The sequence below is a fragment of the Cryptomeria japonica genome, chromosome 9, assembly GCF_030272615.1.
Source record: "Cryptomeria japonica chromosome 9, Sugi_1.0, whole genome shotgun sequence".
Classification (NCBI taxonomy): domain Eukaryota; kingdom Viridiplantae; phylum Streptophyta; class Pinopsida; order Cupressales; family Cupressaceae; genus Cryptomeria; species Cryptomeria japonica.
The window spans coordinates 749,888,375-750,032,553 of record NC_081413.1 but is presented as its reverse complement, the minus strand read 5'-3'; the positions used below and the strand labels follow the sequence as shown (position 1 = coordinate 750,032,553).

The following is a 144,179-nucleotide window of genomic DNA, read 5'->3' as shown; positions in this document are numbered from 1 at the left end:
TTCCCAGATTTTCTTATGTTTAAGCAGATTAAAGAAAAACTTGGAGCCTTTATCGCCAAAATGGAGCCAATGGCTACGGGCTCTAATCATGGCCCCCTTGATCTTAACTTGCTGATGTAATCTAAGGGCATCCCTAGTTTTGGCCACTTAGTTGGCAAGGTCAGGGCAGGAAGGAGTCAACTGAATTTTATTTTCAAGGTGAAGAAGATTAAGATTAAGAGTCTTTTCCACAAATCTGAAGTCTTTGGCCCTTTTTTGACCAATAGTATGCAAGAGTTTTTACCAGGAAACAACGTTATAATTCCACCTATCAATATGCGAAGCTAAGTTCTTATTATCCTTATTTAGGAGTCTGATGAGGTTAATGGCAGCAAGAACATCAAGATCTTTCAGTAAATTAGTGTTAAGAATGAACTTCTTAGGCCCCACCACATTAGCAGGTAAGGAGTCAGCAAGTTTGATATGAGCAGTAATAGGGTGGTGATCCGAGAGAGTAAAAGGCCAGACAACAACAGAATTGCCATGGTTACTAGCGATAAATGAAAAAACATCTTTATTGGCATTCAAACGGTCAAGTCTGCAATAAATTCTATTACAACCTTTTTGGAAATTGCACCAAGTGTTCCAGAGACCCCTTGTATCGACCTTATTACCAAGAAGAGGATTAAACAGGTTTTTCTTAAATTTCATTCTATCCCAATGGGATTTTTTAGAGCCTTTCCATTCAAAAGCATTACCCCCCATTTTATCATCACAATTCTCAATCATATTAAAGTCTCCTCCAAGGATCCAGGGAGTATCAGGTAAGGATGCAATCCAATCCCAAACGACACTTATTTCCTTATAGTCATTGGATGCATAGATAGAGCACACCCCAATGAGGGTGTTGTCAACATTAATAGAGGCCCAAACAGCCCTGTTACAGGGGGAGCAACCCTTGTCAGTAATATGGTTTGACCATCTGGGGTTAATGAGCAGTCCAACACCACCTTTACCCCTGAGGTGATTGGAGCAAATTTTGATGGAGTCTTTCCATATGAAATTAAGGTTAATATCCAAGGTAAAATTAATAGTTTTAAGCTCTTGAAGCATTAGAAAGTCCAAGTCTTTATGAGAGTCCAAGAAGCGTTTAACAATCTGCTTTCTGTCTGGGGCTTCCAACCCTCTAACATTCCATAAGATGTACTTTATGGTAAACAGGGGGGAAATTATGAGCGCTTAGCAGCATGAAGGCTGCTATCTCAGGCAGGGAAACCCTTGCCCTTCTTCTTCTTGTCAGAGGGGGCCTTGTTCTTTGAGTCCACAGGGCGTCCTCTTCTATTGGGTTTGGAACAGCCCTCAGTTTGATCATCATGGTCTTCACCAGAATCATCATCTCCTTGAGAGACATTTTCAGAAGAAGGTACCGCATAGGTAGTAGGTTGGACCGGGGTATCATTCACTGCCATTCAAGGCATTTGTGTGGAGGATAGGTTAGAGGGAAAAAAGACAGAATTTCTAGCAGCCCTAGTATCAGCAGTGATGACCTGAATCACGTCATCAAAATAAAGCTCTTTGAAGACTTTCGAAGGCAAACTCACAATAGACTCACTAGTAATACCAATACATGGGGAGGGATCGACGAAGCCGAGGTTATCAGAGATGCGATTATTCCTCGGGGAAGTCACAAAGCCAACACCCATATGGAAATCACTAGTGCACCTATCGGGGGTTTCAAAATTATTAATGGTACTCTAAACTTTTGAAAAACTAGCATCAACTGCAAGTGGAGTGAGATTGACATTATTCTGAGCAGGGTTAACACCAACATTATCAGACCTAATCTTATCAATGGCTAATTGTTGCACATTCTTCCTTCTACGCTTCTTCGACTTGTTTGTAACCATTTGAAAACTAGCTTGTTGTTCTATGTTATCTGTGATAGGGGAGAAGGGGGGGGAGCCGTATTGGTTTGAGAGCCTTTAGGGCACGTATCTGGTATGGGTAGGTCAGGAATAGATGCAGGGGTGCTGCTCATGATAGGCTGGACAACAGGGGAGGATGGAGCTATAGGGTTAGGGGGGGACCAATGTTATCCGTATGGGTTCTCCAGGAGTTCAAACTTGAGGATTTCTTATTAAGAATAGGGTAATTTTTATAGATATGGCCATCTTTTTTACAGAGGAAACACGCGTTTAAACCCCCTAAAATTTCCAGAGGGCAGGAGAAGATTTCTCCCTCAATATTGAGATTGAGAATATTAGGAAGATCGATCCCAAGTTTAATGGAGATGAGCACTCTGGCATCGAGATGGGGCACGAGCCGTGGAGAGTCATCCATACGGATGAATTTACCAATGGGTTCCACAATTTGAGGGATAAATTTCCACAAAAATGGAGGAATGTTCTTGATAATTACCCACCTAGGGCACGACAGAGCCAAGATTTCTTCAGAAATCGCCTCAGGAGACCAACCTAGGGCACGAAACGAAGTTTTACCAACATTCCAATACAATTTCTTAAGAACCTCTGACTGCATTTCATGCGTATTAAAAAAAATAATGAACAATCCTTTCTGAATTTGCCTACAAAATGAGATTCGAAATCCTAATTTTAAATTCCAATAGTTATGAAACCAATCATCCATAAATTTCCAAGGAGGGCATTTATCAGCATCCACACAGGCAAAAAAAATTGCAGTGTCTTTCAACTTATTTTTTCAGTAGCAATTTCATTGGCCATAGAATCATTAGGTGAAATGGAGATAGTGTTGGAGTCGAGGCCAAGGTCCATACCATCTGGACTCGCTCCACCATCTCCACCGATGGCAACGAATATGGTATCTTGGTCAATTGCCGACGAAACCCTACCCACGGCTTCACTGAAGGTTTTTTTTGGTTGCAGAGGAGGTTGGGAGGAGGTAGGCGAAGGATGAGACTGAGGGTCTCCATCCGTTTCCACCTCCATTAAGGTAGACAAAGATTCACACGCAGAAGAAGCAATTAAAACAAAAGACGCAAAGTAAAGAAGAGCATTAAATGAAGAGTATAAGGGAGAATTGTCTGCAAACCACGTGGAGGAGGGAGTCCTCCTCCAAAACCACCGAGTGTTCACGCGCCTTAATCCAGGTTTGAAGATCTGCTTGCAGTAGTCCTCTTGTTGGATTTCAGCTTCACAGAATTCGTCGTTCATGCCCGGTTTTTTCCCTTCACATGGAGTAGAGAGATTAATCCATCACGCAGAGCACTGTCGCCCTTCACGCAGAGTTGTGGAGCGGTAAAAAAACGGACAACTTTCGCCCTTCACGCAGAGCAGGCATCGTAGGGTCAACGATATTTTCACACAGAGCATATCGTTGCACTTTTCGTTCACATATCCAACGAATCGGTTGTTATTCGCAGAGCAGACCATTGTTATTCACATAGCAGACCCATCTTTTTATTCGCAGGGCAGACCGTTGTTATTTGCAGAGCAGAGCATTTTTCGTTCCAAAATTAAGATTTAAAATTAATTTTGGTTATAACTATTCAATAATTATACGTGCATGCTACTAATATACATTAATTCATACATTTGGATGTAGAGAGCTATTGCTTCAAAGGCAATGGATTTATTTTGGCGTGATCATCTACTGAACATGAACCGTCTTAATATAGCAGTATTCTAAATATGATTAGTCAATAATTATTCTGACTTTCGATATGATAATAATTATTCTTACATAAATAAAATTATTAATTAAATAATTACTTATATTTTTTTTGAATTAATTTATTATTTTATTTGATTATATCAAGGATATTATTAGTAATAAATATTAATATATATTAATTAAATAATCATTTTAATAATTAAATAAATTTTAAATATTTGTTGTTAATTATTATATCAATTAATAATAATTGATTCATTTTAGGATATATATATAACGATCAGGGAGGGGACATGACATAGGAGTAGTGTAGTCTCTCTAAACCCTCATCCTTTTTATCTTTTTTCAATTCAATTAGATCTCAAGTTCTAGCTCCATTCAAGCAAGAGTTCAAGTATCAATGTAAGTCCCCCTTGTGATTCTAGCAATATCACATCAACCATTGAGCTTATTCGCACGTCAAGACTTGACATTTGGATACTTGGAGTCACCTCAAGTGATCACCTAGTTCAACATTTGAGGGGATTTTGTTCAAGAGAGGATACGATACCTTGGTATTTTATTTTGTGTATGAAGTGCATAAAAACACATCAACACCATCCAATAAGGTATGACTCTTAAAAGTAAAGATATGTAGAGAGATTAGAAATGGAGTTTGAGAAGTGTGTGTTGATTGTGCAAGAAATGAAGATATATCTAATCATATGCACCAACAAATGAAGAACAACCATTGAGAGAATTATTGGCATATTTATAAAGAGGTTTTTTAGTAGATGTCTCATATGTGACTAATGTCTTCAAAGATAGAACTAGCAACAAGACTTGCGAGAAGGATGAGAAGTGTATAGCAAGATTGTGAAAAGTTTTATAGGTAGATTTAAAGGTAATATAAGAGCAATATCATAGCATATTTTTGAAGAGAGTTTTGTGGCAAGCTTGTGATCAATTTGAGAAGGTGGTTTTATAACAATTTAAAGAGAACTATATCATAATTTGTGAAGAATAAGATAATCCATCATCTGTGTAGAAGCAACATTGACAAAGTGGAAATTGAATGAGGGGTTGATGTCTCTACGTAAATGAGGGGTTGGTGTCTCTAGTGAGTTGGTGCTCACGAAATGACTGAGGGGTTGATGCCTTTAGTGAGTTGGTGTATCTAGTAGGTTCATGTCTATGAACTTTGTAAAAGAAATGTTTATATAAAAGCATTAATTTGACGTGGTTTTCTCACATTAGGGTTTCCACATAAACATTGTGTTATTGTGTTCTTCTCATGTGCATGATTGTTGAAATTTAGTAATTGATGCTATTGTGATTAATAAAGTTTAAATTGGTAAAAAATATTGCTATACTAATTCACCCACCCTGATGTAGAGGAAGGCTTACTTGGTTCTCAACTCAAAATGACTAAGGGGCTTCTTCAACTCCAACATAGTTTGACTCACAAATGACCTTTGTCTTGGAACTCACTCTAGGACATTTTGACATTATTGTACTTGACCCTTCCTAAGTCATGAAGAGATCATGAAATGTGGCTTAAGGGACAATGAACAACTCCCATGTGAAGACTTTCAGCAACACACCAATACTTGGGGTTTACACCTATTGTTTTGTTGCAACTAGTGATGATAACTTTTATAGAACTAGGCCAAACCAAGAGATGAAATGTTTCAAAACACAACCAATGACTTGAGGACCCTTACACATCACATTCAAGTGATTTCATGGAGTATTTGATGGTGACACACAACAAGGTATCCAAAAACAACTTGATTGGTCACTGGTTGGTTGTCAATGTCCATGTAGTCCTTCTAGGATAGTCATTATATTTTGTCATAAGGTAGCCACTAATGATCACCAACACCTTGAACAGGTCTATATGACCTTCACACACACTTCCAATACCTTCTCCAATCACAAAAAGGACCAAACCATGCCTTGATACATTCAAACTTTCTCTTCAATGAGTTGACAGACTGATACATCAAAAATATTAGACCTGCAATCCTTCAAAAGCACGTGCAAACTTCAACTTCAGCCCCTGTAAGTTTTGAATATTGTAAAACACATATATTCAGACCTCTCCACCCATTTTAGAATTATTCCATCAATGGGAGGCCAAATTACATCATTATTTTGTTCAATGGTTACACTAGGTAGGATTTTTACCAATTTTCAAGAAAAATAAAATAACTTTCAAAATACTAAATAAAAATTGATGAGACCAAAACCAAAAGGAAGTAGATTCATGTTCCAACATGACCCAATTTGTTTCAAATCATTATGTGGACCATACAGTCCATACAAGAAGAAAGAGCAGACTAAAACGTGGGAAAATGCAGAGAAAATGAGGCTTTCATTCACCAAATTTACCAATAAAAGTTCTCCAACCCCTCCATTTGAGTTTGCATGACAAATTTATACATTTCCGACCATATGCAATTGTCTAACCAACCAACTAACCAAATGTTGAACACAATGTACCACTGAGAGGGGGGTAAATCAGTGGTTCCTAAAAAATATTTCCTCTTTAAACCAAGCTTTGAGTACCGGTTCACAACCTAAACACTAAGCAATCAAACCGGTAATATATCAGAGGATATCAAAAGAGGCAAACAGACAAATGCATAACCCACAACACCAAATGTACAAGGAAAACTCAATATGGGAAAAACCTCAGTGAGAAATGTTGTTGGAATCTACTGCTCCAATCCAGCCTCACAATAAAACAACAGGTTACAACTGATTTAGGGCACCAACCCCTGCACCAAGCACCAACTCGGTGTAATATAATGAAATACAATTTTAATGCAATGATAACACCTAGTTGCAAACAAGTTCTGCAACACCTGATCAACTAATGTATGTCACTTATCAACTTCCTCTATTTCACCAGTCCTTCTGTTGGTTATCAGATTGCTCTCTTTGATCTCTTACCGGTTACTCTTTGCCTCCCTTCTCTTTCTCAGAATCTCACCCTACACACTATCACACTTGGATGCCTTCTTAACCATACAATATCTACCGACACGCTTGACTGTTAAGATTCTAATAGTTTACTGGTTACATTGTCTTTGCGGGTTAGAACCTCTCACTGGTTCAGCTTGCTAATTCCACACCTTAACTCTCTGTGAAATAACTCTTAGGCAAATAGTCTCTCTTCTTTCTCAAGCTCTCTTCTTCTCTCACAACTTGCATCCAGCATCTTCATCTTCAGTCTCGAGTTCACATATTTATATGTGAGGGTTCCTGCCAAAAGCAACATTCAAATGGTGGTGTGCTAGGGTTTTCCTCTACCAACTCAATCTGTATTTGATCTGATCGGATTTTCTTTCCTGGAAAGATGATCTGCATCATATCAAACATCACTACCATATCCTTGCCTTCCAATGCACGTTTTCTATTTTTAGATGTCTGCAACATGCTTTTCGACGTTACTCTATCAATCACCTTTAATGGCTCAATTGTTTCCTTCAGCCAACGAGTACAAGGATCAGATCGTCCTAGAAGGTTAGTTCAATCACCTTGCCACTCTGTCTCCCTCAATCTGCAACATCCTTCCATCGTCCCATGATTTGCAAGTTCTTCATTAATGTCGACCTACTCGTCAAACTACTACGTCGATGAATACTTCACCAACCTCTGCGTGCTCGCCACCTGGTGTCCACCTGTCATCCTTGTCAACATCCACCTTTTCTCAGACTGCAAAGTCGGTTTGACATCCTTCACCGACCAAGACTCACTACCGGTTCAACACACCTTACTGGTACAACCTAACTTCATCGATGGACCTTCATACCTGCTGACCTCTTCTCTGCAGGTCGATTAACTTGGTCTTCCATCAAACATGTTGGTCCATCCACTGAATCTATTTACCAATTGCATTATACTTCTCTTGTCTATTGGTGATCACATCCCTTTGTTCTTCTTTGCTTCTTTGCTTGCTTGTCGGTGGTCCTGCTTTACCGGTAGATGTTGCACTTCATGTGTATCGGTAACATACATTTTCTGTCTACTTACACACTCTATCCAACATACTGGTTGATATCATTACTTACTTCACCCATACCGGTCACCACTACCTACTCACCGGTGACCATTCCATGCCAGTTGACATCAATGACAACATAATGCCAACAATCTCCCCCTTTGGCATTGATGTCAACACATTATGTTCCTTCATCCAAGCCATTTGACCATTCTCCCCCTTTGAAAACAATGACAAAGGGTTGGGGCATCCTTCCATCTAATTCATTCTTCGTCGGTTATACAGTGTATCTTCCCCCTTTGGCCACAATCCGCTCAACCAGCAGCATATAAGAATCGAATGTGGTTGTACTATGAGTGTTGCCAAGTGGGAAAGTAGATACCCGTAATCATGAAATTCTCTTGGGTATTCCTACAACAATTTCCTTCTTCTACAGCTTGTGCTTCCAGTACACCCATAAGTTCAAGCATGTCGGTTCTTCATCATAAATACTTGATCTCCCCCTGTGTCCAGCATATGGTCCAAGAGATAGGGGATTTTACAATGAACTCCCCATCAACCATAGATCTCCTTCCAAACTTAAGTGCATGAGGCAGGTGACACAACTCACAACTTGTGTCTTAAGTACTCAAAAGTGCTTACCGGTAATGGTTTGGTGAAGATTTCTGCCACTTGTTCTCATGTAGGGACATACTCCATCATGACTTCTAGTCCTTCAACTTCCTCTCTGAGAAAATGATATTTGATGGCTATATGCTTTGTCCTTGAATGCATCACCAGGTTCTTTGATATGTTGATGGCACTTGAATTGTCACACTAGATGGAAATAGGATCAGAGATATCTACCTGTATGTCTTTGAGGATCTGTTTCATCCAAATCACCTGAGAGCAATATGTGGCAACAACAACGTATTATGCTTCAGCAGTGGATAGGAAGATTGAATCCTGCTTCTTTCTATGCCATGAGACCAACCGGTCACCTAGGAAGAATGCACCACCACTTGTGCTCTTCCGGTCATCAATGCAACCTGCCCAATCAGCATCAGTATATGCTTCCAAGATGAATTCCCCTTGTTTAGGGTACCATAATCCATAATAGAGTGTCCCTTGCAAGTACCTAAAAATTTTGTTGACTGCATTCATATGTGACTGCTTATGTGTCGCTTGAAATCTAGCCACCATACACACTGCCTGCACTATATCCAATCTAGAAGCAATAAGATACAATAAACTACCTATCATGGATCTATACAATGTCTGATCCACTATCGGTGACTCATCATTCTTGCTCAGTTTGCTTTTGGTCACCATGGGGATACTCACCGGTTTGTAGTCCTCCATCTGAAACTTCTTTAGCATGTCCTTGCATACTTGGTTTGTGAGATGAAGATTCCCTTATCTAGTTGTGATATTTGCAAACCAAGAAAGTATGTCAACTCTCCAAGCATTGACATCTCAAACTCTGACTGCATCTAATCAACAAAGTCTTTGCAAAGAGTGTCCTTGTTGCGTCCAAAAATGATGTCATCTACTTACAAAACCACAATGATCATGCGGTTTCCATCTGCCTTGATGTATGGATTACTGGCAGCACTCCCCTTTTTGAATCCTTGCTCCTTTAGGTACTTATCTATCCTTGAATACCATGCTCTAGGAGCCTACTTCAAACCATATAGGGCTTTCTTCAACGGGCACACAAAGGTTTCATCATCATGTAACAGAAACCCTTCTGGTTGCTCCATGTACACTTATTCTTCCAATTTTCCATTGAGGAAGGTAGATTTTACATCCATTTGATATACCTTATAACCCTTGTAGGCTGAGAAAGATAGAAACATCCTAATTTCTTCTAGTCTAGCTACTGGTGCAAATGTTTCTTCAAAATCAATGCCCTCTACATGAGAGTAACCCTTGCACACAAGTCTAGCTTTATGCCTAACAATTTTACCTTCTTCATTCATCTTGTTCCAATAGACCCATTTGGTGCCAATGATGTTCTTGTCTTCCGATCTAGGGACTAATTCCCAAGTCTTGTTCTTCTCAATCTGCTGCAACTCTTCTTCCCTGGCATCCATCCATTTCTGAATTTTGCTCACCTCATTGAATTTCTTAGGTTCCACTTCAGTCATGAGGCAGAAATTTACTTGTTCATCATTATGGGCAAGTATTCTTCTAGTATGCACAGCATCACTCTTATTACCTAAAATCGTCTCTTCTAGATGGTTTTTCTGCACATATTTGTTAGGGACCTTATTGGATGCTTCTTCAGGTTCATTCTCTAACTGAGCTTCTTCACCTTCATCACCGGAATCATCATAATGGTTCACTTGTGCTTTTCTTCCTTTATGCATATCCTCATCAACCCTTACATGTACAATCTCAATGACTCTTCTTAGTCTTTTGTTGTATCATTTGTAGGCTCTAGTGTGAGTTGAGTAACCAAGGAAGATCCCTTCATCACTCCTAGAGTCAAAGCTGCCCAAGTCATCCTAATCTCTTTTAATGAAGCATTTACTCCCAAACACCTTGAAGTACTTGACTGAGGGTTTTCGGTCATACCACAATTGATAAAGTGTCACATTGTTGTTTGTTCTCAACTGAACCCGGTTCAAAGTATATGTTTCAATATGAGTCGCTTCCTTCTAATACATATCTGGTAAACTTGTCTCATTCAACATGGTTCTGGCCATTTCCTTGACTGCCTTGTTCTTCCTTTCTACCACACCATTTTGTTGTGGTGTCCTGGGGGCTGAGTATTATCTTCCGATTCCATGTCTTTCCTACTAATCTACAAAATCATTTGATGTGAACTCTCCACCTCGGTCTGATCTTAGGCATTTCAGCTTGCACCCAATTTCCTTCTCTACCATCTTCCGGAAGATCTTGAATTTGTCAAATGCTTGTGATTTATCTTGTAGGAAAGTGACCCATGTCATTCTTGAATAGTCATCAATGAAGAGCATAAAATATCTCTCACCGGCAAGAGCTCTTGTCCTAGTCGGACCACATAGATATGTATGCACAAGTTCAAGTGGTCTTGAGGTGTTGTGTTCTTTTGTCTTGAATCTCACTTTAGTTTGTTTTCCTTTCACACATTCATCACAAAATGTGCTTACCGATTTGATGATGGGTGGAATATTTCTCACACAACCCGTTTTGCTTACTGCAACTAGATTATCAAAATTTATGTGGCCTAATCTTCTATGCCATAGCCAGCTTTCATCCACTTGTCCCAGCATGCATTGGGATTCAAAACATTCTTTCAAATTGTATACATTTCCATATGTCCTCTTTCCTTCTGCTACAACCTAATCGGTACTTTCCTTCTTTATTTGGCAACTAGTAAAATCGAAGGTGAATTTATAACCTCTGTCACACATCTGACTCACTCTCAACAAATTGTGCTTCTGGCCTTCCACATAATATACATCATGTGCCTTCAATTTGTCATAATATTTAGAGTACCTTTTCCCTTTATTTTGATGGATGAGTTGTCTCCAAACCTCAATGAGCCTCCATTCCAATCATCAAGATTGATAAATTTCTTTTTATCACCGGTCATGTGATTTGAACAGCCACTATCTACAACCCACAAGTTTAATCTTTCAACATGTATAGCAGTCTGCACTATCAGACTTGATTTTGCTTTGTCCTTTTCTTTCTCAACCCAAACCGGTTGAGTTTCCTTCTTCTTGTCTGCTGCAATTTTGTGCTCCGGTTTGGCTACCGATTCTTGATCAAGAGTTGTCCTCTTCTGCTTGATTTTCCTGTTCTTACAAATCTTTTCAATATGTCCAAACGCTTGACAGTTATAGCATTTCACATTAATATTGAAAGATGAATCTTTGAAAATATTGTAGGACACCGGTTTACTCTTCCTACATTCAAAACTCCTGTGACAAAATCCATTGCACTTGTTGGGTCTCAAATCAACAGATTGGATAGGTTCTAAGGAAATTCCAACTCCTATGATCAAACCCTCCAATTGACTTGGCCAACTTATAGAGTGAACCTATTTGGTTACTAACTCTCTCACTTTAGGCTTTGCAAGACCTAGGCAGGTATACCTACTCACTAGTTGTTCCTTCAACTAATGCTTTTTATAGCAGATTAAGTATCTTGATCTGGCTTCCTCCTATCTCAGAATGGCATAAGTTCCTAGGATGGAGATATAGCAGATGAGTTCAAGATTGTTGTTGTAGAAGTTATTTGATCTTTGTGCTTAGAATTTTATATGTATACACTATTGTTAACTTACTCTATATTTCCTACTCAACTACTCCTATTGTTGTTTGTTCAGTTGTGAATTTTGTAAACTGTAATGAGGGTTGTACTTAATGATCAGTGCCTTTTATGTTTTGGGCTACAGAGTCAATTACTTCTTTAGGGACTTACTATATGTTGTATGAGACAATGATTAAACCTATCCCTTATAGGTATGTCAATTGTTATTTCCTTATGAGTTCAGTTAATCACTTGTATTATTAAATTGCTTGTGTGTATTTAACCCAAACTTTATGAGACCACACAAGAAAGAATTATCAGGAACGATTACAATCCACAGATAAATCTTTTAATTCAATTTGAAATAACACAGAATAAGTACTTTACTGAAAGAATATAAACAATCTTATCTACTATGATAATATCACACACAAATGCCACAAAGAGGAATACTCTGCAAATTTGGAACAGGAACAAACATCTGATCTCGTATTGATTCTTCAATCTTCGATTACAGTTGATTAGCCAAAGCCATCTTTCTATCTGGCCATATTTCTAATTATCTCTTTTTTTACAATACAAAAATCCTTCGCTTTATATATGTAAACGAAGGGTCATGACAAGAGTCGTGTCCTTTTGTATATACATTAATTAGGAAGACGGCTTGTTAACTAACCTAAACACAAGAAGACTAAACATTCCCATGTGTTCGGTATACTTGTCATCTTTGTAAAGCCTGATAGTGTCAACCAATTTCTTCATTTCAAACTCCTGTAGATTGTATCTCGACAAGATGCAATTCGCCAATGTTGTCAAGTCTTCTTTCTTTTGCAGTTCCTGAAATGATTGCTCTTTAATATTTACCAATTCTGTCTTCCACTGATCCAAGGTAATCAATATACCTTCGCTATAAAAAGAGGGCACCCTAGGGGTATTCCCTTCATCCAAAGTCTGTATTTCCTTTTCCAACATACTCCCAAATTCTTCACGGGGTCCTGTGAAAGTATCAATCTCTGCCTGCTCCTCTGGTGTGACATCAGTGATTCCTATGACTCTGGATGCAAGCTGCTTATGCTGATCAAAAGCCTTCATAGTTCTAGTATATGTAAACCAATATTTTTCCACAGCAGGCATCATTGATTTAAACCTATGATCAATTATGTCATTGACCACCTTATACATCTTCTGCTTCATATCTTCAACCTGCTTGGTAGCCTTTTCTGCTTTGTATTTCCAGTACAAGGCATCTGAGACATCATCCAAGCTTTGACCTGTGGGATATGCAGCATATTCACTTATGGGAGTTCCTCTCTCATGTTGTAGTATCCTTGATTGTAGCCTCTGGTTTTCATCTTTAGTCTTTTCATATAAACCCTTATAAGTAATATTTTCCCTGACCAAAAACTTTGTCTGATCCACATTTAGCCTGGCTATATCCAAATTCAATTTTGCTATGACCCTAGGGTCAGTCTTCCCTACCTGATGGACTATAAGGTGTCCAAAGGTTTCTTCTGTATCCATACTAATTGGCCTTTTCCCTTTCGGATACAGTGCTCATTGCAAAAGAGCTTTTTGATCAGGATCATATCCTAAACTTGTAAACAAATTATCTACTTCTTGGGGTAGTACCTGTTGGTTTGGGTCTTGCTTCTTCAGGAATCTATCAAACAAACATAAGTGCTGAATTCATGTCCCAAACTGAAAAGATGATGACACCAGCCTCTTTTAGCATCTTCCTCCCTTTTTCAAGGGTCATATCCTTCATGAGAGTATCTATCTCATCCTGTAGCCTTTTCATCTGCTCTTCTTCTGGTTTCCCAGCCATACTTCTTCTCACATCAGCCCCTTTGTACTGGTATAAGAATGAAAGGAATTCTTTTGAGGAAGTGAATCCTTCTTCTGCAACAAAATCTTCATGTTCTGTCATCCTTATATCAACCACTTCCCTAATATTGAATTCACCAGTTTCCATGTCTACTTCTACCTCAAAGCCAGGGGGTAGTCTTCTCTAGGGGAGTCAGCAGGGATGCTACTAGCAGTTGACTTTTGTGACATGTGAGCCAATGGCTCACTGTCTCTTCCAGTTTTGATAAAATGGAGGAATTGTGGGGGCACTTTATGCATAATTTATGCCTCATGCTGAAGCAGTTTTTTAGCTATCTCCAAAGGATCTTGGAGGTCTCCAAGTAAGTTTCCATCCACTTTCCTCCTCACTCTCTTCCACTTGAAAGCTTCCCAAGTCATCTCAAATCTTTCTCTCAAGGCCTTGGCTTCCTCCCTTTCAAGATTCCTGATTAAATCATCTGGCATTTGAGCCACATGTATTCCAGCCCTTAGTTTCTGAGATGTCCTCGTAGCTTTCACATATCCCTCAGGTTCAAAGTTCTCTCTAGGATTACCCAGAGTCATGCCATAATAATCTAACTTATTCTGAAGTAAATGATAACTTTTGGAACTTTTAACAATAAAATCAGAAAATACTAGTAACCTTGGCACAATAGATTGTTTACCAAAATCTGTGAGATGTTTGGCACTGACAACAGACAATTGTCTTACAATCTCCAGACTAGCCACCCTGTTTGGCACTGTAATTGGGAGCATGTATGGCTTCCCTTCATACCCAAATATTATGATTTCTGTATGATTAGGGTGGCAGTACCAATCACCCCAGTTATAATCAATCTGAGACTCTGGAGAGAAATCTTTCGGCCTGAGGAATCTTTTGATCTCAGGGGACAAAGTATAGTCTCTATGTTGTCTGAGGGCTACACTGAGTGGTTTTACAAAGCATTCCTGGAAGTGCCAATATTGGTTGTTTGTAAATCTTTGGTCCCATGCAGAGACCCACAACTGGACTGGTTTCTTCAAACCACTTTTATCATAAGCTATCATGCTAAAATCATCTGACCAAATATTGGACTCTTGTCCACAATAAAGAATAACATGCAACAGCAAAGAATACAATGAGAAATGAATATTTACAAGGTCTCCTTTTAACTTTTCCAGCCCATCATTTAAGGCTTCTGCAACATAAGTGGCATAATCAAACGGCATAGGGTCTTTTGATTGTAAGTCAGCACATAGAACCATAACCCCAATATCCATGAGAGGATGAGCCTCTAAGCCTAAGACTTGGGTTGTAGCATAGTATGTATACTTGAAGTAAGGATGGAATTGGTTGACATCAAAGGGCACCTTGTCAGTTTTACTGAAAGGAATTATGGATCCTCCGACCTTTGGCCGGTGAATGGGTAATCTCCATTTCCTATAGATGTCCTCTAAATTGAAAAACTCTTGTGACAATTTATGCATGTCAATCTTCTCCTCTACATCCCAGTCTAAATCAAACACCCTATCAATTGTCTGTTTGTTGATTGCCACCATAGGATTTCCTCGGTAATCATATATGGTCTTGGTTTTTGGATCATAGGAATCTGCTAGGGCTTTCATTAATTCAACATCTACAAATACATTCGGCACTACCAGTTTCCCTAAGTTTCTCTTCCACAGGTTACTTATGGGCTCAGGAGCCTCCCTTCTCTTGTAACCAAATAAAAACAACTCATGTCCTCTGATCTCAGTCCATATGTCTCCTAGATGTTCAAATCTATCTTCTAACCCTTCCTCTTCATTTTTGATTTTCTTGGACCTTACACTGGAAGTTGGACATTGGTCCAATAAATCCTGAACTAAAGTTCTACCCTCTTTCTTCAGTTGTTTGGCTTTTTCCTCAAGGTTTAATTATTTTCCTTTCCTACTCTTTTTAGAAGAAGATGAGGGTTCCATAACTTCAATCAATGCAGGATATCACACTTACTTGGAGAACTGTTAAACTCTTCTGTCTGTTTCAACTATTCCTTTTGAGCCTCAGCTAGCTCCCTGCAACTTTCTGTATCTTGGCAATTATCTGGTTCTCATGAAAATTCGATCAATTTAGCTGTAATTTTGTGAGCAACTTGTATCGGACACAATAGTTAATGTCATTATGCTTGCAACGGTCACTCAAGTGTTTGAACTTAATTGCAGATGTGACACCTTCAATTCAAGCTTTTAATTTCTTTGCGGGAACCAATGTTTAGCTGAAGTGACTGTGAATTAGCTTTTCGTCGAAACCCTTGTCTTCGGTGGAATTCTTTAATCTTTCATCGAAAGTTATTCTTCGTCGACACAACTTGCTTTATGTTCTTTCGGGATCGATGAAATCTTTGTATCGGCAAAAACAGCTTTTTCATTGATATACTATCTTCTTGTTAGAAAATCCTTCCTCCCGATGAAAAATACATGTCGTTAAGTTATTCCAGGTCCTACTCGATATCAGATTTTCATCGATAAGACCATAACTTCGGCTGATGACTTAAGTGCTTCCTCGATCTATCATTTTCGTCGACAAACACTATCGATGAGAATATATTTGGTTTCTTCGATATCATTTCATCGGTAAATGGCTCTTGTCGAAAAACCATCTTTTAGTTTCCCCGAAACCATCCTTTCTTCGATGAGATCTTCGTCGATGAGTTTGTCGTGACTCTCATCGAAATTGTGTTTCGATGAGCTTTATGCTTCGATGAAACTTCATGCTGGCCCGCCGAAGTTCTTTTTTTCTTCGATGCCTTTCCTTTATCGATGAAACCCTTCTGTTTTTTATCGACATATTGCTATCGATAGGATTTGTCTTTCGATGGACATTTTTAGGTTTCACCGGTAGCTTAATTTCCTCGACATCACCTTTTGTTTACTTTCCGCTTTTCGATGAAACTGGAGCATCGATGAGTCATTTCTTTCATCTACCGAAAGAGATATTTCACCGAAGTCATTTTAACTTAGTGCTTTACACTTTATGTTTCATTTTGATGAAACTATCCTTTCGGTGAGACTCTTCTTGAGGTGTTCGACGTAATATGTTGGCCAATGATCTTTTAGTATTGATGAAACATTTTAAGTTTCATCGATATTTTTCATATGACCCTTCTAAGGGGAAAAATATAAACAGTCTCCTAATTTTGCACCAACTTTTTACACCTTTAGGAAGATTTTTAAATTTAAATATATTGTTCAACAGTGGCTCTGACTGAGGATGGAGGTATACTGCATAATGCCTTCAAGAATTCAGAATCTCTGTTTCCTTATAATGGAAAGAAAAATAAATACATGGTATTTTACAAGTATACTGTACATGCAGGTTTTAACCCCTCCCCTTTTTTTTAGGAAAAGAAAGTCTTCAGGTATTGTCCATGCACAGGCAACTCTTGACTTTCTCCTGTTGTACTCTGAAGGAAATATGCATCCTCTCCAGCTTTATTTGTTATAACAAAAGGTCCAAGCCACAAAGCTTCAAACTTTCCATGCTTTCCTCTATCCTGATTTCTTGCATCCCACATCAAGACCCAATCCCCTACTTCAAACTTTCTATGTGAAGCCCTTTTGTCATGCAGTGTCTTCATCTAATTTTGGACTCTCACATTTTGTCTCTGAGCTTCAGCCCTTACTTCTTCAAGTTCAATCAGTTGTACTAATCTTTCTTGCAATGGATCCTCTAGTTCAATTCCCTCCTGAGTGATAAACCTCTGTACAGGCAATAAGTTATCTAAAGGCAATCTGGCTCTAGTTCCATAAACTAATTCAAATGGTGCCTTTCCTGTGGACTTCTTCACAGTTATTCTATCCACCCATAGTGCCAGAGTTAATTTGGAATCCCAAGCTTTCTTATTATTTCCTAGCAGTTTCTTGATAATTTTCAGGATATTTTTGTTGCTTGATTCTGCCTGTCCATTCCCTTGAGGATGGTAAGGAGACGAATGTGATATCTGAATGCCATACTCTTTGCAAAACTCATTGAATTCCTCTGATCTAAAACACATTCCATTATCAGTTATGATCTTTGCAGGGACACCAAATCTGGAAATAATATTATCCATTAGAAACTTAATTACCACTTTGCTAGTGGCTTGCCTAGTAGGTACAGCTTCCACCCATTTAGTCAAATAATCAGTAGCAACAAGTATCCATTTACGTCCTCCACTTGACTTATCTGAGATTTCGCCTATGAAGTCTATCCCCCATTGTTGAAATGGTTGTTCTACTTGTATGGATCTTAAGGGCAATGCCCCCTGATATTTCAGCTTTCCAGAGAATTTTTGACATGGCTCACACTTCCTGACATATGCATGAGCATCATTGAAAACAGTTGGCCAGAAATATCCACTCCTCAATATTTTGTGGGCAGTAGTTTTGGCAGAGAAGTGACCTCCACACATTCCACCATGCATTTCATGTAATACTTTTTCTGCTTGATTTTTGTCCAAACATAAGAGTAATATTCCATCCCAGTTCTTCCAATACAAATCTCCATTGACTATCACATATTTGATAGCCTTTAACTTGAGGGTCCTTTTTTGACCATCTGTCATATGATCTAGACATTTCATGTGTTTGAGATAATACACAATATCTGTGTACCAGGATGTGTGTTCAATGCTGAATTGGGCTTCTTCCCATTCAACTCCATTTACTTGGGCTTCATCAGCGTCTATTCCTGTCATGAGCTTGGCCAATCCTTGCCCCATTATGACCTGTGATATCTTGATTTCTATATTGAACTCTTGCACTTGGTTGATCCACTTGCATCTCTTCCCGGTGACCTCAGTCTGTCTGAAGATATCTTTCACTGCTGCATTGGGAACATATGCTATAACTTTAGCCCCTACTGAGTATGGTCTGAACTGCTTTACTGATTTAACCAGGGCATAAGCTTGCTTTTCATTCAACTCATATTTTATTTCTGAGGGGCTTAAAGACTTGCTGAAATATGCAATAGGCTGCTCATATCCCTCTTGATTCTTTTGCAGCAACACTGCAGCTATTGTGTGACAGGAGGCAAATGAGAATATTATAAAAGGCTTGCTAAAGTCTGGAGAGATCAATACTGGTGCTTTTGAAATTGCTCTTTTGATTGCTATAAAGGAGTCTATTGCTTCTACAGTCCAATCTATTTGGGCTCCTTTCTTTAACATCCTTACTATGGGTTTTATTATGTCTGCAAAGTTTAGGATAAACCTTCTCACAAAATTTATTTGTCCCAAGAATGATTGGATGGCCTTGATGGTTCTGGGAATAGGAACCTCATTGATAGTTGCCACTCTTTCAGGGTCAATTTTTACCCCTTCCTTGGATACTATGTGTCCAAGTAGCTTTCCCTCTTCAACACCAAAGTGGCATTTTTTAGGATTCAAGGAAATCCCATACTCTAAGGCTTTCTTGAATACCTTTTCAAGATGATCACAATGATCCTCAACTTTCTTCGAGTATGCAGTTAGGTCATCTTGGTATACTACCATGATTATATCAATCAATTCTGCAAAGGCAACATCCACTGCTCTCTGAAATGTAGCACCAACATTAGTCAATCCGAATGGCATTCGTGCATAGACATAAGTACCCCATGGAGTTGTAAAGGTTGTTTTATATTTTTCAGCCTCTTTGACTTTCACCTGATTATAACCTGAAAACCCATCCATCATAGACAATAACTCACATCTCGTCACCTTCTGCAACATGTTATCCATATTTGGCAATGGATAATTATCTTTTAGGGATGATATATTTAGGTACACACAATCTAATGTCCCCATTCTTCTTTCTGATCGGCACCAAGTTAGAGACCCATGTGGAATATCTACAGGGTTCAATAATTCCTGCATCCTTCATTTTTATGATCTCTTCCCTCATTTTTGGTAACAAGGTTGGATTAATAGGTCTCTACTTTTGTCTGAATGGCTTAGCTTCTGGCTTAAGTGGTATCTCATGCTGAAAAAGATCTTCCCTATAAGCTTTGAGATCTTCATAAGACCATGCAAACACATGTTTATACCTTTTAAGCAACATTATCAGTTGTTGCTTCATGGCAGGAGTTAACCTCTTCCCAATGAAAACATCTCTAGGAGCTTCTTCACTTCCTAGATTGACTTGCTCCACATCACTTTCTCTTACAGTTGATCCTTTAGTCTCAATCACATCCTGAGTACTGAAAGTCCTTTCCAATGCTACTAGGCCCCTTGGTAATTTGTTTGACTTTAGTTGTATAATTTCTTGTCCAAATAAAGTCTCTTTACCCTCAGTCTTTTCTACAAAATCATTGAAATTTATAGCCTGAGACTGATGGTGATCAACACACTGTAAAAATTTCAGCAAGTCTGCATCATCTTGGAACACTTGCCAGTTGTATAAGTTGTCAGGAACAGATGGTCTAACTTTTATTTCTACTTCAGATATCCCAGTCAACGTTATATCATTATCCTTCAACACAATACTGGCCAAGAAGTCTGCCATGATGTTCTTTGATCTGTCTATCCAGTTTATTTGAAAAGCATCAAATCTGAGTCACCAAAGACACTGAGCAATTTAATTCCATGCTTAACTGCTATGTTAAGACCAGTGAGTAAAGCTTCATACTCTGCAATGTTATTTGTGCACTCAAATAACAACTTGAAAGAATATTTGTAGGTTTTTTCCTATGGGTGAAATAAATAGGATTCCAGCCCCACTTCCTACCTGGCTACAAGACCCATCAAAGAACATTTTCCACACTTGATCATCTTCTTTAGCTAGACATGATTCAATGGGGATCCACTCTTCAACTTTAGGTTTTGTCAATTGCACTTGGAAATTGTCCATATCAGTTTGCAAAAAGCATATTTGATTTGTTGATTCTTCCATGTCTTCTATGATATATGTGGATCGGGGTTCTCTATCAATTTTTACCTCCTGTCCATTGATTGGAATTGTAGCATATGATAAATCCAACTGGACATATCCACCAATCATGTTCGACCATTGCCTAGATAGCAACATTCCATAGTTTGGAGGAACATCCACCACTGTAATATATGTTTTGTATGATGCTTTTGAACACGCTGCCAACTTGAACTCTACATCCTTCATGACACCAACCACTGGGACCGATCTGTTGTCCATGGCATAACACTTCCCAAAGGTAGTATCAACTTCCAATCCAAGCTCTTTCATCACTCCAACAGGCATAACATTTATGGTTGCTCCTGAGTCGATCATACAATTCTTTATTTTCTTATTGTTTACCACCAAAGTGAGATAAAATGGATCTACCTATGTTGGGTTTTTAGTTATAGTGGACCCTAAATATATAACTGGGGCCACTTGTTCATTATTGTCACCTTTTGGAACCTCTTGTTTCTGTTCATTTACCTTTTCTTCTTGGATACCTGAAATCATCTCCAGAGTCTTTTCTTTGTATTCAGGGAACTTCATTATTTCCATCAATGGAACAGAAACCTTTAATTGTGTTAATGCATTTGAAATATCAAATGAAGTAGAGGGTTGTGCTAAGGGAATTTTTGTTATTTCTTCCTTTTGAACACCAAGATCCTTTTTATTATTCTTTGGTACAACTCCTCTAGTCTTAGTTGTTTTATTTGTTTGCTTAGGTGTCTCATCAGTTTCTTTTATAAAAAGACTAGCGGGTTTACCTTGCTCTAGATTCACCATTCTATTTGTCAAATTGTAAGTTCTTTTTGCTTGTGCAATGGCAGAAGATGTAATTTTTCTTTTTTCTTCTTCAGTGGGGATTTTGAGCTTAACACCTTCACCTATGTTGGTAATTACAGGCAACACAGAGCACTGATCAATGTTCATGGAATCTGATCCTCCTTCCTCTGCAAAGGATATCATATTAATAGTCGGGTCACCCATATGCTCCTCATAGTCATTCTCTTCCTCTTGCAATCCTCTTGCTACAACACACAAAGAAGGAGCATGTGGCATATTGCAGGCATAACACCACATGTCATCATCTTGAGCGTAGTTTACTGTCCTTTTCAAAGGATCTGGGACTTGTTGGTTATCTTTATGGTTTCTGTCTACTGGTTTCCCATCCTTCCATGTAGTGTTATAGGGCATGTCATGCAACCTAGGCCTTTCAGGACGATAGTATTGTTGCTTCTCTGTTTTGTTTACCCTCATAGATAGATCTTTTAGAGCATTCAAAACTTTGTCAAGCTTATCCTCATCCTTGTTAGCTTTGGGTGCTTTAGGATTGTACAACCTTGCATCTTCTCTTTTTCTCACTTTACCAGCAGCCTTCTTGTTATTTTCTATAACAATGGCAGCTTTCATAACATCCCGGAGGTCTCTAGGATTTCTAGTTCTCAACTCATAGTTTGTTTTACTATCATAAGCATTGATGTAATATAGAATGCTTACCTCAGGTACTGGTTTCATCCTATTGGGAATTTTGTTTAGAACCCTGTTAAATCTTTTGTTAAAATCTACCACTAATTCATTTTGCTCCTTCTTGATGCTAATGATCTCATGTAAAGCAAATTCAGGGCTGTTATGGTCTCCATACTGTTCAAGGAATAGGCTTTTGAACTCTGCAAGACTTCTAATGGATGCATCAGGCAATGCTCTAAACCAGTCTCTTGCATCTTTTGTTAATGACTACATAAATAACCTGATCTTAACATCTTCATGTGGCAAACCAAAATCCTCTATTACTGCATCAAAAGCCTTACAATGAGCTTCCCCTGTAACTGCATTACTTCCAATAAACCTTGGTATTGCAGTCCTAATTTCATTTGGGATAGGATATGGGTATACCATCATTCCTGAGAAATCAAACTGCCTCATTTGTTCCATATTCATTAGCCCATGTCCCCCATGGGGATTTCCAAAGTTTTGGCTCATATTGTTATATAAGGGCATTTGATTTTGATAAGGAAAAGGGTATTGATTCTGGTATTGGTATTGAAATTGATCAGTGGGTGGACACTGATTATAAAATTGACCTTGAGGTGGAAACTGGTTATGAGTAGTAAAGTTATTATGTAAGTTTTGTTGGACTGGTGGTGCACATGATCATTCCTTTTGTCACTGAACAAGGGGTTCTCATAAGCCTTAAAATTATTACTCCTTGTTTTATTCACTCCCGGATTTGTCTGAGCATATTTTTCTTTGTAATCATTTACATCTTGATTAAAGTCATCCTCACCAACATTTATGCCTAATTTAGCACATAACTCCAAACATTCCTGAGTCCTTCCAGAATCTCTCATTTCAGCAGCTACCTCCATCATCTTTTTAATTAGATCTACAAATCTATCTGCAGGATCCGCCATACTTGATCCCGATGAAGTTGATGTGTTCTGTCTGGACCGTGCTTCATGATATTCAAAACCAAGGGGAATTTGATGTTTGCCCTTTTGGACTCTATATGCTGCAACCAAATCCTCATTCACTGAGCTTGAAGTAGTTGCTTTATCTTCATCTCTTAAGGGTAAATGTTGGTTGTTTTCATACTTATACTGATTGTACCTTTCTCTCATGAATTCATTCATGGATTCTTTTTTGTTCTTATTCTTTAATTGAGAGAAATCTACCTAGGATAAAGGTTGTCCTTTTGTGACTGATCTCCTTCCGTCCATACATATTCCTCTCCCTATTTTCTTAATTCAGAGCTGCCACCTCTCTCCTTGAGAGGAAAGTTTTTTTTTTGTATGGGTTCTTCCACAGCAGAGTCTTTAATTTGTCCCCAGCAGAATCGCCAATCTGTTGGGTCTCAAATCAACAGACTGGATAGGTTCTAAGGAAATGCCAACTCCTATGATCAAACCCTCCAATTGACTTGGCCAACTTATAGAGTGAAACTATTTGGTTACTAACTCTCTCACTTTAGGCTCTGCAAGACCTAGGTGGGTATACCTACTCACTAGTTGTTCCTTCAACTAATGTTTTTTATAGCAGATTAAGTATCTTGATCTGGCTTCCTCCTATCTCAGAATGGCATAAGTTCCTAGGATGGAGATATAGCAGATGAGTTCAAGATTATTATTGTAGAAGTTATTTGATCTTTGTGCTTAGAATTTTATATGTATACACTATTGTTAACTTACTCTATATTTCCTACTCAACTACTCCTATTGTTGTTTGTTCAGTTGTGAATTTTGTAAACTATAATGAGGGTTGTACTTAATGATCAGTGCCTTGTATGTTTTGGGCTACAGAGTCAATTACTTCTTTAGGGACTTACTATATGTTGTATGAGACAATGATTAAACCTATCCCTTATAGGTCTGTCAATTGTTATTTCCTTATGAGTTCAATTAATCACTTGTATTATTAAATTGCTTGTGTGTATTTAACCCAAACTTTATGAGACCACACAAGAAAGAATTATCAGGAACGATTACAATCCACAGATAAATCTTTTAATTCAATTTGAAATAACACAGAATAAGTACTTTACTGAAAGAATATAAACAATCTTATCTACTATGATAATATCACACACAAATGCCACAAAGAGGAATACTCTGCAAATTTGGAACAGGAACAAACATCTGATCTCGTATTGATTCTTCAATCTTCAATTACAGTTGATTAGCCAAAGCCGTCTTTCTATCTGGCCGTATTTCTAATTATCTCTTTTTTTACAATACAAAAATCCTTCGCTTTATATATGTAAACGAAGGGTCATGACAAGAGTCGAGTCCTTTTGTTTATACATTAATTAGGAAGACGGCTTGTTAACTAACCTAAACACAAGAAGACTAAACATTCCCATGTGTTCGGCATACTTGTCATCTTTGTAAAGCCTGATAGTGTCAACCAATTTCTTCATTTCAAACTCCTGTAGATTGTATCCCGACAAGATGTAATTCACCAATGTTGTCAAGTCTTCTTTCTTTTGCAATTCCTGAAATGATTGCTCTTTAATATTTACCAATTCTGTCTTCCACTAATCCAAGGTAATCAATATACCTTCTCTATAAAAAGAGGGCACCCTAGGGGTATTCCGTTCATCCAAAGTCTGTATTTCCTTTTCCAACATACTCCCAAATTCTTCATGGGGTCCTGTGAAAGTATCAATCTCTGCCTGCTCCTTTGGTGTGACATCAGTGATTCCTTTGACTCTGGATGCAAGCTGCTTATGCTGATCAAAAGCCTTCATAGTTCTAGTATATGTAAACCAATATTTTTCTGCATCAGGCATCATTGATTTAAACCTATGATCAATTATGTCATTGACCACCTTATACATCTTCTGCTTCATATCTTCAACCTGCTTGGTAGCCTTTTCTGCTTTGTATTTCCAGTACAAGGCATCTGAGACAGCATCCAAGCTTTGACCTGTGGGATATGCAGCATATTCACTTATGGGAGTTCCTGTCTCATGCTGCAGTATCCTTGTTTGTAGCCTCTGGTTTTCATCTTTAGTCTTTTCATATAAACCCTTATAAGTAATATTTTCCCTGACCAAAAGCTCTGTCTGATCCACATTTAGCCTGGCTACATCCAAATTCAATTTTGCTGTGACCCTAGGGTCAGTCTTCCCTACCTGATGGACCATAAGGTGTCCAAAGGTTTCTTCTATATCCATAATAATTGGCTTTTTCCCTTTCAGATACAGTGCCCATTGCAAAAGAGCTTTTTGATCAGGATCATATCCTGAACTTGTAAAAAATTTATCTACTTCTTGGGGTAGTACCTGTTGGTTTGGGTCTTGCTTCTTCAGGAATCTATCAAACATAAGTGTTGAATTCATGTCCCAACCTGAAAAGATGATGACACCAGCCTCTTTTAGCATCTTCCTCCCTTTTTCAGGGGTCATATCCTTCATGAGAGTATCTGTCTCATCCTGCAGCCTTTTCATCTGCTCTTCTTCTGGTTTCCCAGCCATACTTCTTCTCACATGAGCCCCTTTGTACTGGTATAAGAATGAAAGGAATTCTTTTGAGGAAGTGAATCCTTCTTCTGCAACAAAATCTTCATGTTCTGTCATCCTTATATCAACCACTTCCCTAATACTGAATTCACCAGTTTCCGTATCTACTTCTACCTCAAAGCCAGGGGGGTAGTCTTCTCTAGGGGAGTCAGCAGGGATGCTACTAGCAGTTGATTTTGGTGACATGTGAGCCAATGGCTCACTATCTCTTCCAGTTTTGATAAAATGGAGGAACTGTGGGGGCACTCTATGCATAATTTCTACCTCATGTTGAAGCAGTTTTTTAGCTATCTCCAAAGGATCTTGGAGGTCTCCAAGTAAGTTTCCATCCACTTTCCCCCTCACTCTCTTCCACTTGAAAGCTTCCCAAGTCATCTCAAATCTTTCTCTCAAGGCCTTGGCTTCCTCCCTTTCAAGATTCTTGATTAAATCATCTGGCATTTGAGCCACATGTATTCCAGCCCTTAGTTTCTGAGATGTCCTTGCAGCTTTCCCATATCCCTCAGGATCAAAGTTCTCTCTAGGATTACCTAGAGTCATGCCATAATAATCTAACTTATTCTGAAGTAAATGATAACTTTTGGAACTTTTAACAATAAAATCAGAAAATACTAGTAACCCTGGCACAATAGATTGTTTACCAAAATCTGTGAGATGTTTCGCACTGACAGTAGACAATTGTCTTACAATCTCTAGACTAGCCACCCTGTTTGGCACTGTAATTGGGAGCATGTATGGCTTCCCTTCATACCCGAATATTCTGATTTCTGTATGATTAGGGTGGCAGTACCAATCACCCCAGTTATGATCAATTTGAGACTCTGGAGAGAAATCTTTCGGCCTAAGGAATCTTTTGATCTTAGGGGACAAAGTATAGTCTCTATGTTGTCTGAGGGCTGCACTGAGTGGTTTTACAAAGCATTCCTGGAAGTGCCAATATTGGTTGTTTGTAAATCTTTGGTCCCATGCAGAGACCCACAACTGGACTGGTTTCTTCAAACCACTTTTATCATAAGCTCTCATGCTAAAATCATCTGACCAGATATTGGACTCTTGTCCACAATAAAGAATAACATGCAACAGCAAAGAATACAATGAGAAATGAATATTTAAAAGGTCTCCTTTTAACTTTTCCAGCCCATGATTTAAGGCTTCTGCAACATAAGTGGCATAATCAAACGGCCTAGGGTCTTTTGATTGCAAGTCAGCACATAAAACCATAACCCCAATATCCATGAGAGGATAAGCCTCTAAGCCTAAGACTTGGGCTGTAGCATAGTATGTATACATGAAGTAAGGATGGAATTGGTTGACATCAAAGGGCACCTTGTCAATTTTACTGAAAGGAATTATGGATCCTCCGACCTTTGGCCGATGAATGGGTAATCTCCATTTCCTATAGATGTCCTCTTAATTGAAAAACTCTTGTGACAATTTATGCATGTCAATCTTCTCCTCTACATCCCAGTCTAAATCAAACACCATATCAATTGTCTGTTTGTTGATTGCCACCATAGGATTTCCTCGGTAATCATATATGGTCTTGGTTTCTGGATCATAGGAATCTGCTAGGGCTTTTATTAATTCAACATCTACAAATACATTCGGCACTACCAGTTTCCCTAAGTTTCTCTTCCACAGGTTACTTATGGGCTCAGGAGCCTCCCTTCTCTTGTAACCAAATAAAAGCAACTCATGTCCTCTGATCTCAGTCCATATGTCTCCTAGATGTTCAAATCTATCTTCTAACCCTTCCTCTTCATTTTTGATTTTCTTGGACCTTACACTGGAAGTTGGACATTGGTCCAATAAATCATGAACTAAAGTTCTACCCTCTTTCTTCTGTCGTTTGTGTTTTTCCTCAAGGTTTAATTATTTTCCTTTCCTACTCTTTTTAGAAGAAGATGAGGGTTCCATAACTTCAATCAATGCGGGATATCACACTTACTTGGAGAACTGTTAAACTCTTATGTCTGTTTCAACTATTCCTTTTGAGCCTCAGCTAGCTCCCTGCAACTTTCTGGATCTTGGCAATTATCCGGTTCTCATGAAAATTCGATCAATTTAGCTGTAATTTTGTGAGCAACTTGTATCGGACGCAATAGTTAATGTCTCTGTGCTTGCAACGGTCACTCAAGTGTTTGAACTTAATTGCGGATGTGACACCTTCAATTCAAGCTTTTAATTTCTTTGCGGGAACCAATGTTTAGCTGAAGTGACTGTGAATTAGCTTTTCGTCGAAACCCTTGTCTTCGGTGGAATTCTTTAATCTTTCATCGAAAGTTATTCTTCGTCGACACAACTTGCTTTATGTTCTTTCGGGATCGATGAAATCTTTGTATGGGCAAAAACAGCTTTTTCATTGATATACTATCTTCTTGTTAGAAAATCCTTCCTCCCGGTGAAAAATACATGTCGTTAAGTTATTCCAGGTCCTACTCGATATCAGATTTTCATCGATAAGACCATAACTTCGGCTGATGACTTAAGTGCTTCCTCGATCTATCATTTTCGTCGACAAACACTATCGATGAGAATATATTTGGTTTCTTCGATATCATTTCATCGATAAATGGCTCATGTCGAAAAACCATCTTTTAGTTTCCCCGAAACCATCCTTTCTTCGATGAGATCTTCGTCGATGAGTTTGTCGTGACTCTCATCGAAATTGTGTTTCGATGAGTTTTATGCTTCGATGAAACTTCATGCTGGCCCGCCGAAGTTCTTTTTTTCTTCGATGCGTTTCCTTTATCGATGAAACCCTTCTGTTTTTTATCGACATATTGCTATCGATAGGATTTGTCTTTCAATGGACATTTTTAGGTTTCACCGGTAGCTTAATTTCCTCGACATCACCTTTTGTTTACTTTCCGCTTTTTGATGAAACTGGAGCATCGATGAGTCATTTCTTTCATCTACCGAAAGAGATATTTCACCGAAGTCATTTTAACTTAGTGCTTTACACTTTATGTTTCATTTTGATGAAACTATCCTTTCGGTGAGACTCTTCTTGAGGTGTTCGACGTAATATGTTGGCCGATGATCTTTTAGTATTGATGAAACATTTTAAGTTTCATCGATATTTTTCATATGACCCTTCTAAGGGGAAAAATATAAACAGTCTCCTAATTTTGCACCAACTTTTTACACCTTTAGGAAGATTTTTAAATTTAAATATATTGTTCAACAGCACTGATAACAGACAACATTCATATCCCAGAGTGCATTAAATGGATTTCTACTTTCATAACTCACAGTGGGCTTATTTGTTAGTCTATAGTTAGCTAACCTATGTCCAAATTTGTTTTACCGCTAACAATAACCATGAAACTTTGGAACATACCGGTTAGGTTGCCTTGGTCCTACAAACGTCTGTCTCACCGGGGGTCTTCCTTTAATGCTGCTAACTCTAATCAATCCTTCATGATCAACCCTTGCATTTCTCCTAAGATCTGCATTCTGGTACATTGAGTGTGCCCTCCGGTTCATTGATTGTGTATACCGGTTTGTGTGGTGGTTCCTAATAGCTTCTGCATAAGTCTTCTTACTGGTAGCCTTGCTTACTGTAAATTTTTTCTTCTCTTCACCTTCACTTGAAGAAGTGAATTGTATCTCCTTATTGGATGTATCTTTGTTGTTCGAACTTTTTCCTTCTTCAAATCCTAAGCCATCGGTATCTTTAGATTGCTTTTGTTTTCTCAAGATCTTGTCCAAGGCTTTTGTGCTACCCTCATATTTGCTCCTCATTTTTAGTTCATCCTTACTCTTTTCAATCTCCTTTCTAAGCTTCACTATTTTTGCTTCCGGATCTTGATGCTCCTTTTCCTTCTTCATCAGATCAGAGGATGTAACTTCACATATCCTCTTGGCTTCTTCCAAATGGATTTTTAAGTCAAAGATAACTTGATTGGACTCATCCAGGGATTGCTTCAAGTGATCTTGTTCTTCTATTGCGGCAAGCTTGACTTTCTTGAGTTCTCTTCTTGTCTTACTTAACTCCTCAAGAGCACTTATGAGCTCGCCTTCTAGATCCACTTCAACTTCAATGTCTTCATCTTCCTCTTCTTCCACAATCGGTTCATCTAGTGCCATAAAGAGATTAACTTCTCTTTCATCTTCATGGCAGTCATCTTCTAATGCACTCTCTTCATCTATGGCATCATCCTCAATAGTATATAGGTTATTTTGCTTTCAGTAGTTTCTTCTTTCTTGCTGGTAAACTTTCTTTTCTTTGTTTTCATCGAAAGATCTGCCAAAACCTTTTTGATCATCTCCATCGGTTTTATTATAGGGACATTTTGCAGCAAAGTGTCCAACTTTATCACAGTTGAAGCATTTGAGTGGTAACTTTCCTTTATACTTACCGGATCCTCTCTTGAGCTTTCTGACAAAGTTGCTACCTATGCATCTGAGTCTTCATTGGATCCTTTATGAGTAGCCTCTTCCTTGCCCTTTTTGATGGAGTTGAAGGCTTCCACTTTCCTTGAAGATGCTTCACTGGTTGTCCTCATTTCATAGGCAGTCAAGGAGCCAAATAACTCATCCATTGTGAAGGTCTTCAGATCCTTGGCTTCCTCTAGGGCAGAAACCTTAGTATCATACTTTGATGTGAGAGATCTAAGTACCTTTTTGACAATAATTTCATCAGCAATTTCCTCTCCAAGTCCTCTGATGGTGTTCACAATTTCATCTACTCTGTGAAGGTAATCTGCAATCTTTTCTTCATCTTTCATCTTCAAGCCTCCAAGATGACCTCTTAGTGATTGCAGCCTGGCCTCTTTGAGTTTGTTATCTCCTTCAAATAATCTCTGCAATTTATCCCAAGTCTCCTTGACGGATGCACATTGCATGACCTTGATAGACTCATTATCTGACAGCCCACTTAGATTGGCATGTTTAGCCTTTACATTGTTCTCATACTCCTCCTTAGCATCCGGATCAGTGAGAGGAACACTAGGGACAGTATACCCATTCTTGGTAGACATCCACACATCAAAACCACGAGAGCAAATATAGGTCTCCATTCTTCTGATCCAGAAGGCATAGTTAGATCCATCAAACATGGGGGCTTTTGAGGAGGCGGACTCATTTCTTGCCATTGTGTTCTTTGACTAGAATCTACCCAAGCTAGAGAAATCTTTAATCAACCAGGAACCTATTCTCTGATACCAATTATTGAACACAATGTACCACTGAGAGGGGGGTGAATTAGTTGTTCCTAAAAATCTTTCCTCTTTAAACCAAGCTTTGAGTATCGGTTCACAACCTAAACACTAAGCAATCAAACCGGTAATATATGAGAGGATATCAAAAGAGGCAAATGCACAAATGCATAACCCACAACACTAGATGTACAAGGAAACCCCAATATGGGAAAAACCTCGGTGAGAAATGTTGTTGGAGTCTACTACTCCAATCCAACCTCACAGTAAAACAACAGGTTACAAATGATTTAGGGCACCAACTCCTACTGATTTTAGGACATCAACCCAAGGAGCACCAACCCTTGCACCAAGCACCAACTCGGTGTAATATAATGAAATATAATTTTAATGCAATGATAGCACCTAGCTGCAAATGAGTTTTGCAACACCTGATCAACTAATGTATGTCGGTTATCAACTTCCTCTGTTTCACCAATCCTTCTTCTGTCGGTTATCAGATTGCTCTCTCTAATCTCTTACCGGTTACTCTCTGCCTATCTTCTCCTTCTCATAATCTCACCCTACACACTATCACACTTGGATGCCTTCTTAACCATGCAATCTCTACCGATACGCTTGATTGTTAAGATTCTAACAGTTTACGGGTTACACTATCTCTGCCAGTTAGAAACTCTCACTGGTTCAGCTTGCTAATTCCACACCTTAACTCTCTGTGAAAGAACTCTCAGGCAGATAGTCTCTCTTCTTGCTCAAGCTCTCTTCTTCTCTCACAACTCGCATCCAGCATCTTCATCTTCAATCTTGAGTTCACATATTTATATGTGAGGGTTCCCGCTAAAAGCAATATTCAAATGGTGGCATGCTAGGGTTTTCCTCTACCAACTCAATCAGTATCTGATCTGATCGGATCTGCTTTCCTAGAAAGATGATCTGCATCATATCAAACATCATTGCCATATCCTTTCCTTCCAATGCACATTTTCCATTTTTAGATGTCTGCAACATGCTTTTTGGCATTGCTTTATCAATCACCTTTAATGGCTCGGTTGTTTCCTTCAGCCAACGAGTACAAGGATCAGATCGTCCTGCAAGGTTAGTTCAATCACCTTGCCACTTTGTCTCCCTCGAGCCGCAACATCCTACCATCGTCCCATGATTTGTGGGTTCTTCATTAACGTTGACCTGCTCGTCAGACTACTATATCGATGAATACTTCACCGACCTCTACGTGCTTGCCACCTGGTGTCCACCTGTCATCCTTGTCGACATCCATCTTTTCTCAGACTACAGAGTCAGCTTGACATCCTTCACCGACCAAGACTCACTATCGGTTCAACACACCTTATTGGTATAACCTAACTTCACCTGTAGACCTTCACACCTGCTAACCTCTTCTCTGCTGGTCGATTAACTTGGTCTTCCATCAAACATGTTGGTCCATCCACTGAATCCATTTACCGATTGCATTATACTTATCTTGTCTATCAGTGATCACATCCCTTTGTTCTTATTTGCTTCTTTGCTTGCTTGTCGGTGGTCCTGGTTTACCGGTAGATGTTGCATTTCATGTGTACCGGTAACATACCTTTTATGTCTACTTACACACTATATCCTCCATACCGGTTGACATCATTACTTACTTCATCCATACCGGTACTACCTACTCACCGGTGACCATTCTATATCGGTTGACATCAATGACAACTTAATCCCAACACCAAGTTTCTAACAAATATAACAAATGTGACAATTTTTACAAAGTTGCTTGACATTTTTTTGTGCAACATGACAACTTTGGCAGCTTTTACAGTGTGTGACCAATGAACTTAAAACTTTCTAGAATGGTTCAATATGGTGCCAAATGCTAATAAATGGCCTTATTAGCCTCAAAAACACCTATCCAACCTAGAACCAATAAATGACAACTTTGCTTACTATGAGGCTCTTGATGCCCCTACATCACACCTCCCCACCCCCCCCCGGCCTCAGTATAGGTGGGTACTCATCATTAGGTCTGCCTTCAATTTTTCCCTAGTTAATAGCATTAAACCAATAAACAACATGCATGTTCTAATCTACTACTCTACTCCTACAACTAACAAGATGAAGGATGATTTTATGGACGATGATAGATCCATCACCAATGTAGACCAATGTCTACTTTATTAGGCAATAGATTCATGAGCAACAAAGAGAAAAGACATGTTGTTAGATAAAGTATCAACAGAACTAGATTTTCATTAATATGGCAACCAAAGGTTACATCCATGCAATAGACACAATTATCCATAACCAAAACTATATTGACTCACATGGGACAAAGGAATGAGCATCAAAAGGCATTTGTAATGCACTAGATGATTTCACACACATAAATCAAACTCTCATTACATTCATTCCAACAAATGTTGCAAGAGAAAACACATAACTATGATTACAATATATCCATGAATCACTATAAACAATCATGGGAACACACAATTACTTAGAAATGTTCATTACAAACCCTTCCTACTCTTTATAGGTTGCACTCCTTCATTTGCAACTCAAACATGTAGCATTTGATATCCTAGAATCTATTTGAGACACTTACAAACAATAAAATTGGATCAAAAATCAACCCCTTTGAATATAAAATGAGCTACTATTCATAACTTTTTATTTCATGTGTCCAATTTCTTGTAGGGACATCAAGATGTCATGGAATCCATGGATGTGGCATGTGGGACCCACTTCACAAATCCCAAGAACTTCAAATGGGCAATGAAGAACTATATGTGGATTTAGTGGGCTCGAACCATCACAACCACCATTTATGATAGCATAGTCACCTATATTATATGCAATAAAATCTTCACATGAAATCATGCCATCAGGTTTGGAGTAATGTGTTTAGAGCAAGAAGGGATGATCTAGTGATTGCAAGGTTAAATCAAGAGTGAATGGAGTAATGGGCAATTTGTGGGGTAGGTGAAACGCGATTTCAAGTTTCTGGGGTATGAAACAACATACAATAAACCTAATCCTAACATTGTTTTACAACCCAAATGCTTATGGCTTCAATATTATGATCCCTACCTATTATCACAATCCCATCCTTATAGCCGCTCCAAAAGCCCTTGTTCATAGTTATCCAAACACACCAACAATAACATAGAAAAATCCAAGCAACTTTACACATATTTAAAAGCATTCATAAAATGTGTCCTAATGTAAATGTTGTTTAAATAAATAAATCATCGTTATCAAGATATATCCTTCATAATCTTTACATTGTTATGCACTATCATAATAAAATCAATCAATAGTTGGCGCACATGCTTGCTTGCTTGTCTATGTTTCTTTTGAGACTTGCATTTGTAAGTTGATCCTTGGGGAACCAATGGACAATATCAACATGTCTTTCATACCAGTGTACATCAATCATATGTCTACTTGGATATCAATCCCTCACAAACGTTACATGTCATCATCAAAATGCATAATGCTAAGTGCTATATAAAAATTATTGTGCGTGTGTGCATGGAAATCATCCTCCTAGCATGTACCTATTGTCCACCATACCCAATCATCACCCACCACGTCATTATTGTTATGTCTCCTCATCCATGAACATCATATCCCTTTCCATATCAATATAACTCTTCACACATCTCATCCCCTTTAAAAACATCATTTATTCATCTCCATGCATCCCAACTTGCTATGTCTAATCATCCCCCCAACTCCTATATATTCAAACTCCTTCCCTCCATTCCTTATCCCTCCAAACTCGGTTCTCCTTTTGAAAGACCACCTTGGTTTTATCAACTTGTCTCTCTCAAGGGGGTATCACTAACACATTTCCTAACCCCCATTATTTTAAAAGACTGAGGCATCCAACCACCAATTTTATCTCACTAGTTGTCTATACTTATCTAGCTTTGAAACCACATTGCTTTTTTATAGTTGCAACACCATTTCAATAAGGAGCAAATTGTAGACACTTAAAATTGACATCTTAAAGACACATCTAACATCATTTTTGTCACTTTCAACACCATCATAGCCACACTAACATCATATTAGCACTAATTATTGGATAAAACATATTTAATTAATTAATTAGAATTATCCTTTTAACATCCATTCCATCATCAAATTAATTAAATAAATCAATTTACTACATCCGCCTCCACTAATTACTTAAATAATTTTATTATTTGATTGATTAGCCCAAAATCTCGAATCTTAATATAATCCCCACTAAAAAGACAAATCATGTCCCATTTAGAATTTAAAATTAATATAAAATCTCCATCATCAATATAAAATCAAATCAATCTTCAATCCTAATCATCAATTTAATCAACCGAATTCTAGCCATTCTGTAAAAGTATTCAAATTTATGTTCAAAAGTGGAATGTTAAGGATTTTGTCTTTCTTTTAATTCCTTAGACAATATTCAATGCTATTAATGTATGCTCTCTAGTTATTTCTGATTATGAACTGAACTTCTTTGTTTGCAGGTGGTTGTAGATAATATTTATTGATTTTGATATTTCTCCAACATTCTTCATGGCACATATATATAGGCATTGCCTTGTAAGATCAAGGCATGCCTTGACCGGACATGTCTCATGACATGTCCAATCAAGACATGTCTTAATCAAGGGTGGTGTCGCTTCATAGTGTAAACCGATAACTATCGGTTAATATAAATGTTGATACATAACAAATGATAATCGATGCCAATCGGTTTGTGATTTAATGTGGTTTGATTATCATTGTAATCGATAATGAATCGGTTAGTTTCTAATGCAATTTTAGTTATCATTAACCGATCACTAATCGGTTTATTCTTAATGTTATTTCATGATAATCGATGGTAAATGCAACTCGATTATGGATCGGTATAAGAGCAAAAAAATGTTAATACAATAACTATTGTAGTTATCATATGACAACACTAATCAACACTAATTAGTGTTGTCATATGACAACTAGAATAGATATGCAGAACCGATTACAATCACAGCATATAAATGAAATCATTGCATAGCAAATACAATCATATCTCGATCGATGATAGAAATGCTTATAAAGATGATTGTGATGTCTACCATTAGCATGCAAATTTATCGATATGATAGATGATTGAATGAGAGACTTCATTTATCTCTCATTCAATCATTTATCTTACCGAAGCTACATTGTTTCAACACTCCCTCTTAGCTAGGGAAGATAAATGGAGATCTATGTAAACATTGAAATAATCATCTAATTATATAGCATCACATTTCTCATAATAGAATGTATTACATGACCTCGTAATACAAAAGATCAAGTCACATATGCTCGTGACATGATGTATCACATAACACGTGATACAAAAATATATCACATCATCTCGTGATATAGAGATATCACATAGCAAGTGATATCAGTATCGCATAACACGCGATACCTTGGATATAAAATAATTTGAGAATATTGAATTCTCTTATATTCAGGTTATGGTATGTGCACTGACATTACGTCACATAATGTCTACCATAACATATCATGGCACATCCATGAGTCAAGATGACATCAAGTCAGCATGATATCAACATTACAAGATCGTCACCTTAAAATGTTCAATACAAGTGTTCATTATCTAAAAAATCGTCACCTCTTAGAAATGGACACAGGGGGAGGAGCCCATAAAGTCATAACACAACAAAAGAAGTTTACACATTAAACATCTTATATATTAGTACAGATTATAAAGCAAATTACAATTCAATCATACCAAGTCCTTTCCTGAAGTGTTCAACTTTTACTCTGGATAGAGGCTTGGTCAGTATGTCTGTTGTCTGGTCTCTTGTACTGATATACTGCGACTAAATCACATTCCTATCCACCATATCTCTCTCATAGTGGTAAGGAATCTTTGTGTTTGGATCTATCATGAAATACAAGGTTCACAGAGAGTTTTATACAACTCTGGTTATCACAACGAATTATAGTAGGCTTCAGTGGCTCACCGAATAACCCCACAAGTAGTTTTCTAAGCCATATAGCTTCTCGTGCAGCCATGGAAGCTGCGATATATTCGGCCTTTGTAGAACTCTGAGCTATTGAAGATTGTTTCCTACTAATCCAAGATATCACGGCTAAACCCAAACTGAAGCAGCACCCTGAGATGCTTTTCCTATCAGTCACACTTCCTGCCCAATCTGAATCAGTGAACCCATGAAGATCCAAATCAACTTTCTCATACTTGAGTCCATAGTTAAGAGTACCTTGAAGGTATCTCATAATATGTTTCACAGCCATAAGATGTATCTTCTTAGCTTCACACATGAACTGGCTCAAGGCATTTACTGGATAACAGATATCAGGTTTTGGCCTAGGAACAATTTCCCACACATCATTGTTAAGTATGGATGTATATTCTTCAGACATTGCATCTTTCCAAACTTGATGTTTAAGAGCTTCTGGTACACTAGAGGGTTTTGATTTGGAGAGATCATTCATAAGGGCTACATAGCTAGAAAATCTTCGGGGCCTCTTACTTTCTCTAAAAGTCCCTGAAGGAGCTGCAAAGTCCCTTGCATCCTCCATTGTTTTGTGAGCCCATAGAGGTATTTTCTTAGGGATTTCTTGAGGAGGAATCTGTACTTTATTTTCTTCTAAACACTCCCTCTGAGTCTCACGAGTGGGATCTTCTTCTAGGTATGAAGATGGAGCATAGATTTCAGACTCAATAGAGTATTTAGCCCTTTTGAAGGCTATGTCTTCTTCAAATATAATATCTCTGCTAAGTTCAATATTGCTATGTCCAGGTACAAAAATTTTGTAAGCTTTAGAGGTTTCACTATATCCAACAAAGATTCCTTTTCTTCCAGAGGGTTCTAGTTTTGTCCATTTCTCTTTAGGTATGTGAAAGTAAACAGGGCAGCCAAATATTCTAAAGTGGGTGATATCTGGCTTTATCCTGGTGAAGACTTCTTCAGGGGTCTTGTCTTCAATGTGGGAAAGAGGACATCTATTTTGTATGTAAACAACAACGTTGGAGGCTTCTACCCAAAGGTGAGTTTCTAAGTTCTGATCAAGTAGCATGTCTTTGGCTGCTTCTACAATGGTTTTATTTTTCCTTTCAGCAACCCCATTTTGTTGGGGGTTGTAAGGAACAATGAACTCCCTCTTAATCCCAGCTTCTTTACAAAATACCCTAAAGATGTCTGAGGTATATTCTCTCCCATTATCGGTTCTTAGGACTTTTCTTTTCTTTTCGGAGGAGTTTTCAGAGAGGGATTTGAATTCCTTAAATCTCTTGAGAATCTCTTCATATTCTTTACGTTTAAGGAAGTAGATCCAGGTCTTCCTGGAGAAGTCATCAATGAATATTACATAATAAAGGAACCCTCCTAATGATGGTACAGACATTTGCCCACATAGGTCAGAATGAACTAGTTCCAAAACATTGCTCGTTTTCCTAGAACTATTCTGAAAGGAACTCTTAGTATTTTTGCCTAGGGCACACCCCTTACATGTACCGGAATGGTATTGTTTTAACTTAGGCAAACCAATTACTAATTTTTCCATTGAACATAAAGCACGAAAATTTAAATGACCTAATCTTCTATGCCAAATTTCATTAGAATCTGCAATCTCATGAAGTAGGGCTAGGTTAGATTCAGTACATACCTTGTACAAATAGCCTTTTCTATGTCCTAGGGTTATAGCCTTCTTGATGGAAGAGTTTTGTGGCCATATTAGAACTTTACCATTCATGAAGGTTATTTTGTACCCATCATCTTCAAGTGTAGATATGGAGATTAAGTTCCTCTTGATGCCAGGAATGAATAGGACTCCAGTGAGTTGGAGAGACATGCATGTCTTCACCTTAATGGTGTAGGTATCGATGCCTTTCACTAGATGTGCAGAGTCATCACCAATGGTTACTTCTTCATCAGCTTCTTCTAACATGAAATCCAATAATTCTCTATACCCAGTGATGTGTCTTGAAAACCCACTGTCAATGATCTAGGTGTTAGATTTATTGGATACTTGGTTAGAGAGGGCACAGTAGAATACATGCTTCTCAGAGTCATATTCTTCCCTTTTCACTTTTGCAAATGTAGCTTGTTGTTTGATTCTATCTGGACATCTTGCTGCATAGTGTCCATATTGATCACACCTAAAGCACTGAATGTGAGAGTTGTCTTTCTTAGATGACCCTTTCTCATGTCGGTTCTTTCTCTTCTTGAAATGTTTCTTCTTGCTTTTCTTGTTGGAGTTGGTATTTAGAACATGGAGATCTTCATCTATGTTCTTTTGCTTGATCCCCTTCTTATTTAACCTTGACTCCTCTTGAAGACAACCTGCTCTTAGCCTATCAAATTTTGGATATTTAGCCCTTGCACTAATGCCTTGGACGAATGTTTCACATGTACTAGGCAACCCATTTAAAGCAATGAGCGTTAGCTCTTTGCTCTGGATCTCATATCCAAGCGTTGCCAATTCATCCCTTAGGGCTGATATCCGCATAAAGTATGCATTGATTGACTCTCCTTTGTTCATACTTCTATGATTTATTTCCCTTTTTAGAATCAGGGTTCTACTTGTGTTGTTTATCCCGAACACACTTTCGAGTGCTTTGAACATATGGTAGGCAGTCTCATGCTTTGTTATTATTGGCATAATGTGATTTCTCACTCCATTGAATATGATCTTCATGGCTTTTTCATTTCCCTCGATCCATGTCGATTTGTCAGGTTCATTCTCAGGTTCTTTAGATTCAACTCTTACAAATGATTCAACTTTATTCTCTTTTAGAATCATCTTAATTCTGAATTTCCATGCTAAGAAATTGTCGCCTCCTTCAAGTCTATCCTGAAATCTGATAGGGTTAGCCATGGAAATGTGATGTCTATATCCTCAATTTGAACTTCTCAAATTTGAATGCCTTAGGTTCGATCAACCTGGCTCTGATACCGTGTAAAAGTATTCAAATTTATGTTCAAAAGTGGAATGTTAAGGATTTTGTCTTTCTTTTAATTCCTTAGACACTATTCAATGCTATTAATGTATGCTCTCTAGTTATTTCTGATTATGAACTGAAACTTTTTTGTTTGTAGGTGGCTATAGATAATATTTATTGATTTCTATATTTCTCCAGCATTCTTCACAGTACATATATATAGGCATTGCCTTGTAAGATCAAGGCATGCATTGATCGGACATGTCTCATGACATGTCTTGATCAAGGGTGGTGCCTCTTCATAATGCAAACCGATAACTATCGGTTAATATAAATGTCGATACATAACAAATGATAATCGATGCCAATCGGTTTGTGATTTAATGCGGTTTGATTATCATTGTAACCGATAATGAATCGGTTAGTTTCTAATGCAATTTTAGTTATCATTAACCGATCACTAATCGGTTTATTCTTAATGCTATTTCATAGTAATCGATGGTAAATGCAACCCGATTATGGATCGGTATAAGAGCAAAAAAATGTTAATACGATAACTATTGTAGTTATCATATGACAACTAGAATAGATATGCGATTACAATCACAACATATAAATGAAATCACTGCATAGCAAATACGATCATATCTCGATCAATGATAGAAATGCTTATAAAGATGATTATGATGTCTACCATTAGCATGTAGATTTATCAATAGGACAAATGATTGAATGAAAGACTTCATTTATCTCTCATTCAATCATTTATCTTACCGAAGCTACATTGTTTCAACACATTCATCCCCAACTACCATCTATCCAAACTAAAATCAACTTTAAATCATGCTCATTCACTTAATCAAATCAATCTTAGTCATCCATTAACCAACTACCAACATTTATTTTCACTTCCCTAATTAATTCAATTTCAAATTCAAACTCCCCCATTTAATACTAGCCATTAATTTAAAATGAATCTCAACCCTCCATTCCTTGAATCCCCACTCTATAAATATATCTTCCTCAACTAAATAATACAAGAGGAATCCTTATACAAATACATGCTACCACCCTTCAAAACTCCATGAAAGTAACTTTACATCCAAACGCATTAAGAGCACATCCAATCACTAACATTTGTATTGGTTTTTTAATCCATTTGAGTTTGCATCCCTTGTTTAATATTGGTAAGACTTGAAGTAAAATTCAACTCTATTTGTGTTTCCTTGTTTATTCCTATTGAATTATAAAGCAATATTAGATATATAATTGGATAAATATATTAACACGTGTTATTAAGCTCATTACTAAGGATGACAACAAGACTCGGGTTAAGAATCGAAAATCCATTACTTTATTAAATATTTTTTATAATATTTTGGCAAGTTGATAAGGTTCTCCCTAAAATCATTGCCTCGGTACAAATTGGTAAGGCATGACTATGGGCAACATCCAATAGAAAAATTATGTGTGTGGTTCTTACTAATTTGGAAAAGATTTGTGATAGCATTTAGTATTTTATCCTATTGATGTTGAAGATCATTGGTTCAAAGAGCTTTTTTTAAGTGTAAAGTGCTTTTCCAAGATACATTTTAATATCAGTGGAAATTGAAGTATGCCATCTAGCTCCTTTGGTCTTTGTTTCATTATTGCTTAGCATTATGTGCTTAGGCATTTGCCTATAGGCCTTCCCATTAAAAGCAATTTTTTTGCCAAATCATTTCAACTTAACTAAAATCCAATTTGTTGATGGCACTTTATACTTACTTTTAAGAAGGAATTTTTTTTAGCAATTGACTACTAGAATTAATATATTGTTCTACTTCAAGGTCTAAGGTATAGGATTGCTATTCACAAATCTATGGTGTTGGATTGAGTTAACTCTCTTTATGATTGAATTGGGAATATAGTTGTTTCCTAATAATTTTTTTACATTTCTCAGTATCACTTTTAAATTGAACTCTTATTTTAAAGATGTGAAATTAGGTCTATGGCAACATTAGTAAGAATGGCAAATAAAAAGGGGATGTTTGTGCCCTTTGGTTAGCAGGTTTCATATTTGCTAGAAATCACTATCTTCTTACAATATTTATTATGCTTCTTGTATGTTATTTGGTAGATCTCATATTAGTAAACTGGATAAAAAGGTAAACATTTTGTGATATGATGGGAAGGGTAACAAAAAAGGCATGATGTAGCTCGGAATGTAACAGTAAACATGACACAAGATTTAAGTGGAAATATGCAAAGATTCAAGGTGTTGCTTTAGCAGTCAAATGGGTTTTGCAAGTGTTGGTTTAGTAGTCGAATGGGTTTTGAAAATCTTAATGTACGTGAGCCTTGGATGGAAAACCCTTGTTAGGCATAGCATCACTCAGGGAGTCACCAACGAGAAGTATGATTGAATCAACTTTCATCATTAGATCTTATGTTCAGCTTGTTTATAGTAAAGCCAACAAGGTCAATTATCTTTAGGCCAATATGGAAGGAACAGGTGCCAATTAAACACCTCATTTTTAGGAATGATGTTCACTTAATTTGGGTCCTATTGCCATACATTCGAATCTATTTGGTGGAACTTAGCTTATAAAAACAAGAAATTAGCTAATTTTACAAGTATGAAATGTTTTTCTAAAAAAATTCATGATGGCAAAGTTATTCCTTCAGTTGATCTAATGTTGGTTTTTGAAGTATCAAAGGGCATATTAAATACTTGCCAAGTCTTTGAGTGCATTTCTTGCTAAGAGAAAGATAAATTTGGAACTTAAGTTTGGGACAATTTAAGGTGGCTCAAATGCCCTTCTCTTAGATGTTTCTACCAGGTAATATGTTTTTTTATTATTAAAGCAGTGTTAACTAGGGCACTGACCCTTAACATAGCCAAAGACTATCAACATTACAAAAACAACAGACAAGGGTGTTGACCCTTAAAAACATTGCCCAAAGGCAATAAAAGAAACAAAAAAAACAAGGGTATGAACCCCAGACAAACCAAGGTCAAACCTGCAACAACCCAAAACCCAGCTCAAAGGTGGTGAGAATCATCCAAGCCAAGGCAAATTTGGGGAAAGGGGGAAGATTTTCCCTTCCGCCTGCGACGAACCACGGTCCAGGCAATACTATCATTAAGACCATCAAAAGAAGGATTGGGCGAGGAGGGCCCTGTAGAGCTACAGTCAACATCAACAGCAAACTGTTGCAGCAAAACATCAGCAAGTCAATATGTTGCTACAACAGAACAACATCAGGAGCAGGTTCAGCAGGAGTGGATCAATGATGTAGAACATGAGCAGCAATCGTAAGGCTAGAGGAGACCAAGTCAGTAGCACCGAAGGGTTCAACAAAAGCTTCAACAGCCAGTAAGAGGCACAACCTCATCCCGGGATGAGTCATCCACCCGAGAGGAGCCATCAGTATCAACAGCATTGACCATCAAATGATCAGCAATAGCGTCCTTCCACCAAGTAGCAGAGCCTTTGTGTCAAGAGAGAGAACAATCCGAAGCCAAGTGACCCATAGAGAAGCAGCTTTGACAGCGAAAGGAAAGACTCTCATAATCCAATGATTGAGTCCATGGCCTATCCCCAACCATAAAAACCACATCCCAGAGGCTTGGAAATGTCAACGTTAATTAATATGCGGGCGAAGGTAGAATGACCCATGAAGGACATGGCATCATCAACCTTCAAGAATCAACCAATGGAGTTACCAATGGCCTCATAACATGAGTGCTCCCAAAAACGAAGAGGAAGGTTAGGTAGGCGAACCCAAACCAGACGCACATTGAGTGGTTCGATAAAGGGATTAAAGGAAGTTGTCCAAAGTTTGGTAGAGAGAGAGTGATCTCCCCAAGCCCATAGCTTGCCCAACACCAAATCACAATTGTGGGAAGAAGCAAAAGCAACAATGAAAAAGCCTTTAGCACAAGGGAAAAGCTCAATGCTACAGGCAACCAAAGGTTTCCAAGAAATACTCACCCAACCATGGAGATCTAGGAGAGAAGGCCAAAAACCCGTAAATCTACATACCAACGATGTGCGTTGGTAGTAATCAATATTCTCAGCAACTTCCAGACCACACACCACCACAGGAGAGATCTTGGCACAAGGAAAAAGGCAGATCCCCTTGGCAAGATGAGCAGCAGATCTAGCCACACAAGCAAAGCTACACCCACCTGCAGAAGGTCTGGAAACCTTAGAACCCACAATATTGGCAACAACAATGACACCAGAGAGAGCAGCGCCAGAACCCATGACAACACCCTCAGCAGAATGGGAGGGGGCATGCAAGCCATCCAGAGAATCAAAGACCACAACATCCCCAACAGACAGGAGGGTAGTAGCGACAACAATAGCACCAGACACAACGCCCCCAGGAAGGGCATCCACGGGGGTGTCACCCAATGCCTGAGCATAAGCACAAACGACCAGTTCAACGATTGCATAAGGCAAGGCCGATGTTGAGACAACAAGTGGACTGCCGACACAGGGAGCAGCGTGCGAACCAAGGAGAGATTAGTTCAAACCAGGAGCACCAACATTCAAACAAGCCTGGGCGAGAATGGGAGTCGTTGCAGCCAGCGAGAGCGACATGATGGAATCTTCTATCCTTCTCCCAAGATTATATTCTAAGACTTGATCTTCGGTGGGAGTTCATTGAACCTTATAGACAGCTTGATAGGTGTTTGATTTTTCGGTTATCTTGTATGAAACCTAGGAAATCTTGTTTGGGGAGTTTAGTTATGCATGAGAAATTACTTGGTTCTACTCTAGTACTTGTTGGATTAACATTGTTCTATGCTCTACTTTGATAATATTGAGTCTATTGTTCATGTATGTTTTGAGTGGAAACTCTTTTATTACAATTTGGTCTAAGACTGCAAGAAAAATATAGAATTAATTAGTAATTAGTAGTAGCATGGATGTCTTTTACGTTTTTTGTAAAGCTTTGGCTTGAAATGTCTGATAAGACTTTGTCATTCCTTTGAAACTCCAGAAATTTCTGTGTTCCAATGTAATAGGAGGTTTGACGTTCACCTTAAGGTTCCAAAAGTTGAGTTAAAAAATTACTTGAATACAGGTTCTTTGACGATTCAGCAAGACTACTTATTCTGGACTAGTTTTTTCACGAGTGTGGCCCATATGCTTGACTACTATGAGTGTGTGACATTGAGCGAGGGCTGGAGTGTGACAAATAATCAGCATTATGAGAATAATTTAGTGTTTTTAGCACTGTCAGGAATGTGGAAGAAGTTGGCTTTGATGAACTTGTTGGTATTGGGAATAATGAGTTGAATATGAATTATTTTGCTCCAGCTAAAACTGCTGACATTTTTTCTTAATTATCTTCAGGGATATGCAGACAGACTTGCCAGAAGGCAAGAGGTTGTAGAAAATGTACTTTATCAGATGTCTATGGATGGGAGTGGTGGTGAGAAGTATGACCTTCAGTGGTTTTTGAGTCTTCCCTGGCTAAGATTCATTTCTCTTCTTGAAGTTATAGTGGTGTCTACGCAAGTTGAGAAGAAATGCTCAAGGAGAAGCATGTCAAAAGTATGATGACGCAAGTGCACACTACCGTAGACCATCTTGATGCTAAGAACCAGAAGTCTGACCAATGTAGAGTGACCTATTCCTTCCTTCAAGGGCTCTGTGGATGCAACTTGTAAAAATCTTTTTGTATGATTGTCTTTCATGTTCAGCTGTCATTTGGAAATTGTAGATTTTCTCATGCATGGCTGTCTTTTATGTTCAACTGTCGTTGGTTCACTAAGTGTAGACTTACGGTAAGAAAAGGAAATATCAATTTGCATTAGAAGCTAGTTATGACTTCAGCTATGCATGTCAAGTCTTGTAAACTGCTATTATTAAATGGGCTGTAGAAATGAAATGTGATAGACTTTTGCCAAGCATTTAATCATATCATTTCAATCGGAGATGATTCATTTAGAATTTGTCAAGCACGCATTATTTAAAATTATCCACTTCTCTCTACAAGAATATCATTTAGGGAAAGACCGTCTACAAATTTAACAAGTTCTAGGAACCCTGGCCGGTTAATCTAAGATGTCTTAACTGCCAGAACAAAAATGGTTGTTTTAAAAGGTGAGATCTTAATTAAGGGAGATCTCTATAGTTGCATAACCCAGCAATATGATGCACCACATTTAGCTAAGCATATGGTTTGCACAATTTTCTTTTAAGACTTGTACAAACTTCATCAAGAAGTTTCTGAAAATCTAACATCTGGGCATGGGTTTTGCACAAGTTCCTCATTTAGAATGTATGGGTTCTACTTGGACATTTCCTCAAAATTGTACTGTGGATCACAAGCATCATACAACCTAGATGTTTTGAATATCTCGATGCTATTGAAATACCTTACAATTTCAAAAACACGAAGTTTTTCTCTTTTTTTCTACATTTGTTTTAAATCTGATTTTTTCAAAAAATCTTATACCTTTGGTTTGCCAATTTTTACCCCAAAAGATTTTTGCTGCTATGGTATGACCAATAACATGTGAATTGTCACTTAAAAGAAAATCTATGTCAAATAAAGAAGGTTGATTTACGCCTGCATATACCAAACAATTGTAAAAACACTACCTCTGTGAGAACCCTAGAAACGGGACTCACCCAGACTCGGCGAGTCCGAGTACGAGTCATGCTCGGCGAGTCCTAGGGGCATAGACTCGGACTCGTCCGAGTCTGGCGAGTAAAATCGCCAAACTCACCGAGTTGGCGAGTTTGGCTCAAACTCGCCAAACTCGGCGAGTCCTGAGCCCCAAACTCGGCTACTGCCTAGCTTAAGTAAAATGACAAAAAAAAAACATTTTAAAAAGTTTTTTTTAAATGAATGGTCTCATCTTTTTTCACCACAACCTCCGCCTGAGAATGAGAAAAATTAGGGTTACAACATGTCAGCCAATGGAAAAATAACACCCGACGCCTTTATTCAATAATAAGTTTTTTTGGCCTTGCAGGGCGCTGCCCCTCGACCCCGCCCTGTATCGCAACAGGGAGCGCGCAAGGGGCGCTGCCCCCAAACCCCCATCGAAAAATATGGGGGGAAACTACGTCGATAGAAGTAGGGAAAATTTAATCTCCGAATCTAACACTGATTGGATCGACCAGGTAGATATAGAGGCTGAGACTGTAGCCATGGCATAGGAGGAGCGAAGAGCACGAGAACAGACAGGAGATTCAGAGGCAGATAGTGACACGGATGTTCCTGATGTTGGTGAGCATGGCATGGTGTCACGGGGAGCGGCCATGGCTGTCCAATCATCCAGGACCTACCTTAGATGCCTTCGCAGGGGGCCGGGGCCGGAGGGTGCTGCCATGCAGGTTCTCTGAGCCATAGGCTTGTAGTTGTATTTACCTTTGGTATTTGTATGAAACATTTGATGATCATCATATGATGACATGTATTTTTTATTCCATGAGTTTTGTAATATTGTATACATTTGACAATATTTATATATCTATGTTTGTTATTTTCTTCAGCTACAATTTGCATTTATGCTTATGTGATTGATGTATACTTGTGTATGTAAACAAATGAGCCGAGTTTGATGATGTTATTGTGTCTTTAAGGTGTATTCAATAAAGGGTGTCTGAAACAAGTTTTAAATCTTTAAAAATCTCTAAATTTCTTGAGTTTTTCACTTTCCCAAGTCTGGAGCCAAATCTAACACCGAGTCCCGAGTCCGAGTCCGAGTCGGCCTTGCCGAGTCCAAGCCGAGTCCGAGTCCCGTTTCTTTGATGAGAACATCTGCTTATCCAGTATTTACTGTGTTCATCAATATTACTGTTATTATTCTTATTGTTGCAATCTGGTAGCAAACAAATGTAAGTCTGATTAATTTAAAGCTTAAACCAAGTTTTTAATGCTCAAATTTATTTTGAGACACTGTATTATTGCCAAAATTGATTAAGCTTGACTTGAAACAATTGATGTTCACAAACCCTTCTTAGGTGAAGATATAGTTGTCACCTTTTAAATTTTAGCTGGGCATCAAAAAAAAATTAACCCTTGAAAAAAATGGTGATAGCATTTGAAAAGACTCTAAAAATCTAAGAAACAACATTAAGAAAAAGCAAACTTGGCTTTTGAGTAATAGAACATGATGCACATTGCAAATATTGTAAATAATTGGAGTCTATGGATAAAAAAAAGATCAAAACGAATTTCATGGAAGCAATTGACCCCAGCCTTAAACCCAACAGAAAAATTATCAAGTATTTTCTACTCTAGGTCTAACTTCACCTTCGTCCAAACAAGCTCTTGGGGAGAAGCTGCTCTACGAAGAACCAAAAAGATGATGACGAAATATCTAGAAAAAGAAACCATATCACTGAAATAATTTTCTTTTTCATTTGTCAACATAAAAGTAATGCCAAACTAAAGGAAACATAAAATAGGCAGGGAAGCTTATGAAAAATAATCTAATTTCGATCAATTTGTAGAAAATTCAACTGTACAATTAAAATTGTTGCCAGTACACAAATAATTGTGTTAGCATTGCAAATTTGCAACCAATAAACTCTCCTAGGCTAATAGAAAAAATCATTTGAACAACACTCACCTTCTCAAAATATCTACTTTTAAACAAATAACAAATAGTAACAAGCCATGGAGAGCCACACCATTAACAAAGGATGTTAGTTCCTATGGCTTTTAAACATTGCTGCAGGATAAGCTATTGAGCATCTTCTTGCACAGGCATTTGAGATGATATGCCATGGCGCTTGAAAAACTCTCTAAATCCATAGGGACTCACATCATAGTTGAACTGCAAGCCACATAAACAACATGAAACATGAGATACAAAAATACCTTTCATTTATATATCACCAATTTCAGTTACTGCAATTTGCTTCTTCACGATAACTGACTGTTTTTTAGTTTTTAGCCAATATGTATGCAAACCAAATTTTTACACACTTTTGTTATCATTTAAGGAATACAAGTAGACCAAAATAAAGAACTTTGAACAAATAGCTTTTCACTGAAGAGAATGGTTTAGACTGTTGATTTAATAATGTTATATTATAGCCAACCTATTATATTTTGTTGGCATCAGGTAACGATGTAAATCTTTATGTTGGTTGGCAACTGTTGTATAACCAAGAACAGTATGCATTGTCATTTAGAAAGCAAGTCTATTTCAGATAAGATAGGCTGATTTGAGCCTTGTAAAGACACTTCCTATATGAGAGCATCTGCTTATCTGGTATTTGGCATGTTCATTCTTATTACCATTGTAGTGTAGAATAAGTAACAAACATTCTGGCATCATAGCTTTTGTAAACTTGACACCTGTATGTGCAAAAATTGAACCTTAGAGGCTAGAAAAAGAAATTGTACCATCTACTTGAAAAATAATTGAATCAATAATCGAATGAAATTGAATTAATTAATAATGAATATACAAGCGTATATAAAGGAATTACAAGACGGTGTTCTAAAAAGAACGAACCGTTAAACTAAAGCTTAAAAAAGCTTAAAACGCTAAATAAGGCTAAAAAGCTTAAAACTAAAAAGCAAACTATGCGATCTTATAAAAGAAGCAATAGTTGACTAAACGAACTAAAAAGCTAAATAAGTCGATAACTAAGATGACGAACTAAAAAGCTAAATGACTAACTAAATAACCATTAATAGAACCACTAAAAAGGTAACTGACTAAAAGAGTTAATTACTCTAATACCCTCCCTTAATGGTCATTGTATCAACTAAGTACCCAACAAAAGACACTGTAAGTCTTTTGATCACAAACACAAGAACACTGCTACTGCAGAGAGCCTCCCAAGATATGCAAAGTGGTAATGACCAAGAATAGTTGATTTCGGATGACTGATGTAACCCTCACACGCGAATTACAGAGCCTGAAACCACGATTTTGAGGAAAAATTGGCAAACCCTCTAAAGAGCAACAAACATAATTTTAGCAAAAACCGCAAAAACTTTTGCAGAAGAATACTGAGCACTATTTGCTCCAGCAACTCCAAAACAGACTGCAAGATACCACGGTTGCAGATGTCTGCCCCGGCAACTCCAGGTGCGACCCAAACTTGACTACAACAAAAAGCACGATTTTTTGTGGAAAAAACTATCAAACCGTAAAACAAGGACCCTCCAAAAGAGAATTCACGATTTTTGAGGAGAGAATGGAAAAAACCAAGAAATCTGAGGTTACAAATCATCGCTTTTGTGGAAAAATGGTAAAATCCAAATAACCAAAATCCCACGCGAACATTGTGGATTACAGATGATAATTTTTAAAGAAAAAATTATAAACCATGTTGTAAAGGGTGAAAAATTATGGTTTCCACCACAAGAAGGAAGAAAACCGCTAATTTTTGCTTGGAGACCTTTACATTTAAAAGAGGGGTTGAATCTAGTAGATTTAGTCACAAACAAACAAGGATAAGGACTGAAAATACTGATTGGATTCAAGGTTGAGAATTTGTTTGCCCTCTTTTGTGAGTTGAATTGCTGAAATTAGGGTAAAGTGCTGAAAATGAAGGTAAAAGCACAGAAACAGCGAGCTACAGTCGTTGGATTGAGGCACACACCTAGATCTGAGAAATATAAGCAGACTCGAATCTGATCCCCAAAGGAGCTCCTGATTTTTTGAGACCATGGTGAAATTGGCCCTAGTCCTCCAAACTTTTCGCACACCAAAGGGGGATTGATTTGTCATTGTAAATAATGTCGATTTTGAAGATCGCAGCTCCTTACCTGTTTCCTGCACACAAAAAGAAGGGGAAATAGGTTGGGAATAGGGGGTTTGCCTAAGTCAAACCCCGATTGAGGAATCAAACTTTGAATGAAATGTTGCAAATACTAAAATAAATAATGGAAAGATATACCTCAGACCTACAATGACTGATAATGATGCTTTACTTCTTGAATGTAACCACATGTTGTATGAAATGGCATGAACGTGACAAAACCCTAATCACATACACATGCTCGCATATGATTGATGTAATGTTGCTCCACAATTGATGAATGAAGAAAATGCAGTCTTGAAGAACTCTAGAAATGCTTGATGATGAATGCTTCAATGCTTGAAAGATAGAATGCTTGATGGGTGCCTTATACTTCTCCTATTATCCTCCTGTATATCGAAATGAGGGGGGAAAGCCTCCTTATATACTAACCCATTGAAAAACATGTTAATTTTTTTTAGAATAAAATTTTCCTAAGTTAATTATTAGTGCTCAATCATGTAATATATTGTATCCTAAGTTTCTAGTTAGAAACTTTCTATTTGTAAATTCTTTGTACTTTATTTATTGAGCGTTCTTGCTCATTGTAAATACAATCTAAATTTTACCAATTATTTAGTGTAATATGGTATCAGAGCCTCATATGTAAAAAAATCGTTTTTCTAATAATTTCTCTTCAAGAAATTTTTTAAGATTTTGAAAAACGTTTTTCGAGCAAAGATTTTTGATAAAATAATTTTCTAAAAAATCGTGTTTTAATTCGCAAGTCTATCATTTTTGCGATCTTTGTGCTCTTCGTAGGAGTTTTCAGCCCGACGCAACACCATTGCTCTGCGCACGACGCGAACTGGCCTTTTTTTTGCTCATGATCTTCATTTTCGCGATTTTTACCCACAATTTTGTGCTTCGTGATCTTTTTTCCCTGCAGTCCTTTTTTGTGTGACGCAATTTCGCGATTTTCTGCAACAAATAAAAATCGCAACACGTTTTTTCTGTGGCGACTCTCAGTTTGCGCCTAACGGCTAGGGTTTTTTGGCGATTTTGGTTTGTTCCGCAACGCGACTTCGCATTTTGACTACGGATTTCGTATTTTGTCTTCCGGCTTCTCTGCATTTTTGGCACCTAGTTGGTGGTTCTTTTACCCGCAACGGACTTCATTTTTTCTGTGTATTTGGGCTAGGGTTTTATAAAACCTTCGGAATTTTGCCAAAATTATTTTTTTAATCACAGATTCCTTGTGGGTTTTTTGAAACCTCAACTGGGTCGTTGTCATATTTTTCTGGGTGCATTGTTTTTCGTGCCTTGGTTTTTGTGCCCACGAATTTGACTCGAAATTTGTGCCACCCATACAATTTTTTTGAAATCTGTACATGCTTTTGCCTCTGTTTCAGATTTATGTCCTTTCAGATTTTCTCGTTTTTTGTGCATTGGGGAACGTGCAAGATGGCATCATTGACCAACTTCATGTTGGAAGGCAGTAAGTGATTTAATAGAAAAAATTATAACACTTGGAAGCAAGGCATGCTGACTATTTTTTAATATCGCCGCCTTAATGATTTGGTTTTGGGAAAAGAATCTCGTCCTACCACAGCCGGATCAAATCAAGACAAATTTGATGATCGCAATCGTGAAGCCGTCATGCTCCTTGAGCTCTCCGTCACAGATGACCAGTTACCTCAAATTCCTTCTAGCAAATCAGCATCAGAAATCTGGACACATCTAAAGGAATTGCATGAGACATCCAACAAAAGTCAAGCATTCTTCCTGAAAAACCAGTTGTTCTCCATCATGATGGATGAACGCATGTCCTTACAAGAACATCTCACGAAGATTAAGGACATTCGAGATCAGCTCGAAGCTATTGGTCGGAAAATGGAGGAAGAGGATATGGTAGCCATAACCCTAAAGAGTCTACCAAAATCCTATGAGCACTTCACAGAAACTCTCAACATTACATCTACGAATGTTGATCTGAAATTTCCAGAGTTATGCACCAAACTTCTACAACAAGATCGTTGGAAACAACAGTTTGGTAGCGGTGCCACTTCATCCTCCTCTGAACAAGCCTTTGCAGCCAAATCCTTTCACAAGGATAAAGGCAAAGCTTAGTCCTCTCAGTCATCTCAACAAAAGGGCTCCAGTCAATCTCAGGAAGGTTCGAAAAAGAAAAAGGTTCAGTGCAATTATTGTCACAAATATGACCATATGATCAAGGATTGTCGCAATTGAATAGCTTCCGAACAGCGGAAGCAAGGGGGGTCTCAACCTAAAGCCAATGTCGCTAAGCACACAGAGCAAAAAGAGTCTGCCTTTTACGCCTTCGTGGCTAAAAGACTTGCAGACCACGTGAAGTCTTCTACCTAGTATATAGATTCTAGTGCTTCTCGACATTTCACTCACAGGCGTGATTGGTTTACAAAATTCTCCCCCTATACTGATTTAGTCACATTTGGAGGAGGTGAAGAGTATAAAGTTGTCGGTGTTGGTGTTGGAAATAAGCCACACTCGGACCGACGATGGATTGGTCCAAGAGGGGCCAGTAGCTCAGTGGTAGAGCACTCTAGCAGCGTATGGAAGGTCCTAGGTTCGAGTCCTAACTGGTCCATGTCTCAACATGGTATCAGAGCCAGGTCCAAGCTAGGAGCCCCAAGCACACGAGAAGTGTGGCTTAAGGGGGGGTGTTGGTGTTGGAAATAAGCCACTCCCAGACCGACGATGGACTGGTCCAAGAGGGGCCAGTAGCTCAGTGGTAGAGCACTCCAGCAGCGTATGGAAGGTCCTAGGTTCGAGTCCTAGCTGGTCCATGTCTCAACAGTCGATAAGGGCAACATTCAGATATAGTCTGGTGGGAGGAATCTCATATTCCTCAATGTATACTACTTCCTGGCATGGAGTTGAACCTTCTCTCAGTGAGTCAAATCATGCAGCATTCTCCTCAGCTTGATGTCATCTTCAGTTTACATAAGTGTTCAATTGTTGATCGTGTGATTCTCTTGAGCATGCTTTCGCAACTAAATCATCAACTATCACCAGTCAATGGCATTAGCAATATGGTCACCTGAACATTCACTATCTTGCTCAGCTTGTTCAGGAAGATTTAGTACAAGGCCTACCTGATATTCAAACTCAGAATTAGCGAGTTTGTGAAGCTTGTCAGGCTAGTAAGCAGCACAAGACACCATTCAAGGATGGTGACTCATGGCGAGCATCTAAGGTACTACAGTTAGTCCATGCCGATGTATGTGGTCCAATGAATACTCCTTCTGTTACTGGGTGCTGGTATTTCTTACTTTTTGTTGATGATTACAGTCGTAAAATGTGGGTGTACTTTCTTAGACAGAAATCAAATGTGTTTCCTGTATTTCAGAAATTTAAGGCCTTAATAGAAAAATTGCGAGCACACAACACTATTCTGGCAGTCTTCCGAGGTCACGCGAGTAAACAAAAATTGGCACCCAAAAAATCATGAAAACCCTAGGCAGATTTCAAACCTGCAAAAAAAATCCGCAAACCTTGCAAAATAAATCACCCACGAACCGCCAAAAAACCCACGATTTTACAAACAAGGAAGCCACAAAAAACTCCAAAGATTTTTTCCATAAAAATCAAAAAAAATTCTGGAAAAATATTCCAAGTAGAAGGCCTACGAATTTTTTATTAAAAATAATTTTATCAACTCACTCCGATACCATGAAAAATAACTGAATCAATAATCGAATGATATTGAATTAATTAATAACGAATATACAAGTGTATATAAAGGAATTACAAGACGGTATTCTAAAAAGAACGAACCATTAAGCTAAAGCTTAAAACTAAAAAGCAAACTATGCATTCTTGTAAAAGAAGATATAGTTCACTAAACGAACTAAAAAGCTAAATAAGTCAACAACTAAAATGACAAACTAAAAAGCTAAATGACTAACTAAATGACCATTAATAGAACCACTAGAAAGGTAACTGACTAAAAGAGTTAATTATTTATTACTACTACCACCTGGTCTGATATTCATGTTGTATGCTCCACAAAGTGCCACTTGGCTGTTGGCTGGAATATATTGTCGTATACCCTGTTACTACTGTACCTAACAGTGATAGCATATAGTCTACAAATTTTTAAGGTTGCATGGCCAGGTCTGCAATTGTACATTCAGTGTACACCCTAAAAATCATTGTGCACACTGTTATAGTACCAATTGGAAATCAGATTGTGGATATAAGGACTGTAATAAATTGTGAGAATCTGATCCGAATGGATCCGGTAAATAAAAGGTAGTTCAGAGATTTGAATTCCTAACCTCCATCTCCCTATTATCACACTCAACCATTGTGCCACGCAAGCCTTTTGCTATGTATGGTGCGTCAGTATTGTAGAAACAATGGACAGCAAGAAACATCGAAGGCAAAAGGGAAGGCCGGTGGTTCAAACCGCCAACCTCCCTCTCTCTCCTATGCACTCCTAACCGCTAAGATAGGCGGTTCTTTTGGGATAAAAAGGGAACCGAAAGATATATGTAGGCATGAATCGCAGAGGTTTCAAAAACAAAGGGCTTGGGCATACCTGAGACCCTGAATTAACAATAAAATTATATCCTTACAAGCCCAGAAAAGCCATAAATTGGAAGCCCGAAAACTTAAAAGGTTTTAAATGGGTTCTTAAAGATTTTTATTTGATTTTAAAGGTTTTTTTTTTAAGATTTTGTGAGGATAAAATCTATTTGTAAGGGATAAGAATTTTATCTCTAAAATCTTGGCTATAGGCCAAATTAGGCAACTTCTTTGTATAAAAAAGGGGAGTTTGGCTTTGAGAAGACAATGGGGGTTTTGAAAGAGTTGTTGAAGAGCTTGCTGCTCTTATGAACTTAAACCACATTTTTGTAATCCGAGAGCTTGACGCTCTTCTAAACTTGAAGTTTAGTTTTCTATAGAGAGTGGATTTTAATGGTTTTGCAAACCAATCCCTCCTATTTTGTTTAGAGGAAACTAGTGAACTTCAGATATTGTCAGTGTTAGTTTTAGTGATCAGATTAACAATAATGAGCAGGAAATAATAATGCAGAGTCACAAGAATCAAAGCACACAAATAGAAAGGGCACACAACACAAGTCTACCCTGGGAAAACCTCCCTCTTGGAAGAAAAACCCAGCAACAACAGATCCTCAGATCTGATTATTCATTATGAATAAAATTGCAGTCTTACAACACTTATCTCAGGCTAAATACATGTGCAGATATCTTCAGCTTCAAATGACCTTTTGTAATCAGCATAACCATGCCTTCTTCAGTATGAACAATAGACTTAAGTTCGCACCAATCAGAGCAGAGTCGCATCCATAGATCAAGTATCTTCACACCAAAGGAGAGCAGATATATTTCGCACTGTTATTGCAGATCTGATTAGCATATATGATAATTGTCTCAAGATGCATTCTATGTAGCTTTAATATATGAGGATTGGTGCCTTATTGGGTCGGCCCAATAAGGCACTTTTTGGTGCTAAAGTCATTGTACTTTTCTCACATTATATGTGCAAGATAAGGTCGGCCCTATATCTCACTCCATGATTTATTTAGGTTCAGCCCTATCCTGGGCGCTAAGGTAGATGCTACAATCTCACACGTTTGACCTTGCTTGGCGTGTGGAAGAGAAAGGGCCCAGCCCTATCCTAATTTGTGCACATAGATAGGGCCCAGCCCTATTTACACGCCTCCTTAATGAAGAAGGGCCCAGCCCTATAAGGATTCGGATGATGCCTTAAGGCAATCCGAATCCTTTTTATTTTCCTATCCTAGTTACACAAAAACAAAAAACAAAAAACACTCCCTCTTAACTAGGGAGGAAAATAAATACATAGCCAAATTCTCATGCACAAACCCATGGCATGAACATTTACAAGGTTTAGGATTAGGGCCCAGCCCTAATAGTACAATCAATATACAATTTGTGATTTGATCACGCAATTACATTACAATGAACCTTTAAATGATCTTCTCTTGCAATGCCTGCAGAGGATGAAGCCAACGCTTCATTACTTTACACTTTCCTGGGGACCTGCATGTAACACCATGATCTTTCATCATGCATATCCGCAGAGGATGACAAAGACCTTTCCATACGCACACCTGCAATAATTAATACTCAAAGATATATATAACCATGCAACATAAATCATGCACAACCGCAGAGGATACATAAGCTTCTTCACTGAGAAGAAGAACCTGTCACCTTGCACACCGCAGAGGGTGAACTCACCTTGCACTCCGCAAAGGGTGAGAAATAACCGCCACCTTGCACTCCGCAGAGGGTGGAAAGAACTGCCACCTTGCACTCCGCCAAGGGTGGACTCACCTTGCACTCCGCAGAGGGTGAGAGAGAACTGCCACCTTGCACTCCGCAGAGGGTGGACTCACCTTGCACTCCGCAAAGGGTGAGCGAGCACTGCCACCTTGCACTCCGCATAGGGTGGTCCCACCTTGCACTCCACGGAGGGTGGATGATACACCCAATGTATCATGGTTAGTATCATCATAAATAAACATTTTGCAATAGACAAGGAATATACATTAGATATATATTATCAATTCCTCTATTAAACCATAATGATTAGAACCCGAGAATGAAATGAGATATTAAAAGATATTAAGACTCCCTCTAAAACCCTATCTAAATAAAGAATTCACAGACCTGATGATTCATTCTTACTTACGAAGTGGACCCATAGCATCTTAAAAGAGAGAGATGAAAGGTAGACTTTCATAATTAGTCCGATGACAAGATCTAATTGAGGTAGGGCTTCTCCGGTCATGCATGAATGCTTTCTTCAGAGAGACATAATCTGAAAACATTATCTTCAAGAGTAGACATTAGGTTACCTTAAAGACATGATATAGTAAAACAAAACACCAACCCTTACAAACCCTCAACACATAGATTCAGACATATAGATAGAAGACATTTACCTATACTCGGATCCTAATACACATCCATATATATACACTATCACTATTCAACCATGAATACATTGAATATATAAGTGATAGCAGATATATGATAGCAGAAATATATAAGGATGACAGCAAGTATCAAAATAAGTTAAGTTTTAAGGTAGCTTCAAATCACCTACAACTTCACTTACCTATCTCCCTTGAAATAAATTGAGATTCATCACCTTTAAAGGTTCTAAGATACTAAGAGGATGAGGAATCCATTGATGCAGATGAAGGACCTTGACTGTGCATGTAATCATCTGAAAACCCTAGCTGTCACACAGAAGTCCAGGCTGTAAATCTGATCACTACACATGCAAACCTAGGCTCTGATACCAGGTTAGTTTTCGTGATCAGATTAACAATAATGAGCAGGAAATAATAATGCACAGTCACAAGAATCAAAGCACACAAATAGAAAGGGCACACAACACAAGTCTACCCTGGGAAAACCTCCCTCTTGGAGGAAAAACCCAGCAACAACATATCCTCAAATCTGATTATTCATTATGAATAAAATTGCAGTCTTACAACACTTATCTCAGGCTGAATACATGTGCAGATATCTTCAGCTTCAAATGACCTTTCGTAATCAGCATAACCATGCCTTCTTCAGTATGAACAATAGACTTAAGTTCGCATCAATCAGAGCAGAGTCACATCCATAGATCAGGTATCTTCACACCAAAGGAGAGCAGATACATTTCACACTGTTATTGCAGATCTGATTAGCATATATGATAATTGTCTCAAGATGCATTCTATGTAGCTTTAATATATGAGGATTGGTGCCTTATTGGGTCGGCCCAATAAGGCACTTTTTGGTGCTAAAGTCTTTGTACTTTTCTCACGTTATATGTGCAAGATAAGGTCGGCCCTATATCTCACTCCACGATTTATTTAGGTTCAGCCCTATCCTGGGCGCTAAGGTAGATGCTACAATCTCACACGTTTGACCTTGCTTGGCATGTGGAAGACAAAGGGCCCAGCCCTATCCTAATTTGTGCACATAGATAGGGCCCAGCCCTATGTGCCCTTTTACATAAATACATTAAATGGAGATAGGGCCCAGCCCTATTTACACGCCTCCTTAATGAAGAAGGGCCCAGCCCTATAAGGATTTGGATGATGCCTTAAGGCAATCCGAATCCTTTTTATTTTCCGATCCTAGTTACACAAAAAAAAAAAAAAAACAGTCAGCAAAGATTGTATTTGAGCTGAGCTAGAGACTTGGTTGTTGTTTTCGAGAGCAAGAAGTTATTGCTTCTGTATCAGGAAGAGCCTATAGGGCTTGAATCTTCCTAGGAGCGTGTTAATTTGCTCTTGCAGCTAGAAGACCAAGGTGATGTAAAAGCATTTGTAGTTTTGACATCTTTAATGGCATTGATCACGCTATTTTAAGCGGATCCAGAGACGTAGCCCTGAGTGGTGAGCTCCGTCATCAAATCTTGTCCTCTCTTCTATCTTATTATTTCTGTTGCTCTAATTCTTTAATGTCTTTTCAAGAACTTTAAATTAAGTTTAAGGCATTGAATTTTGTTCACATTTAAGAGCATTCACTTAAGCTAATAAACGTCATAGATCCAACATCAGATCAGAATCACATGAGAATCACATTGTACATCGTTTGAATACAGCTTGCAACTAATGTTTGGCAATTGTACTAATTTACAATACAGAGAAAAATTAAAATTTGTTACTGGGTTTGTCTAATAGTCTGCAAGAAGTTCAACACATCTGCATACTTGTCTGTTGATAACCTTAGCACTAGCAAAATACAGTTGCTGGAAGTTATTAGAATAATATTCTTTATTGTTAAATGTTAATTAATGGTCAATAAAGTAAATATTGTAAATATAGTTTCTTTCTATTTTTTACGAATGTCTCCGTAATAGAAATGGTTGTCACTTATCAGTGACTTTGATGAGTTAGGCCAGGGAGAATCACAAAAAGAAAAAATCAGCCCATTGGAAGAAATGAGATTTTTTATTCCAGAGCTGGCTAAGGAAGCATTGAGAAGGATGGTGACACCTGAGAATGTTTCGTGTATGAGAGCATGCAAATTTGTGTGCATTAACAGAAACGTCTTGGGATACACAATCTCACTATGGAGTGTAGTTTTCCTTTGGTTATTAATCAATTTCCAAAAGAAGCTATTGTATTTGCAATTGTGTTACATATAGAGAGGGAGCTTCCAACAACATCCGAGCATTTGAGCTATAATTTTGAAGCCTCCACCATGGAAGGTCATCCAATACACCAACTCTTGGAGTTCCAGGGATGCCTTCTACTCCCCACTTAGAACTACTTGTTGAGTTAATCCTTTTGCTATTAGTGTTGTCAAAAGCATAGCAACCAAAATCGTTTATGGTAAAAATTGGCAATAAATCGGATCTAAAAAAATATTGTAATATAATAATATAATTATATATATTTAATTAATATAATAATTGTAATATTAGATATTATTATAATTATATTATATTATTTAATAATATACTAATTATAATTACATTATTGTAAATTTATAATTATTATAATCACTATATTGTATTGTATTGCATTGCACTATATAATTATATAATATTATAATTATTATATCATAACTTGAATATTAATTTAAAAATATTAAGTTAAAAAAATTAGGGTGCGGTGGTCAGGGTTCGACGCCCTGCCCTGTGTGCCTTGTTGCACAACCGAACCAGTGGGGGCGTCCCTTTGCTCAATGCGGTTCCAATTTCTGCATTCCCCTTCCCTGCGAACGATTTTCAATTTTTGGCTCTGAATCTTTTAACATCGAAATATATTGAGAATAATTCCATCAACTTTGGATCATTGAATGGAATAGTGTCACAGCGGGAATGGAATGGAGAGCATAGGTATTGCAGCTCCATGTAGAGTCCATAGATCAAACAAATTTATCAAGCCATTTTTTTACCAGCGTAAATCATTTTCTTCAACTCGTGATATTTTCAAAACCCTAGCCACGTTACCTAGCGATTTTTTTTGCTGTTTTTAATCCATTTTTATGGGTTTTAGCCGATTTTTTAAAGATTTCTGCTTCTATGATCAAAAGGGACTGACTTTTCTAGGAGAGATAATGTAGAACATTGATTTAATAATGTTCTGTTATAGCCAGCCTGTTATGTTTTATTGGCAATAGTTAGTGATATAACTCCTTACGTTTGGTTGTCGATGGTTGTATAACCCATAAGACACATAAATCAGGAATAAATCAAGGAAATCGCGAAACAACGACATTCCCAAGTTTTTCCCTATAAAAAACACATTTATGAAATATTATGAAATATTAATGACGGCCAATTCAACCGGTTTTCTCCAATTTCCACAGGTTTCCTGAATATAATTGTGATTTATTAGAGGGTTTACCTGCAGTTTTCAGTATGTAAGGTTTTTCCACAATTTTTGCATTGATTTTTTCCTGCATTTTTGGTAGGGTTTTTCTGCAATTTTTGCAATGATTTTTTATCTTTGATTTTTGGTAGAAATTTTTAAGCTTTGACACATTTTTATTGTCCAGTTCTTTGGTAATTGCGCTCGTAATTTTTTCAAATACTAAATGATTGATTTAATAAAAGAGCTATAAAAAATTATGTTTAAATATATTTGTTTAAAATTACTTTTATCTAATTACAAAATTCATTTATATTCATTTATTGTAACTTAATTAATTAATTTTTAAAGTTTCCAACTCAAATAATTATGGTGTGTTTAATCACAGAATTATTTTAATAGGCTCAAATTTCATCATTGAACCACAAAATTATTCCGGTAAAAAAAATGTATATTAAAATTTAATGTAAATTAGACTTTTGTCTTACCTTATTACTATGTCATAGGCATTTCCTATATGAAATGGACAACCTACTCTTTTTAATCAATGGTTCAAAATTAAGGATGCAATTTTATACTAATTTTTAAAAAATCTTTTATAATAAAATTTAAAAAATTAATATTATTAACTAGAAAAAGAATGTGGATAAAAGGAAAAATCTGTCTTTCATTATTATCTTCTTTTGATAAGAATATCTTTTAATATAATTTCTTTTATTACAATAATTTATCTTACTTTTTAAGTTTCAAAAAGGAAAAAGAAAAAATCATTAAAAAGAAAGAATTAGCTTTATTATTATTATTATTACTATTCCAATTGATTTTTATTAACTTTAAAATCTATTTTAACTATTTATGCCTTTTTATGAAAAAAAAATTAAAATTAATAAAAATAATTTAATTTATAATTATTTGTCTTATTAAAATTTTAATTATTGTACAATAATTATATTTTGAATTAAAAATATAGCTTTTATTACTATCTATCTTGTTTTTTAATTTATTTTAATTGTTCTTCTTTAAAGATTAATTTTCATCAAGTTAGATTTTATTTTAATTATTTGTCTTTGTATGAAATTAAAAATAATAACTAGAAGATTGGAATTAATTTAATTTATAACTTTTTGTTTTATAAAAATTTTATTTATTGTAGAATAATTATATTTGAATTTTTATTTTGATGTATATAATAAAATAAATTTCAGCTTAAAACCTAAGTTAAAAGTTTAGATTACGAAAGATAAACTAATTTTTGATACTCATTTCATGCCAATAATTTAAGGATAGCATGTGTCCTTGGGGAAGGATAGCATGTCATTTGACTATTATCTCCATCTCTATCTCTCTCCCCTATCTATATCTCTTTAACCCTCCCTCTCCCTCTCCCTCTTTTGACATCTCTCTACTTCTCTATCCTCTCAATTTCTCTTCCCCACTCTATCTATTTATCTATATCTTTCTCCCTCTCTATATCTATCTCCATATCTCTCTCATTCACACACACATTCCTTGTTTCTCCCTGTGTATCTCTATCTCTATTTATCTCACTTCCACAGACAACTTCCTAATTCTCCCTCCCTATCTCTATCTCTATTTCTATATCTCTCTTTTATACACTCATCTCACTTCATCTCTTCTACTCTCCCTATATCCCTCTCCACCTCTATACATTCACTCCCCATATATTTATCTATCTATCTCCCTTTCTCTCATTATCTCGCTATTTCTATCTCTATTTCTTCCTATCCCTCTTTCTCTCTCCTTCCATCTCTCCCTCTCTCACACCCATTATATTTTGCAAGTTTTATCTCTCTCTCTCTCTCTCTCTCTCTCTCTCTCTCTCTCTCTCTCTCTCTCACACATGCATATACACACACTCCCTATTTCTCCCTCCCTACCTCTATCTACATCTCTCTATCTTTCCCCCTCTTTATCTCTCTCCCTCTCTCTAAACCTCTCTCTATTACTTGTCTTCGTCACCTTTCTCTCACTCTTGCCACCTCTATCTCTATATCCATATCTCTCACCTCTCTATCTATAAATCATTATCTACACCTCTCTCTCTTATTCATTTCATCTCTCTTGTACAATATCTTTATCTCTCTATTTCTCTCTATCTCCCTCTCACTCCTCTCTCTATATCTTTCTATACATCTCTCTCTCTCAATATATGTCTATCTCCCCTACTTCTCTCACCCTCTTTCTTGCAAACTTCTAGGCATGTGTGCCATCTGTACCATATACAGGTGCTTGAGCATTAGGAAGTATTGGGTGCATAATAGTATGATTGCCGCCATGCATTAGTGCCATTGATAGATAAACGCTTTAAGATATGATTAACAATTGTACAATGGCTAAATGTTGTGCAATGATCCTTCAAGTCCAATCAAAAATATGTGAGAATAATGATCAACAGTAGAAATATAAGTACCCAAGTAGTTTAGAAGTTAAATGTAGTCCCAACAATACAGTTCAATGATGATAACTATATCATGGTATATCTTTCATAAAAAGAAAGGAAGAAGAAAGTTTTAGCATGGCCATTTTGAACAAGCATACTGGTTGGCCTTCTTGACACTTTAGTTGCCTTCTCAAGATGAAATTCTCAACCCTTTTTGAAATTCAAGTAACTTTCTGTTATATGTTAAAAACATTTTTCATTCACTCTCAGAGGATTCAAAACAAAATAAGAAAATCAAGAGGTAAATATTATCAAAGAAAGACAACACATTCTATATCGTTTTTATGCAGACAAGAAAACTGATGATTTATTATTATTTTGTTCATTTGACAACCACTGAACAACAAAATTATTAAAATAAATTAAAAATTTCAAGTATACAATCTCAAGATATTATTTTACTCAAAATTGACTATTTCTAACTTGTGAAAAGTTCCATAAATATTCAGCTACACACAATAAATTGGATGACCTTAAAATATCATTCTAACACGGAATCACTACAGCCAGTAATCAACAAGTTCCATTAATACTCAGTTACAAAAAACAATTGCTAAATTCTTAGAGACAATGTTTTCTTATCGAAGGTAGATCATTTAATGAAGTCAAAATAGATCATAAGTGCCTAAATTATTAACTTACCGGCAAAACTTTAACAGTGTATTTTGTGACTGGAGCAGCGTCTATGATCTTTCCTTGTTTATCTGCCTGCGAGAAACCATGTTTGTAGAATTAGTCAATACATGACATGCACAAAGAAAGGCACACTATAGCCATAAAAGGCATCAAGGAAGCATAAAAGAGAACTAGATCAAACCTAAAACCTTGAATCTCTTGAAAAGGAGAAGATGCGTGACTTGACATTGAATATCACAAAACTTGAGATCTTAAAATGTACGCATTTTATTTGTCCATGCACTACCTAAGTCAACCTTCTGCAAATGATGTTTATTTCGTTTTTATTGTGCAGCAGACATACCACATAATTTGTTTCGTTGTTGACTTCTTTTGGCTCATCATTATTATGATATTATCTGTTGGCGAGTGCATAAGTATATAACCGTGACTTGGCAATAGCATTGACTCACTACAAATATAAAAATGCATTCTCTTCCCAAATGTGTGTCCTTTTCTTTCATTTTGCGACTAAAGCTTTGTCATTTTGTTTAAGCTAGACAGCTGTTGTGAAGCGCATATGGACACTTAATCTCAAATCATGCACATCTATGATTGTTTGTGGGCAGTATGACAAACTCTAGAAATGACATTGAGATAACGGATATCATGGGAAGGGAATTGATACATTGTTTGGTTCCTGAAATGAAACCAGATTGTTATTATTTTACATTGAACTATTACTGTTGTGCAGGTTTTATAATTTATAAGTTGTAATCACTATCTGTTAGTATTTTAATTTGCACCTTCTGAAAAACACAAAGTAAATACTGAGAGGGGGGGAGGGGGGTGAATCAGTATTTAAATCCCATAGGTCAATTTAGAACATTTAAATCTGAAAGAAAAGAGAGACAATAACACAAAGGTTTTATCACATTGAGAAAACCCTTAAGGGTAAAAAACCACGGCTTGCAAATTCTTTAATAATCTGAATAAATGGGCACCAACCCAGTTACAAACAAGAGCTCCAACCCTTGACAGAGCACCAACTCTAACCAAAATAGGCACCAACCTAAAAAAACTTTGATACTAATGAATGATATAAGAGAATACAACTTCTGTTCCCACAATGAACAAATGTCACAGACCACTACACACAAACCCGCCAATCACAGTTTAGTCAAAAGTCATCTATCTCTGTAGATAGACAGACTTGATTAGAAAAGATATAAAATTCGAATAGCTCAATCTTCTTTGAAATTATAGAACAAGATTAACAACCATTTCACCACTTTGGCAATGAGATCTGCAAATAACTACATGTGAGAAATTAATCAGAAACAAACTGCTTCACATAATTCTCACAGTAGATAACCTGATTCCTTATACAGATATATATATGCTCTAACATCCAACTTCATTATTGCAACTGCAATACAATTTACAGAACAGAGGATACCATCAAATCATATTCTAGAAGAAAACTTTCCTTAGGTTGTTCGTATCTTTCACAGAACTTTTAAACTCAGATCGCCAACATTCTCTCTATCACAGCACGTCTCAAAACTTCACCAACCACCTTCAACACCAAAATCTTTCAAAAATCACACCAACTCCTAATTTGAAACGGCTTTTCCCTTTTGTCATTTTTCACCTGCACTACTTCTGTAAAAAAAAACGGCCAAGATAGACGTCAACACTCCAGAGATAAACTCCAGTCACACTTCTCACACAGCAGCACATACATGAAAACATTACTGCCAAGTTGCCAACAAATATCAAACCTTTTTAATAAAAAAAGGGTCCCAATTCAAACATATTTTATTTATCAACCCAAAAGATATCGGTTATTGTTATTTTTAAACACTTAGTGCCAATTCGCCCCAAATTCTCTTGCCACGATATCTCCAAAAAGATGCGCTGGTCAGATCAGAACTAAAAAACGCCCACAAAAGACTGCCTCAGCCACTAAAACTCTATCCACACAGCTCAACACCAGCACAACTCAAAAACGGCTCCATAGACAAAAACATGTCCAATAAACCACGAATTTTTCATCGCTTACTGTATTTAAACATCTACGCACAGGAAAATGATGACATCCAATAAAACCGCCCCATCTGAATGCAATAATTTCATAACTGACCCATGAAGGGTAAGTACAAACCAACCACACGATATACGCATTTGGCCAATGAAAACGTCTTTCTCAGATTCAAATTCCAAAAAAAAACGCCCCATCTCCTTAAAGAAATCAACTCTGTCAATTCTGAAACACATGTACACTACGGCTGTCAGAACAAAACGATTTTACAGACTGGAGTTACACCGCACAGCAAAAACTGATTACAACTCCAAAATGTTCGAACTGAACCCACGTGTCAGGTATAAAACAATCTGAACAATCTGAACAAGATGACCAAAATGCAGACAAAACATATTCTGCGAACACCCATGTGTCAAGTAATAAACTGTGAAATAAGTGTTGACACAATTCCAACAATTAGAACAAGATGACAGCATGAATGAGCCACTCAAGTCTCAAACCCATCAGCTGATCTGAAGGCATAGACATCAATGACAATAAGATTAACACCTTCTAGTGTGACACAAAATAGAATGGAGTATATGGTAGAACTGTTCTTCAATTAGAAGGGGAAGCTCCTTGTAAATAACAAACCAACCTAAAACCCTTATCTAAACAATACGTACTTGCTATTTATAATATATATAATGTCTTTTGGGATGGTTCACACATAGCAAACAAAATTGAAGGTGTGACTTCAAATACACAACACAAACAAACTTGAAATAAAAATCTCTCTTTTTGGTTCTCAAGCTACAGCACAAGGCAATTAAGCACTTTTGCTCAAAGTGAGGTTTTCATGCTTTTTGACTGAAAGTGAACCTCATATCAACTACCATGTTTATGTGATTCGGCTGAAGGCAGAAACTGAGCGGCGTGAATAAACATTAAGGCTAGGATTAATTCCACAACACAAAAGATTAAATAATTAAAAGAGGGAAATGACATAAAATGCTACCAAACCCACTTCACTCAGACATGCATTACAAAATTTGCAATTAACAGTAAATATACTTCATCTACACATGCAAAAGATGTAATGAGCTAGACACAGTAATTGTAATCAAAGCTATATAGACCAACTTAAGAGCTACTATAATACAAAGTTTCCAATAACAGTTAAGTAATATTCAACTCATAAAAGGATAACAGTTAACACGTAAGAGCATCTCAACAACAATTAAGAAGCAAGACAGGCATTACTATAGCGCTTAGAGACCAAAATACAATAGGCTCCCTCAAAGTTTACGAATCCAAGCCCTTACCCTATCTTGGGACCATGCCCTCAAAGTTTACGAGACGCTGATCCTTACCCTATCTTGGGAATCATCCTATAGATTGGATTTAGACTGCCCCTCTTTGGAAACAACTCCATCCCCAACTTTCTTAAATAAAGACAGTAGTAACAAGCATTGTATATAAACATATTCTTCTTACTGTCATACGCATTGCAGTCTATATTAATATTACTACTAAATTCTTCATATCAACATTATCAGGCTTCATATATTAAGCATACATATTAAGCACATCCCCATGCATACCACCAAGAACAAGGATGTTATTGTCTGTAACTTAATAACAGTTCTGATCTGATCTGATCGATGGTGATGTGACTGGATGCTTTGATTCCTTTCCTTTATATCATGTATGCCCTTTGGTAAGAGACACACCCTTTCACCATTAGCACCCTTTGAAAGAGTGCAACCCTTCATTATTTCTACCCTTTGAAAGGGACACAACCTTTCACAATCAGATCTGCACTTCTTATTTAAATCAGATCTGCACTTCTCATTCCCAAATTATCCCCCCTTCAAATGAGTTCTCTTCTCCCTTTTATACCTCATATTTGGGGGAGTCACAACTTATCATTTCATACATTTTGACCATTCATTAACTTTAATCAAATTTTAATTATATTTAATTATATTCTTTTTGTATTTTAATTTCATTATTGTTGTTTATTATTAAATTATATTTCAAAGTGGGGACATTACAATACTAGACTCAGATCAGAAAGTGCTCTTGGGAGCTCTCGATCAGCCATGTAAAGGTGGTATATGACCCACCAATTGCAAGGCCAGGGATGCACAAGTTTAAAATTTGTAATCAGGGAAGACATCAAGAAAACATTGCATGCTTATAGAGTTATATTCAGGAAAAGCAAATTGATATCAGAATTCAATCACATTCAGGTGGTAAGATCCCTAAAATAAGCAGACCCAAATCTACTGGAACACAGGTATCTAAAGAAAGTGAACAGAGGCAGCGATCCATACAAGGATCTGCATTTTCTAAATATGCACACAAGAACAGATCTTAGGTGACCGGATTAATTACTAACATCAGGTAAGTATAGCAGCTAGTCCTAGCAGACTCGTTGCATAACAAATTATCTTTGAGGAGTCAAATCAGACCCTCTGCTTAATAAGAGATCGGAATTGATATAAGACTTGTTGACTATAATAAAAAAGATAATTATTGTAATCTTTAGTACCAATCTTGGTCTAAATCAACATCTACTATAAGGTTGATTATGTAGCCAATATATTACTTCACATTCATCGAAGGTTGCTCTAATCAAAACATTGTGATGATTCCATTGAAGTTAATCTTGGATTATCCAAAGTAGAAAACATATGCAATAATGTCTTGTTGGTTCGATTCATACTAAATTCTTAACAATTGACCTTTTATGCAATCTATTGGAAATCATGATCTATTAGATTGAAGGCAAAACTTAAGTGACTCTACAAGGGACATTACATATATTACAAAGGTAACTGGATCAATTAAATGAATGATCGAAAGATCATTTATATAGTTACAAGATCGATGTTTCCATAATGAAACAATCGATAACAGAAGACGAAATTAGAAACTAACTAATTACACTAAGATGACCATTAACAAACAGAATAAGAAGATATTATTCTAATACCCTCCCTTAATAGTCATCATTCTTACTACCCAAAGGAAACAGAGAAGGCTGCCCCCTTTTCTCAAAACGTTCTGCAACAAGAGCCTGCCACTGAGATGAGCCAGCCATTGACCCTCTCAGAATCAGGAGAACTTTTGGATAACACAAATCTTCCACAAACTTTTACTACTAAAATACAAAACTTTGTTTTGGTGATTTAATAAATATTTATTAATTTACTAATAATTACTTTTTATTATATTAATATTAACTATAATTATTATATTAATATTTATTATTATCAATATCTATATTTAGGATCCTTATATTATTCCTTATACTGAATTGAAAATATGTATATAAATAAAGAAATGAATTAAATTATTAAAGAAATGAATTAAATTATATAATCAATTATTTATGTATCTACTAATTACTTATTATATAAGTTATTAATATACTGCTGCTTAAATCAGGAACAATCACCATATTCAGTGGTTGTAAAGGCAGACAGATCTGACGCACGTCAGATCTGGTCTGCCACTGTATGTGTAACTCAGTTTGGCTGTCATCATATTGCAGTCTATACTGATATTACTATTAAATTCTGCATACAGACATTATCAAGCTTCATATATTAGGCATACGTATTAAGCATATCCCTGTGCATACTACCGAGAACAAAGATGTTACTGCCTGTAGCTTTATAACAGTTCTGATCTCCTTATTACAGCCTTCGATATTGGTAATATTCTCTATAATTATATTATTACTTATTTTAAAATAGTATTATAATATTTGTTGTACTGCAGACATTTCATAAACAAATTGTAATAATTACAATTTTATTACTATTATTATTTTTATTATTCTTCTAAATTAATTTCATTATTAATTCTGTATAAGAATGCAATCGTCTTATATATTAAGCATACAGATTAAGTACAGCCCACACATACCACTAAGCACACCAATATTACTGTCTGTAACCCACTAATAATAGTTCTGATCCGCTTAATAGTCTGAGTATTATTGCAAGCAATTGTGCCGTTTCTGATTGTTGTGTTTGAACAACATACAATAAGGGTGCCGTCTCTGATATATGCCCCTTTGGGATTGTGGATACAATATTTGGGCCTTCAGCCTTCCTAAGAACTCTTCCGCCTGGAATAAAAAACATTATATAAACCCCCTCCATGCCCTCTGGCAATGACATGATTAATTATATATATTCCATCGGGTGTGACCATTTGAAGATAGAGATATCTTTATTTGCTAAGGTTGTAAACACACCACTTCATCATACTAACCGATGTTCTTATCTTTATGTTGATCTCCTCTTCCCATATGTAATTGGTTGGCTATATAAATTACGATTAGCCTTCTTGCCAATCGGTGTATGTTGGTAATTAATCACTATTGTAACGTCTCATAATTGCTGATCATAATATTACTATACCTAGTATAGTGTAAATTCCATATAGCTGATATCTTAATAACGCACACCATCGAATCTGAATCCGCACATAACAATGGAGTGCATATGAAAGTTTGAGGTGGTTATGCAAAGTAAATACAAATAATATAAAAATAGTTATCTTTACTCGTATGCACTCACCGGATATTTATTTTATTATTATTATTTATTTATATTACTTATATTATTATTATTTGATAAATATGAATTTAATATTAAGAAATATAAATTTTATATTAAATCTTATTTGTTATTAATAAATAATAATCATATATAAATAATAAATAATAATCATAACAAATAATAATAAACATTAATAAGTATATATTAGAGGAAAATCGTGAAGTCTCATAAATGAGACGATTTTCCAATATTATTAAATGTTAATTAATAAATGTTTTAATTATCCTATTTATTTAATCACAATAATCCAATGTCCAAAGAGGGGTTATGACAAAAACCCTAAGACAGGAACACCTATAAACCCATGATTTTTTAGGACAAAATCATGCAAAACCCAAAATCCCACACGAACATCACGAATTACAGATGACTAGACACGATTTTTGAGGTGAAAATCGATCAAAACCGAACACAAAATCCGAGACACGGATCATGTTTGCCCTCTCGGGTGAATAACTTAAAACATACAGAAAAAACACATAATGCAGAGTAATAATGCCATAGATATCAAATGCAATATAAGAGATGTTATTCCCTTCCTAATAATTGTTCTTCCCAAGTTACATTCGAAAGTATATAAAGATACCGAGGGGGTGCGAGCGCCAACCGTCGCACCGTAACTGCCACCCCTCGATTGCCAACTAACCAACACAATTACAACTTAATTAACTAGTTTTATTTCCGTGTACAATATTGCCGCCAACATCATCCCCCCCAAAAGAAAAGTCGTCTCCAGGCGACTTACAACAAAATGGAGAATTACAGAACCCAAAATCAGAAAAAACTAAGGGGGTGCAAAAGGTGTCCCTGATGAAGAAGGCGTCGATGGTGGTGTAGCGGTGGACGCCAAGCGCCCACGGAGCTCATACACTTGCTTCGTCCTCCTCTTTAGATCCCGTTCCGCCACCATCTACCACTCCATGGCAGTCTTTACCATATAGGCTGCCTCCAGCACCTCCTTATCCTTCTTGTCCACATTCTCCAGGGCACTGACCAATCGAGTCTCCAACAGCTCTCTGGATGCCCTTTCCTCTTCCAACTGTATCAGCAAAGCGTCCATCATTGTCTGGGTCTATGCCATGGTAGCCTCCAGCTCCCAGAACCTGATAGTCAGCTCCTCCCGAGCTGTCACTGCTGCTACATGCAAGACCTCAACTATGGTTGTCGTCTGTTGTGTCCTCCGAAGCTCAAGATAACCTTCGCGGAAGGTCTGCTCCACCTCCCGCAACAACGATTGCATCCGGGTCTCACCAACCCCCTCGGTGAGGCTCCAAGCCTCCAGCATCGCCTGGTTCTCCGTCTCAGGCCACCCGGCACACTCAAAACACCTCTCAAACTCCTCTCTACATCCGGTGTGGGCAAAGGTCAACAGCCCCTCGATCCGCTCAACCATGGCGGCGTCCGCCTGGAGTGTGGCAGATGACACAAACTGTTGTGCTCTCAGAGTCATCTTGCCAATGAACTGCTCCAACTCTCCTGTACCCTGTTGTACTCCCACAGGCACCTCCTCCTCTCTGTACGGACTTGTGACTACAACTGCAGGGGGTGACGCAACCCTCTGAAGCGCCCTACTGCTCGGGGAACTCCCTTCCTCCAGACCAATGATATCCAAGGAATGCATGGTCCTGCCTGGAGATAGAGCAGCCTCTCTCGCTGGTGCCACAGGTGTAAGCTGGTAGTGGCTCAACCAGGCACTGAGGTCATCATGAAGAGCGCCTGCTTCCGTCATTGCCTCCTGCATATAGCCTGGCAACCCTGGCACATCCTGTCTTGTCACATCCGACACATCGTGCACCATGGAAGCCTCTGCACTCGCCAAGGTCTCCACCCGCGGTGGTGTCATCGCTATCGTCACTCGAGGCTGCCCAAAGCTAGGAACTGGCACCGTGGTGACTACGCTCACTGTCCCGAATGACCGCGGTACCGCCAACTGACAAATCTCCGGTAAGCGAGCTGGTGTAAAGTGGACCTGCACCTACAATCCTAAAACAGACCCTTCTGTACCTGCCGATTCCACTACCTCCTCTTCAAGCCACTAGTCGCCTCTTCTTCCTGCCAATCGGAAGCTCCCTCCACTCACCTGGGAGGTGTCTGCGGATTCCTCCCTGCTGCTATCGGCATCCTCCTCTGCATCGAACTCTTCTGTGTCGAACTCTGTGTCGGACATGGCGGCCTTCTTTCTTTTTGTGCCCAGACGTGCCTCAATGCCATGTGCCAAGATGTCCAAGTGAGACCAATAGAATATGGGCGGCTAGTCTGATGCAACCCGTCCTTGCGGCTCCAATGGCTGTGAGCCCGGGGTGATCTGCGTGCGGACTGCATCGAGGAATAACCCAATGGCGTGATGCAGCATGTAGAACTTCTTGTATTGCAGCGTCATGAACTCGTCCATCCTATCCGCCAATAGTGATGCCCAATCATACACCACCCTGTTATGCAGCCCATTCATCAACGCTATCTATGCGATGGCTATGTCTGACGCGCGGCTGGCACCGTGAGGCGACTCTTCACCACGGACAACAGGCATCGCCATACTCCCTTGGTGAAAAATGTTTTCTTTACCCCTCGACTCTTGCCTGCACTCTTGAGGCTATCTTTTTCTCCCTGGGTGTGGTTATCGCGCAACATCAACTACAACAATGTGGCACGATTTTCTGGAGATATTTTCTATGAAGTGTCTATTTTTTTCCCTTTCACCCCCGGTATGCCAAACACCTTGGTGAACTTGCCTGTCGTGAATGAAACGGTTATCCGCTGGTGTTGATAATCAAATATAGACTGGTGGCGATGTCTGTCATAGCTGCCAATCATGGCACGCAAAACCACCTCAAAGTCCTTTATACAGAAAACTGGCATCTGGACGGCCCAATGTACCTGTGCTTGGCGAAGGCTTTCCTTTATCAGATCATCGTGAGGTGTCTTCGCCCACCAGTTCCGACAGTCTATTCCATTCAGACCTTCGAACACAATATTATCTACTATTACCTCATCCCTCTCCTTTGTCGCCAAGGGTTTGATGCTTCTTGCTTTTTTGACTGCTGCTCATCCCGAGGCTGCCTGCAATACGCACCCTTGATGGCAAAACTCGTTTGCCTGTGTCTGCACTTGCTTCTGAAGCTTTTCGCCCTCCCTGCAACTTGTCTTCTAACGGCTGCAACCATTTTCGCCAATCTGCCTTGTTCTTATTTGTGTCCATTGGTCCCGGATTAATTCTTTAATTCTGCTTTTATAGCTTTAAACCCTTGCCACTTCCAACTGCCAGCGTTCCCTTTGCGTCTGTCGGTCGGTAGTACGCATATGGCGGGTGGGTGTACTTGGCATGCGGGTGTGCCGGTGCAATCCCCTTCCTCCGTGATATTTTCCTCCTTACGTGGTTGGCTTTGCGTTGTAATTTCCTGTGCTGTAATTTTTCCTTTCTGCGTATTGGTGCGGCTACATATGTGTTTTTATGGTTGCGCACGGGGGTTTTATGTTGGAGTGTGTGGTGTCCACCGCACGACGGTGGTGTCCACCGCACGGTGGCATCCACCGCCGGTGGTCCACCGTCAGTGTTGCCACTGCCAGTGGTCCCACCGTACGGTGGTCCCACCATGGCTTCCTTTTTTCTTTTTCTTTTTTTCTAATTTCGACCGTACGGTCAACTGTGTGCGACCGTACGGTTTTGTTTTTTAAAATTTCGGTCGTACGGTTAACTATGTACGACCGTACGGTTTTTTTTAGTTTTTTTTTAATTATTTCTGCTAGAGGTTCCGGGATCGGTCGCCCGTTCGTGGTACTGTTTTACTTTCGACCCATTAACGGCGTCTGGTATCTCCTTCCCGTCGAGCGTCCACAACTTAATCGCCCCGTTGGTATTGACCTCACATACCTTGAAGGGCCCTAGCCATCGCACTTTAAATTTTCCTGGTTTGATTTTGTTCCTCCCATTGAATTTCAACACTAACTGCCCAGGAGTAAACTTCATTCGCCGAAGGTGCTTGTCATGCCAGACCTTCCGTCTTTGCTAGGCTGCCTCTGTGGCCCATTGTGCCATCATTCTTTTTTCGTCCAACTTGCTTAAGGCATACAGTCTCTCCCTCAGGCTCTCCATATCCCCGAGTCTGTTCTCTACTGCAATGCGAAGGCTTGGCACCATTAATTCCGCTGGCACCACAGCTTCCTGCCCATACATGAGTTGGAACAGAGTCTGACCCGTGGTCACCTTGTAAGTCGTTTGTAGGCCCATAGTACAGAGGGTAACTTCTCTTCCCAATCTTCCTTTTCTACTCTGCAGGACTTGTAAATTACCAATACCAATATTTTGTTCGTGGCCTCGGCCTGGCCATTGGCACATGGGTAGTACGGGCTCGATAATGAGTGAAAAATCTTAAACTCTGAGGTCAACAGCCGTATGACATGGTTCACGAAGTGGCCCTCCCGGTCACTGGTCAACTGAATAGGTATACCATATCGCGTAATGATTTGTTCGTAGATAAATTTAGCCATGCTTACTGCGGAGTTATCCGGGAGAGCCCTCGCCTCCACCCACTTAGTCAAGTATTCTGTCGCAACCACAATGTACCGGCACCGTCGTGTGCGGCTAGCTTTAAGAGGCCCTACAAAGTCGAGTCCCCATCGTTCGAAGAGTTCCTGTGCATGCGACGGGTTGAGGGGCATGAAGTCCCGCTTCAGAGGTTTGCCCGTCCATTGGCAAGTGTCGCACCCCACGACCCACTCCCTGGCGTCGTGATGTACGGTTGGCCACCACAATCTTGCCAGAAGCACCTTGCGGGTTGTAGTGTCTGGGCCCATATGTCCACCTGCAGGTCCTTCGTGTGCCTCCCTTAATACACTCTGGATTTCTTCCTCCATGACACAACGCCTTAATACCTGGTCCAACCCCATTTTGTAGAGTAAACCGTTGATGAGCGAAAAAGTCCTGCTCCTTAATACGAGCTTTCTTCGTTCCCCTGGAGGCATACCCTCCGGAAATCGAGACGTCAACGGGTACTCTCCAATCTTCTTGTACCACGAAGGAAGTACGGCTATTTGGAACAAGTGCACATCTGGAAAATCATCATTTACTCCCTCTGGAGTCTGGAGGTTCCCCCAACTTAATCCGAGACAGTTGATCGGCTATGACATGACTTTGCCCTGGTCTTACCACAATTGAAACTGTGAACTCCTGTAGTAGCAATAACCAACGGCTTATCCTCCCCTGGATAATAGGCTTGTTTACCAAGTACATGAGTGCCTGGTGGTATACCATAAATGTGAATGGTGTAGCCAATAGGTAATGACGGAATTTCTGTACGGCATAGACCATGCTTAGGGCTTCGCGTTTTGTGGTACTGTAGTTCTTTTCAGCCTTCGAGAGCAACTTGCTCGCAAAATAAAAGGGGTGGTCCAACCCGTGTCCTCCTACCTGGGCTAATGTAGCCCCGATGGCATAATTTGAGGCATCCACGTGAACGTGGAATTCCTTATCCCAATTCGGGTATGCCAGTATGGGTGCTCCCATCAACCTCGTCTTCAGCTCTTCAAAGGCCTTGCTCTGTGGCTCTGTCCAGATGTATGGTTCCCCTTTCCGTGTCAACCTATCCAACGGGTGGACACCTCAGCGAAGTTCTTGATGAACCTCCTGTAGTACCCCACATGACCAAGGAAGGACTTTATCCCAGTGACGTCCGTAGGAGGTTCCATTTCTACTATTACCCGAATCTTGTCCGGGTCCGTTTTCAATCCTTCCTTACACACAATGTGTCCAAGCAATCCCTGTGGTACCATGAATCTACATTTCTTCAGATTGAGGGCCAACCCTGCCCTTCGACATCTCTCTAGGCACTCCCTGAGGGTTTTTAGGTGGATGTCCTGTCCGCTGTAAATAGACCAATCGTCCAAGAAGGCCTTGAAGTTCCCCACCGACATCTTGTCGAAGATGTGCAAGATGATGCGCTGAAAGGTAGCGGGTGCATTGCATAGACCGAAGGGCATTCGGTTGTATGCATACACGCCATCCACCACGAAGGTTGTTTTCAACTTATCCTCCTCCGCAATGGATATCTGGTTGTACCCAGAGAACCCATCCATGAAAGAATAGATTTCATGTCCAGCTACTTCCTCCAAGATGTTGTCGGTGAAGGGTATGGGAAACGGGTCTTTAATAGTGACAGCGTTCAGGCACCGGAAGTCTACACATATCCGGATCTGATTGGCCTCTTTCTTGAGGGAAATCACAATGGGAGACACCCATTCGCTTGTCTACACTTTGAAGATTATGCCCGCTTCCAACATCCGCTCAATTTCGTCGTTCACCTGTGCAGCATAATTTTTGTTCATACGGTAAGGCCGCTTCCTTACCGGTTGGGGTCTCGGTACCAGTGTTATGCGGTGTACACAACTCTGGGGGCACGCCCTTCAGGTCTTTGTACGTCCATGCAAAGACATCCTTGTATTCAAGGAAAATTTTGAAGGCTACGGCCTTCAGCACTAGATTCCAGTCATCTCCGACAAGGATGATCTTGGGGTCACTCGTCCCCCCAAGATTTGTCTCCTTTAAATTGGCTTCCTAATATTTAATGGGCTCCCCCTTCGGGAATTGGTGTGTCGGCGTCTCATTCACCGAGGCCTCCCCTTCCTTGTACTCGCCATATTCTGGGGGAAATATATCTGGTTCTTCCTCGATGCTCAATACATTGCACGAGGGTGTAAATAATTCATAATCTCCCATTTGCCAATGGAAGAGGCCATTCAAGGAGTCCCCATCGTCCCCTGAGCATGCCTCCAGTTCTAACACCCCTTCCTCGCTAGGCTCCATGCGGCGTCCATCTCCGCCCTCCCCCAACTAGTCTCCCTCAGATTCTGAGTCGGAGGAGGATGCTAACTCCTCACTCACCATTTGCGTACGGAGATCGATCACGTACTTCCTCCCCACGTTTTCCAAGGAAAGAGTATTTCGCTTCCAATTATGGTTCGCTTTTGCTGCAATGAGACACCCACGCCCAAGAATGGCGTCATACCCTTTCTGCTTCAGGGGAATTACTACAAAATCCAGCACGAATGGCTGCGTGCCAATCATCACTTGCTGGCCCATGAGGGTACCAAGGGGTTTAATCCCTTGTTGATTTGCCCCTAGTAGGTTGAACGTGGGGGGCCACAACGTAGGCTTTCCCAATTTTTTCCATGTCGCTTCTAGGAGCACATTTACTCCCGACCCTCCATCCACAATAGTGTCTGTCAAGGTAGTCCCCAGTATGCCCATTTCTACCACCATCGGTTGGCGTCCGCAGTTGACTACCAACAACATGGGGTCGACCATGGGGCTTACGACCTCCCTTAACACGGGGTCGGCTGTGGGGCTCACAACCTCCCTCATTTTCACTTGTGAGGGTACGGAGTTTAAGATAGTCGTTTTTAACTACGGCATGGTCTCAAGGAGGTCTTGAATCCTCACGGGTACCTCCATTTGTAGTATTTGCCGTAAGATTTTCTCTTCTCCCCTCGTCCGTGGCGGACTTGCGGTCTAGGGGTTGTTCTGTCCTTGTGCGGCCATTTCCTTTGTGATCTCGTCTCTTGCTTCCCGCACTCTCTCCGTCTCCGTGTGGGGATCTGGGTATGCAACCTTTTTGGCCTGTGCCCTTGTGATTGCCAACACTTCTGCCTTTGTGGGTTCTATGTTTAGAAGGTTTACACCAGGCTTCAGGCAATTTGCGTCCTCATGGTCGCCTAGCCCACACCATCGGTAGAGGTGTTGAGGGGTGACTTCCTTTGTGCAATCGCGGGCGAAGTGTCCCCACTGATTGCAGGCCCTACACTGGATCATTGGTCGGCCCTTGGCGTCATACTGGATCCGGTTTCTGTTATTGTTATTGTTGTTATTTTTTCCGCCGCCGCGTCTGTTATCCCGGTATCCTCCAGATGATGTCGTTGTGTTAGTTTGTTGACCTGTACCCGCTGGTGCTGATGTTGTGGCCTACTCCGTGAACAGCACCTGGTTCATTTGCGTACTTCGGGTTTTCAAGTTGTATGGGCACTCCTTGGTGGAGTGTCCGATCACTTGGCAAATCTTGCAGAATGCCTTCTTCGGGCAAGTACCCTTTGTATGCCCCTCCTCTTTGCACTCAGTGCACCATATGCCCCCTTCGGTCCGGCCAGTGCTTCTCACTGTCTTGAATTCCCTCCTCATTCGCTCCATGTCTTTCTGGAGCGCTTGCACCCGTTTGCCAACCTCGCCATCGCTGCTGCTTTCCTGTGAAGAGTCATCCTCCTGGGACGAGCTATCCTTCTTTTTTTTCTTCGATGTCTTGGTCTCGCTCTCGAGATCCATCGCTCTATTGTATGCGTCTTCGTACGATGTCGGTGGAACAATTTTCATCTTCTTTCAGAGGGAGTGTTTCAGTCCTTCCACGAACCATCTCTTTTTCAACCCATCCGCTGGTTGACTCTCCATTTTCCCCAACAGTTCCTTCAACCGCCGACTATAGGCTCGGACAGTCTCGTTCTTGTTCTGCTTTGTGCCATAGATTTCGGCGACTATTTCATTGTCGTCTCTCAGGGGGCGGAACTCTATCCCAAACTCCTTCTTCAGGTCGGGCCATGTGCCGACTTTGGCCTTATCCATATCTGAGTACCAGTCTATGGCCACTCCCCTTAAAGTTGCTGGGAATTATGTTACCCATTCGTCTTGGTCGGTAACACCGTTCACTGACCATATGGTTTCGCACGTTCGACAATGGCAAATGGGATCTTCCTTCCCGTCGCCATTGAACTTCGACAGTTTCTGTTTACTTGCCATTGATGGGGGTCCTCTCCCCTGAGATGGCTGTGGTTGTGTCTGAGCCCCTGCACCACTCCCTTCGACGTCGGTGGTGTGTCCTGCGTGGGTGACTGGGAGTACGGTGTTTTGCCTGCCGTGTGTCGCACCTACAGCCGTACGGTTGTCCTCCCCTTCGTTCTCACCCGCGCCCACTCCTGGCTCCCTTTGGTGATCCTCACTTTGTGGCATAAGGGATAAGTTTCTAAATTGATCCCGAGTCTCTTCGACTAGATTCCTTCGTAACCTTGTTTCCTCTAGAAACTCTTTGTGGCTTCTCACCCTACGGTGTTCTGGCGACGCGTAGGAATTTCCCTCGACTTCTGCACCCTTTGTGACACCTCCTTGGTTCCCTTCAGGCCACCCTTCGGTAGGTCGTCCTTCGGCAAGTTGCCTTAGCCTCCGTCTACACTCTACTTGCTGTTCCAGAATCAAGGCCCTCTGCACGACCTCTCACTCGTCCGTTTTTGCTTTCTTATTTCTATCTTTGTTTAATCAGTTGGGCATTAATTGTCGTACATTTCCATAAATAACAACACATAAAATGAGAACACTCCTTTATTAATTCATTTCATCAAATACAACTTGTGTCAATATTATGACATCTTATTCAATTATAGAATGTTCTTTTATCCCTTTGGGATTCAGGATTCAATTTTCTCTTGGCATCGTGGCATCACGCTCCGCTTCGTGACGGCTGTTTTCTTCGTACCGTTGGAGGATTCGTTGGCGTCGCTCTTCCCGGGCAATCTCCTCCAGGCGAGCTTGTTGTGCCAGCGATGCCTGTCCAAGCAACCGGGGGAGGTGGTTCATCAACCGATTTACTACTGGGCTAACTTCCAGTGCTGTCCACACGGCACTTGGTGGGATTTCAGCCTCCGTGGCCTCTCTTCAGACGTAGGTCTCAATGGCTACCTGGAGCAGGATTGAAAATTCCCTCATCGTAGTGTCTTCTCCACTGTAGAGCTATGTTTGCACGTCATCAGCCTCTGGGTTTATCTCACCAACGGGTAGGCCCATCGTGTCCGTGCGCCATCCGCTTCTTCTGTTCCCGAGTATGTCTAGGCAGCAATGCCAAATGTTTGCCCTCTCGAGTGAATAACTTAAAACATACAGAGAAAACACATAATGCAAAGTAATAATGCCATAGATATCAGATGCAATATAAGAGATGTTATTCCCTTCCTAATAATTGTTCTTCCCAAGTTACATTCGAAAGTATATAAAGATACCGAGGGGGTGCGAGCGACAACCGTCGCACCGTAACTGCCACCCCTCGGTTGCCAACTAACCAACACAATTACAACTTAATTAACTAGTTTTATTTTCGTGTACAATATTGCCACCAACATATCAAAATACAAAACTTTGTTTTTAAGGTAAAACAGTAAAACCCAACAGAAAATTTTAAGGATAAAAATTGGTAAAACCCTCCCAAAAAATTTTTAAGGGAAAATATTTATAAAAACCCATCAAATTATTTTTTAAGGAAAAACATTTATAAAAACCTCACCAATAATTTTTTATGGGACAAAATTATAAACCCACCAAATAATTTTTTGAGAAAATTTCCAGAAAACCCTAGCCGCTAAAAATTACTGAGGGTGCATCAAAGAAAACCCTAAGCGGCATGAACAGGGCACGAAATCGGCCGACCCAGAATGCAAAAACGCAAAAAATGTTTGCAGCAAACACCGAAATCGCACAGAAAAAAAAATGGCGCACAATACACAAATCACAGGTAGACGAAAAACAGGCGTCAAAAACAAATCTGCGATTTTTACAGAATCATTGCGCAGAATAAACACAGGTCGCGAGAAAAATCACGTCAAGTAGAGGGCACAGGAAGGGAATAGCACAGGTCGTGCACGAAAATCGCATCCGAAAAACAGACGTGAACAGATCCGCCTCCTGTTGCAGAAGAATAGATGCCACCGGAAGATGGAATGTCGTCGAAAAAAACAGAAACCTTCCCATTGGACAAGAAGGAAACCGCACGACCGAAAATTCGAAGGCTGCAAAAAAAATGCAACGAAAACCCACAAACCAGGTCGCGACGCGAAAAAGAAATTTGTGGGTTGCGAGTAGAGCCGAAAATAGGTCGCAAACACAGAGAACACCCTCCCACGATCGGAAAATGACACCCAGACAGAGCCGACACCACACACAGCCGCCGTGGGGAGAGAAAAGGCCAACACAAAGAAAAACAGCCACAATCCAACAAAACCCTTCGCGACGCCTAGAAAATTCCATGACCCACAAACTCACGACACAGGCAATAGAAAATCCCAAGTCGGAACCAATCACAAATCCGCCACCAAGAACCACCCAGCAGACAGGTAAAAACCCTTCATTGGTTTAAACACAAAAACCAGCCCCCTTTTTTTTTACACAAATCGTACGAAAACCCTAGAAAAATGGTTTTCCCAAAATCTTGAGCCCTCCCGTGAGGGAGACAGGCTCAGACCCGCTCTGATACCATATTACAAAGGTAATTGGATCAATTATATAAATGATCGAAAGATCATTTATAGAGTTACAAGATCGATGTTTCCATAAAGAAACAATCGATAACAGAAGACGAAATTAGAAACTAACTAATTACACTAAGATGACCATTAACAAACAGAATAAGAAGATATTATTCTAATAACATAACTACAAGACACAAGGATGGCCAGCAACAATAAGGAACCACAAAACCACACAAGCAACCATTCCAAGTTCTCACACCACTCAAGTCAATTGCCACCATTTTGAAGAAGGATAAAATTGAAACTAGTGTACCCATCATAACCACAAACAAGGCTCAAGATAAACATCGTATCAATACTCTGGTGTAGCATGCCAACACTTACTGAGGGAACAAAGACAACCATTAAATATGCAAAGACCACCAGCCACCGAGCGGGCCATAGGAGCTATACATTTGAAAATAACCCATGAACTCGAAGCACAAGGTTGGGGTAGGTGGGAGTGAATAATGCACAGCAAGATAGATAAATAATTTAAACTTCATTTGAATATAGGCCATCCCTATGGAAGCAAAGAATATCAAATGTTGGATGGGACATGGTAAGCAAATTAGGCACACAAGGCCAACATACAATGTAATGTCCCCTACTCGGATTTGATCTAATTTAACCATAATCAATCTATTTTCAAAGTACTAATGACTTAAACTAACTTGATTAAGAGTCAAGTCTATGTTACACGAATCAAATCTATGATATTCGATCTTTCTTTAGTCTATCAAGTACTTGCTAACTTACCATATTAAATAGTCAATCTTATTCTGATTCATTTATAAATCATTTACGTATTTATTAATTATTATTTGTATGAATTATTATGTAATATTACAGAGTAATTTCTAAAAGTATTATGTTAACCATAATTATTATATTAATTATTATTATCAATATCTATATTTACAATCATTATGTTACTCCTTATTCTGATTTGAGTATATATATATATAAACAAATGAATTAAATAATATTATAATTATTTATGGATTTGCTAGTATCCTTTTATATAATTTACTAATACTACTACCACTTAAAACAATCCTAATTGGTAATATGTTTAGGGGCTGGTATTGGCAGACAAATCTGACACATGTCGGATCTGGTCTGCCACTGTCATGATACTTGATATCCTTATTAAATATATTGCACTCTATGTTAATATTTTCATTAATAATGAATTCTGCATAGAAACATTATCAGACTTCATATAGTAGAAGTACATCCCCACGCATACCATCAAGGGCAAGGATGCTACCGCCTGTAGCTTAATACTGATCTGATCTGTTCTGATCGGTGCTTCCCCCTATTTTCCTCCTTTCGAGTGCTGATCTGCTATATGCATATTCCTCAAATCAGTATTGAAGGGTTACGTCCTTTCCATGGTCCATGACCCTCCCAAAAGTGGTATCTCTTAATAACCATCCCTTGCCCCTTCACTAATGAATTGCTGTTGTCAATCTTTAATGAGTTCGTTGACCAAGTGTAATCGTTCCATATCAATGATTAATTACACTGGTTAATAGAAGCACAATTCAATGCTCCTTTAATCATACTAATCTCTAACGTGTGCCTTACTTATTGATGTATTGTTGTCTTGTATAAATATCGCTGTATGTACACAAGTTTATGCTTCGATTTCTGTTTTTATGAAGATAACCACTGCTTGATGGATTGCTGTTCTGATCGACCGCCAGTTCGATCTGCCATATACCACACAATCAATCTCAAATCGCTGTGTATCATAACACATTGTCTTCTTGTTGTTCATATACCCATCATAGTTGTAGTAAACCGAACACTTATGAAATTGCTACCACCCCTTTATTTGTCTTTGTAATCACTGCTTTAATCAAATGGATTGTTACCTTTAACAATGAGTCAACTCATCTGTGATGACTTGTATTTGTTTCTAATTACATCGAATCTCCAATAGTAATAATTACATTGTATTTGTTTATAATTTATAATATATTAATTATGTTAATAATAATATTGATATTATTAATAATAAATATAAATAAATATTAATTAAATAATAATATTTAATAAATGAATAAATATTAATATTATTAATAATGAATATTGTAAAGTATATTCAATTTCTATTGAAGAACAAGTTAAATACTAGCAATGCTATGTGATTGCAATTTATAATTTTGTGTCTAACAATTCTGATTTATTTATGTGCAGACTGTGGGAGAGAGATCATTTTAATATTTTTCTATTTCTTCTCCAAATGAATTCAATTGGTATATATATCATTTAGGCAACCGGTCAATAGGTGTATTGACCGGTCATGCCTTTTAGGCATGACCGATCAATGCACCCATTGATCGGTGCCTTTTCAATATACTTTTGTTTTATCTCTTAACACAATGCTATTTACATAATGGATCGGTTCACATATAACCCCGATAAACATATTGCATATCATAATTTGGATCGGTGCCTTAATGCACCCGATAACCAAAGTGCACATTGTATATTTGAATCGGTGCATATTTCATTAATTAACTAAAGTGTTTTACCAAGCAATGAAGCGGTGCTTGTTTACACCCAATAGCAAATACTGAATCGGTGCTTTATTAACAACAGCATTTAGTTGAGGTTCAATGCACATAATATGTTACCAGGTTTTAACAACCCGATAACATGTCAATATATATTATAGCAATCGAATGAATACCATTATTTTATAGCAATTTATCATGTTTCAAATCAGTAAGCAAAATATAAATGATAACAGACATATACGAGTATGGTTTACTTATCTTGCAGGAGCTACAATGCATTAACACTCCCTCTTAGCTCTGGAAGATAGGTAACCTGCATCACATTTCTCTTTCATAACCAAGATAATGTCAGTCATCAAATCCTATATCATGTGAAATATCATCAAAAACATATGATATGAAAAATAAAAGAACATCACTTGAGCATGTTATATAAAGTATCACCTAAGCATGTGATACAAATATTTATCAAGATATCACCTAAACATGTGATATCTGTATTGCCTAAACATGCAATACTTTTAAGGATAATCCATATGAGAAGTGTTAAGTTCTCATCATATCCAAGTTGTGATAAGTGCAATAACATTTTATAAATGTTTCTCACAACACAATCATGACACATCCATGACTTACCAGAGATCCAACATGATCACTGGTTGAGATATCACCTAAGCACGTAATATCAATATTGCCTAAGCACGCAATACAAGGATAACCATATGAAAAGTGTTTAAATTCTCATCATATCCAGGTTGTGATAAGTGCAATAACATTTTATAAATGTTTTATCACAACGCAGTCATGGCACATCCATGACTTACCAGAGATCCAACATGATCGCTGGTTTGACTACCATAAGATCGTCACCTTATGATGTCTACATACAAGTGTTCAGTATCTGAGAGATCGTCACCTCTTAAATATGAACACAGGTGGCAAAAAACCAAAGATTGTCCAAACATGACAAAGAAGTTTACACATTAAACATCTTAAATATATGTAAGTATAGATTACAAAGCAGATTACCTTTCTATCATACCTAAGCCCTTTCTGAAGTGATCAACCTTCACTCTGGAAAGAGGTTTGGTCAGAATATCTGCAGTCTGATCTCCCGTACACACATATTCTAATTTAATCACATTCCTGTCAACCATATCTCGCACATAATGGTATGGAATCTCAATATGTTTGGACCTGTCATGAAATACTGGATTTACAGAGAGTTTTATGCAGCTTTGATTATCACACTGAATAACTGTAGCTTTCATAGGTTCTCCAAACAATCCCACAAACAACTTCTTAAGCCATACTACCTCTCGGGCAGCCATGGAAGCTGCAATATATTCAGCCTCAGTGGAACTCTAAGCTACTGAAGATTGTTTTCTGTTGATCCAGGATATCATGGCTGAACCTAAACTAAAGCAGCACCTTGAAGTGCTCTTTCTGTCAGTCACACTGCCAGCCCAATCTGAATCTGTAAATCCATGTAGGTCTATGTCAATTTTCTCATATTTAAGACCAAGCTTTAGAGTACCTTGTAAGTATCTCATTATATGTTTTACTGCAACCAGGTGTATCTCCTTAGGTTCACACATGAACTGACTTAGAGCATTAACAGCATAACAGATATCTGGCCTTGTATTTACCAGATACATCAGGGACCCAATCATTTGCCTGTATTGAGTAGGGTCAGTGGGTTTTGACTCTGTTGCTGCTTCTTTAAGTTTATGGAAGTTGGTTTCCATAGGAGAAGTCATGGGCCTGCAGTTTAGCATTCCGAATCTCGTCAATATGTCCAAGGTGTACTTCCCTTGGTTCAATACAATATTATCAGGATTCTGCCATACTTCCAATCCTAGGAAGTAATGAAGAAGCCCCAAGTTCTTCATATCAAATTCTGTGGATAGATCTTTCTTGCATTGATCTATTAGGTGATCATTTCCTGTGATTAATAAGTCATCAACATATAAAATCAATATTAGCATATCACCTTTATTTCTTTTGAGGTAGAGATTAGGATTTGCATCATTCTTAGAGAAACCTAACTTTGAGAGATAGGTGTCAATTCTTTCATACCAGGCTCTGGGAGCCTGTTTGAGCCCATAGAGAGCTTTCTTGAGTCTACACACATGAGACTCTGCATCATGAATTTCAAACCCTTCAGGTTGCTCTAAGTAGACTTCTTCTGAGATCTCGCCATTTAGAAATGTTGTCTTTACATCCATCTAATGTACCTTCCACCCCTTTGCTGCTGCAATGGCTAATACAGCTCTTACTGATGTACACCTGGCAACAGGTGCAAATGTCTCTTCATAATCTGTTCCTTCCTTCTGTGAGAACCCTCTAGCTACAAATCTGGCCTTGTGCTTTTCAATACTGCCATCTGCAGCATGCTTGATTTTAAACAACCATTTAGAAGACACAACAGATTTCTTGGTTGGCCTAGGAACAATCTCCCAAACATCATTCTTCATAATGGGCTGATACTCTTCAAACATGGCATCTTTCCATACTTGATGTTTGAGTGCATCTGATACATTGTTTGGTTCAGCTTTAGATAGATCATTCATAAGGGCAACATAGTTGGTGAACTTATTAGGCCTCTTGCTTTCCCTGAAGGTTCCTGAAGGAGCAGCGAACTTCTGAGCTTCTGCTACAGTTTTGGTGGCCCATAGTGGTCTTTTCTTGAGTTTTTCTATAGGTGGGTTTTGTGTTTCACCTATAGTTTCCTCAAGATACTCCCTCTGAAGCTCAGGAGTAGGATCTTCTACTAGGTTAGGAGTAGGATTATAGATTTCAAGTTCTATTGTATTATGGGCCCTTTTGAAAGCTAAATCTTCTTCGAAGATTACATCCCTACTGAGTTCAATATTTCTCTACCCTTATACATAGATTCTATAAGCTTTAGAAGTTTCACTGTACCCTACAAGTATTCCCCTTTTTCCAAAGGACTCTAGTTTTAGTCTTTTCTCTTTAGGTACATGTATATAGACTGGACACCCAAATATCCTAAGGTGGCTGATATCTGGCTTTGTTTTGGTAAAGACTTCCTCAGGAGTTTTATCTTCAAGGTGTGAATAAGGACATCTGTTTTGTATGTACACAGCAATGCTAGTTGCTTCTGCCCAAAGATTCAAGTTTAGATTTTGATCTAGTATCATAGCTTTGGCAGCTTCTACTATGGTCCTTTTTTTCTTTCAGCTACTCCATTTTGTTGAGGGTTATAAGGTATTGTTAACTCCCTCTTGATCCCAGAATTTTTACAAAAATCTTTAAATAGTTCTGATGTGTATTCCCCCCCATTGTCAGTTCTTAGGGTTTTAATTTTGTTTTCTGAGAGGTTTTCTGTTAAAGTTTTAAACTCTTTAAATCTACTTAGGATCTCTTCTGATTCTTTACATTTCAGAAAGTAGATCCAAGTCTTCCTAAAGTAGTCATCAACAAAAATTACATAGTACAAGAATCCCCCTAGAGAGGGTACAGACATAGGTCCACATACATCAGAATGAACTAATTCCAAAACTTTGCTAGTTTTCTTAGTACTATTCTGAAATGCACTTTTGGTATTCTTACCTAGGGCACATCCTTTGCATGCCTCTGAATGATATTGCTTCAACTTAGGTAGACCTGTGACAAGGTTTCCCATAGTTGACAAAGCTCTATAATTCAGATGACCCAATCTCCTGTGCCACACTTCATTTGCATTAGTGGCTTCATGGTTCAAGGCTAGATTGGGCTCTGTGCATAGCTCATACAAATAGCCTTGTCTTTGACCAATGACCTTAGCGTTCTTGATGGAGGATTTCTTTGGCCAAGCCAACACCTTGTTTTCCATGAAGGTCACTCTGTATCCTTGATCTTCTAGTGCTGATATGGAGATTAGATTTCTTTTGATGCCAGGAACATATAGTACCCCTTCAAGTCGTAATGACATGCCTGCCTTTAGTTTGATGGTGCAGGTTCCAATTCCTCTGACTGGATGTGATGAATCATCTCCGATGGTCACTTCCTCATCATCCTCCTCTATCATGGAGTCTAGTACTTCTCTAAAACCGGTGATGTGTCTAGATGAACCACTGTCGATCACCCATGAGTTAGATTTGTTTGAAGCATGGCTTGAAAGTGCTGAGTAGAGGACATAGTTCTCAGAGTCATTTTCTCTTTTGGATTTCCTCACTATGGCAAATGTGGCTTGCTTTCCTTTCTCTGGACATTTTGCAACATAGTGTCTGAATTTGTCACACCTATAACATTGAACATGTGATAGGTTTTTCTTTGAAGTGTTCTTGCCTTGATAAGCTTTTCTCTTCCTAAAATGCTTCTTCTTGTACTTCTTATTAGTGTTTGTATTTAGGACTTGCAAGTCTTCATCTATATTCTTCTGTTTTATTCCTACCTTTTTCAATCTTGATTCTTCTTGTAGACAGTCATCTCTTAATCTTTCAAACTTGGGATATTTAAACCTAGCACTAATGCCTTGGATGAATGTGTTCCATCCACTAGGCAACCCATCTAGAGCAATGAGTGTTAAGTCTTTGCTTTGGATCTCGTATCCAAGGGAAGCTAAGTCATCTCTTAGGCTTGATATCCGCATAAAGTAGGAGTTAATTGTCTCCCCTTTGTTCATACTGATATGATTGATCTCTCGTTTCAATGCCAGAGTACGACTTGCATTTGATATCTCAAATGTCCTTTCGAGTGCCTTGAACATTTTATAAGTCGTCTCATACTTTTTAATGATGGGCATTATGTTATTTCTTACCCCATCCACTATTTTTTTAATAGCCTTTTCATTTCCCTCAATCCATGTTGATTTGTCAGGTTCATCTTTTGGCTGTGCATTTTCAGTTTGAACATATAAATCAACTTTGTTTTCTCTCAAAATCATTTTGATTCTAAACTTCCAAGCTGAAAAAACTTCGCTACCTCCAAGTCTATCTTCGAATCTGATAGCGTTGGCCATTTTAGAAAATGTGATGTAGTTTATAACTTTGTCCTTGAATTTATCAAAATCGAATAGCCTTAGGTTCGATTACCGTGGCTCTGATACCATGTAAAGTATATTCAATTTCTATTGAAGAACAAGTTAAATACTAGCAATGCTATGTGATTGCAATTTATAATTTTGTGTCTAACAATTCTGATTTATTTATGTGCAGACTGTGGGAGAGAGATCATTTTAATATTTTTCTATGTCTACTCCAAATGAATTCAATTGGTATATATATCATTTAGGCAACCGGTCAATAGGTGTATTGACCGGTCATGCCTTTTAGGCATGACCGATCAATGCACCCATTGATCAGTGCCTTTTCAATATACTTTTGTTTTATCTCTTAACACAATGTTATTTACATAATGGATCAGTTCACATATAACCCCGATAAACATATTGCATATCATAATTTGGATCGGTGCACCCGATAACCAAAGTGCACATTGTATATTTGAATCGGTGCATATTTCATTAATTAACTAAAGTGTTTTACCAAGCAATGAAGCGGTGCTTGTTTACACCCGATAGCAAATACTGAATCGGTGCTTTATTAACAACAGCATTTAGTTGAGGTTCGATGCACATAATATGTTACCGGGTTTTAACAACCCGATAACATATCAATATATATTATAGCAATCGAATGAATACCATTATTTTATAGCAATTTATCATGTTTCAAATCAGTAAGCAAAATATAAATGATAACAGACATATACGAGTATGGTTTCCTTATCTTGCAGGAGCTACAATGCATTAACAAATATTGATGAAATAATAATATTTAATAAATTTCAAATAATCATTAATTAATAATATTAATAATTGCTTCATTAGGATATATATAACGATCAACGAGGGGATATGACATACAACTACCCTAGGAACATGAAACCCTGAAGTACTTCAAAGCCAACATCAACATGCTGCCACGGTAAAACATCAAGAACCTTTCTGAAGCACATATCACCAAAACAACAGTTGTAGTCATAAGTAGGGTACTGTTGTGAGGTATTCACACATCGCCCCATCGCAAATGGGGACCCCCCACTTTTTTCTGCTTTCTAGGTCGTGTTAGGGTCCTTAGCTATTAGCCTTTGCATTTGAAGGGGAATATAAGGTGAGGAGGCCAGGAGTCAGACGAATAGCCTTGTGTGAAATGTGAAGTAAGTAAGTAAAGTTTAGAGGTCATGTCAACCAATTAGGAGTCTAGCTAAAGAGCTTAATAAAATTGCTAGTAGCGACGATCCAAGAAGCCAAGGTTGCAGGTAAGCTCCAATTGTTTTAATTTTCCCTTGAGTCTCTTGTTTGAGAATTAGTGTAAGTATGAAGTTCGAGCGTTTGAATGAGTTGTTCTAAGGATTGAATTCTTGTGCAATGTAATGATCGATAAGCTCATTTGTAATCCGCCTCATATCTAAATCTTCTCTAGGTTTTAACTTCATGGTTTCACAACTTGAAGCGAACTTCATGAGTGAGAGGTTTGGAGCGAACTTCATGTTTGAAGGATATGGAACGAACTTCATGAATGAGGAGATTGAAGCGAATTTCACTTTCAAGCATTCATAAACGAGGTTGTCAATAAAGGAATGAAGTGAAGGATTTGAGAACACGAGCTTCATGAGTTCACCATTTGGAGAAAATTTCCTACTTCATGAGTTCACCATTTGGACCGAATTTCCTACTTCATGAGTTCACCATTTGAAGCGAATTTCCTACTTCATGAGTTCATCATTTGAAGCGAATTTCCTACTTCATCAGTTGGGGTATTGGAGCGGATTTCACCTTCAAGGCTTCACAAGTGAACTTCATGACTTGCCATCTTGGAGCAAACTTCATGAGTTAAACTTTTGGAGCAAACTTCATGTTTGAGAAATTTGGAGCGAACTTCTTCATGTTGAAAGTGGAAGAATGAGGGAAATTTTAAAAGTGCCTACTTCATGATCGAACACTCAAGAGCAAACTTCATGATCAAACACTCAGGAGCGAACTTCATGACTTCATGTTTTGGAGCGAACTTCATGACTTCCCACCTTGGAGCGAATTTCATCAATGAGCATACATAAGCAAGTCTACATGAGCGAAGTTGAAGGAGAAATGAAGGACGTTTGATAACAATCACCTTGAGTAGATTCAATTCCAAATGAACTTCATCAGTTGCCATCTTGGAGCGAATTTTCCAACTTCACGAGTTGTCATCTTGGAGCGAATTTTACAACTTCACGAGTTGTCATCTTGGAGCGAATTTCCAACTTCATGAGTTGGCATCTTGGAGCGAATGAGTTGCCATCTTGGAGCGTATTTTCCAACTTCATGAGTTGCCATCTTGAAGCGAATTTTCCAACTTCATGAGTTGCCATCTTGGAGTGAATTTTCTACTTCATGAGTTCACCTTTTGGAGCGAATTTCATGAATGAGGAAAATGGAGCGAATTTTGCATTCAAAGCTTCATGAACGAAATGGAAGATAAAGAGACGAAGGAAATTTGGAATCACTTACTTCATGTTCAAGCATTCGCAAACGAATTGCATGACTTGACAAGTTGGAACGAATTTCATGTTTGAGACATTTGGAGCGAACTTTACAAAATGAACTTCATGAATCAATGAAAAGGAGCGAACTTTATACAAAACGCACTTCATGAGTAAGGGAAATGGAGCGAAATTCATGATCAAAGGTAGAAGAGCGAAATCAAGTGTATTTGTACTTCATGAGTTGAGAAACAAGAGCGAACTTCATAAGTTCAAGGTTTGGAGCGAACTTCAGGAATTGAGGATTTGGAGCAAATTTCTAGAAAGATGAACTTCATGACTTAGAGGATTGGAGCGAATTTCATGAACGACAAGAGAACTTAATAGACAAGGTGATTGAAACAAGCTTAGAGTCCACACCATCTAGAGCAATCTTCATCTTCAAACATACATAAGCGAATCTAAGCTTCATGTTCAAACCTACATGAGCAAATCTCAACTTCGTGAATTAGCATGCATGAGCGAACTTTATATTGAATTTCACAAACTCAACATGCAAGAGTGAACTTCATAAATGGACAGAGGGGAGCGAACTTCATGTTTTGAGCTGCAAAAGCGAATGTCAAGAATGAAAGTAAATTCAAAGGCAAGACGGAGCAACTTAATGAACATCAAGGGTGGAATAAACTTCAAGAACTCCTCTCCAAGGAGCGCAAAAATAACTTCAAGTGTCACTTCATGAGGGCGAATTCTCTTTTTATGTTCTTATTAAATCTATATATCAAGTGTATTTGATACTCACTTGTTTGTTTTGCAGGAGAAGAAGCAAGATACAAGGATAACCTCTTCAAGAAGCTTCATCAACAAACACAAGAAAATCAAGGAGGAGAAGATCTCAAAGTGTTCTCACCACCTCAATTGCATGAAGAAGACTCAAAATGCTACTAGATTGAGAGACTTCAAATGTTCAATAGCTGCAAGCAATAGAGCGGGATATCTTCAAGGTTCTCATTCTATCACATTGACATGGAAAGATCGCAGGAGTGCAAAGGAGAAATCATCCAACTACCTCAAGGCACTAGAGCATAAAGGATGGGTAGCCTACGTGATGGAAGGATGTTTTACAATCTTGAATTCCCTTCAAGAATCCAAGAATTGAAGTCAGTACGACAAAGAGCTACATTCAACCAGTTGCATCATTCATCAAGTATGTCAAAAACGAAGGAGGATCAACCAAAGTCATCACAAGACCTACATCGAGCATGATTGAAGAAGCAGATAGTTTCAGAAGAGTTAATCAAAGTTTGCTTCTCATCATCATCATCATCACATTGAGCAACTGAATAATGTTGAGTATCAAGAGATATCTCTCAACATTCCTTCATGATGATGAATCAAATCAAGTCTACGAAGTGCAAGATAAAGGTGGAATCCTAGTCATCGTCCCAGTAACAACCTCCACCAATCAAAGAGGTCCACATCAACACGTCCAAGTTCAATGAACCCAGCTCACCCACAGATGCACAAACTCCAATGTAGCTACCCTCAATATCTATTGGTCCACATTCTCTGAATGTAATTTTCTCATTAGCTAAGGAGAGATTGTTGAAACAAACCCTAATTAGGGTTTTCATTGTAAAATCTTGGCCATTGATGGAGATTCGATCTTGGCGATTCATTGTAAATGATCTCTATAAAAGCTCAAACTCTTCATTTGTAAAAGGGAATATTTAGCAAATAGTTGGTCAATAGTTAATAGTGAGTAGAATAGTGAATAGTTAGCTAATATTGAGTAGAATAGAACAATAGAAGAATAGCAATTACAATAGAAGTTAGATTAGGAGAAGGCAAGGATTGTTGCCAAACCTTGTTGTAGAGAACAATTGATTTCATTGAAGTTATGGTGAATTTGATTCGTTACTTCAACAACTTGCATGGTCTTTGCTTCTCAATTTGCTTTCATGTAATTAGATTGAGTGGAGGAATTTGTTGAATGTATTCATGTGGAATCCACCTAATCCATACCACTAACCTCTTGGTGCTTGTAAGTGCGCCCTGTGTGGTCAACTGAAATGATATGAGCTTAACTTCGAATCATTCTACATTCACTGCTTATGCATTAACTTGAATGGTGATAGATGTTTGATGGTATTGATTCAAACATCCTTGAACATCCTTAGAAGATTGCACTGAGCTTGTGTCAAATTGTTCAGTTTGATGGTGAGACCTCGCTTAGTAGGATTTCATCTAGTCATTCACTCATCTTCTTACATTCTAGGCTTTAGGAATAGCGTAGACTTTTCAAACCCCATCTCTTTTGCATTTATTTTTTTTATTTTACAACTGATTAGATAGGACCTAAGTTCCAGCAAATCAAGCATTTGGGCATTCAAATGTAAGTCCCCTTGTCATAATCACATCAACCAACAGAGTTTATCCACACGTAGTGACCCTACATTCATGAACCTTGGAGTCTTCTCAAGTGATCCTTAAGCTAATCTTCAGCATTTGAGAGATTTTGTTCAAGAGAAGATAAGATACTCTTGGGTATTTTATTTTGTGTTCGCATGTGCATAAAAAACACATCAACAGGTACCACAAGCTACATCAAGCATAACACCTCCATACAAGCACACTAAGCAACTACAAAAATACAAAACACCAAGCACCTGAAATATCCCCTGTAGTGTATTGACTGAATTACAAGGAATATTTGCTGACAATCTGATTTTTTAATCTGCGTGTTATGCGGTTTTGAGTTTTACGCGTTATGCTGATATGTTGTCTCAGAAGTTTTCAGATTGTTGTAGATGTTAGTAGCCACATATTTTTCATGATTGCACAAATATAAATGACTACTAATGATTGAATGATTGCTAAGAATGCATATACAACTGTTTAATAATGTGCTATATCAAATTAGACCCACAATCGTGAACTTACAGCTAGCTGACATTATAACAAACAGTTGACATGCAACCTCAGAAAACCATGTATCAAGATGTAAACCTTACTCCTTCCTTTCTTATTACAAATGATGTTCAAAGAGGACATTACAATGCAATACTAGTGATCAACTCTTATTCACTTAGTACTCAGAAATTCTGAGAACTTATGACAGCCATTGATATTTCAACTATAAAATGAGTGCATGAAATGTTGGATAATGAACCTGATTATGAATCGCCTTCCTTGATAGCTGAAGAAGCAAGCAATATCATGAATTATGGAATCCTCCAAGATGCAAATTGAAAATGTCTTCATAAATCACCCCTGCTGTAATTGGAGTGGACTGATAATAATAGATAGGCTGCTACTAGCCTCCAAAACTTCACAAAAATGATCGCCTTTGCCTCTCCAATGTAGGGCTACCCTTCTTAATGGTGTTCAATGCCAATATAGGGAGTTGTCAACAAAAATCGAAGAAAATGGCAGACTGCTACGATTTTATCTCAGACTGATTAGGCACGGATTTCACCACAAATACACCCTCAAAAGGGATCGCCTCTCTTCACCAAAATTATCACTGACCTCTTAAGGAAGATTTGATGCTTTAATGATGTAATATGACCCAAATCGTGGGTTTGGAGGAGGAATACGATTTTGGTTTTAGTCCTGTAATTCAATCAGCAGCTCACAAATTCACTTCTAAATGTTCTTCAATGAGATCGCCCTCCTTCTCCAATTAAAATCGATACACTATGGGCATTCAAATTAATAATCTGAAAATATAATGAATCCCATCCACCATGGAAATGTAGCAAACTCGATAAGCACACTATGGAAGACTGATTTGTCTCCCACTCTCAGCTGCAACCCCTCAGAAGGTCTTTCACTCCCTCAGTTATGCTATCTATGGGAGTTTTCGTTCCCAAAGATGAAGATCTGCAGAAACCCCTTCGGTTCCATGAAATCCAATCAATAAACCAAGCTTCCTTGAAACTTCAGTTAGATCCCCCTTTATACTTTTTTCATTCCAACTCTAGAAGCTTCTAGAAGTGACTTTATGATATAATATTTAATTAGTCACTTTATTAAATTAATTAAATATAAAGTCATCTTTTATTTTTTTAATTTATTTGATAACTTTATAAATAATTAACTTAATATTATTAATTAAGCTATCCATGAAAAATAATAACAATTTGGACAACTTAACTAATTAAATTAATTAATCAATTCCTCTCCAAAAATGGGGACATTACAGCACCTCCATCATAAGGAAGATACACAATTGCAAGATGACATGGAGAACCACCAAAGAATATAGCTAGCAATGAGGCAAACTCACTGCAATCACTACAAGCAAACATCCAACACTACAAAAGATCAAAATAGCAACAAGATTGTTGTCACAACACTGCATTATGTCTTGGTTTAATCAAATGATCTATCCTCAAGCATAGGTTTATCAGTGTCAACCTAGAAGTGCCAAGTGTTAAACCAGAAATGGATGGTTGTATGGTAGACCAAACTTAATCCAAATATAGCATCATTGTAGTGTGCAAAGTTTCCAATTTTTCATTATATCAGAGTATCACAGTAGAAGCTAATTACATCACACAGAGGATCAATGTCTAGGAATTAAAAATCTACAAGGTTGATTTGGGATCCTGGTAACTCAAAGAAAGCATCCCAGCTTGTGATTGATTAAGGACAAGCAATCTTAAGCAGGATGGACTGTAATGTCCCCTTTTGAAATGGGATTTAATAATAAATAATATTAATAAATTAAAATTTAAAAAACAAAATATAATATAATTATAATTTAACTAAGTTTAATGAATGGTCAAAGGCATGAAATAAATAGTTATGACTATTAAAGGATTAAAGGTATAAATGAAAGGAAGTAATAAAGGAATAATGAATAAATGAAGAAGCAATAAATCAATTTGGAAATAAATGATTATACTCAAATGGCAGCAATGAAGGGTGGTGACTCCTTCAAGAAATAGATATAAAGGGAAAATTATTTCATTGAGAGAATCAAGGAACAAATCATCAATTCATAAAGGAAACAAGCATTCAATCAGTCAATTGGGAATGGAAAATTATGCAGCTTTGCTAGTAAATTACAAGAGTAGCGATGGTGTGAGAAAGGGTGTGACTCTTCCATAAAAGATATATATATATATATACATGAAGATCATTCCATGACATCATTGAATCAGCAAATTATTTCAAGCATCATTCAAACATTGACTCGTCAATCCATCAAGAAATATCGATCAGCCAAAGCAATCAGTAATAATCTCGCAAATACATCAAGCTATCAGTTTTGACTTTGAGGAAGAACCTTGCCAATACGAAGGATGAAATCCCTTCCAAGTTCACGAGAGGATAAGGGCAAAAACCCTTATTGCTCTTATCGAGTTTGGATGAAAACCCAAATCTTGGTCAAGGAGGACAAAAACCCTCCAAGGACTAAGAGTTGAAAGGACGAAAACCCTTTCATGCTCTTGGCAAGTTAAGGGCGAAAACCCTTGATATTGCCACTGTTGAGTTAGGGACGAAAACCTCTAATTTGGCAGATTTATAAGTATTTCAAAAGAATTCATGATATGATTGATTTTGAGAATTGTGCTATGATTTATTGATCTGAATATTATCATAAATTCTTACTCTTTGATAAAGCTATTATCATTTTGAGTAAATATTATTGTTTTGAAGGTAAAAATTAGGAATATCCCAAAAAGGGACATTACACAGCATAGGGCAGTCTGGACATTGGAGAAAGACTTACAGAGTTCGTAGGAGGAGGTTTAGGGGTCATTCGAGGGTTTACAGGTGATATGCATTGCCTAGAATGGATAGAGTGACCAGTATAAGCAGAAACACGAGGTTTTATAGGTTAAATGTGTCACCTGTGAGGGAATATTGAGGATTGTAGCAAGTTGAGGAGGTTTACAGATTGAACGTGAAGTTTAGAGGAGGAGCAATTCCTTCTAGAGGAGAATCAAATGGATTTATGGGCAGCTTGAGGCTTTAAAGATTTGTTTACACTCTTTCCATCCATACTTCAACAGATTTCTAATGGAATGTGGCAATTTGAGGTGGTGAGAGGTTGTAGTGATATAGTTTGGGCACTTTGGTGTATATGTAGCAGATCTCGAGTATCATTAACAGCCAATTTGGGTATTTGCTTATCTGTACTAATCATATAGTTAAGAAGATTGAACCTAACAGCAGTTACAGCTGGTTGAAGACATTTCTGGGTGCAGCATACAACCAATAAAGAGACAAAACTGAGGACAGCATAGCATATGTCATCAAACCTATTCAATTTTCTGTATCACGCTTAAGTGAACAGCAAGCTAATAACTTAATATGGGATGAACAGCAAAACTGGGTCAGTGATATCTTCTTTTTCTTGAATATTTGATGGTAATTGATCGGTGCATTACATTTCTGTTCTGTTCTTTATCCTGCTGCAATAATCATTAGTGCAATATGTAGAAATTTGAATGAACGGAACAAGTCATTAGAGTTGTGTAAATTAATTCTTGGATTTTGTCATATGTTGGTTCAAACATTGTTTTAATACACACTAAATACAAATGACATATCAACTGTTTGACGAAATGTCTATCAGCTCACATTGAGAAATTTGCAAGTTTATTGAGGAATTTTCATTTTGACACAAATTTCCCCTAGAATTCAAGCATTCAGTAGACATCTTTATTTTGTTTCAAAATTGCTAATTGTTTTTCAAGGATTCCATTTCTAATGTTAGTTTCCGCTAATCATTCTGATTTGGGGCACTTATTCAGTTTCTTTTGATGTGTTGACATCAAGAAAGACAAAGGTAATCAAACCTTGTAGCAGTTAAATGGAGTTCAGAAGAGGCAGCATACCAGTTTAATGAGCCAGTAAAACAAAGCATGGAAGAAGCAACATACTATAGCAGGAGAAATCATTGATTTGATCCATAAATGACTTGAGAATGCATGTATGATTGTCAAAACACTTTAATTATAATATATGTTTGTTTAAGTGTAATGTCCCCTACTAGGTTGAGACATGTTTTAACCGAAATCAATCTATTTTAATACACTTATGACTCAAACAACATTTCCACCTTAACCTGAATCCAATTAGTGATATTCCAATGTAATGTCCCCAACTAGGGATTACCTGAATTTCATCCTAAATTAGTAATTCCATAATATAGTTTATCATTTTTTCAAATTATGAGAGTGACTTAATCTATTCATTAAATAAACTTACGAATTGACAAATAAATGGATGGATTAATAGCACATATATTGCAAAGAATGATAAACATGTCTTTCTACATATAACCAATCATAGTTTAGTTTGGTAGGAAAGCTTTGAGAGGGTGCCTGTACACTGCTCAACCCAACTAAGCCCAAGAGCACGCAGCATCCCACTATGACAACTCACCTCTTGGCCCACAAGAGGCAGGAATGTCCCACTATGACAATTCCATCCCTTAGGATGGCCTACTTAGCTTGGGAGAATCGATAAACTGCAATTCCCTAACATACGTCCTCCATTCATTCCTTTGATTGATTACGAGATAAGACATGCATATATAAATAATCTAAGAAAATATAATCAAGTATATATATTAAGTATATATATAGTACCAATATATTTGGTAATTACTGTTAGTAGCCTAAGTGGATTAAATTGTAGCATACAAAACACCAAGATCCAAACTATAACACCAAAGCATAATAAAACAATATCATGGAACCAACAACACACAATACAGTATACCAAGATATATTCATGTAACACAAATGTATATCATATTAATCTCCACTAGAATGTGCCTCCAAATGTGCTAGAAGCTTACATATAAAGAGTTTGTGGTTGGTTAGGCCATCAACTGTCAGACAACCAACTACCCCGTAGTTATAACTTAATACTATTGTTTTATTTTAATACATTACCAAAAAGCCTTATTTACTAATTAACCGGCTTACATCATCCCCCCCCCCAAAACTTGTCGTCTTCCAGACGACACAAAACAACAGAATAACAACAAAAACTATTTACTGAGAGGAACAAGAGGACATCCCTGTTCCCATCGTGGCACGCTCTCGGAGGGTCTTCAGATCTCTTTCAGCAACGAGTCATTTCCCCTGAGTTGCTTTAAGAAACCTGAGTGCATCCATTCGGTCCTTCTCAGAGGCAGCCAACTCGTGTTCCTTTCCCAGCCGCGTGGTTCTCTCGTGGTTCTCTCTTGTGCCACTTCTTGTTCCAGAGTGTTGATTCTTTCCTTCAGCTCACTCTCTCGCTGTAGGGATAAGGTGTGTTCTCTTTCCATTTTGCTCGCTTTCCAGGTCATCCCCTGGAGCTGTAAGAATGTAGTACGAAAGGTCTGCTCTATGGTAGTGCGAGCTCCCATCACCTCCTGATCTCCTCCTATATGCCCGCTAAGGATCTGTGGTACTCCCCAGTTTGCTACCATCTCCAGTGTTTCCTTGTCGGGCCAACCTTGGTTTCTCATTTTCTCCGAGAACTCCCTCTCACAACCCTCTGCCATAAATGCCATCAGTGCTTCCGCTACTTTCACTATAGCAGGCACATCGGATCCTCTAGAATGATCTATCATCCTCTGTGTAGCTGTCCTCATTACTTCCAACTCTGAAAGAAAATGCTGCACAACAGCTTCAAACCCTCCAACACCCTCTGCTGGTGAAGACATGTCGTGCCCTTTCCTAGTCTCCAATCCTCAGGGGCTCTCCTCCTGTTGGTCAAACCCCAATGATGGTGATGGTGTTGGAACTTCTATGTCCATCTAAAATCTGGCCAACAGGCTGTCCGTTTCGCCCTCCATGTCTGTTTCCTCTGTTCCCTTCCCCCTGTCTACTTCTGGCTCTTCTGTAACCAAGTGCATTTCTTGTTCTATGTTTCCTTCACCCATGGTTGCGGGAGAATCAGTTATAGGTGCCACTACTAATGCGACAGCTCTAGCGGCTTCCACGCCCCTTGATGTGTTTATATGGAGAGTGTGGGCCCCTGCATTATGTCTCCTCAAGTCTATTAACTGGGATGGGGTCCCTGCGACCCCAGGCACCAAGTGAGTCGTGGTGGGAATCTGTGCCGGTTTGAAAAGTACCTTTTTCTTTACTCCCCATCCTGGAACGGTTGGTATGCCCCCCATATGGCTTCTTGGCCCTACTTGTGGCAGACCTCCTACGTGCCCTCTTTCTTGTACCATGCCCATTGGTTCCAATGTTGCAACTTCTGGGCCTGTCCTATCCTCCTTATCACCTTCTGGTCCATGCATAGTGTGGCTTTGTTCCATACGGAACTCCCCTTTGTCTTCATCAGATGAAGATGAGATATATGTCTCTTCTTCCCCCGTCTCTGCCTCAAAGTTGTCATCTTCCTCCCCTCCATCTTTCGCGCTCCCTGTAGGTTCTTGCCTTGCTTTCTTCTTGGGTGTCTCTGTGGCTACTACTATGAAAGTGTCCAGGTGTAGCCAGTAGTACATGGCTGGCTTGTAGGGCTCCACCCCATCACTGCATATGCTACGACTATGTACGTCGTGGCCTTGAAGATAGTCGCGGCGCCTGTGGTGCACCATGCGGCTAAGGCGTACGCCTAGGCCTTGTGTTGCATACGCTGTGGCTTCGTGTTGCGTACACCTTGGCTTGCGTATGCCCCCTCCGCCTTTGCGATCACTTCCCCGTATGCCCTTCGTGCTATTGTGTCCACATACGCCCTTCGTGCCACTGTGTCCACGTATGCCCTTTGTGCCACCGTGTCCACGTACGCCCTTCGTGCCACCACTTCCCTTCGTGCCTTTGCTTCCACCCTTCGTGCCACCGTGCCCATGTACGCCCTTCGCGCCACCGCTTCCCTTCGTGCCTTCGCTTCCACCCTTCGTGCCACCGCTTCCCTTCGTGGCTTCCCTTCCCCCCTTCGTGCCACCGCTTCCCTTCACCTCCTTACGTACGCTGCATGTGCCCTTCATGGCTTTGCGTACGCCGCGTGTGCCCTTCGCGGCTTCGCGTGTGCCCTTCACAGTTTCACGTACGCCGCGTGTGCCACCGCTTCCCTTCGCCTCCTTGCGTACGCTGCGCGTGCCCTTTGCGGCTTTGCGTACGCCGCGTGTGCCCTTCATGGCTTCGCGTACACCGCTTGTGCTCTTCACGGTTTCGCATACGCTCCGACTGCTGCCGTGTGTTCCCCTTGTGTACTCTCCTTCGGCTGTGCGTACGCCCTTCGTATTCCTTCGGTGTTTACCTTCTACGGCGCTACTCTTCGTCACTTCCCCTTCGTTGCCTTCACAAGGAATTATGTGCCCGCTTGCCCCTTTATCATTTTTCTTAACATGTCGGATGCTTTTTATCCTCCACTTAGTCTTTTTCGAACCACTCCTTCCTTTATTTTGTCGGTCCCATATTAAACTTTTTATATTTGCTTTGGTCTTTATTATCTTTCTATGGCATTCTCTTTTCATGCGTAGTGTTTTTATTTGCGTTCTCTTTTTTTTTTTTTTTCTTATTTTTCCAATTGTGTTGAACCCATGTTCCTAACTTTCGTGACTTAGAACCATCCTCGTCTTCCTTCGTCCCACATTTTGTCAAGTCATACCCCAACATATTCGTAGCAACAGTTTCTCTCTCCTTGTAGATTTTGAGTTTTGAACCATCCTCGATCTCAAGGATCTCCAACACATTACACTCTAGATTGGAGATTTCGTAATCCTCCATCTGCCAGTGGAATAGCCCATTTATAGAACTTGTCTCGTCCTCTGAGCAATTCCCTAAGCGGAGTACTCCCTCTTCATTAGGTTCCATCTCACCATCCTCCCCCGGTGCTTCTCTCTCGGACCCAGAGTCTAAAGCCACTTCCTGACTCACTACTTGGTTCCGTAGATCAATGATATATTTTTTCCCTTCACTTTCGATTGAGAGAGTGTTTTTCTTCCAATTGTGATCTGCTTTGGCCATGATGAGCCATCCTCTTCCCAAGAGTGCATCATATCCCTTCCTTGCTAAAGATATAACCATAAAATCTAGAAAGAATTGTTGGGTTCCAATGGTTACCTTTTGTCCCATGAGTGTGCCAATTGGTTTTATCCCCTGCTGGTCTGCTCCTACCAAGTGGAATGCGGGTGGCCACAGTGTTGGTTTCCCCAAGGCCTTCCATGTCTCCTCTGGTAACACATTTACTGCCGATCCTCCATCCACAATCGTATTGGTGAGTTTGTAGCCCATGATTTCCATTTCCACTACGGCTGGTGTTCTGCCCACACCTACTGTCATCAACATGGGGTCAGCGGTCTCCTCTAAGTGGTTCCTTTCTTCCACTTCCTCCTTGTGGCCTGGCATCTTTTCCTCCTTTCTGGTCTCCTCCACCTGGTTTATGGCCATCCGCAGTTGTGGTAGTGTCTGCAACAAATCCGCTACTCGGACCAACACGGTGGTTTGTAGCAGCTGCTTCATTATGGTTGCTTCAGAGGCGGCTCGTATGTTGTTGGTGGGTTTGTGGGATACTGTCTTCCGCCGTTCCTCACTCATTTCCATTCTACTTCCTTTTGTGCCTCCTTCAGTCTTTCCTTTTTTGTACCCAGGTCGGGGTACGTTAGTTTCCTTGCATGAGATCAGGTAATGGCCAGTACTTCTTGTTCTGGCCGAACTACATCCAGCATGTTCACGCCTTTCTGTCTTGGACACTCCGCATCCTCGTGGTTGCCTAGCCCACACCATTTGCAGAGTAGCCCTCCTCCTTGTCCAACACCACTCTGGCAGTCGCGTGCAAAATGGCCCCATTCATTACACCTTCGACATTGTATCATTGGTCTGCCTTTTGCATCATATTGGATGCAACCCTGTGGGGTATTATTATTGCTATTGTTGTTACTCCCCCTCCAACTATTCCTATAGCCACTTGGTGATGTGTCTGAGTTTCTGTTCTTGGAGGGTGTAGTTGGTGGTGTTGCTTGTTCTTGAGTATATAGTACCTGGGCACTCCTTGTCTTCAAGTTATAGGGGCATTCCTTGATGGAATGTCCCAACACTTGGCAGATATCACAGAAAACTTGCTTCGGGCAATTTGTTTTTGTGTGTCCCTCTAGTTTGCACTCTGTGCACCAGAGTTCCTTGCCCTCCCTACTTTCTTCCTTCTGAGTCCGCATTTCCCGCATCATCCGCCTCATATTCTTCCGAAGTGCTTGTATCGTCTGGGACGACTCCTCGCTTTCTTGATCACTACTATCTTCATCACTTGTGCGCTTCTTACCCTTCGATGTCTTGTTCTCGCTTTCAATGTCCATGGCTCTATTGTACGCGTCCATGAAAGTGGATGGAGGTACTACCTTCATCTTTTTCCGCAGGGATGGGTTCAGTCCCTCGATGAACCATCGCTTCTTCAAACCATCGGCTGGGGTATTGTCCATTTTTCCAATCAATTCTTTCAGCCTGCGGTAGTAGGACCTTACCGTCTCACTCTTGCCCTGTTTGGTGTTGTATATTTCTGCTACGATCTCGTCATCGTCTCGAAGTAACCGAAACTCCTCCTCGAACGCCTTAGCAAGATTTTTCCACGTATCCTTTGAAGTGGTGGGCAGGTCCGTGTACCAATCAATGGCAATTCCACGGAGGGTGGCTGGAAATGCTTTCAGCCAGTTGTCCTCATCATTCTCGCCATTGGCCTGCCATATGGTGACACAAGTTTTACAGTGACAGGCGGGATCCTCTGATCCTATTCCATTGAATCTGGGAAGTTTCTGCTTTTCAGGGGTATGTGCCATCTTTCTCGTACTCCCCAGGTTACTCTGGGGATTGTTGAATGACTCGGTTGGTGTGGTTGTTTGCTCCCAATTATCACTACTCTCTATTGCCTGTGGGTTGTTGTGACTCCTGTCCCACTCTTGTGTACGTTGCTGAGAACCTTCTGCGAGGCTCCCTCCTTCTTCAACTATCCGATAGATTTTCAAGCGCCTCTCTAGTTGCTCCTGGATGCGCAGGGATCTCCTCACTAGTCTTCTTGGCTCCCTCCTTGCTCCTCCGAGGATTTTCGTCTTCGATCTTTGTTGAGTGTATTTGGCATTAATTATTGGAACTACTGGGGTTGCAACGCTGTGTTGAGTCCCTCTGCTCTTCTTCCCTTCGATTCCTTTCTTTGTACTATTGGAGCACTTGCTGCCTACATTGCTCCCTTCATACGTTCTCTCGTTCCTCGTCACGTTCCACAAGGACACGTACCAACAACCGTGGAAGACTACCCAGGAGATCATGTACCGCCTGGTTCACGTTGAGTTCTACCCGTACCGTACCAGCCGAGACAGCGCTCAGTTCCGCTTCTCGCTGTACGTACCGGTCCACGGAAACGTCCGACGCGTGAATCAGGTCTTGTGTCAACTGATCCTCCCTGGTTACTTCGGTGTTATCCTCTACGTCACTGTCTGTTACCAGGATGCTTTGGTCGAATGGACGACCCATTATGCTTCCATCCCACCAGCCTTCCCTCTAGAGACCTCCGAATTCGACTTAGGCAACGGCGCCAAAATGTTAGTAGCCTAAGTGGGTTAAATTGTAGCATATAGAACACCAAGATCCAAACTATAACACCAGAGCATAATAAAACAATATCATGGAACCAACAACACACAATACAGTATACCAAGATATATTCATGGTAACGCAAATGTATATCATATTAATCTCCACTAGAATGTGTCTCCAAATGTGCTACAAGCTTACATATAAAGAGTTTGTGGTGGGTTAGGCCATCAACTGTCAGACAACCAACTACCCCGTAGTTATAACTTAATACTATTGTTTTATTTTAATACATTACCAAAAAGCCCTATTTACTAATTAACCGGCTTACAATTACCTACTATATAAATTATTAATACCACTTCTACCTATTGTGGCTGTAAAAGCAGACAGATCTGACATGCATCAGATCAGTAATGAAATTAAATATGACTGTCACGTATTGCAGTCTATATTAATAGTATTATTAAATTCTGCATAATAACATTATCAAGCTTCATATATTAAGCATACGCATTAAGCACATCCCCATGCATACCAGCAAGAACACAAATGTTACTGCCTGTAACTTGATAACAATTCTGATCTGATCTGATCAATGGTGATGTCACTAGATGCTTTTGACTCCTTCCCTTTATATCTCTCAATTTGAGGGAGAGGTCACACCTCTTCATCATGTATGCCCTTTGGCAAGAGACATACCCTTTCACCATTAGCACCCTTTGAAAGAGTGCAACTCTTCATTATTTCTACCCTTTGAAAGGGACACAACCTTTCATAATCAGATCTGCACTTATTATTTAAATCAGATCTGCACTTTTCATTTCCAAATTATCCCCCCCCCCTCAAATGAGGTTTTCTTCTCCCTTTTATATCTCATTGTTGAAGGTGTCACAACTTTTTCCTTTCATGTCTTTTGACTTTTCATTAACTTAATTAATTTTTAATTAATCATATTTAATTATATTATTTTATATTTTAATTTAATTTTTAATGTTTTAATTTTTTATTATCATTTATTATTAAATTCTATTTCAAAGGGGGGACATTACATCCAATTAACTATTAATAAATAAATTGCTCATCTATCAAACATCCATGATTCTTAATGCAAGGGTCAAACCAATTGTTATGTCCCCAACATGAAAACATCTCTTTCCCAAGTTCTTAAACACTGACAATAATAACAAGGATTATACAGATAAACATATCCTCCTTACCGTCTTTACGGTATGGGCTCTTCTGACTTACAATCTAATATTGTTATTGCCTGATCAAGATATATATATAATACTTATTCTGATTTAAATATATACACAAAAATAAATTAATTAAATAAATAATATAACCAATTCTGTTGTATTTGCTAATTACCTATTATATACATTATTGATACTACCACTGCTTAAAACATTGGTTGTTAATATATATTGTGGCTGGAGGAAAGCAGACAGATCTGACGCATAACAGATCTGGTCTGCCACTATTATGAATTTAAATATTAGTATTATATATATTGCAATCTATGTTATTATTATTATTAAATTCTGCAAACACACATTATCGGGCTGCATATATTAAGCCTACTTATTAAACACATTCCCTATGCATACCACTCAGGACAAGGATGTTACTGCCTGTAACTTAATAAAAATTCTGGTATGATCTAATTGATGGTGATCAACAGGAATGCATATCCGACCCGCTTTAATGAGCACAGACTATATATGATAATTCCCCTTATTTCCCGTGCTTTTTCCTTAAATGAAATACAAACCGTCAGATTTATATCATTAATTTCTGTAGTTTATTGACAGATTAATGATCTGGGGATACTTGTATATATTCAGAAAATACTAGACTGTCTATTATTTTAATTGCTGATACTATATTTTAATCTCCTCATACTTTGCTGCCATTATTAATCTATTGGTATAGAGCTTAACGTGGCTTGCCTGGTCGGATTCCCTTTAAAATCCCCTTGGAATGTTGTACACCCCTATCTGTAATCGAATGGAGTGCAAACGTGAACTGAGGCTGCTTACCTCCCCCCTCCAAAAAAAATATATTCCCCCTCATATAACATTCATATGCCACCTGTTAAGAGTTGTGACTCTTCAGTCAATTAAGTGTGCGCCTTCATCATAATCGTGGCTTTTGGGAATAGTGAGAGAATTGCTTAATCATAATAATCCCGCAGCCCTTAAAAAAAAATAAGAAGGCATTATAGTAATCGCACCCTTTTTACATAATTCACTTGCTGAGCGGTAGTAGTCAAGGCATTTACCATTACAATTGCTATCTTATGATTAATCGATAGTCTTAGTTGGTATCCCTTCAATTGCGATTCCTTCCTCGCCAGCTTGTTCAATATTATTTATATATATATGTATTATATCTTTATTATTTTAAATATATAAATTTTGTTTAGAATATGTAATATAATATTAATTTGAATATTAATTAAATAATAAATGAATAAATTTCAGATAATCATTGGTTGATAAGTATTCTATTAATTAATAATTATAATTGATTTAGTCAGTATATATATATAACGATCGAGGGGACATGACATTAAGCTAGAATTTAAGATGACTCGATTGAAGTCATTCAATGCATTAAGTGGAGTTTCCCCATAAATTGAAACAGTTATAACCCAGAATGGGTTCAAACTTCAAACTGAATATCTTATAAAATGTGATTATATAGTTTTGATTGTTTGCAACAGGAACAAATGTTAAAGAAAAAAGGTACTTAGAGAATGATGAATAAGAGAGGCACAACAATTTCTATTAACAAAAGAAAAATACGTTGCATAGAGACAATATCACCTTAGTATTAAAAATTCGGCACAAAAAGCATAATGCCTACTAGGCTATAGTGAAGGATGAAAGCAACCGTTTTAGTTCCTAGGCTTTAGGTAGATGCCCCTTAAGATAACATTGGACAAGTTTCCATGGAAAGAATCTGTTTGGTCAATTTAAATTTATATGCTAATTCTTCCATATTTAATACATTAGCTTTATAATATACTCATTGATTATTAAAAAAATAACAGACTTAGTTGTCCAGATTATCAACTGACACTCAGTAAAGAATTCAAATATAAACCATTTGCTGGCACCATTAAAACTAGTTTTATATGCTTAATCGTCAATCCAAAGCAAAACATACTCTCAACAGTTAGGTAGAACAAAATGGGAGAAAAGAAAGACTTAGCAAGTGTCATGAATTATTGCACACCTGCATTGGGCTGTGAAATATCTCTATAAAGGGGTAATCCTTTCTTTGACGAGCTATACAAAATCCTGGATACTTTGGGCATTCAACCTGTTAGAGCACAAGCAATCACTGCTCATAAATGGTAAAATGCTAATAACTAACAACTATTCCATGATTAACAAAAATTAGACACAAAATTATCTTTGTAGAGATTATTAGGGTAAAAGATAAAAGCAAAAATAACAATGTGTTGTTTGCATTCTTCATTGAATAAAAGGATTCAGTAAGACTTTGAGAACACAAATTTCTATTTCAATATAATATAAACTTGACAGTTGATAACACTCTCGTAGAAGATAGCATGTAGCAAAAGCACCAAAAGAATTGAGAAACACAGTACAACCTTAAGATCCCAAAAACATAAAGGACACACCACATAATCACACATATCCTCTTGAACCACGCCCCGCCCCAATCAATTTCGCATACAATTTTCTAAGAACAAACGAAAATTGACAATAGCATCCTATCTATTTACTGCCAAATGATAACATTACTTATTGTAGTATAAATAGAATACACTAGTATATACCAAATAATTGTAGATGAAAATCAACGAATGCTTTAGTCAAATAAGTGTTTGTAGAATCCAATTTTAGTTACGGCCTTGCTAGTCATTAACAGTCCCTTTGGCATTTAATAAGGTTGATTTTCTTTTCTTGTCTTTACTTGATACTTATTTGTTTCTTTATGTCACTTTGTTTGCAATTTTTCTTGTCTATTATTCAAGCAAAAAGTCCTTTACAGATCAGTAATATTCACATAGTTACATGTTATTCTCAAATAATGTTCTTGAGCAGGTTTCAGGACTCTGGTAGTGTAAGATGAAGATCAGTGACAATTATAGACAACATATGGTTGTCTTGACATCTTTGTGATTTTATGAACTTGTATTTAGCATCACACATCTTAGCCACTTCATTGAGATGGTACACGTAGCTATCTGTCATATCGACTAATTGTTAGTAACTTGTGAACATCAAAAGTGTTGACGATTGTAGCGGCGGGAGTTTCCTTGGCCGACTACATCCAAATATGCAATTAGCAGCGGGAGCTTTCTTCGATTGGATATAAATAAGGATCGGATCTCTTCCCATAAGCATCGAATGACATCAAGCACAGATCGCATAACTTCAACAACAGTTCGCATACCTAGAGCAGATCGTGGATTCTCAAGATCAGATCAAGTTATCTATCTTGCTTCAAGGAGTGAAGCGATTCATATTGGTCCTTGTATTTGACCATTGTAAAAGCATCTTGCTGTTATTATTTGATAATTATAATAAAGATACTTGTTGCTGGGTTTTTCTCCCTCATGTTGGAGGGTTTCCCTAGGGTACATGCTGTGCAAATTTGATAAAATTGTCTTACATCTGCTTACCCTAAAATCTGATCATAAAATAACATGGTATCAGAGCGGGTTTAAGAAGATCTTGATCAGATTTCTCTAAAGCAGCGAAGTTCTCTACTTTTCTCATCCTAAGGAGTAATTCTTAGCAATCGAAAATGGTGAACGGACTCAAGGTTGAGGATAGGCTTGAAGGTGCATCAAACTTCACTTCATGGAAATATAGAGTCCTTATTGTTAAGTTTTGGATCAGATTTATATAAGCAAGTATTTTATCTTCTTATTTAATTTTGGATATCAGTTTTGTTATTAATCCAAATTTATCTATCCACTGTTGTTATCTCCACTGACTGCAGAAGATAGATGACCGACTGCTGCTTGTTGACTTTCTCACAGATTTCACTAACTGATGAATATCGACTTTCACAGCTATCAACAGATGTATATCGACTGTCTCAGCTTGCACCAACAGATGTATATCGTCTGCATGTCACGACTTGCACCAACAGATGTATATCGACTGTGTATGTTTTCAACTTCCTCACCGTCTGCAAAGACTATAATATTACCGCTGTCTATATTACCTTTACCAAGGACAACATATTGACAAATATATAATTTCTAAAGTCTCCAATAGAGTCGTGACTTTTCCACAAGGAGCGACGAAGACAATACACTGTTTAGTTAATGCAGACAGATTTATATAATCGGGTATTATATAATCAAACGAACTTGGCATAATCGATTATGAATAATCGATAACAATAATTCAGTAACAATTAACTAACCCGATAATAGAATCGGTGATAGGCATAATCAATAATCAACATAGTTAATTATATGATCGGTATTTAACAAATCATGTTATGAATTAATCTAATCGTAATCAGACAACACTCGATATGGTTAGAATATGATAAGTTTAAATAAGATTAATTTATAGATCAAATGTGAAAAGCTGATAGGCCACTTTAACATTTGATCTAGGATTCTAACCGAAGATATCCCTTCAACACTTATTGCACCAAAAGAAAATGATCTTCTTGAGTTCGTAGAAAATGATGAAATATCTGATCCAGCCGATGAAGCTGAGAAACTTCAAATAAAGAAGAATGGCATACAGGCCAAAAAGATCTTGATTGATTCGGTGGAGGATCATTTGGTGCCACTTATTTCCAAGATGACATCTGCTAGAGATATGTTCAAAACTTTGGAAGGACTTTATGAGATCAACAACACTAGTAGAGCCCTTGCTCTAAGGCAAAAACTTCATCAAATCAAAATGGCGAAAGGAGAAACAGTCATATCATTCTTCATGAAGATTATTGAGCTGAGGGATCAATTATGCGCCATTGGAGATCAAGTTGTAGATAAAGATCTAGTCATGTTGCCATTGAATGGTCTCCCTCAATCTTGGGAACCATTTATTCAAAGTATTAGTGGGAGATCCAAATTGCCCAAGTTTGATCGTCTTCGTGCAGATTGTATCCAAGAAGAATCTAGGTTGGCTGCAAGAGGAAATGGTTGAAGCTCTCACAATGAAGACAATCATGTTCTAGCCACTGAAACTACAAAGAAGAAAGGAAGAGATGGGAGAAAAGGCAACTTCAAGAGAAACAAAGATAGAAGATCAGATTCTGCACCTAATTCTCAAAAGAAGAAAGACCTCTCCCACAACCAATGTTTCAGATGTGACAAGTATGGCCACTATGCAAGAGATTGTTTGACAAGGCCAAAGCAACATACTTCTATGGTGGAAGTTGGTGACGTATCTCCTCAAAAGGAATCTAGAAACAACAAAGAAGGGTTTCTATTCATCTCTGCTCTATCAAGCAATGTTCCAACCGACAACAACACTTGGTTGATTGATAGTGGCACTTCTCGACACATCACGGGTTATAGGGAACATCTTTCAGATTTGGTGGAAAGGAAGACCAATCTTCAACTGATAATTGGAGATGATGCATGCTACTCCGTGAAAGGTTCTAGAGCCATCTCTCTCAACTTAGAATGTCCTGTTCATGCCAAGAATCAAGAGGAACCTTGCATTCATTTCAGTCTTGGAAGACAAAGGTTATCAAGTTGCATTTTTCAGAAGGGAAAGTTCTTGCTTGGACAAAGAACTCTAGCATCAGGATAGCACGTGTGATTGGCAACCAGCATGAGAGTCTGTACAAGCTATCCATCCATCCAGTTCAAGCACTTCTACATAACTCTTCCAATTCCAGGGAGCTATGGCATAGAAGACTTGTTCATTTGCATTACAGGGCCCTTCCATCATTGGAGAAAATGGTTAAAGGCATACCTAAGCTCAGCCATGAGCATGATGGTTGTTTATGGTGCACTTGTAAAGGTTGTGTCAAAATACTAAGAGTCCATTTCATAGTAGTGAAAGTAGGTCAAAAGAAATATTAGATCTTGTACATTCTGATTTATGCGGTCCAATGTCAATGGCATCCCTAAGTGGATTTTTGTATTATGTAATTTTCATAGATGATTACTCTAGGAAGACTTGGATATACTTTTTAAGGTCTAAAGAGTCTGAAGAAGTCCTAGATAGATTTAAAGAGTTTAAGGCCCAAGTAGAAAACTTGTCTAGAAAGAGGAACAAAGTCTTAAGATCTGATAATGGAGGTGAATACTGTTGATTTTTATACTTTCAGATTAATATAAAACTCAGAAAACAGAATTTAGTTTCTAATTAGATTGTTTGCTGTAAAATTTAGAGATTTCTAGATTTAGGCATAACATAGAAATGAACAAAATAAGAACAAAACACAATTACCCTGGGAAAACCTCCTAGGAGGAAAAACCCAGCCAGAAAAGATCCTCAGATCTGATTATGGATTATATTCAATATTCTGATTTACAATACTTATCTCAAGTGCTTGAAGAGGTCTGAGATGTTCACTCTTAGGGCTGATGAAATCTTCAACAAGTTTGCACTTTCATAAGTATTAGGTCTACCCCTTTAGCACACCAACCAGCAATCAGGTTCATACACTAGATCTACACTTTTAGTGCATCTTAAGTCTGCACTTTTGCTTGAAACTGGTCTGCAACCTTAGCGCCTTGAATCTAGAGCAGTTCGCACTCCTTTATGATGGTATTGCACGTGATGTTAGCACCTCCAATGGCAGATATGATTCGCATATATTCCTTCTTCAGTCTTCGCATTATGCAGATATATATTTCGCATGAAAGGATATTGTATTGATTGATGAATGAGGTGAAGTTGTCCTTTATTTATATGAGGTGCAAGATCTAGTTAAGTCGGCTTTTACTTTATTAATAACTTTTAATTATTAATATCTCTTTTACCGAATTGCCTTATTAATATAGGGTCGGCCCTATTTATGGGAGCACGTTTCTTTGAGTGTGACGTGAGGATTTAGGGAGTGTCGTGAGAGAGGGCCCACCCCTACACGTTGAAGGAGGGACCAGCGCTTTGGGCGGATTCCAATGTTGCCTAAGGCAATTGGAATCCGCCACTCCTACCTAATTACAATCAAAACTCCCTCTTAATTAAGGAGGAGAAAACATAATCTTCCATCTTGCACACAAGCAAAGAATGGATTACATAATCAGAATATTGTAGTCGTCCATCTTGCACACAAGCATATAATGGAACTACATAATATAATCTTCCAGCTCACACACAAGCATAGACTGGATCCACCTTACATTGCCCGCAGAGGATGGTTAACAATTAATCTTCTCCCTGAGAAGATTACAATACCACCATACATTGCCCGCAGAGGGTGGTTTGATACAACACAATGTATCACTGAGGTTGAGACTCTCTCTCAATCAGGGTTTCATTTTCCAAAACACCGAGTCTATCTCTGAAGTACACAAACTTCACTTTGGACAGAGGCTTGGTAAGAATATCTACAACCTACTCATCAATGCTGACATACTTCAGTTGAATGGTGCCTCTTTGCACCATATCTCGAACGAAGTGATAATGAGTTTCCACATGTTTTGACTTGTCATGAAACACTAGATTGATAGACATTTTGATACAACTCTGATTATCACAATAAATAATTGTATGTCCCCAAGGTTGTCCAAACAGCCCAACAAGAAGCTTACGAAGCCACACTGCTTCTCTAGAAGCAACACTTGCTGCAATATACTCAACTTCAGCAGTACTTAGTGCAACTGAAGATTGTTTTCTACAAGCCCAAGAGATCACTGTGGATCCTAAGCTGAAACAAATGCCGGAAGTGCCTTTCCTGTCTTTGACACTTCCAACCCAATCTGCATCTGAATAACCTTCCAAGGTTATTGAAGTGTTAAGTGGATACTTCAGCCCATAACCAACTGTGCCTCGCAAGTATCTTAGGATGTGCTTGGCTGCAACAAGATGAACATATTTGGGCATGCTCATGAACTGGCTGAGAGCATTCATTGCATAGCATATGTCTGGTCTAGTGTTAACTAGATACATTAGTGATCCAATCAACTGCCTGTACTCCAATGGATCTACAAAATCAGAGTTAGTTGCAGAAACACTTAACTTCTTTAAGTTAGATTCCATAGGAGTAAACATAGGTTTACAATCCATCATTCTAAATCTTTTCAAAATATCAATAGTATACTTTCCTTGACTAGAAAAATTTCGTTAGATCTTTACCATACTTCTAGACCTAGAAAATAATGCATTAGACCTAAGTCCATTTCAAATTCTGAAGCTAGTTCTATCTTACATCTAATGATAAGTTCATCTTTACCAGTAAGAAATAAATCATCCACATAAAGAACTAGAATTAGCATTTCATCACTGGATAACTTAAAGTAGATGTTAGAGTCAGCATCATTTTTACAAAATCACTTAACAAGTATTTATCAATTCTTTCATACCAAGCATGAGGGGCCTGTTTGAGGCCATACAGAGTTTTCTTCAATCTGCACACATGAGTTTATCTATCCTGAATCTCATAACCCTCGGGTTGTTAAATATAGACTTCTTCCTCAATGACACCATTAAGGAAGGCAGTCTTAACATCTATTTGATGTAGCTTCCAACCTCTAACCGCAGCAATAGCTATTATAGTTCTAATAGAGGTATATCTAGCAACAGGAGCAAATGTTTCTTCATAGTCTATGCCTTCCTTTTGAGAAAAACCACAAGCTACAAATCTAGCCTTATATTTTTCAATACTACCATCAGCATTATGTTTAATTTTGAATAACCATTTAGAGGAAACAATAGATTTACCTTCGAGTTTGGGCACAATGTCCCAAACATCATTCTTGATGATTGATTGATACTCTTCATCCATAGCAAGCTTCCAGGCATGATGGTTCAAGGCTTCTTCAACATTGCAAGGTTCAGACTCAATGAGATTACACATCAATGCAACGTAGTTGGAGAATACTTGAGGTCTCTTGGTTTCTCAGAAGGTGCCACTCAGAGCAGCAAATCTTTCGGCTTCTTGAATGGTGTTTCTTACCCAAAGTGGCCTCTTTTTGGTAACAACAATGTCACTAGGTATATCAGTGGGATTCATAGGCTCTGGTGGATCATTATGTTCTTCTTGAGGTGGAGGTTCAACAGGCTCCCTCTGAATCTCAGGGTTAGTATCAACATTCATATCTTGATTGTCATTAACTTCATCAATAACAGAAGAACCTTTTGATTTCTTAAAGGCAATATCTTCTTCAAAAGTAACACCCCTACTTACCTCAACATACCTTTGACTTGGAATATAGATCCTGAAGGCCTTGGAGGATTCATTGTATCCGACTAGCATGCCTTTCTTCCCGGAGGGCTCCAACTTGGTTCGCTTTTCTTTGGGCACATGAACATAAACAGGACTTCCAAAAATTCTTAGGTGACTGATGTCCGATTTGGATCCTGTGAAGGCTTCTTCAGGAGTCATATTCTTTAGAACACAGTGAGGACATCTATTCTGAATGTATATCGTTGTTCTAGAAGCCTCAGCCCATAGAAAGGTCTACAAATCTTGATCATGAATCATAGCCTTTGCAACCTCAACAATAGTTCTATTCTTCTTTTCAGCAACTCCGTTTTGCTGAGGATTGTATGGAACACATAACTCCCTCTTAATTCCTAACTCAACACAAAAATCATAAAAGCTACCGGAGGGATACTCACCTCCATTGTCAGATCTTAAACATTTAATTCTTTTACCAGAGGAGTTTTCAGTCAATGCCTTAAACTCTTTAAATTTACTTAAGACTTCATCAAATTCTTTAGATTTCAAGAAGTAGATACAAGTTTTCGTAGAGAAATCATCTATGAAGATTACGTAATAAAGAAATCCACTAGGAGATGCTATAGACATAGGACCACATAAATTAGAGTGAACAAGTTCTAATTTATCTTTAGCTCTATTTTCACTTTTATGAAAAGGGCTTTTAACATTTTTACCTATAGCACAACCTTGCATGTATTATCATGAATTTGACTAAGTGTAGGCATACCTTTGACTAACTTTTCAAGAGAGGGAAGTGTTTGATAGTGTAATTGTCCAAGTCTTCTATGCCATAGCTCACAGGATTCGGAGGCTTCATTAATGAGGGCTTGAACAGGGTTAGTAGAGAGCTTATATAAACTATCATATATATTAACAATTACACGAGCAGAATTAAAACTAGATTTCTTAGGCCAAGCAAGTACTTTTCCCTCAGAAAATGCAATTTGATAACCTTTATCTTCTAGAGCAGAAATGGAAATTAAGTTTCTTTTAATTCCAGGAACAAATAAGATGTCACTAAGGTGAAGTGAAATACCAGTGTCTAAATTTAAAGTAGTGCCAGAACCTCTTACCGAATATCGAGCATCGTCACCAATTACCACATGAAGACTGGTATCCTTTTCTGCTAAGTCTGAAAGATGATCACGGTAGCCTGTGATGTGTCTGGAAGCACCACTGTCAATCAGCCATGTATTACTGTCTGTGGGTATGCTGCTTGACAGGGCAGAGATGAATAAGAAGTCATCATTTTGTTCTGAAACTTCATTTAGGTTGGCTTCTCTTTGAGTAGGATCATTCTGACATTCTTTAGCATAGTGACCAAATTTGTCACATCTGAAACATCAAACACGAGAGATATCTCTTGGCTTCTTCCAAGAATGCTGAGAACTAAGTGGTCTGAATTCTCTATTTCTCTTGGGATAATGCTTCTTCCAATTTCCACCTTTCTTGCATTGGGCTGCAAGCATGTGTTGATCATCTACATGAGGACTTTTGAGTTGCCCCCTTGTGATAAGGCATGACTCTTCTTGAATGCAATCATTCTTAAGGCGATCAAGGGTAGGTAACTCAGCTCTACCACTTATGGTTTGAATAAAAGACTCCCATGAGTGTGGTAAACCATTTAGGGCAATCATAACAAGATCCTTGTCTTCCATGTTATGTCCAATTGTACCTAGCTGATTCTTTAGTTCTGAAATTCTCATAAAATAAGAAATAACAGAATCTTCTTTTGACATTTTGATATTAAGTAATTGTTGTCTTAAAGTAATTGCCCTACTGAGATTGTTAATTTCATAGGTACCTTGTAGATGACTAAATATTTCCCTTGCAGTAGTGAATGAGGCAATGGAGGTGACTAGGTGGTCTTTAACTGAATCAATGAGAAGCTTTCTAGCCTTGACAACATCCCTTTTGAATTGTTTTAGCTCAACTGCATCCGTAGGCTCAGTTAGCTCTTTCGCTTCTATGAAGTGAAGAAGATCTTCTTCCTCTAGAGCCACTATGATTTGAACCTTCCATGCAGCAAAGTTGAGATTTTCATCAAGCCTATCTTCAACTTTCAGCCCCATTAACCTGACCTGTGAATGAGACAACAATCTGAAAATAAAGGAGTACTAAATTCTGAAATCTGAAAGTTGATCTAGCCTATAGCTCTGATACCATGTTGATTTTTATACTTACAGATTAATATAAAACTCAGAAATCAGAATTTAGTTTCTAATTAGATTGTTTGCTATAAAATTTAGAGATTTCTAGATTTAGGCATAACATAGAAATGAACAAAATAAGAACAAAACACAATTACCTTAGGAAAACCTCCTAAGAGGAAAAACCCGGCCAGAAAAGATCCTCAGATCTGATTATGGATTATATTCAATATTTTGATTTACAATACTTATCTCAAGTACTTGAAGAGGTCTGAGATGTTCACTCTTAGGGCTGATGAAATCTTCAACAAGTTTGCACTTTCATAAGCATTAGGTCTGCCCCTTTAGCACACCAACCAACAATCAGGTTCATACACTAGATCTGCACTATTAGTGCATCTTAAGTCTGCACTTTTGCTTGAAACTGGTCTACAACCTTAGCGCCTTGAATCTAGAGCAATTTGCACTCCTTTATGATGGTATTGCACTTGATGTTAGCACCTCCAATGGCAGATATGATTCGCATATATTCCTTCTTCAGTCTTCGCATTATGCAGATATATATTTCGCATGAAAGGATATTGTATTGATCGATGAATGAGGTGAAGTTGTCCTTTATTTATATGAGGTGCAAGATCTAGTTAAGTCGGCTTTTACTTTATTAATAACTTTTAATTATTAATATCTCTTTTACCGAATTGCCTTATTAGTATAGGGTCGGCCCTATTTATGGGAGCACGTTGCCTTGAGTGTGACGTGAGGATTTAGGGAGTGCCGTGAGAGAGGGCTCAGCCCTAAACGTTGAAGGAGGGGCCAGCCCTTTGGGCAAATTCCAATGTTGCTTAAGGCAATTGGAATCCGCCACTCCTACCTAATTACAATCAACAAATACACTTCCACAAGCTTTCGTAATTTCTGCATTGAGGCAGGAATTAAGAGGGAGTTTTGTGTTCCTTACAACCCATAGCAAAATGGGGTTGCAAAAAGAAAGAACAGGTACATAGTTGAAGCAGCTAAAGCCATGATTCATGACCAAGACCTATAAACCTTTCTTTGGCCAAAAGCTTCCAGAACAGCAGTATATGTTCAAAATAGGTGTCCCCATCAGATATTGCAAAATATGACTCCAGAAGAAGCCTTTACAGAGGTTAAACCTAAAGTCAGTCATTTCAGAATCTTTGGTTGTCCAGTGTATGTTCATGTACCTAAATATAAAAGAACCAAGTTAGAACCTTCTGGCAAGAGAGGAATATTTGTGGGCTACAGTGAAACTTCAAAAGCCTACAGGATTTACATTTCGGGTCAAAAATAGGTAGAGGTTAGCAGAGATGTTACATTTGAAGAAGATGTTGCATTCAGAAAATCTAAAGGTTCATGCATGGAGATAGATAATGAAGATTGGGAGACTCCTCAAGATATGGACATTGATCATACTCCTAAGATTCAGAGGGAGTCTACTGAACCAGTAGAGTCGATTGATCCAATTGAGCCCTTGGAACCTACTGATGGTCCAAGAGACATTGTCACAAGTAGGAAGAGACCTCTTTGAGCTAGGAAAACTACGCAAGAGACAGAAAAGTTTGCAGCTCCTAGAGGCACATTCAAAGATGCTATGGATGAAGAATATCAATCTATTATCAAGAATGATGTCTGGGACATTGTTTCGAGACCTGAAGGAAAATCAGTTGTGTCTTCCAAATGGCTTTTCAAGATCAAGCATGCAGCTGATGGAAGTATTGAAAAGTACAAAGCAAGATTTGCGGCTAGAGGATTCTCTCAGAAAGAGGGAATAGATTATGAGCAAACATTTGCTCTGGTTGCTCGCTATACATCCATCAAAACTATTATTGCCATTGCAGCAGCAAAGGAATGGAAGCTACATCAGATGGACATGAAGACAACGTTCCTTAATGGTGTGATCGAAGAGGAAGTTTACATTGAGCAGCCTAATGGTTTATTCATGGGAAGGAGTCTCATGTTTGCAAACTAAAGAAGGCTTTGTATGGCCTTAAGCAGGCTCCTCGTGCTTGGTAGAAGAGGATTGATCGATATTTGATGGGCTTGGGGTTCTTCAAGAATGATGCAGATCCAAATCTCTACTTCAAGGTAATTGATGGCGAGGCTCTTATATTGGTTCTTTATGTTGATGATTTATTTATTACTAGAGAAGATCATCTCATTGACAAATGTAAGGAGGAGTTAGCTTCCGAGTTTGAAATGAAGGACCTAGGTCTTATGCATTATGGCAAAGACCCAATGAGATTATTCTAAGTCAAGGGAAATATACCATAGATATCTTGAAAAGATTTGGAATGATGGATTGCAAGTCCATGTCTACACTTATGGAGACAAATTTGAAGAAGTTGAGTGCGTCTGCAGCTAGTTCAGATTTGGTAGATCCTACGATGTACAGACAATTGATTGGTTCATTGATGTATCTAGTCAATACTAGACCTGACATTTGCTATGCAGTGAGTGCTCTCAATTAGTTTATGTGTGAACCAAGACATATTCATCTAGTTGCAGCAAAACATATATTGAGGTAATTGCATGGCACTGTAGGATATGGGTTGAGATATACTTCCAGTGCAGAATTGAATCTACAAGGTTACACCGATTCTGATTGGGTCGGCAGTGTAACTGACAGAAAGAGCACATCTGGTTGTTGCTTCAGTTTGGGGTCTGCTATGATTTCTTGGTGTAGCAGGAAGTAGCCTTTAGTGGCACTGAGCACCGCAGAGGCAGAGTATATTGTAGCATGTGTGGCAGCTCGAGAAGCAATGTGGCTTCGGAAGCTCCTTGCAGGATTGTTTGGACAATCGATAGAGCCTACTGTCATTCATTGTGACAATCAAAGTTGTGTGAAGCTTTCTATCAATCTTGTGTTTCATGACAGAAAGAAACATGTGGAGATCAAATACCACTACATTCGAGATATGGTTCTAAGGAAAGCCATTAAGCTAAGGTACATTAGCACTGACGATCAGATAGCTGATATTCTCACCAAGCCACTTGCCAAAGTGAAGTTTGTGCATTTTTTAGATAAACTTGGAATTGTAGAGAATGAAGCCCTTGCTGAGAGGGAATCTCAACATCAGTGATTTCTTGAGGTGTACTTTAATGCATTCTTCTCTGTGAGAGAGAAGTTTGAGGTGAAAGCCTTTGTTCCACCCTCAGGGAGTAGCCATGGTGAACCTCATGATGAGATGATGGCATCACGTTGAGAGACTCCGTGATGGGCACTTGTGTACATATTCATTTCCATACATGGGAGTAGCCATGATGAATGTCATCACATTGAGTGCCTCCGTGATGAACTTTGTTCCACCCTCTAGGAGTAGCCATGGTGGATGTCATTCCATGATACATATATCAAGAAGGATTCCTCCCTAGCTAAGAGGAAGTGTTGACGATTGTAGCGGCGGGAGTCTCCTTGGCCGACTACATCCAAATATGCAATTAGTCGTTGGCTTTGCATATTTGTTCAAGTCGACCCTAAATAGCGCTTCATTATATAAAATATATTTATTTTATTAAGTGGCCGACTTTGCAAAAGTCCGCCACCCTTCTGTAAAGTCGCCTTGTTTCATAGGAGGCCAACCCTTGGTGAAAGGGTGTCTTCGATTGGATATAAATAAGGATCGGATCTCTTCCCATAAGCATCGAATGACATCAAGCACAGTCGCATAACTTCAACAACAGTTCGCATACCTAGAGCAGATCGTGGATTCTCAAGATCAGATCAAGTTATCTATCTTGCTTCAAGGAGTGAAGCGATTCATATTGGTCCTTGTATTTGACCATTGTAAAAGCATCTTGTTGTTCTTATTAATAGAATATTAAAATAATGTTAATTTTAGTATTAATGCTCAATAGTGTATATTCTATTTTGGTTAGATCGTCTTCGATCTTCTCAGCAGTTTCTTATTAGAAACTTGCTATTCTTGTAAATATCCTTGTATTATTTATGAGCGTCTTGCTCATTCTGATATTTAATCAATTCTTTGAAATCCATTGCGTGTCTCGCACTATTTTATGGTATCAGAGCTATAGGAGAAATTTTTTCGAAAATTTTTTAATCCTAATTTCCAATTAGTGGAAATTTTCGAAATTATTTTCTGGAAAAATTCATCGAAATTTTTTTTGCCTAGGTTCTGGGGTTGGAACGTCGCGTTTTTTTCCCGCGACCTGTGTTCACACGATCTGCAGGGTAGTCGCGGTTTTTCCCGCGACCTGTGTTCTCGACCTGCAGGGCCGTCGCGTTTTGTCGCGACCTGTGTTCGCGCGACCTGCAGTGTCGTCGCCTCCCATCGTTTCGACCTGCACCCAACCCTCGGCGCCTGCAATCTCCGCCTGTTCGCGACCTCCGGCGTCGCGACCTGCAGACCTGCAACCTGTTTTCAGCGTTGTTCGGCGTCTGCAACCTGCCTTCGGCGTCGCGCGCGTCTGCAAACTTCGGCGCGACCTGCAACTCTCTGCAAACATGCGACCTGCAACCCGCGATCGGTACCTTCGGCGATGACATTTTCTGTGAAAACCATGGCGCCCACGACCTCTGCAATTTTCGATTAAGGTGTTAAACCTTCCAGTTTTTTATCGAAAATCAATTTTTCTTGCATATTCTTGGTGGGTTTTTCGAACTCTAATCTGGGTAGTTGCCCATTTTTTCTGGGTGCCTCGATTTTTCGTGCCTCGATTTTCGAGCCCGGGGATCCAGATTCTGACAGCAGATTCCTTCTGGGTTTTTTCGCACGCATTTCTAGGTGGTCTTTGGATTTTTCTAGGTCAGCCGGACTTTTTTTGGGGGAAACGTGCAAATGGCTTCTCTCACCAATCTGATGTTAGAAGGCAGTCAACGCTTTAATGGTCACAATTACAACATCTGGAAACAGCATATGTTGACCATTTTTGAATATAGGCGTCTTGACCAGCTTGTGTTGGGAAAAGAGCTCAGTCCTGGTACACCTGGTGCAGATCAAGATAAGTTTGATGAACGCAATCGGGAGGCAGTTATGCTTCTCAAACTCTCAGTGACTGATGATCAGTTACCGCAGATTCCTTCCGGCAAGACAGCTTCTGACATCTGGAAGCATCTGAAGGAATTGCATGAGACATCCGACAAGAGCCGAGCATTCTTTCTAAAGAATCAGTTGTTCTCCATTATGATGGACGAACGTATGTCCTTACAGGAACACCTCACGAGGATTAAGGACATTCGAGATCAGCTCGAAGCTATTGGTCGGACTATGGAGGAAGAAGACATGGTAGTAATCACTCTGAAAAATCTTCCGAAATCGTATGAACACTTCATTGAGACCCTCAATATTACTTCCACTAATGTTGATCTGAAGTTTTCAAAATTGTGCACCAAGCTTCTACAGCAAGATCGCTGGAAACAGCAGTTTGGTAGTGGTACTACATCAGCCTCTTCGGAAAATGCCTTCACAGCTCAATCCTTTCAGAAGGATAAAGGCAAATTTCAGTCCTCTCAGTCTTCTCAGCAGAAAGGCTCTTCTCAGACACAGGATGGAGCTAAGAAGAAAAATGTGCAGTGCAATTACTGTCACAAGTACGGCCATATGAAGAAAGATTGCCATCAGAGGCTCGCTTCTGAACAAAAGAAGCAGGGAGGGTCACACCAGAAGGCGCATGTTGCTGAACATTCCGAGCAGAAAGAGTCTGCCTTTTATGCCTTTATGGCTAAGAGGTCTTCAGATCATGCCAGGTCTTCTGCTTGGTACATCGACTTTGGTGCATCACGTCACTTTTCTCATCGACGTGACTGGTTTACAGATTTCTCACCTTTCAGTGATTCCGTTGTATTTGGCGGAGGTGAGGAGTATACAATTGTTGGCAGAGGCACTGTTCAGATTCAGTCTGGTGGCAGGACTCTCCTTTTTCTGAATGTGTATTATGTTCCTGGAATGGAACTTAATCTGCTCTCTGTCAGCCAGATTATGAGGAATTCTCCTCAACTAGATGTGGTGTTCAGTGCTCACAAGTGCTCCATCATTGATCGGGAGACTTGTCTTACTGTTGCTGTTGGTCTAGAGGATCATGGCCTATATAGGCTTCTTGACACTGGTGATTCTCCTGAAGTGGCTCTGGCAGCTCGTGTTTCTCCTCTTAGCACTTTGTGGCATCAAAGATATGGACATCTCAACATTCAGTATCTCTCTCAGCTATCTCGGGAGGGACTTGTTTCAGGGTTACCTGATATTCAGACTCAGCATCTTGGAGTATGTGGCGCCTGTCAAGCTAGCAGTTTCAGGGTTACCTGATATTCAGACTCAGCATCTTGGAGTATGTGGCGCCTGTCAAGCTAGCAAACAGCATCAGACTTCATTCACACATGGAAAGTCTTGGCGCGCATCTAAGGTACTTCAATTACTTCATGCTGATATTTGTGGTCCTATGAATACATCTTTTGTTACTGGTTGCAAATACTTTTTGCTTATTGTAGATGATTTTAGTAGAAAGATGTGGGTGTACTTTCTTAAACATAAATCAGATGTATTTAGTATCTTTCAGAAGTTTAAGTCCTTTGTTGAAAAAGAGTCTGGACATAGTATCATTACTCTTAGGACAGATAACGGGGGGGAATTTTGTTCTTCTGCATTCTCCAACTTCTGTGATACCCATGGCATCAAACGCCAATTGACTACACCCTACACTCCTCAGCAAAACAGTGTTGTCGAGCGTCGCAATCGTACGGTTGTTGAGATGGCTCGCTCTATGTTACAACACAGGAGTGTTCCGAATAAGTATTGGGCTGAAGCAGTGCTTACTGCTGTCTACCTGCTTAACCGTTCTCCTACTCAAGCTGTTAAGGGGAAGACTCCAGAAGAGGTTTGGTCTGGTCGGAAACCTACGATCAGCCACCTGAAGGTTTTTGGCTTTGTTGCCTATGTTTGGATTCCAGATGCTAAGCGCTCCAAGTTGGATTCCAAAAGTCAGAAACTCATGATGACAGGATACAGTGATCACCATAAGGCCTACAGACTGATAGATATAAACACTGAACGTCTTATCTTCAGTCGTGATATTGTATTTGATGAAGACAGAGGATTTTTTCAGTCCCCTTCTTCTGAGCAGAGTTCTGAGGATCAGCCTCACAGTGTTCTTATTCCATTAGGTTCACCTGATGGGAGGGATGATGCAGAATCTATTTTCGATGATGCACTACCTGAGTTCCCTCCGGAGAACAATCCTCCTCCTGCTCCTGATCCTGAGCCTCTTCCAGCTCCTCCAGATGTTCGCACTTCTACTCTCCGGCCTAAATGGTGGGCCAAGACCATTGGTGATCTCAGGGATACTGAGCTCATTGAGGGTAGAACCTCCCGTAATAAGAGCAAACAGCAGCATACAGTCAATTTTGCTCTCATGGCTAACATACACAGTGTTTTTGAGCCTCAGACATACTCAGAGGCTAAAGGTATACCTGAGTGGGAACAGGCTATGGAAGCTGAGTTCCAGAGTCTTCAGAAGAATCATACTTGGGGCCTTTCTGATCTTCCTTTAGGGAAGAAGCCCATTAGCTGCAAATGGGTGTACAAAGTAAAATACAAAGCTGATGGAACCCTAGACAAGTATAAGGCTCGTCTTGTTGCTCGTGGGTTCTCACAAAAAGAAGGCATTGACTACGAGGAGACTTTTGCTCCTACAGCGAAAATGAGTACCATACGGCTCGTTCTTGCTTTGGCAGCCCAGTTCAGTTGGAAAGTCCATCAGATGGACGTCAAGAGTGCTTTTTTGAATGGTGACTTACAGGAAGAAGTCTACATGACGCAACCCCCAGGATTCAAGGTTGTTGGTCAAGAACAGAAGGTCTGTAGACTAGTCAAAGCACTCTATGGTCTGAAACAAGCTCCTCGGGCTTGGTACATGAAAATTGATAAGTACCTGACAGATCATGATTTTCAGCGGAGTCCATCTGATGCAAACCTGTATATCAAGCATACTAGTAATGATATTTTGTTTGTGGTTGTCTATGTGGATGACTTAATCATTACTGGCAGTTCAGCACATTTGATCACTGGGATCAAACAGGATTTGTGCCACACCTTTGATATGACAGATTTGGGACTTCTACATTATTGCTTAGGAGTTGAAGTCTGGCAGACTGAGAACAGTATCTTTCTCTCTCAGTCCAAGTATGCCAGAAGTCTTGTGGACAGGTTCAGAATGCAGGATTGCAAACCTGCCTCTACTCCTATGGAACCCGGGCTCAAACTTTCAGCTCAGTCATCTTCACCAGTTGTGGATGAATCTCTGTTCAGGCAACTAGTGGGCAGCCTCATCTATCTTACTGCCACTAGACCTGACATCAGTTTTGCAGTGAGCTACATTTCACGCTTCATGACAGCTCCCAAGGCTGATCATTGGATAGCAGCGAAGCGTGTGCTGCGTTATGTGAGTGGCACTCCTAATTTTGGACTTCTGTACACTCGGAGTTCTGATCCTATACTCAGTGGTTACACAAATTCTGACTGGGCAAGTTCGGTTGATGACCGTAAGTCTACAGCAGGGTATGTGTTTAGTTTGGGATCTGGTGCTGTCACATGGACTAGTAAGAAGCAGCAGGTAGCAGCGAAGCGTGTGCTGCGTTATGTGAGTGGCACTCCTAATTTTGGACTTCTGTACACTCGGAGTTCTGATCCTATACTCAGTGGTTACACAAATTCTGACTGGGCAAGTTCGGTTGATGACCGTAAGTCTACAGCAGGGTATGTGTTTAGTTTGGGATCCGGTGCTGTCACATGGACTAGTAAGAAGCAGCAGGCAGTGGCTCTCTCCTCGACAGAAGCAGAGTATCGGGGAGCAGTTAAGGCATCTTGTGAGGCGGTTTGGCTTCGACGAATGCTTGCGGATATGCATGTCTCCCAGGCAGGTCCTACTCCCTTGTTCTGTGATAATCAGGGAGTGCTCAAACTCGCCAAGAATCCAGTCTTCCATGAAAGAACCAAGCATGTGGAAACTCATTGTCACTATATTCGACAGCTGGTTGAAGACGGATCCATTCAGTTGCTGTATGTTCCTACCTCGGAGCAGCCAGCAGACATCTTCACCAAGCCCCTTGGTCCTGATAAATTTGTTAAATTCAGGGGGTCTATAGGTGTAGTTAATAGATTGAGCATTAAGGGAGGGTAATAGAATATTAAAATAATGTTAATTTTAGTATTAATGCTCAATAGTGTATATTCTATTTTGGTTAGATCGTCTTCGATCTTCTCAGCAGTTTCTTACTAGAAACTTGCTATTCTTGTAAATATCCTTGTATTATTTATGAGCGTCTTGCTCATTCTGATATTTAATCAATTCTTTGAAATCCATTGCGTGTCTCGCACTGTTTTACTTATTTGATAATTATAATAGAGATACTTGTTGCTGGGTTTTTCTCCCTTATGTTGGAGGGTTTTCCCAGGGTACATGCTGTGCAAATTTGAATAAATTGTCTTACATCTGCTTACCCTAAAATCTGATCATAAAATAACAAACAGAAGTCCTTGTTTTCTCAATGTTAGCTCTAAGAAACAATTTTCAAGCTATGCAAGATGGAGGCTGTTTGTAAGCAAATTAGACAGTTTATCTTCTTTTAAAAGGGCAAATTTATTAAGCAATGGGAGATTGTGTAGTGTAATATTCTTCAAATATTTCTTCTTTTGGGGGGATTTTTAACAAGGTTGGAGTATTGTAAATAACCAAGTCATCACTTTGATGACTATTTTTTATGAGCAATCATTTCTCTGACTTTTTCACTCACATAGGCGAAAAATCACAAGGCATGGTGACTAACAAAACACACAAGAACTACAAAACATTTGTCAGCAAAACTTGTGTGTGCATGTATGCCTTATAAGCCTTCATTCACTCGCCATTATTACTAATGTGAGATATTTATGTTTTTTGAGGTCAAAATCATGCTGGATAGAATAGAATCTTTATTGAGTACTTGGTATAGTTATGAACCTTTGTCAAACACCTCTTGCCTTAGCAGTTATGATTTTCCTACATAAGAAACTTGCAAGTCAATAAAAGAAAAAACAGGCACTTCTCAAAAACAATGCATTTGGTAGCAAATTTAGCAAATAAAAGATTATCTGCAGCCATTTCCAAATTTTAGTGTCTAATCACATATTAGTAATTATGTAAAACCATGTAGCAGATTATGATGAGTCCATGACTATTCATAAAATAATCTAATAAAATGATCAACACGTATCATTGGTGCTTAGTCTAACTTGTAAGTCAAAGTCATAATTGCATACGCGCATAAATTTTATATGGGGATAATATTCTGCTGCAGCTGCATCCAGCATTCGATCAAGGTGCTCCGTATATGAACATCTGCAATGAACCTATGTAAACAAATAAATAAATATCCATGTAAAAACAACACAAAGATTGATTCATACATAGGTAATATTAAGGCACAGCATAATTACAATTGATCAATTATAAGTCATTTACTGAAAACCAATCGATTCACAACATGCTGCATTCTTAAGAGAGATTTGTGAGATTCAGATTATCCCAACATGCAGTAAGATTGTATGCAGCATATCAGACTAAGCTAATTCCCATATGCTCCTCGCTATGTGCTCCCATATTAGATTAGGGAAACATACCTTATTGTAAAGGCCACAACAACAGGATATCCTTCATGGAGAAGTTGCACAAACTGACGCTCAGACTTGAATTCAATTACTTGTGAGGGTCCAATATCCCTTGGATAACCTGTATAGTATCTGAAATTGCACAAGCACTCGAAGGTATTAGTAACATTTAACTTTATAGACGGATATGGAGAACAGGATTTACAGAAACTGACATTAAAAAACAGAAAAAGTCCATCCCGAATATTTAATAGAGAAATGAAAAAAGATTTTACGGCAGTCTAAATGGATACCAAATGCCTATATAACATCGAGTGCTCGAAGATTTTCAAACTCCATTCTATGATAAAATAATTACACAAAACTTTAAAGGAAAAAATGCAATGGAACATAACATTTTTGACAGTTGTGAGAAGGAGAATACTGTAAGCACTTTTCCTCCATAATTTTAAAGAGATTATGTCCAATTCTGTCCTAACAACTGACAGTAGGCTGTTAGAGATTTTCATTTTAGTACAAGTTGATTTCCCCCACATAATATAGCACCTTCTCACACCAGAAAGACAGAAACTATTGGACAAGCCCGCTTATCAAAAATTATTCGAAGTAGGAGAATAGCTTAAAAATAAGTTATAATTTTAAGTTTTTAACTAAGCCTGAACAATGGTAAGGCATTGAGGAAAAACTTTATTTCCTTAACGTCTACAGAAACCCATTTTTAAACAAGCTAAGCAGGTTTATATTGCCCTAAAACTTCTAAGAAGGAAACTTTTACAGCTTTGATTAATATCTGAAATTCAACTGCGATATTTTCAAGAAATGAAGAGTATCATACAGAAAAAAAATTAACTAATCTGATGTAAGCGAGAGCTAAAAACCTGGAAACAGAACGAAGATGGCTCACAAGCTTGCTGAAAACCAATGAGTTCTCCATTGATACTCGGTAAGACGTACAATTTTTTCACAAATCAGAGAATTTCATTTTGGAGCTTAGTTTGATTCGTAGGGTTTTATCTGCTGCAATTGCCGCGCCTCGGAAATTTTGCATGACATGGAATGTCGTCTTTTTTGTTAAAAATCATAAATACGGTCAGACGGCCGTCAATTTACGAAGTATTACTTAATGATGGGAGAGAGGTATAAGAATAGCTATGGTGCATATTTTTTAACATACGTGAAAAAATTGAAGAAATCATGGATGAAGTAAAATTGTATCCACTATCTAAATTTTTAACACGTCCATCCTTCTATCTAAATTTCAATACATTTATTTCTGTGGTCACTCTAACAAGTCTATCTTTGATATATTCATGTTGTGTGATTTGAATACAGATGCGTTTTCTAAATGTTAATGGTTCAACTAAGAATTAGTTCACATCAATTTAGATGTGAAACTGAAAGATGGATGATACCTAAAGAAGAATGGACATATAGAAGATGTTGTTATTGCACCCAGGAAATGGTGGAGATGGAATGGTTTTACATCATGGAGTGTTCCTCTTACAAGGATATTTGAATCAATTACATTGAAATGCTAAACATTAGCACCTTGAGTAACCTATTTGAGGAAGAAAAGATAACAAAAGTTGTTAACTTCTTCATCAAAATTCATAACTTAGAAGATCCAAGATACAAAAGGAAAAGGAAATTAAGTTGTTGGAATGTGGTTGTGTTGAACCCAAGGCAAGACTGAGAGTTGGGGGTGTGAATTGGTCTAAACAAATAAATTACTTCAACGTATAAACAATTAACCAAGAATAGATATCAACACATGAACACCAAGATTTATCCGTGGAAAACCCAAATAGGGAAAAACCACGATGTGGGTCAACCCACAAGAAAAAATCCACTATGAATAGAAATGATTACATAAACGAGCTCATTGCTTCGGACTTGCACACCAAGGCTAACTGCTCATGGGACAAGATACAAAGAGGTCTTGCAAAACCTGAAGCTAACTACACTCAAGGCAAGATACAGAAAAATGATCTAAAAGGAAGGATCTCTCGATCATGAAGTTGTCCTTGAACTCTACATCAAGCAACCTGTTGGTCCCTACAATTGGAATGGCAACTAGGTAATAAAACACAACTCAAAGATTGAATATCCTTGAATAGCTAACCTTTCATGTGACAAAGGCTCAGTTAGTTATCAACCAGGGACGTAAACTTGAAATAGGCCAACACTATATGTGCACCAAGTTCATATTGCAACCATTCTATATTACTGTAGGATAGGAAATTCTTCTTAAAGTAAACACACAGAATCTCAAATGAACTAATACTTAATCTTATAACTATAAATTACTTTAAACAACTACTGTTAAATGATAAAGTTTTGGCAGGCAACAGGAACTACTATGCTACTGTGGCTGCAAGAACAGACACAGGAATTGTTTCCTATGGCTGCAGGAACAAACAACTGCTACAGAAGTATAAAACTAACTGGAACATACAAAGGATTACTCACCAAGTGGGCCCCCTTGAGTATCTCCAGAACTTCATATTACAATTATCTAATCATTCAAAATCACATCGATCTCTTTATTTCATCTTTACTGGAAAATACATAAACAATACCTGAAGACTGTGTATTGCAAAATACTATGGTCGTTCTTTGTTGTCCCCGAGAGGAGAGAGATCGCTTTATTTATAGGAAAACTTATAACAAACTTCTAACTGATAAACCACATTCCTAAGGAATAAGCAAACAGGATCTATTAACAAGAGAAGAAGAAGTCAGCGCAAGACAACAGAACAACATCTGTCCTGCAGCTGAGAAAATATAGCATGACTAGCCTCCTAGATCTAAGCTCCACTAGGAACAGTTATAAATGTTTCATAAATCAATCTGTTGAAGAACCGGTCAAGTGGTTTCGATCATTACTGCATTTCTCTGACTGGGTCTGCATTGCGGTTGTATACTTGATGCTCTTTTGAACCGCCATTTGTCTTTACTTCACCTTTGCTGACCCTACATCATGATATTAATGTGCACAACAAACATGTCCATATACTAATGCTAACATGATATAATGTAAACCATATTTATAATTGATTTTAGCTATTTGCATAGATAGATCATTTGAAACCATTATATGACATCCTTAGGTATAAGTTAAACCAGTTTCAAAAAATACTTAAAAGGTATCATCTTAGGAGAATATTATAATTCAAGTGTCATCTAATCATAAGACCTAGGCAGAAGTATTATATCAAAAACCTATCAAAATAGAGCCATTATTTAGGCTCATCACAACCAACATCAACACACAACTCTGATCTCAACTGCCAAAACTCTGTCTCAATTCTCTGCAACAGTCTTCAACACAGCTTGCATATCATTTGATCACAACTCTTTTGCTATGCTCAAAATTCCTTTGATCTTCACTCTTTACCACATCATCTACACTCTCACACATCTCATGCCTCTACAACTCAAACACACATATGTCTTATATACAAGATAGATCATCAAAGCTTGGACCAAGTCGGTCTTAATCAAAATATACTTTTTGAACCAAAAACACACATGTTGATCCACTATAGGAGAAAGAGAGGACCAAAACACATCTCCCAAGGATTAATACAACAATCTGCATCACTAGAACCTAACCAACAACATATTCACACGTTGTGCATCAATATAAGCAAATCACCGATCACAAACATAGGCTCCAATGCACGTAACTCAAATCCAGATCTCCACACGCTACAGTGAGACCCATGACATATCAACCATGCATCCGCAAATCACATCTACACCTAAGGATAGGTCAAACATAGAATATCACAACCAGCAACGAACAAAACCACAACATGTGGAGAACACAAAGATGTTTTCAAACCACATAACCATCATATCTATGATTCCGAAACTACAACCAATAATGATAATAATGCTACTCAATACCAACACCAGATTCTAAATCCAAGCACTTTTGAAACAACCAATAGATCAATTGCACCAATAACATAGCAAGATAACTCTACACCACAAACATTCCAAACCAAACCATAACAACAAATTTGACATCAATAACAACTACAACAGCACATCAATGCATACTTCTAACAAGCTGGGCTTGTGGGTTTTCTATGCTTATTCGTTTTGATGGCTATTTGTGGGTCCCATAGGTTGTTTGGCCTCATAGATGTTATTAAAAGCATTCATTCATATTATCTTTTATTGTTTCCCTCTTTCGTTGAATTTTTTAGTGCTTGTCCTCTTCTGCTAGAGAGGTTTTTATCATTTACCTATACACTCCATGATGATTCTATGTCTTCTAACAATAACAAACATATATTAAGCAAGGTATATAGTGTGAAGCACCTATTACGATTACTACTAATGATATTACACCTCCTCAACCTATACATGGCATTGTTATACCTCTTGATGATATCACTCTTACATGTCATTTAGTCTTATTTACATATATTCGTGCACCTTAAATGTATTACCCTCATTAATATTGTAATAAAACTACCTAGAAATTTTTTTACCTAACATGTAAATTTTTTGGCCCCCACAACTCATAGCATGGCCATAAGAACACAATTCATCTACAAAGACAAAAAATAACAATAATAAAATATTTTTGTCTTGCAAATAAATGAAAATTATTTAAATAATAATAATGAAGGGGTCCATACCTATGGGTTTGATAGGTGGTACATTTGGCCTATGCAGTGTACTCATGTTGGCACTATTGTTAAAAAGTACCTATCACCAACTAGTGGGTGTCAACATTGGCAAGGCTTATGGCCACCAATTATCGAGTGTCACATTAAGAACCTGGTGGTAGCCCCCTTCCACCATCAGGATTTTGATTTTGTTTTAAAGAAACAAATTAAAATGTGTTGTGAGGTCCACCACCTATCCATTTCCACGTGTTGGTGCCCCACAATGTCACTTCTAATGTGTCACCTAGGCATTGCCTATTGTATCGACTAAAGCTAGCAAGTTGTATAATTGTATAGACTTACTTGGATCCTATATACCCCAAATAGAGTAGTTTTTTTCTAGTGGGGATAACTTTCACCCATAGTGTCTACTTTTCAAATTCCAATAGCCATTGGAAAGATATCTCCGAGCACTACGTAGTGTTGTAGGGTTCAGTTTTGTATCTGAATATTTTTATCGTATCTTGGTGTCATGAAGTCAAATGTTTCTTTGGAACACAATTTTGGTAATAACTTTCCCATATGAAACCAAACTTTTGATTTCAAATAAGCAATGGAGGGAATTTGTAGAGTACTACACAGCATTGCTAATATCTTTCACTTGGATGAGTAGAGAGCTTTTGGTGCTTGTTTAATCACTTTTAGTTGCCTGAGATTTGAGGTATGATTTAAAGTGCATTCGGACAAGTCAAAAAGGTGAAAGATTTAGGGAGTGTTGTTGGGATTAAGGTGTCTCAACCTTTGATTCCTAGCATTGATTTATTGATTATTAGGTGCATATTAATTTAACCCAATATATTAAACTTCATAAGTTCCCATTCACTTTGTGGATCCTCTTGTTGAGCTAGCATCCTACATGGCAAGCGAGGAGATAGAGCAAGATCCCTATTTTTCAAAATTTTGGTGCCCACTCTTCAACCTGTCTTATTTTTTTAGGAGGTTGATATCATATGTTTCCATATTGCTGATAAAATTACTTTGGCCACTTCTTATGTTGAATCGAGAGTCTCTTGGTAGATTCTATTATAGGAAAGAAGTGGAATTGGCAACATTTAATTTTATCTCTTTTTGGTGTCCAAGATATGGATAAGGTCTTGTTAGATGGGAAAGTATGTCTAGAATAAGGATAAGGTTGGTTTCTTTAAGGCGGGTTTAGTTAGAACTTGTGTATGTTGAGTTTTATCAATTTGACTTTAATGTTGAATAAGCGGAACAAGGCTAGACACCTTGAATGTCATGGAGACTGATTTTACGCATTGTGGAAAGATTTGGATTCCTTTCATGTTAAGGATTGTGATATATAATTTAGCAACTGAGTTTGAAATTGTGCATGTTCTTTGTTTTGCAATTGCATGCATGTAGTGTTCGTGGAGATGACACATGGCAGTATTGGATGCCCATTCTTGTGTTTTATATATACTCGTAGTGTTATCTTGTTTTATATGACAAGTTGTTGATTTTTAAAGATGTTGTTATGTTGTCAAAATTATTCTGAAATCCTATTATAGTGTATCGACTCCCAAAGAGCATAAGCTTTGTGATTGTATTGTAATTACATTTTATGAAATAAAATAATTGAGCTAGGTGTTTGAAGTTTGGGTTTTTTACCAATAGGGTTTTCCCACATAAAATATTGTTATTGCTTCGTGTTTATTGTATATATATTTAATTAAATTGAATGTGCATTTAAAGCTAAAAATATTAAGGGATTTATAACATTTTTACATCTCTCTCCTACATGGATTGGTTTCAAAAGATACTTCCATGCACTTGGCTTCCTTTCAATTGGTATCAAAGTTGATCACCTTTGATCTCATTTGTGGGTTTTTTTGTTTTTTTGCACTAATATTAGTTTTAGTAAGAGTTTTGCAAAAGTGTTGTTCTTGTGATCCTATTGTAGGAAAAATATGCCAAGCACACTTGGCAAGATTGAAATGGAGAATGATAATTTTAGAGAATCATTGGTTGTAACTTTGGAAATGCATGCATTAGGAGATGTGTGGTTAATAGACTTCGAGGCATCTTTCAGATGACCTCCAATAGAGGTTGGGTCTTGAAGTATAAAGAATATGATAGTGGAAAAGGTGTATCTTAATGATGATTCTCACTAGAGATAATTGGTCATGGAAGAGTTGGAATCAAATTCCTTGATGGTAGAGTGAAGGGGTTTGAAATGAGACCTTTTTTCAATGAGTAAATTGATTGATGCAAGTGTGCAAGTTGTTTTCTTGAGGGGAGCATGCAAGATCATGGGAGGAGATATGGTTTTGGCTAGGGTTGTTTGTATAAACACTTTATACAAGTTGGATACATATAGTGTTCGGTGCAATAGCTCTTCTAACAAGAATAACGAAAAATATTTATATTCTTCATCCTCATTGTTGGATCAAGCAATGAAAAAAAATGTTGCATCTACTTTTGATGGTCATGCTTTGTTGAAACCTAAGGGTGATCATTCTTTGGAAATGAAGCTTCCAATAGACAAGACAATTTTATGGCATTAAAGACTCGATCATATTGATGAGAGGGGTCTTAGAACCCCAAAATATAAGAACCTTGTAGAGGGCCTTGAAGATTGTAATCACGAGTTCAAATTTTGTGAACATTGCATCTCTGGTAAACAAAACCGTATGCAATTTTATAAAAATTCTCACAAGTCCTTTGGGGTTTTAGACTCCATTCACGCAAATGTGTTTGGTCCTGTAAATGTTTCGTCATTATCTACATCTATATAGTTTGTTTTTTTTCTTTCGTAGATGATTATAGTAGACGGACATTTTTTGTATTTCCTTGGGAGTAAATTTAAAGTCTTCAGTCAGTTTAAGAAGTTTAAATCCTTGGTTGAAAATCAAATTGATAGAAAGACTAAATTTTCGAGGGCCAACAATGGTGGTGAGTTTTTTTCTATAAAGTTTGACGAGTTCTATAAAGAGAATGTGATTGAAATACACTAGACAAACTCCCTACACTCATCAATAGAATGAAGATGCAAAAAGGATGAACATGACATTGATGGGGAGGGTTACGAGTATGTTAAGTGGCTCTAGCCTTGGAAAATAGTTCTAGGCTAAATTTGTAGCCACTACATGCTATCTGATCAACAAACCTCCTACATCAACTCTTGATGGTAAGACACCCATGGAGGTGTGGTCTGATAAAAAGCCTTCAACGAGACATATCAAAATATTTGGTTGTGAGGCATATGTTCAAGTATCAAGCAAGAGAGGTATAAGTTGAAGAACAAGGTGATAAAATGTATCTTCATTGGCCATGGTTTCAATTTGAAAGGGTACAAGCTTTGGGATCTAGTGGTTGAGAAGGTTCTCTATAGAAAAATTGCAACTTTTAGAGAGATGACCTTCCATTATTATATTGTACCTAGAGAAAAAGGAGAAAGAGAAGGAGGTAGTTCAAGTTCCACCTACTTTGATGAAAGATGAACTACATATTCTTGTTAGATCTGATGATGAGGAGAGCTTAAGATTCTCTAAAATCTTAGAAGAAGAAGAAGAACCTCAACCTCATCCATTGAGGAGTTCTACACATTTTAAGCGGCAATCCAAAAGGTTTGGTTATTCATCGTTGAATTCTAGTTGCATTTTTTCTTTGATTGCTAACACTTATGAGCCTAGGATTGTTAGAGAGGCTATGGGTATGGATGATGTAGATTCTTGGATGAAGAAACAATTGCTTTGAATAAAAAATGATACTTGGAATCTAGTGCACTTTCTCGAAAGAAAAAAAACCCACTAAATGTAAATGGGTATTCAAAAGGAAATCTGGGTTGCAAAGGGACATTCACAGAAAGAGGGAATTAACTATGGTGAAATATTCTCTCTTGTAGAAAAGATCACATCCATCTATTTTATATTATGACTTGCAGCTATATATGACTTATAGATTGAGTGCATGGATGTGAGAACAACGTTCCATCATTGTGATATGGAGGAAGAGATTTGCATGTCATGGGTAGAGCAATTTATGGTTGAAGGTAAAGAACATCTATTATGTAAGTTGAAGAAATATTTGTAAGGTTTGAAGCAAAATCCTATGATGTGGTACCAGAAATTTGATACCTTAGTGTTGAGTTTGGGATTTTAGAGATCTAAATATGACTATTGTGTTATTTCAAAATAAAAAATGGTTGCATTCTTATAATTGTATTGTACATAGATGATGTGTTATTTTTTGGGAGTGATGTTATTATTTCAAATTTAAAGTCTTAGTTGTTAGCAAAATTTGATATGAAAGATTTAGCTGTAGTGAGGTATATCATAGGGATGGAGATTGGAAGAGATAGAGACAACACAAATATTTGGTTAAGCTAGAGCAGGTATGTAAACTATGTTGGAGAGATTTAGCATGTCCAAAATCTATTGAGGATTGTCCAAAATCTCCAATTGAGATGGAGGAAATGACTAGTGTACCACATGCGAGTGTTGTTGGTAGTCTAGTGTGCGCTATATAGTCTATATGAGGCCATAAATTTCCCAAGAAATGGGAGTCCCGAGTCAATTTATGGCTAATCCTAGATGAGTACATTGGGATGTAGTTAAGAGAGTGTTCAAATATTTGCAAGGTATTTCTAAGTATTCTATATATTATCATGGCTATCCTATTAGACGTTGTTATTAAGTTGTTATTCATGGATATGTAGATTTAGATAGGGTAGGTAACATTGATAGTATAAGATCCACTAGTGGATATGTTCTCATTGTGTTTGGTGGTGCTATCAATTGGATTAGTAAGTAGTAGGTTGTAGTCACTTTGTCCACTACAAAAGCAAAGTACATGGCATCTATTCCTACTTGTAAGAAATCTATTTGGCTTGAGAGGTTGTTTTCTAATATTGATTTTGATGTAAGATAGAATATTATATATTGTGACAATCAAAGTGTCATTTCTTTAGCAAAGAATCCTACTTTCCATGCCAAAATAAAGCACTTTGATGTTCAATTTCATTTTGTTCAAGATATGGTAGAGGATGAAAAGGAAAAGTTGGAGAAAGTTAACACTTAGATAAATATTGCAAATGCACAAATGAAGCCATCGAGAATAAATAAATTAAGATGGTGTTCTGGTTCCATGGGCCTTGAGGCCTTGATTAGTTGATGCAGTAGACTCTTGATAAGTCTTCAACAAGTGGGAGAATGTTGGGATTAATGCATCTCAAACTTTGAGACCTACCACTAATCTATTGATTATTAGGTGCATATTAATTTATCCTAATGTATTAAACTTCCTAAGTTTCTATTCACTTTATGGATCCTCTTGTTGAGGTGGCATCCTACATAGTAATTGAGGATATATGACAATATAGCTATTTTTAGGAAGTTGGAACCCACTCTTGGAGGTATTTTTTTAGAAGGTTGATGTCATATGTTTCCATATTGGTGATAAAACTATCTTGGTTGTTGGCAAATGCATACTCCAATGAGAAATTGTAGGTGATTGTAGGTTTTGTCATTGATGGCAACCTTGCAATCATATGATACTGGCACCGACACCGACAGACAGACTCTACACCGGCACACAGAACACTAGCAATGAAAGGAAGGATATTGGCACCTTGGTCGACTTCAATTTTATTTAAAATGTATTTTGTAATTAATTGTAAAATCATTGTAAGTCGACGTGGCGAGTTGTAATATGACTCATATATGTATGAGATCATTTTGTAATAGGAAGTATGTGAAATAGGATGCGAGATAAGCAGACCTAATATGCGAAATATTAGTTAAGGATTTATGTTGTAGCAGAGCTTAAACTGGTACTGAATCTGGCATAGTAGATGCTGATCTGAAGCAGTACAAGACATTGGATTAGTATAATCCATTTTTGTAAGTCAATGTGACTTCTTTTGTAATTGAGCAGTGAGCTCTAGGCATTTGGCCTTCCTGCATGTGCAGGCCCCTATTGTAAGAGTAATATTCCCTTATTGGCCAGTAAGCGAATATTTTGGGTCACAAATCCCACCGAGGTTTTTCCCACATCGGGTTTCCTCGTTAAAATACTGTGTTATGGTGTGCTTCTCATGTTTTTGTTATTGTTCTTAGTTACAACGTTATTTATGGTTTACTGGTACACAGTTTTAATATGCTTTTCATATTTTAAGTCAAGTAAATTTATATACCGGTTAGATACTAATTCACCCCCCTCTCAGTATCTTTGGGAATCCTAACAATCGGTATCAAAGCCTGGTCCTCTATTTTCAGAAGCCTAACAACTTAAGGAAGATCTTATCATGGTAGAGATGGAAAACTTGAGAAAGCAATTGGAAACAACTCTTACAGACTATGATACAAAAAAAGTGAAGAATATCAAACTTGAGGATGATCTAAAGGCTGCTCAAGATATTATTCAAGCACTTCAAGAGAATTTTACTATTGCAAGGAACAAGAGGAGATAACTTTGTGAAAAGATGCACAATGTGGAAAATGAAAAGGAAACTCTTAATGATTTGGTAAACAAGCTAAGACAAGAAAACAATACAACAAAGAACGAGATGCAAGATATTACTATGAGATTCTGTAAAGAAATTGAAGACAGAAAGAAGAATGAAGAAGACCTGGTTAGAAGACTAAATGATGCTAGAAATGAAAACACAAGACTCAATCATGAAAATGATATGTTGAAGACAAATCTTATGCACACACAAAATGACAGAATTGAACTCATAAGACAGAAAGGAATCTTGGAGAGTGAATTGATTGCTGCAAATAAACACAAGGAGAAATTCAAGAAAAGTTCAGAAGAACTTGGTGACATGCTAAAGAATCAGAAACCTAATGGTGATACAAATGGCCTTGGCTTTGAAGTTTGTGAAAGCTCCAGTACTGCAAACAATCATGATCATATCAAACCAGTAAAACAACCTACTGCTTACAAATTTAATGGCAAATGCTTTAATTGTAACAAGTATGGTCATAAAGCAAATCAATGTAGATCTAGAAATCATCAGAACACTAATACACCCATCGGTCAATGTTCTAAATGTAACAAAGTTGGTCATAATTCATAAAATTGCAGGATGAATGTGAGATGTTATGTTTGTGGAAGATTTGGACACTTATCTAATCAATGCAGAACACATACCAGCATAGGATATGAGAAAGTTGTTCAGAAGAACAATGTGACTTGTTATGCCTGTAACAAAATTGGACATATTGCAAAATTTTGTAGAAGTAAGGCATCACCAGCAAATAACAAAGGTCCTAGTTTGAAAGGTAAAGAAAAGGTTGAAGAGGTAAAGTGAGAATTCTCAAAACAATGGATCAAAAAGTTAGATCTGAATGTTGATGGGAATACTCCTCCACCGGTAGAACAGAGTAACACTCCACCGACAGGAGACTCTTCATCTAACTGAAGAAAAACCCTTTGGGGGTTTAGCAACAAAATGAAAAACTTGCTATTATTCTCTCTGTTGATGGTGAGAAGTTGAAATTGCTTCTATACCGGCAGATGACTTAAGTTGTGACTTAACAGGCAAGCATTAAATGTGGTAGTTGGCAAAAATAACATTATAAAGCAAGTGTTTTGGCTCCTTTTTCATTCACCAAGCATTCAAATCTTCAAGAGCACGAAAATTTCCGAGCGAAGGCATTCTAAGCGAAGAAGTGAAGCAACATCAAAGCATTCATCCCTAAGGCGGATTGAGGTATTTATAGCTATGGCATCTTCATCCACTCCTGAATTTATTGCAAACCCTACTGTTGTTGAGGTTATTAGCGCCCTAGACCCGTTTTCAAATTGGTTCCCGAAATTGCAAAGAAAGATGATTGAATAGGTGCATTTTCTCAAATCCCTAAAGGAGTAGTATATGTTGAAGACCCTAGGATGTATATACATTATCATATTGATGAACTAGGCGATGATGTGATTAAAAATATGTATAAATCTATTATTTGTGATGAATCTGGAAATGTCAAGTCGGAACACAAAATAGTGGAAACCCTAGGTTTCACTGAAATTCTTAGTATCCCAGATTTTCCCAAGGATATCATAAGGATTGTGTTAAGCAGAGTACATGGTGAATTTTTCTGGTTAGACTCTATTCATAAAATCACAAAAGAAGTAAAAGTCGTAACAGGGTTACCCTCCACCGATAACAGACCAGACAAAACAAAGAAGGTCTCAAATGACACAGTGATAAACCTAACTGGTGCAACATTTGATAAAAGATCTCTAAGGGTAAACGATGTGAAGGATATAAATATCAAATTTATCAGTATGATCTTAGGTTATAAGGCTACACATGCAAATAGGTTAAACTCAGTTTCTAGCCTATGTATCAAGAGTGCCTATGATATGTTCAATGATAATGCAAGAATAGATATACGTGAATGGCTTAAAGATGAGCTGATAGACAATTTGGGAAAGATTAAAGGAGATAAGAAAGGAACATTCATATTTGAAAACTTACTTGTTTGTTTGATGTTGTACTATTAACCAAACAAGTACCCAGTATTGGTGCTAGAGAGTTTGGCTTTGACATCTCGGTAGGAAAACAACTATCATATCTATTGAACAATATGGGAAAGAACAAGGAGAAAAACATAAATGAGCATTTTCAAGCATTGAAGGCTCTAATGAAGACTATAGTAAGATTGTCACAAGCTATTGTGGATAAGTATCAGAAAGAAATCTATTTTGTGATCAAGAAAGATGAAATCTGGATGGAGGCAGTTATCCGTAGAACTATCTGGGTAATTGAAATGGGCTATAAAATAGATGACAACATCATAGAAACTTATGCAAAAGCCCTCCTTGAAGATCCAAAGGAACCAGAAGAGAAAGTGTTTGGTAGTGCTGAAACAATAGAAATTACTATTCAATATAGGAAAAGGGTCAAGAAAGTTGAAGCAATTGTAAGAAAAGGAACCTGACAGGAAAAGGCAATCAAGGAAGATGTTTTGAGACAAACTGGTACAAGTGAAAGTGAGTTGGAAGCACCTAAACCAGAAACTCATCTTTCACCGATTGGAACTTCTTCTGAGAGTGATATACTGACAGTATTTAAAAGGGTGGAAAGGGAAAAAAGACCCTCACCGGTACCTTCTCCTACACCAAAAAGGACAAGACAAAAGCAACAGGCAGTAAGGCCTCTGACAAAGAAAAAGACTCCTAAGAAGAAGAAGGTGAAACAGACTATTGCTCCTCTAAACAAACTTCTTAGCGAAATTACAGAGGATGGTAAGCTGAAGAACATAAACAAAATATACAATACACTATCAGCTGATGATAAGGAAAGCATAGAAAACAGTGTAATTCTACACTTAGATATATACAAGAAAATTTTGATGCAAATTATTGATGAAATTCCAAATGATCTATATAGGAGACTTGAAGCTAGAAGATTAGCCATTGTTGAACTAGATAAAAAGATTAAGATTGAAAAATTACTAGCAATGCATCCAGTTAACTCACCTGATGAAATAGACAAATTAATTAGTGAGGCTAACTGGCCAGTATTTTCTATTGCTCACCGACATGTAGCACTAATGGCTGGCAGAGTAACTGAAGTATTTGAGGAAATGGCAAATGGATGGGATATATTTTTTGTGGAAAAAGAAAAAGAGGAAGAATTACTTAGGTCAAAAACTATCAAAGTATATCAAAAGGACAAAGATAAGGGGAAAGGTAAGGTAGGTGGACCACCAAGCCTGAAAATAACTGACAATGTGCCCCCACCTCCTTTAGATACTCCACTGGTAGACACTACTGAAAATCAACCGGCCACAAAGAGTATGGAGACTCCGGTAGAAGATACAAACCCTGAATCAGAAATTTTGTATACAATAAATATAGACACTCAGGAAGTTAACGTTGTGTTTGACAGAGAAACCACTGAGGATAAGGAGAAAAATGTGACTACTGAGTCACCGGCTACAGAGGTTGAGATGAACATAGAAAAATCTACACAGACAAAGCAACCGACAAAGAATACCACTGAGAAACCAGTAGATACAACAGATAAACCATCTAAAGAACTGGCTAAAGAGAGTTCAGAGGTACAAACTGAGATTACATCTGAGAAACCGGTAGTTAAAAGCTTAGAGAAACCCTCTGAGACACAATTAGAGAAACCAAAACCGGTACAGGTTGAAGCACAGGTTTAGACAGAGACAGTGCCACCGACCCAAACTAAAAAGCATAAACCTTTGTTTGTAGGAATGCAAACACAGACAGACCTACTAGAGGTCAAATCAAGAAAGGTAATAACCTCAACTGGTAGCATGGCTATTATAAAGACTGTTGGACAAACATCTGGTACAACTATGGCAGAATTCAGACCTACAAATGTAACAGAGGTCTTGTTAGATTCAATTAAGAAGATCACGGAATGCAATGCATAAGCCTATAAGGCTATTGATGATACAATACCAATTCTTAAATTGATAGCACCAAAGTGCAGTGTTGAGAATAAAGATTCTTTAGGTCAACTAGACACATTGTCTAAGTTCATCAACGGCAACCTACTAACTATTGATCAAATTAATGAGGATACATTTAAGGAGAGAATGATAAAAGAAAAAAAGAAATTATTTGAGGATATTGTAAAGGACAAAGAAGAAATGGACACCCTTTTACCGGAACTTGGAGAAATACTCTATGACTTCAAGAAATTATACAGGGATACTTGCAAAATGAATGTCCTAACAGTGGATCTTGACAAGGAGATCAACAAAGCACAAGAGAAGATAAATAATATTGCTGACAATCTGATTGGAACATCAGATTCATTTTTGGAGTTAGAAAAGAAGATTGCAGAACAGGAAGAGAAAATCAAGAAACTAGAAAATGACAAACAGGGAATAAAGGATAAGGCAAAGGACTTGAAATGCAAACTTAGTCCAAGACTTGAAATACCTTATTTCTTTGAGAAAAGAAATATCTGAAGCTCTAGTTCCTGGACTAAAGATACCGGAAGAGCAAATGCACATACTCACCAGTACTATGCAGAGAACTCAAGAGGCAATAAACGACAACAAAACATTCAGTAATGGTATAAATTTGATCTTGACAGATATATTTCAAATTGTAACC

The 144,179-nt window shown here is 38.2% G+C and overlaps 1 protein-coding gene across 2 annotated transcripts; it reads right to left on the bottom strand.

Moving 5' to 3' along the window:
* Window positions 1-48,140: 48,140 nt before the first annotated feature.
* On the bottom strand, window positions 48,141-129,558 carry LOC131064648 (uncharacterized). Of its 2 annotated transcripts, XM_057998869.2 has the most exons (7): window positions 129,327-129,558; window positions 128,461-128,580; window positions 128,101-128,179; window positions 108,570-108,656; window positions 63,893-63,958; window positions 48,972-49,031; window positions 48,141-48,504 (listed from the first exon to the last, which is right to left on the bottom strand). In XM_057998869.2, exons 1-6 carry the CDS (start codon window positions 129,380-129,382, stop codon window positions 49,008-49,010), a joined length of 432 nt encoding a protein of 143 aa, XP_057854852.2. In that variant the 5' UTR covers window positions 129,383-129,558; the 3' UTR covers window positions 48,141-48,504; window positions 48,972-49,007. The 2 variants fall into 2 exon arrangements, with proteins under 2 accessions (XP_057854852.2, XP_057854851.1); XM_057998868.2 differs by lacking the exon at window positions 48,972-49,031.
* Window positions 129,559-144,179: the final 14,621 nt, after the last annotated feature.

Coding starts and splice junctions, on each gene's coding strand:
- LOC131064648 (XM_057998868.2), bottom strand. CDS start 129,382: ATGGAGAACTCATTGGTTTTCAGCAAGCTTGTGAGCCATCTTCGTTCT. Junction 128,581..129,326: donor CATCTTCGTTCTGTTTCCAG/GTTTTTAGCTCT, acceptor GTGCAATTTCAG/ATACTATACAGGTTATCCAA. Junction 48,505..63,892: donor ACACTGTTAAAGTTTTGCCG/GTAAGTTAATAA, acceptor TGTGGCTTGCAG/TTCAACTATGATGTGAGTCC.